At 42.9% G+C, this 127,825-nt stretch overlaps 3 protein-coding genes, 1 non-coding gene and 1 pseudogene across 12 annotated transcripts; 3 read left to right on the top strand and 2 right to left on the bottom strand.

Annotated features, from left to right (window-relative positions):
- Nucleotides 1–18,594: 18,594 nt before the first annotated feature.
- Nucleotides 18,595–19,314, top strand: CBY3 (chibby family member 3; the record flags this gene model as incomplete). Its single annotated transcript, XM_027548445.1, has 1 exon — nt 18,595–19,314. A coding segment is annotated over one exon (720 nt), but the record flags the coding sequence as incomplete, so codon positions are not given.
- Nucleotides 19,315–47,071: 27,757 nt separating this feature from the next.
- LOC113896217 lies at nt 47,072–59,236 on the top strand (annotated as a pseudogene). Its single transcript, XR_003512016.1, has 11 exons — nt 47,072–50,280; nt 50,740–50,895; nt 52,173–52,328; nt 52,538–55,371; nt 55,451–55,522; nt 55,579–55,712; nt 55,859–55,994; nt 56,386–56,627; nt 57,297–57,389; nt 57,840–57,889; nt 58,482–59,236. The product of XR_003512016.1 is annotated as a tubulin alpha-1 chain-like (transcript).
- On the top strand, nt 50,194–59,238 carry HNRNPH1 (heterogeneous nuclear ribonucleoprotein H1). 6 transcript variants are annotated; one of them, XM_027548442.1, is made up of 14 exons: nt 50,194–50,280; nt 50,740–50,895; nt 52,173–52,328; nt 52,538–52,681; nt 54,106–54,244; nt 55,193–55,371; nt 55,451–55,522; nt 55,579–55,712; nt 55,859–55,994; nt 56,386–56,445; nt 56,538–56,627; nt 57,297–57,389; nt 57,840–57,889; nt 58,482–59,012. In XM_027548442.1, the coding sequence occupies exons 2-13, from the start codon at nt 50,799–50,801 to the stop codon at nt 57,887–57,889; spliced, it is 1,350 nt and encodes a 449-aa protein (XP_027404243.1). In that variant the 5' UTR covers nt 50,194–50,280; nt 50,740–50,798; the 3' UTR covers nt 58,482–59,012. The 6 variants fall into 6 exon arrangements, with proteins under 6 accessions (XP_027404243.1, XP_027404245.1, XP_027404240.1 ...); XM_027548444.1 differs by lacking the exon at nt 56,538–56,627 and having other exon boundaries at nt 56,386–56,475; nt 58,482–59,238; XM_027548439.1 differs by lacking the exon at nt 57,840–57,889.
- Nucleotides 59,239–61,673: 2,435 nt separating this feature from the next.
- On the bottom strand, nt 61,674–125,921 carry RUFY1 (RUN and FYVE domain containing 1). Of its 3 annotated transcripts, none has more exons than XM_027548435.1 (18): nt 125,627–125,921; nt 112,289–112,462; nt 110,821–110,938; nt 106,521–106,622; nt 104,812–104,935; nt 99,745–99,806; nt 96,162–96,227; nt 90,851–90,920; nt 87,124–87,225; nt 86,150–86,266; nt 85,527–85,694; nt 75,824–75,921; nt 70,069–70,188; nt 69,280–69,409; nt 67,561–67,655; nt 64,966–65,014; nt 63,191–63,268; nt 61,674–62,288 (listed from the first exon to the last, which is right to left on the bottom strand). In XM_027548435.1, exons 1-18 carry the CDS (start codon nt 125,898–125,900, stop codon nt 62,142–62,144), a joined length of 2,094 nt encoding a protein of 697 aa, XP_027404236.1. In that variant the 5' UTR covers nt 125,901–125,921; the 3' UTR covers nt 61,674–62,141. The 3 variants fall into 3 exon arrangements, with proteins under 3 accessions (XP_027404236.1, XP_027404237.1, XP_027404238.1); XM_027548436.1 differs by lacking the exon at nt 125,627–125,921 and adding an exon at nt 112,580–112,690; XM_027548437.1 differs by lacking the exon at nt 125,627–125,921 and adding an exon at nt 112,641–112,678.
- Nucleotides 114,959–115,088, bottom strand: LOC113896745. The gene has a single exon (XR_003512116.1). It is a non-coding gene; the product is annotated as a small nucleolar RNA SNORA11 (small nucleolar RNA).
- Nucleotides 125,922–127,825: the final 1,904 nt, after the last annotated feature.

The raw sequence follows: 127,825 nt of genomic DNA, 5'->3' as shown, positions 1-127,825 counted from the left end.
CTAAGACTGCCCCCACATCAGATGCTCAGCTGCAGATGAGGTACACAGGCTATCCACAGGTCACCTTGACCAGCTACAAATTTGGAGGTTCCCATGACCACCTCTTCAGGTTCAGAGAACAACACACAGAACCAGGAAAATACTTTACTTGCTATCACAGGTTTACTAAAGTAAAAAGCTACCACTAAGGAACAGCCAAATGGAAAAAGGCATAGGGCAAGTTATGGGTGTTTTTGTGTGTGAATGGGTAGAGCTTCTAGACCCACTCCAGGCATGCCAACCTCCCAGCACCTGCATGTGTTGAACAAGCTAGAAGCTCTCCAAACACCATTACTTAGGGGGTTTTATGGAAGGAGAATTACAGAAGCACAATTGCACTCATCTCACTTGCTAGCAAAGTAATGCTCAAAATTCTCCAACCTAGGCTTCAACACTGAAGAAGGCAATGCAACCCACTCCAGTATTCTTGCCTGGAGAATCCCAGGGACAGAGGAGCCTGTTGGGCTGCCATCTATGGAGTCGCACAGAGTCAGACCCGACTGACGCGACTTAGCAGCAGCAGCAGGCTTCAACAGTACATTAATCGAAAATTTCCAGATGTTCAAACTGGATTTAAAAAGGCAGAGGAACCAGAGGTCAAATTGCCAACATCTGTTGAATCATAGAAAAGGAAAGAATTCCAGAAGAACATCTACTTCTGCTTTGACTATGCCAAAGCCTTTGACTGTATGGATCACAACAAACTGTGGAAAATTCTTATAGAGATGGGAATAACAGACCACCTTACCTGCCTCCTGAGAAATCTGTATACAGGTCAAGCAGCAGCAGTTCGAACCAGACATGGAAAACAGACTGGTTCCAAATAGGGAAAGGAGTACGTCAAGGCTGTATATTGTCAACTAGCTTATTTAACTTATACGCAGGGTACATCATGAGAAGTGCCGGGCTGGATGAAGCACAAGCTGGAATCAAGATTGCCGGGAGAAATATCAATAACCTCAGATATGCAGATGATACCACCCTTATGGCAGAAATTGAAGAGGAACTAAAGAGCCTCTTGATGAAAGTGAAAGAGGAGAGTGAAAAAGTTGGCTTAAAACTCAACATTCATTTGTAGACTTTTGGATCGCAGCCATTCTGACTGGGGTGAAATGGTACCTCATAGTGGTTTTGATTTGCATTTCTCTGATAATGAGTGATGTTGAGCATCTTTTCATGTGTTTGTTAGCCATCTGTATGTCTTCTTTGGAGAAATGTCTATTTAGTTCTTTGGGCCATTTTTTGATTGGGTCATTTATTTTTCTGGAGTTGAGCTGTAGGGCTGGAGAGGGTGTGGAGAAAAGGGAACCCTCTTACATTGTTGGTGGGAATGCAAACTAGTACAGCCACTATGGAGAACAGTGTGGAGATTCCTTAAAAAACTGGAAATAGAACTGCCTTATGATCCAGCAATCCCACTGCTGGGCATACACACTGAGGAAACCAGAAGGGAAAGAGACACGTGTACCCCAATGTTCATTGCAGCACTGTTTATAATAGCCAGGACATGGAAGCAACCTAGATGCCCATCAGCAGATGAATGGATAAGAAAGCTGTGGTACATATACACAATGGAGTATTACTCAGCCATTAAAAAGAATACATTTGAATCAGTTCTAATGAGGTGGATGAAACTGGAGCCTATTATACAGAGTGAAGTAAGCCGAAGGAAAAACACCAATACAGTATACTAACGCATATATATGGAATTTAGAAAGATGGTAACAATAACCCTGTGAACGAGACAGCAAAAGAGACAGTGATGTATAGAACAGTCTTATGGACTCTGTGGGAGAGGGAGAGGGTGGAAGGTTTGGGAGAATGGCATTGAAACATGTAAAATATCATGTATGAAACGAGATGCCAGTCCAGGTTTGATGCACGGTACTGGACGCTTGGGGCTAGTGCACTGGGACGACCCAGAGGGATGGTATGGGGAGGGAGGAGGGAGAAGGGTTCAGGATGGGGAACACATGTATACCTGTGGTGGATTCATTTTGATATTTGGCAAAACTAATACAATTATGTAAAGTTTAAAAATTAAATAAAATTAAATTAAAAAAAAAAACTCAACATTCAGAAAACTAAGATCATGGCCTCTGGTCCCACCACTTCATGGCAAATAGATGGGGAAGCAATGGAAACAGTGACAGACTTTATTTTCTTGGGCTCCAAAATCACGGCAGATGGTGACTGCAGCCATGAAATTAAAAGATGCTTGCTCCTTGGAAGAAAAGTTATGGCTAACCTAGATAGCATATTGAAAAGCAGAGACATTACTTTGCCAAAAAAGGTCCGTCTAGTCAAGGCTATGGTTTTTCCAGTGGTCATGTATGGATGTGAGAGTTGGACTGTGAAGAAGGCTGAACGCCGAAGAATTGATGCTTTTGAACTGTGGTGTTGGAGAAGACTCTTGGGAGTCCCTTGGACTGCAAGGAGATCCAACCAGTCCATTCTGAAGGAGATCAGCCCTGGGATTTCTTTGGAAGGAATGATGCTAAAGCTGAAACTCCAGTACTTTGGCCACCTCATGCAAAGAGTTGACTCATTGGAAAAGACCCTGATGCTAGGAGGGATTGGGGGCAGGAGGAGAAGGGAACAACAGAGGATGAGATGGCTGGATGGCATCACTGACTCGATGGACGTGAGTCTGAGTGAACTCTGTGAGTTGGTGATGGACAAGGAGGCCTGGCGTGCTGCGATTCATGGGGTTGCAAAGAGTCAGAGATGACTGAGCGACTGAACTGAACTGAACTGAATTGCTGAGTAGTGGTGTTTTATACAAGTATGCCACAGTTTCTTTATATATTAACCAGGTAATAGACACCTGGACTGTTCCCAATTTCTGGCTATATGATATAAAACTACTATGGACATGGTGTACCACTCTTTGTATAAACATATATTTTATTTTCCCCTTAAAACGCAACATCTTCACTTTTTCTTGGTTTACTGCCTCAATTGATAGTTACGTCCATCCAAAGAAAGTGTAGTAATTGTTTTGAAATCTTGCACATCTAAAAGTATTTTTATTCTATTCTCACATAGTTTAACTTTATTGAAATATAGTTAACATACTATAAAGTTTGCACACTGTAAGTGAATGATTCATTGATTTTTAGTAAATTTATGGAAGTTACCAAAATCCAATTTTAGAGTAACTCCATCATCAAAATTTTTTTGTTCCCCATTTATAGTTAATTCCCAGCTAACCAAGGCAACCATGAAACTGCTTTCTCCCTTTTCTAGATATTTCATGTTAATGGAATCATATCTGAATTCTGTCACTTAGCATAATGTTTTTGCACTTAATTTATGTTGTAGCATGTATCAAGGATTGATTCTTTTTTATTATTGAATATCACATTGCATATGTTGAAAAAAAATTTCACAGTGTGAGAGTTACAAGGTAAGTTTTATTTGGGGGAAAATGAGGACTACACCCCAGGAGAAAACATTTCAGATAGCTCTGAGAAACTGCTTCAAGGAGGCAAGGGGAGGAGCTAGGATATATAGGAGTTTAGCAGCAAAGGCCGGGTAGTCTGGGTACATCAAAAGATTACTCTTAATTAAAGAAACCAGCTATGTCAAGTTAAGGAACTTAGCACTTTTCTATGTATGGAAAGATGCAAGAGTCTGGACTCACTGAATCATTCCTTTGATATGTTCTTCAGCTATCTGGGACTAGTATCATATGTTTTCACACCCTGAGTTTCCTCGGGGCGCACCATGTGGAGGGGCTGCAGTCTGATGGCGACTAGATGACAGGTATTCTTTTCTTTCCTGAGTTTCCTCGGGGTTCACCGGCTCACTCTGGAGGGCTGCAATTGCTGATGACATCCTTGTTTATTGAACAAATCTGTATATGGACATGTTCTTTTGGGTAGTACATAGGAATTGAATTGCTGGCTTGAATGCTAAGTTTATGATTAACTGTTTAAGAAACTATCAAATTGTTTTCCAAGTTGGCTGCTCATTTTACATTCCCATGTTGGAGGGTTTCAGTTTCTCTGCATCATCACCAACACCAGCTATCCCCTGTCTTTTTGATTACAGCCATTTCAGTGGATGTAGAGTGGTATCTCACTGTGATTTATTTCAGATTCAGTGAGCTCCCTCAGGCAGTGAAGCTGCTGATTTGTACAGTCTCCCCAGTTCTGAAAACAGAGAACTTGAGAAGGAAATGGCAACCCACTCCAGTATTCTTGCCTGGAGAATCCCATGGACAGAGGAGCCTGGTGGGCTACAGTCCCTGGGGTCACAAGAGTCGGACACGACCACCGCCACCCAGTTTTGGGACAGCTACTGTCACGCCCAAGCTATGGGAATGTGAGCAGCCCCAGGCAAGAATGCCACAGATGCTCACTGTTCTAACCAGATTTCAGAAGTTTTTCATGGATAAATAAATGCTTCTCAATTTCTCAATGACTTTTGGTCAATTTCCAGAACCTGAAATCTTTCAAAAAAAATTTCCCTCCCGTTCTCATAGTTATTTTCTGGGGAGAGAATCTGCTGATCTCCTCACTGCAGCAGACCACTTTTTAATCAACAACTGTTTTCTCTATGTGTTTTCTTTCAGCTTTTTTCATTTTCCATGCTTTGGTCTCTATGTTTTACATTTTAAGATTTTTGCTTTGTTTTTTGCTTTTTGCCTTGGCTGCACACTGGAAGTACCTGGAAAGCTTTTTATTATTTAATTATTTTGGCCATGTTGTGAGGCATGTGGGATCATAGTTCCCCAAGTAGGGGTCGAACCTGTGTCCTCTGCAGTGGAAGCACCTAGTCTCAACTGATGGACTGCCAGGGAAGTCCCCTAGAAAGCTTTTAAAATCCTAGTGCCCAAGCTATACCTCTTGAACATTATATCAGAATCTCTGGGGGAGGGCCCAGCCATCTGAGAATCAAAATAAATAAGCTATAAACCACTGAAAAAGAGAACTGTACTTCCCTGGTGGCTCAGACAGTAAAGCGTCTTGTCTATAATGTGGGAGACCCAGCGGATCTTCTTGCCTGGGTCAGGAAGATCCTCTGGAGAAGGAAATGGCAATCCACTCCAGTACTATTGCCTGGAAAATCCCATGGACGGCAGAGCCTGGTAGGCTACAGTCCATGGGGTCGTTAAGAGTCAGACACGACTGAGCGACTTCACTTACTTAGCACATTTTTAAAAAGGAAAAGAAAAATATAAATTAATAAGTCCATAAAAAGTGTTAGTCTTGTCCATCTCTTTGAGACATGGACTGTAGCCCACCAAGCTCCTCTGTCCATGGACTTCTCCAGGCAAGAATACTGAGTGGGTAGCTGATGCCGAGCAGGACCCTGTGGGACTCCAGGGCACGGAGACCTTTTTGTCCCTGATTTCTTATAGGGAAGACTCCAGCCTTCATGACCTCTCAGTTCCAAAAGGGCAGAACAGTTGCTAATCAAAGGAGGAATAGCAATGAAACCACCTGAGGCAAGGTTAAAGGATCAGAGAGGCTCATCAAGATTGAAAAACTAGACCACCTAAGACCCTGCACACACCCTAACTTGACAGCAACCCTGTGGTTTTGAAACTTTGCAGAAGAAAGAATGAAATGTTACTGCCTTGATCCTTAATCACATACTCCTGCCTGACTATATAACCTGTCCCTACTCAGCAGAGAGGGGGCTTCCCTTGTGGCTCAGCTGGTAAAGAATCCGGCTGCAATGCGGGAGACCTGGGTTTGATTCCTGGATTAGAAAGATCCCCTGGAGAAGGGAAAGGCTACCCACTCCAGTATTCTGGCCTGGAGAATTCCATGGACGGTACAGTCCATGGGGTCGCAAAGACTCAGACAGGACTGAGCGACTTTTACTCACTCAGCAGAGAGAGGGGCACAACTCTTGAGGTGGTAGCCTGCCGTGTTCCCCCTTTGCCTGGCAAAATAATAAAGCTACTCTTTCTCCTCCATAACTCTGTCTCCATATTTCTGTTTGGCATTGGTGCACAGAGAGCCAAGATTTTGGCAACATAGCCATTCCCTTCTTCAGGGCATCTTCCGGACTGAGGGATCAAACCTGGGTCTCCTGCATTGCAAGCAGATTCTTTACCATGTGAGCCACCAGGGAAGCCTTAATAGGTCTATATCTATAAATAAAAAATTAGACTCCTCCTGTGTTTCTTCTTTAATGTCACACTACCAACACATTCACAATACTTCCTACACCAGATGTGTAGGAATTTTCCCCATGCCAAGCAATTCTGTGACACCAACTGGGTCCTACCAGGTAACTCAATTCTGACACTATCCACCTGAAGATAGCGAGTGTCAGATCCTACAGTTTAAGGACTTAGTTCCATAGGACTGACTCCACTTCAGATGCTAATCGAAAGTAGTGAATCCTCAAGTGAAGTAGCTCAGTCGTGTCCGACCCTCAGCGACCCCATGGACTGCAGCCTTCCAGGCTCCTTTATCCATGGGATTTTCCAGGCAGGAGTACTGGAGTGGGGTGCCATTGCCTTCTCCATCACAAAACCTAGCTAGGCCTAATACCATGGCCCCAGCCCAAGTTACCCACAATTTCTAATTTGTCTATAAATTTGAGGTATCTATGACTTCCTCCCCTTGGATTTGATTATTTACTAGAACAGCTCACAGAATGCAGAAACACTTACTTACATCTATCAGCTTATTAAAGGATACGATAAAGGACACTGATGAACAGTCAGATGAGATAAGCAGGGTGAGGTATGGGAGGGTCTGGAGCACCAAGTTTTGTCCCTGTCACCCTCCCAGAACATGGATGTGTTCACCCACCTGGAAACTTTCTGAACCCAGTACTTAAGGGATTTTTATGGCAGCATGATCAATCATTAATTCATTTCCAGCCCCTCTCCTCTCTGGAGAATGATGGAGGGGAGGAGGGGCTGAAAGTTCATGGCTCGGTCTTTCTGGTAAACAGCTCCCATCTAGGAGTGCACCATGACTCACTTCACTAGTCCAAAAGACACTGCTGTAACTCAAGAAATTCCAAGGGGTTTAGAAACTGTGTCAGGAACAGGGGTCAAAGACCAAATATTAAAACAAAAGATATGCCTAATGCTCTTAACACTTAGGAAATTACAAGGGTTTTAGGAACTCTGTGCCAGAAATTGGGGGCAGAGACTGACATATATATATTTTCTATTATCTCGCAATACCAACAGAGGAGAGGGAAGAACTCTTGCTTACAGTAGAACGCTGAGGGCCAATTTATAAGTATGAAGTGAATGCTAGTGTTGGAAAAGCATAATTTGGCAATTATAAAGGTAAAGATGGGATCACATAAGAGTCACCAAAGGATGCTAACTTTAGGGGGAATTTTGAGGAACAGCATATTTAAATGGTCTTAAAAGTACCCACAGTAGGGAAGGTTCCTTTGCAACATTTAAATGCAATGCCTGTCCCTAGACAGGATCCTGTTCTAGAAGGAAAAAATGCCATAAAGGACATTATTAGTAAACTGACAAAATTGAAATATGGATGGTTGATTATAAAGTAGTATATCAACATAAATTTATAAGGTTGGTAACTGTATTGTGGTTATAACTGTGTATCATGGTTCTGTAAGAGAATACACACAGAAGTATTTAGGTGCAAAGGGCCATGATGCATATAAAAGGTTCAGAAATGACAAAGGAAATAGGGTAAAATGTTGAGTGTAGGAGAATCTAGATAAAGCGTATATTGTTCTCTGCACAAGTTATCTTGAAAAAATTTTTTTTCCTTGCACGATTTTACGTATTATTTATTTTTGGCTGTACTCAGGCTTTTTCTAGTTTTGGCCAGTATAGGTTTTTCACTGCATTTGTTTCTCTTGTTGGGCACAGGCTCTAGGCATGTGAGGCTTCAGGAGCTGCAGCACGTGGGCTCTATAGTTGTGACTTGTGACACAAGGGCTTAGTCACTCCACAGCATGTGGAATCTTCCTAGAACGGGGTTCAGACCTGTGTCCCCTGCATTGGCCGGCAGATTCCTATCTGCTGTGCCACCAGGGAAGTCCTCCTTGCACAATTTTTAAATTTAAATAACGTTTAAAAAAAAAAGGCCAGGGGCGCTCCCTGGTGGTCTAGTGGTTAGGATTTGGTACTTTCACTGCTGTGACCAGGTTCAATCCCTGGTTGGGGAACTGAACTGAGATCCCACAATCCCCACAGCATGGCAAAAAAAAAAAAAAAGCCAGGATCTCACAATTCAAGACGATTATTAGAGTTATTCATAGCCTATAGAGCCTATTTTGAAAGTTAGAAGCCCCCAAATAATTCTGTTTTCTGCAGAAAGCCTCAGATTTTCATTTAAATGGTAATGCTGCTGCTGCTAAGTCGCTTCAGTCGTGTCCGACTCTGCGAGACCCCATAGATGGCAGCCCATCAGGCTCCCCTGTCCCTGGGATTCTCCAAGCAAGAACACTGGAGTGGGTTGCCATTTCCTTCTCCAGTGCATGAAAGTGAAAAGTGAAAGTGAAGTCACTCAGTCGTGTCTGACTCTAGCAGCTCCATGGACTGCAGCCTACCAGGCTCCTCCGTCCATGGGATTTTCCAGGCAAAAGTACTGGAGTGGGGTGCCATTGCCTTCTCTGTTTAAATGGTAATAGGTCTGTGTAAAAAGGAATATTCAGGACAACTACGTATGGGCTAATCAAAATATTAACCCACCACACATTCTTGTTTAAATGCCTAAAAACATAAACGTACCATACATTTATTTACAGCTGTTACACAAATATAAAACCATGATTTATAAATTACCTATAAAACATTCAAATTAATACTTATATAGGACAACAAAAAATGTTTTTCTGCTGGAAATAAGTGCTATTTGACTTGCCATCTGCTCCCAATGACCTGAGGCAGATGTTTTCAAGTTCAGCTGGTACACGCTTCATGCTGTGCCATGATGCACATTCTCAGTCCACTTTCCACTCTTCAGAAGACCTTAAAATCTTCCATTCGTAGGGAAATTCAGTGCTCTCATGCCTATCTGCTTGCCTTCCCCTCTGGTTAGCCGCCACCACTCAAACCCAGGTGAAAACTCTCAGGTTCTGGGGCACTTCCTGGTGGTTATGTAGAGCAGACAGAACATTATCAACACTTTTTTCAGTTATTTTTAAATTTTATTTTATTTTTAGAAGTATTCATTTTTATTTTATTTATTTTTAATTTATTTAATTGGAGGCTAATTACAATATTGTAGTGGTTTTTGCCATACATTGACATGAATCCGCCATGAGTGTACATGTGTCCCCCATTCTGAACCCCTCCCACCTCCTTCCCCATCCCATCCCTCTGGGTCATCCCAGTGCACCAGCCCTGAGCACCCTGTCTCATGCATTGAACCAGGACTGGCGATCTGTCTCACATATGATAATATACATGTTTCAATGCTATTCTCCCAAATCATCCCACCCTCGCCCTCTCCCACCGAGTCCAAAAGACTGTTCTATACATCTGTGTCTCTTTTGCTGTCTTGCATACAGGGTTATTGTTACCATCTTTCTAAACTCCATATATAGGCGTTAGTATACCGTATTGGTGTTTTTCTTTCTGGCTTACTTCACTCTGTATAATAGGCTCCAGTTTCATCTACCTCATTAGAACTGACTCAAATGCATTCTTTTTATAGCTGAGTAATATTCCATTGTGTATATGTACCACAACTTCCTTGTCCAGTCATCTGGTGATGGACATCTAGGTTGCTTCCATGTCCTGGCTATTGTAAACTGTGCTACAATGAACATTAGGGTACATATGTCTCTTTCAATTCTGGTTTCCTCAGTGTGTATGCCCAGCAGTGGGAACAAAATAGAAAGCCCGGAGATAAATCCACACACCTGTGGACACCTTATCTTTGACAAAGGAGGCAAGAATATACAATGGAGAAAAGACAATCTCTTTAACAAGTGGTGCTGGGAAAACTGGTCAAACACCTGTAAAGGAATGAAACTAGAACACTTTCTAACACCATACACAAAAATAAACTCAAAATGGATTAAACATCTAAACGTTAAGACCAGAAACTATAAAACTCCTAGAGGAGAACATAGGCAAAACACTCTGACGTAAATCACAGCAGGATCCTCTATGACCCACCTCGCAGAGTAATGGAAATAAAAGCAAAAATAAACAAATGGGACCTAATTAAACTTAAAAGCTTTTGCACAATGAATGAAACTATAAGCAAGGTGAAAAGACAGCCTTCAGAATGGGAGAAAATAATAGAAAACAAAGCAATGGACAAAGAATTAATCTCAAAAACATACAAGCAACTCCTATAGCTCAATTCCAGAAAAATAAATGACCCAATCAAAAAATGGGCCAAAAAAAAAAAAATGGGCCAAAGAACTAAACAGACATTTCTCCAAAGAAGACATACAGATGGCTAACAAACACATGAAAAGATGCTCAACATCACTCATTATCAGAGAAATGCAAATCAAAACCACAATGAGGTACCATTTCACACCAGTCAGAATGGCTGCAATACAAAAGTCTACAAGCAATAAATGCTGGAGAGGGTGTGGAGAAAAGGGAACCCTCTTACAGTGTTGGTGGGAATGCAAACTGGTACAGCTACTATGGAGAACAGTGTGGAGATTCCTTAAAAAACTGGAAATAGAACTGCCATATGACTCAGCTATTTTTTTAAAACAGAAAATCTAAACATTTTCCACAGAGTATTCCAGATTCCAAAGAACGTGGAGGTAACTAATTTTAAGGCAGCATAGGTATGAGAGAGGAAATAATAGCAACCCCTCAATCACCACCACAGCCCCCCCTTGTACTGCATCTCAGCCCTGCTGAAATCACCAAGCCCAAGAGGAAGGCTGAAGGAGAAGCTAAAGAAGAAAAAGCCCAAGGGAAGTGTGAACCAAATAGGGGATGGGCATTCTTTCCTGCTAATGTTGTTCTTTCTAAAAAGGCACCTTGCAGAAAATGGAGGTACAAGGTGAAGCATGTGTATTTGGGGTTTTACTTTTATTTGCATTTATTTTTTGTGGCATTTATTCCTGGCATTTGTATCTTCAGTTTCTTCTGGGATATCTTTTTGTTCTGTGCAATCTCCTCTTCTGGTTTAGAAAAAAATCTGTTCTTTTTCAGTAAGGGTCACCTCCATGTGGCAAGGAGAGCTCATGTATGGGTTGATCCGACCATGAGCTCTGCAAGTCCTGCGGGCTTTGTTCACCTGGATGTGCTCAATGACCAGAGAATCTACATCTAAGCCCTCAAGTTCAGCATTACTCTCTGCATTTCTGAGCATGTGTAGTAAAACTTCCACACTCTTTTTGGGCCACCGACCCTGCGTCCAGCCCCACTGTTTGGCCTGTGCACACCTACCAACTCCACCATTGTAATGATGGAATGGTATACACTGCTTCTTTAAAGTGACCTCCTTCAGATACTTGGTGGCTTTTTGGATATGCACACCCTTAATGGCCTGGGCAGTTTGATGAATGTTCTTAAAGTGAACACAAAGATCTGAACCTCTTGATCTGCATGATTTTGTGAGGTTTTCTGGGTCAAGTAAAGAGTGTATCATTTTTAGAGGTCACTTCAGGCAACTGATTGGAAAATGAAAGCATGTGTATTTTGTATGTTTTCCTCTTGAATTACTGTTTCTATCAGATTTAATATGAATGCAAATATTTATGTTTTTAAAAGCTACTATTAGCACAAACAACCCTTCATTGTTTCAGGGAAGGGTAAATATTACTAACAGATTATCTTAGAAATTGGGTTGAAATGATCATGAGGGTGAACAAGATTTTGCTTTCATGGCTTTATAAGTACTCTTGGTTGCTAAGAGAAGGGATCCACTGATATTTACAGCTATTAATAGCTGTGAAGAAAAGAAAATTCTTTTTTAGGACCTCCTTCCTTTTCTCTGTGCCATCAGAATGACCTTTATGTCCTTAAACTCAGGCCTGTCAAGATCTGATTTCCTTACTCCTTTCCTCACACGCTCCAAGTCTGGTCTTTTCAGTGACTTGGAGACCAAGTCCCTCAAAGAAGCCAGGGACCATTCTTATTGATTGTGGATCCTTAAATTCTACAGTTTACAGGACTTCCCTTGCAGTTCAGTGGTTGGGGCGCCACACTTCCACTTTTGGGGGGAAGGATGGGTTCGATCCCAGGTTGGAGAACTGTGATCTTGCATGTAGCACTGTGTGGCCAAAAAAAAAAAAAAATTTATATTTTTCATTAAATTTCCTCAAACGTAAGGTCTGCTTGTGAAAGGAGTTAACATGTTAAGTTGGAATTATTCCTCCTCTAAACTTCTTCTGTTCAGACCATCAAAAAAGACTTCTTTGGGTTTTGCAGCTTTTCCTTTTTTGCAGACCATGGGAATAAGGGAAATTGAAAGTTGATGTATACCATTCGTGATGACCACTCAGGATCTTCCTGAAATGTCATGAGTATAAATGAAAATTAGCTTTAATAACATAGACACAACTAGGGAGGAGCAGAAGAGGGACTGAGGAAGAGAAGGGGAAAATGTGATTGGCTGGACTAAAATATTCCTGGGCTCTGATTCCATGTCTATTAGACAACCTTCTGAGGGCTGATTCAAGCTTATCCTGATGATAAGAGAGAACTCTGAACAGTGAGCATAAGGATTTATTTGTGGAAACTGACATTTTAATTCTAAAATTGGGACAGAAATTCAATTATGTGGAATTAAAATTATATGAAAATTCCAAGGACCTAGAAAACCAAAGCAATCTTTAAAAAAAAGTTTGAAGATTTAACATTCCCAAATAAAGATTTTCTGTAAACAATAATTAAGAAAATATGGTATTGGTACAAGAATAGAAAGATCAATAGAAGAGCACACACAGCCCAGAAACAGTCATACATACACAGTCACATGATGGACAAAAAAGACATAACAGCAAATAGTGAGGGAAGGCTAATCTTCTATAAATGGTGCTGAGTCAACTTGTCATCCATATGAAAAACACTATCAACAAAAATTAACTGAAAATGGGACACAAAATGTAAAGTTAAAAAGTGAAATTTCTAGTATGGCAAAGCATTCTTAAATATTACGTGAAAAGCCTGACTCTCAAAAGTAAAACTTGATATACTGGACTTTATTCAAATTAAAAACTTTTGCTTTAATAGGCAAGTCAGAGACTGAGAGAAAATACCCGCAAAACATATCTGACAGACTTTTTCCAGCATTAAAGAACTTATACTCAATGAAACAATCCAGTTTAAAAAAAAAGGGCAACAAGATAAGAACAAAGTCCAGTTTATCAATTTTTACTTTTGAGAGTCATTCTTTTTGTGTAATATTTAAGAATGCTTTGTGAAGCTAGACATTTCACCATTTAACTTTACATTTTGTGTTCCATTTTCAGTTAATTTTTGTTGATAGTGTTTTTTCATATGGATGACAAGTTGACTCAGCACCATTTATAAAAGACTAGCCTTCCCTCTGGAGAAGGCAATGGCACCCCACTCCAGTACTCTTGCCTGGAAAATCCCATGGGCGGAGGAGCCTGGTAGGCTGCAGTCCATGGGGTCGCTAAGAGTCGGACACGACTGAGTGACTTCCCTTTCACTTTCCACTCTCATGCATTGGAGAAGGAAATGGCAACCCACTCCAGTGTTCTTGCTTGGAGAATCCCAGGGACGGGGGAACCTGGTGGGCTGCCGTCTATGGGGTTGCACAGAATCGGACATGACTGAGATGACTTAGCAGCAGCCTTCCCTCACTATTTGCAGGTATGTCTTTATTGTTCGGAATTCGAAGTCAAGTGGTCCTTAAGAAGCACCACTACGAACAATGCTAGTGAAGATAATGGAATTCCAGTTAAGCTATTTTAAATCCTAAATGATGGTGCTGTGAAAGTACTGCACTCAACATGCTAGCAAATTGGGAAAACTCAACAGTGGTCACAGGACTGGAAAATGTCAGTTTTCATTCCAATCTCAAAGAGAGGCAATGCCAAAGAATGTTCAAACTACTGCACAATTGTACTCATCTCACATGCTAGCAGAGTAATGCTCAAAATTCTCCAAGCCAGGCTTCAATAGTACGTGAACTGTGAACTTCCAGATGTTCAAGCTGGATTTAGAAAAGGCAGAGGAACAAGAGATCAAATTGCCAACATCTGCTGGATCGTCAAAAAAGCAAGAGAGTTCCAGAAAAACATCTATTTCTGCTTTATTGACTATGCCAAAGCCTTTGACTGTGTGGATCACAACAAACTGTGGAAAATTCTTCAAGAGATGGGAATACCAGACCACCTTACCTGACTCCTGAAATCTGTATGCAGGTCAAGAAGCAATAGTTAGAACCAGACATGGAATAACAGACTGGTTCCAAATAGGGAAAGGAGTATGTCAGGGCTGTATACTGTTACCCTGCTTATTTAACTTATATGCAGAGTACATCATGAGAAATGCTGGACTGGATGAAGCACAAGCTGGAATCAAGACTGCAGGGGGAAATATCAATAATCTCAGATATGCAGATGACACCACCCTTATGGCAGAAAGCAAAGAACTAAAGAGCCTCTTGATGAAAGTGAAAGAGGAGAGTGAAATAGTTGGCTTAAAACGCAACATTCAGAAAACTAAGATCATGGCATCTGGTCCCATCACTTCATGGCCAATAGATGGAGAAACAAAGGAAACAGTGAGAGACTTTATTTTGTTGGGCTCCAAAACCACTGCAGATGGTGAAATTAACAGATGCTTGCTCCTTGGAAGAAAAGTTATGACTAACTTAGACAACATATTAAAAAGCAGAGACATTACTTTGCCAACAAAGGTCCGTCTAGTCAAAGCTTTGGTTTTTCCAGTAGTCATGTATGGATGTGAGAGTTGGACTGTAAAGAAAGATGAGCGCCAAAGAATTGATGCTTTTAAACTGTGGTGTTGCAGAAGACTCTTGAAAGTCCCTTGGACTGCAAGGAGATCCAACCAGTCCATTATAAAGGAAATCAGTCCTGAATATTCATTGGGAGGACTGATACTGAAGCTAAAGCTCCAAAACTGGCCACATGATGCGAAGAACTGACTCATTAGAGAAGACCCTGATGCTGGGAACGATTGAAGGTGGGAGGAGAAGGGGATGACAGAGCATGAGATGGTTGGATGGCATCACCAACCCGATGGACATGATTTTGAGCAAGCTCAGGAAGTTGGTGATGGACAGGGAAGCCTGGCGTGCTGTAGTCCATGGGGTCGCAGAGTTGGACAGGACTAGGCCACCGACCTGAACTTTATTGTTCATCATGTAACTGATGAACAGCAAGGTGGGTAACAAATAAACACATGAAAAGACACTCAACATTATCAGCCAATAGAGAAAAGAAACCAGAATCACAATTTAGACACACCCTCTAGAATAACTAAAATTAAAAGGATTTACCATACTAACTGTTGGCAAGTATGTGGAAGAACAGGAAGAGAAACTTTTTCACAGCTGGTGGGGATATGGTACAACCATTTTGGGAAAACTGGTAACTTCATAAGAAGGCAAACATACACCTCATATTACCTAGCCATCCTATTCCTAGGTATTTACTCAATAAAAACTGAAGCATATGGCCACACAAAGACGTTATACAGATATTTATAGCAGCTGTATAGCCCCTCAGATGGCAACAACTCGAACTTCCATCAACAGGTAGATGGAAAAACAAACTGTGGTATTTCCAAGTAATGGATTACTACTCACTAAAAAATGAATGAATGAATTTCAACCTAAAATAATTATGCTGCAGAAATAAAGTACATACTAAATAATTCTATTTACATAAAATTCTAGAAAATACAAACTAATCTCTACAGTCATGGGAGCAGAGGAGACTTCTGAAAGTAATGGATATCTTCATTATCTTGATTTTGGTGATGATTTCTTACATCAAATTATCCAAACATATCAAAGAATACATTATAAATATGTGTAGTTTATTGTGTCAATCATACCTGTTCAAGAAAAAAGTTTTCTGGGAGGTAGCAATACCACTTGGTTCTGCTACACTGTGAGCTCCTCTGGAGCTTGGGTGACTCCTTCTAGAGCCATCAGGACACTGGACACCCCTGGGGTAAGGAAAGTTAAGTAGCTGCTGCTGCTACTGCTAAGTCGCTTCAGTCATGTCCAACTCTGTGCGACCCCATAGACGGCAGCCCACCAGGCTCCCCTGTCCCTGGGATTCTCCAGGCAAGAACACTGGAGTGGGTTGCCATTTCCCTCTCCAATGCATGTAAGTGAAAAGTGAAAGTGAAGTCGCTTAGTCGTGTCCGACTCTTAGCAACCCCATGGACTGCAGCCTACCAGGCTCCTCTGTCCATGGGGTTTTCCAGGCAAGAGTACTGGAGTGGGGTGCCATTGCCTTCTCCCAAAGTTAAATAGAGGTGATGGCAATTGACTGAGCATGTTTGGAGAACAGGGCTGACATTATTTCCTTCCACTGCTCAACACAGCACTTCTCCTTCAGATAAGCCTAGCTCCTTTGAACCTCTAGCCCCTTCTCATCATTCAGGTCTAGGTATGAATATCAAGTGCCTTCACTGAGTGCCAATTCTAAATTGCTTCCTATCCCTCATTTTGTCCTAGAGGCACTTCCTGTATTTCTCTTTTCTTCATGGCATGTATCACAATCAGAAATTATTAATGTAGTTATTTCAATTATCTATTTGCTTCCTCCCTCTTTTATGCTGCTGACATCCCACAGATCCCTTTACAGGAGGTGCACGTACCCTGTAGGTGCCTTAACTGTTGGTTGACAACTCACAGCTGCCCCTGTGAATGACTGACTGAAATGAGAGGTGGGTGGGGGAAGAAGGGCACAAAAGATTGGCTCCTTGGCAGTAAGGAGCCCTAACTCTGTGGCACAATTGTGTACAGTTCCCTGAGATCTGAATAGAGCTAGTCTCCACCTGAGGCCACGTTCTTGCTTAGCTTTACCTTTTTTCCCTGCCCTGTCCTGCTTTCATCACTTCCCTAATAAATCCCTCAAAAAATTCTCGTCTCAAAAAAAAAAAAAAAATCTCATCTCAGGCTCTGCTTCTGGGAAATCTGACCCATGACACCCTTGGTTAGCTTCATGAGGGACTATTTTGCTCATCCCCCTGGAACATATTCTTTTCTTAGGTTCTGCTTATGACCTTCTCCCCATCTAAGAATAATGAGGGAATATCTTTGTCCCACCCTAAGAACAGCGCCTGGAACACAGTAGGCCCTCAGTAATTGTGTGCTGAATGAATACAGGGGCGTGCACTGGGGTCTGTTTTATAGCTTAGCTGATCTGGCCTAGAGGCATTGTGAGTCATAGCTAGTAAAAAGCAACTGAGTGGTTCAGAGATGGGGCCAGGCCTAGGACAGCAGCTTGGCATCTTCGACACATCCTCCAGGTGAGGCACGACATGTGAGGATTTATGGGGGAAGGGTCCTCTGGAAAGATGCAACCTCAAGGGTGGGCCTGGCTCTATCCTAAGGCCCTACGTGGTCTTCCAGAGACATGTCCCTGAACCACATCAAGGGGACAGTACTGCCCAGGTTTGTGTGAAAAATAAGCGTGTGTTGAATTAATGGAGACCTAACAGAGGGAACCCTGCCCCAGGGTTCTTTTCACTCTCCATGGAGCAAAGAGGAATTTAAAAGAAAACATAGTCCTCTTTCTCACATAACAGAATCAGCACTTATAGGAGTGAGGAAAGGGAGTATGGGACATGTCTGTTACCTGGACTTTAGTTTCCTTGAGCATGTAGTCTGCTTGGGATAAAAGTCACGCCCAGTCTGCACAACCACTGTTGGCTCAGGTCCTAAGCATATATGGGTCCTAGCCCATGGCACATGCCTCCACCGAACTGACTACAAGGGACTGTGATCTAAACACACACATCAGGCTTCCCAGATGGACCAGGAATATCTTGAGGGCAGGCACAGGCTATGCTTGGGACCCTCTACCCAAACCACAGCCTGGCACAAAGCAGATGTCAGTTCAAAGTTGTAAAATAAGTGACTGATAAGGGCAGTAACGCTGCTGGGTATGCTAGACGTCCACCAGATACTTTTCAGAATGTAGATCTAGCACTGCCTTTGTAGTCCTTCAGTAGCGCCCTCTAACCCACAGAAGGAAGCCTAAACTTTGGAGACTGCCTGTACAGCACCCTCACAGAGCGCCCTGGTCTCCCTTTCCAGCTTTCTACCCCAAGCTCTTCCTCACATGCACAACACTGGCAGCCCTTCATTCTGCCTAGAGGCTCTCCCTTATCCACCCCCAACGTACCTGTCAAAATTCCTGTGCATCTTTACTTGTCTCTGCTATCATTCCCTCCTTCCCTAAGGGCCTATTAACCCCTTCCAGCAGCCACTCAGCACTCAAGAGAGCAGGGGTGCTTAATCAGCCTATCTAGCCCCAAGACCCGAAAGTGGTCTTTGGAGATGTCTCCGGGAAGACTGCTGCTAGGCGAGTGGGCAGGGATGGACTCCTCAGTGGCCAGCAGCTTGTTAGCCCTGAGCACCGTCGCAGGCCTGAGCCCTGTCCACCAGGCCTCGTGGTTTTAGGGAATAGGGGGTGGAACAGCTCGCCTGAGCAGGCTGCTCACCCATACTCTTGCTCCCCAGCAGTGCCCCTGGCTCGCCTTTATCATTCTGGACATCGGGGCTTGAGAAGCAAGGGCGCAGCCCGAGTCACCCGGGTCCTCGTGGCTACGCTCCGGGCATCCGTGCGCCTGACAAGGTCCGCCCGGCCCTCGCCCTGGAGGCCTTTGGATGCCTGGGCTGGGGCTACACCAGCCGCCTGTGGGAGCAGCTGCGGCAGTTCTGGACCGACCACTGCTCGCGGCGCTTCTCACCGCGACGCCCGCCGCTGCGCCGCATCTCCTCCATGTCCACCTTCTACCTGTTGGACCACCAGACGCGCCAGGCGGAGCTGGGCCTCAGCTACGGCTCGCCCCGCACGCGCCTCAACGACGAGGCCTTCGTGTTCCGCGGCGGACGGTGGACCTCCGAAGGCCAGCCAGTGTGGTCGCGGCCGCAGCTGCCCTCGCAAACCATCGCGGGCTGGAAGGCACAGGTGCAACGAGTCAGGAGCCAAGTGCTGCTGGAGGAGAACAACTATCTGAAGCTGCAGCAGGAACTGCTTATGGACATGCTGACGGAGACCACAGCCCGAATGCACCTGCTGGAGAAGAAGCTCGACCACGAGGCAGGCCCAGGGGCCGCGCCGTGCTCCTGGCAGAGGAAGATGCGCAAGCGCGAAGGCGCGGGCAGCCTGCCCAGGCTCGAGCCGCGGGCTCTGGAGTCGCGGTGACGCAATAAAACCTGCGGCGCATGCGCACCTCGGTCATCACCTCGGGCGCGTCGCTTGGGACCTGGCGAGCATTGCGCACGCTGCGTGCGTTCAGGGAAGATCACTTCCGGCCTGTGGTGGACCGGGAACTCACCCACAGCCGGTCTCGGGAGAGTGCGATAGGGCTGTGTAGGAAGAGGTTTGCAGCCCGCTGGGAACGCGCAGTGGGAGCCAGGCTGGCAACAGGCAGTGTCTAGGGGGCGAGGATGGCAGGCGGTGAAAAGCAGTGACAGCGAAGGCTTTCTTGGCCTAAGGGACGGAGGAAAAAGTTCAGGCGGGGAAACCCCGGCTCAGGCACGGAGGGTGCGGTTGGGCGGGCGGGTCAAGGACCTTGCACTTGGCTCTTCCCTCCTTGAGGCGCTCCCTGGACGGGTTTCAGCCTGAGTTCAGGATAAGAATGTATTTTACGACCTAGAAACTGTTTTGAGACAGAAGCCTCTTGAAACTTTGGCCTCTGCCTCCCCATCCTGGCTGTATGGCTTTTAGTGAGACACTTTACCGGCTTCTTTCTAAAATGACTGGTCGGAGGTACAAATAAGCGCTCTCTGGAGCCAGCCATGGGATTTGCTCAATCCACTTTTTTACAGTTTTGCGTGAGTTGCCAACACGTACGAATCTGGAGATTTTGCATTAAAAATACAGATTTTCTGTGTTCTCCCGAAAACCCAGGAAATTTAGCCATCACGGACCTTGGTTTTGCCCAACAGCAATCGCCTGACTTGTGGCTGTCGTCACCTGGTCAGCTTCACTCGTTTCCTCCTATAGGTGTCCGATTTTTGAACTGCTTCTAGATCCGTTCCAGATGGGTGTTCTCTCTACGAATATGGGGGCCCCCTCTCCGTGCCCAGGGTATCATACCAGGTGCCTTTCGTGAGTGTGTCGTACTTGTGAGTGATGTGGCTGCACAAGGAGCTGATGACACTGATCTTTGGTATCTGCAGCCTTTCCCCGGAATACAGACAGGCGATGTCAGCATCCAGTAAGTCCAGTAAGATTCCAAAACATTTCCCTAGAGCCACGTGAAATCTGTGAGAGAAGTGGGTGTCCTGCCTTACCCTAACTTGCTTTCAGGAGAAAGACTAGGGGTTACTAAACCATTACTTTGTACAAAATGGGGCCCAAACAACACAGAACATGTCAGTAGACATTAAGCTTAAAAATATTTCTTTTGAGTAGTACTCTTGTATTTTAATAATTCTGTATTTATATAGTTGTTCAGTCACCCAGTTGTGTCCAGCCCTTTGTGACTGCATGGACTGTAGCACACCAGGCCTCTCTGTCCCTCACTATCTCCTAAAGTTTGCCCAAGTTCATGTCCATTGCATCAGTGATGCCATCCAGCCATCTCATCTTCTGATGCCCTCTTTTCCTTCTGCCCTCAATCTTTCCCAGCATCAATGACTTTTCCAATGAGTGGGCTGTTTACATCAGATGACCAAAATACTGGAGCTTCAGTTTCAGCATCAGTCCTACCAGCGTATTCAGGGTTGATTTCCCTTAAGATTGACTGGTTTTATCTCCATGCTGTCCAAGGGACTCTCAGGAGTCTTCTCCAGCACCATAGTTCCAAGGCATCAATTCTTTAGCGCTCTGCCTTCTTTCTGATTCAACCCTACATGAACACTGGGAAGACCATAGCCTTGATCATATGGACTTTGTCAGCAATGTCTGTGCTTTTCAACACACTGTCTAGGTTTGTCATAGCTTTCCTATCAAGAAGCAAATGTCTTCTGATTTCATGGCTGCAGTCACCATCCATGGTGATTTTAGAGCCCAAGAAAAGGAAATCTGTTACTACTTCCACCTTTTCCCTCTCTATTTGCCATAAAGTAATGGGGCCAGATGCCATGAACTTAGTTTTTTTTAATATTTAGTTTTAAGCCAGCATTAATATTTTATATCAACATGGGTTAAAATATTTTGAATAGTTGTAGTGGTGACTTAAGATTTTCTTTGAGAATAACTTAGAAAATAAAAAATATGCAGAAAAGGAAATGAGAAGGGAGTCAAAACAATGCCCAAAGAGGGGGAAAACACAATATAAGGCACTGATGGAGAAACTAAGTGGAAGAGGCCAGATACACAGGACCACATGTATGATTTTGTTTATATAAAATATCCAGAAGAGGCAAATGCATAGCTGGTGGTGCGAGGGGAGTGGGAAGGAGGAAGTGGCTGCTTAACAGGAGCAGGCTTTCCTTTTGAGTTGAAGAAAAATATTTTCGAGGTGTAATGGTTGTACAACATTGTAAATGTGGCACATTCTAAAATATTGTACATTCTAAAAGCCACTGAATTGTACGTTAGTGACTTGTGTGAATTTTACTGCCATAAATTGTTTTTAAGGAGAAAAGTACGTTAAAACCTGAGATAAAAACTATTCAGTATGGGGAAATAGGAAAAATCATGAAGGTGATCTGAGAGTGCCTGAAGGAATGTTGCTTTGGTCAGAGCACTTGAAAACAAATAGTTGATTCTCTAGAACAGAGAAAAGTATCTGCCCTGACAGAGCAGCAACAGACAGGAGAGCCCTATGTTTAGGGAAGGGCATCCAAGTGGATAAAGGACCCAGATCAAATGGGGAGGATGATATTTTGAGATATCCGCCTTTGTTCTTTCTGCTCTGAAGTTTCAGCCCTTGACTAAGGCAGCAAGCTCGTTGCCCCAGGCAATGTGACAGAACTGAAAGTAGGAACAAAGGACTTTTTGTGGCTTTCTTCTTCTACAGCTCACTTGTGTCTGACTCTTTGCAAGTCCATGAAATTCTCCAGGCCAGAATACTGGAGTGGGTAGCCTTTCCCTTCTCCAGGGGATCTTCCCAACCCAGGGATCAAACCCAGGTCTCCCACATTGCAAGCAGACTATTTACCTACTTTCCTTTCCTTTCTTCTACAGCTCAGAACTCTGGGGAACAGCTTTGCAAAAATATTTTATGGGCTTGAGGAAAGAGGTGGAAAAGGCTGTACATTTGTCTACAGCAAGAGGAAAGATGAAGGGAAATGGAAGTAGAGATCCTGGGACGTCTTCCATCATGGAAAAAAGTCCTTCCTTGATCCTACATTACCTTCCAGCTCCTGCCCCATTTCTCTGCTTTCCTTGTTACTAAACTCCCCAAAGTTGTTTACGTTCACTGTCTTCAATTCCTCCCCTTCCTCTTTGCTCTTAGTTCCCCTCAGCTTTGAATCCCACCTCCAATGCTTCCCAGCCTGCTCTTGTCGGGATAACACTGACTCCAGTCCTGGTAAGGCCTCTGGCCAGTTCTCCTTCCTCATCTAGGCCCGTCAGCAGCATTTCTTACAGTGGACTCCTTGTCTTCCCTAGGCTTCTAGGGCACTACCCCTTCTGATTTCTCTCCTACCTCACAGTCGCTCCTTCTCAGTGTTTTGCTGATTTTACTCACTTCCTTCAGGTGTCTACTTAAATGTCACCTTTTCAGTGAAGTTTTCCCTAACGACATTATTTTAAAAGAATGTACATTCTCCCCACACCCAACAAAACCAGCACTGCTCACCCTCCTTTCTTGCTTTGTTTTCTAGCCTTTGTCACCACTTAACATGCTATATATTATATTTTGTCAATCTCCCTCCACCCGCTCTGCCCCAACTAGAGTAAGTTTCACGTGTGCATGCTTGTGTGTGCGTGCGTCCTCACTCAGTCATGTCCTTTGTTTCCCTGTGGACTGTAGCCCACCAGGCTCTGTCCATGGGATTTCCCAGGCAAGAATACCGGAGTAGATTGCAATTTCCTTCTCCAGGGGATCTTTCGAGTGCGGGGATCAAATCCATGTCTTCCGTGGCTACTGCATTAGTAGGCAGTTTCTTTACCATTGAGCCAAAGGTTTTTTCCTGTATTTTTCCTTTGTATCTTAGTGTAGTAAGTGCCTTTCTGCTTCCAGGCTTTCTCCTAAGCCTCAGCAGCTCTCTCAACCCACAAATGTAGCCTGAGAATGTAGGAGACTTAATACCTTCTGGGGCAACCTCCAGTAGAAGGCAGATACTAAAACACACTTTATTGAACTTTCCTTCTATTTTCCTCACTCCTTCTCTCTCAGTTCCTGGGATCATCTACCAAATAAACTGCACCCAAGTTCTAAGCTTAGGTTTTGCTTTTATGGAGATTGAAGCTAAGACAATTAGTAGGAAGTAGCACTAGAAGGACTCCAGTACTCTTGCTTGGAAAATCCCATGGACGGAGGAGCCTGTTAGGCTGCAATCCACGGGGTCCCTAAGAGTCGGACACGACTGAGCGACTTCACTTTCACTTTTCACTTTCTTGCATTGGAGAAGGAAATGGCAACCCACTCTGGTGTTCTTGCCTGGAGAATCCCAGGGACGGGGGAGCCTGGTGGGCTGCTGTCTATGGGGTCTCACAGAGTCAGACAGGACAGAAGTGACTTAGCATAGCATAGCACTAGAAGGCAGGCCATATGGAAAGGAATCTACAACTAGATCACCCACCATTCAAAAGGCAACAGAGACCTCTCACCACTGTTGGTGAGTAGGATGCTAGTAACCCCTGGCATAAGACTCTTTGGTAGACTGGAAGAAGATAGAAGTTGAAGGGAAAGTTTGGCTTATATAGTTAGTAGTTTGGGCACTTGAAAGATATAAAGGCAGCTGTAATTACAAGGATTATGAAGGTGGTTAACTTTTCCAAATTGCCTTAGAAGATTTGAAGAAAAAATGAAAGGCTCTTAGCCCACTCCACTCAGGGCATGATGTGAAAGCCAGAAAGTCTCCCAAGGCAACGTGTAATGAAATGCTCACTTCTGTGGCCAGGAAGTAAGTGTGATGAAAACAAGGCTCAAGGCTTAATCAAGGGCAACAGAGCTGCAGAGGAGACCTGTGCATCCTTAACAGCTTTCCTGTACTAAATTCAAGCCTTTTAAAGAGAAGGAATGGGACCCTAAGGCCTGGCATGGGCATATTTGGGTGGATATATCAAAGAACCTTGAACCCTCAGAGCTCCTAAACCCTTTGGCTAGCATCAGCTACTATTTTGCTTGATAGAAAAGAACAGCCTTATTTTTCCTGGAGATGGTACAACAATCTCACCGAGGTAGACGAGGTAGACATCTTATAAAACAATGCTAATCCTTATGAAGCTCCACCTCTCATTGCCGTTAGACCAGTAACTAGTATTGAGTCTCAGCATACCCAAGCCATGAAGCACAGTCCCTACTTGATTACCAAAGGTTGCAGGACATGTCTAACCACAGGACCTCTGGGGTAACGGACAAGGGAGGGGATCTTGAGGGTAACTGATGGGGGTGAGAAGGTATATAAGACTGGGTAGGAAGTTGATTGGAGAAGGCAATGGCAACCCACTCCAGTGTTCTTGCCTGGAGTATCCCAGGGACAGAGGAGCCTGGTGGGCTGCTGTCTATGGGGTCGCACAGAGTCGGACACGACGGAAGAGACTTAGCAGCAGCAGCAGGAAGTTGATTGCAATGGAAGCATTTCCCATGACTCAAGATGTAATGTTCTGCCAAGAACACCCAGAACTCATTCTAATGTGCTGCTGATGACTCTGGTAACTTGGACATGATGGTAGTCTAAGGTCAGTGAGGTGGAGATGCCAGAATTGCCTTGGCTGAGCTCTTTAAATGGGTCTGAAGGCTACAGGGAAGTGGAAATATCAGAATGAGTTTATTACATGAGACCAGAAGATTCACCGTTTTGACTGTCCTCTGGGAGCTTCCCAGAGGATGCTCCTTTGGCTAAGGCAGAAGAAATATGACAGTGGTTGGGCAGGGGGGTTGGTGGGGGTGGGGGGTGGGCATTGCTTCATTTAGAAGGTGTTGATGGCTGTCCCCAGTAGGCCTGGTTTGAAAGCAGGAAATGCTGCTGTGGAACTGGGCTCCTTGGTGTCACTGGGGATGATGGGATTCAGGAATGGCATTTAACCATTCCAGACGGTGACTTTTACCAATCAGAAGCCAGGGGGGCATTTTAATCATACTTTGCACAAGATTGGAGTGGTAAGTTGGGGGCCCTTGCTTCTACAAGATCTGTGGTAATGATGGTAATCGGGACAGTGTTCTTGGGTGCAAAATAAATGGGCAGCCAATGGAGGCAGAGAATAAGTGATAGAAAGCGTGGGGAACAAGGATGAGACGTGCCAGCAGGGATCTGACAGTCTTGCTATTAAAAAAGCCTCACTTAATATTAGATCAGTATTTAGATACATCCTAGGAAAGGTGGGTAAGAAATGCTCCAAATAGACAAGTTTTTCCATCACTGCAGTAGAGTGGCAGGTTTGACATACAAATTGAGTTATTGAAAAACACTTAAAAACCAGATATCTTCCATACCCAAGAACATGGAGCAAGATCTGTGCCGGGATCCTTCATATTGCATATTGAGTGCATATTGCATATTGCATATTGAGTGCAGCACTTTCCACAGCATCATCTTTCAGGATCTGGAATAGCTCAACTAGAGTTCTATCACTGCTGGGAGCCAGCGTGAGGAACTCCGCCCATGGCAAAGGTCATGAGGAAGGAGGCTCGGCACACGCAAAGGCAGGATCGAGTCTCGGGAGTCCCCCTGGAAATTCTCGAGCATCTACCCCCAAAACCAGAGTCTGCCTACTTTCTGCTTTGTGCTCTCACGTACACCTCTGACTTTACGGGGGGCTGTCCCCCACTACCTCTCTCTGAAAAAAAGAGTTAACTTACAGCTCCAGTTAATAATTCCTGGGTGTGACTGTTTCAACCTACAAACTCCTTTGGAAGTCCTCTAGCCTGCCTGAATAGGTTTTTCCGGCCACATGTGATTGCTCAGAGCCTCCCAACTGTGAGAGGCATGAGATGTTCTGAACTGTCTGAATACAGATTCCTTTGAGCAGTTAAAAGATTGATTAGAAATTGTATTGGTGAAGGGTTTTTCACTTGTTGGGCCAATGTTTGCTGCTAAGTTTCCATATCCCTTACCTGCTGTGTCCCTGGCAGTGTATTGATTAATACAATTGGTGTAAGTAGTAGCTTTAATGTTTGTAATCTTGGACCCTTGAGTTAATTCTTTTTCTTGTTACAGCCCACCACACCTTTGCCCTATAGGAATGCAACTTTAATGCTTTTGGAGGGTGGCGCCTGACTAGTCACCTTTAGAGAAAAATAAGTTTTCTGAAGAAAGGGTCTTAAAATGTTAACAGGCCTCTGGGCCAGAAGATGATGCAAATCACCTAAACTTTTGCATATGATAAGTGTTCAGGAAGAAAGCCTGGCTTACTGCATGACTCTACCCCTTCCCCCATTATCCTCTATGCATAACTTAAGGTATAAAAACTACTTTGGAAAATAAAGTGTGGGCCTTGTTCACGGAAACTTGGTCTCCCCATGTTGTTCTTTCTCTCACCTTCTGGCTGAATTATTCAGCCTCTTTTCTCCCCTGAATTTCCTCACTGAGCTATCCTTATTTCAGCCTCTTTTCTCCACTGAATTTCCTCATTGAGCTATCCTTATTCTATTACTCTTTATATCCTTAATTAACGTTTAATTAAGCAGTTGTTTCCTGATCCTCGCCGACAGCGTCCCCGCTTCGAATTCCCTGGATCCACCAGGGCTGGACCCCGGCAGATCGGTACCAACCACAGATATCAACAAGGAGACGGGACAGTGTGAGATGCTGATGTATGCCATGCAGAGAAATGAATGTGACAGTGACTAACCTAATTCAGACCTTCTGTGGATGTCTTAGTTCAGGCTGCTATAACAAAATTTCATAGACTGCGGGGAGGGGCTTATAAACAACTAAAATTAGTTTCTCATAGCTCTAGAGGGTAGATATCTTAGATCAGGGTGCCAGCATGATTAAGTGGGGCCCTCTTGCAGATAGCCAACTTCTTGTATCCTCACATGGCAGAGAGCAGAGTTGGGAAGCTCTCTTGTGACCCTCATAAAGGCCCTAATCCCATCATGTGGGCTCCATGTCATGATTTCATCTAATCTGAACCATCTCCTAAGGCCCCATTTCCTAATTCCATCATATTGCAGGGTAGGGTTTTGACATATGCTATGGACACGTTCAGTCCTCAACAGGAGGCAAATCCCAGAACTGGAATCAAGCCCAGCAGGCAGCAGTGATGAGACCAGCACCTCTACCTGCAGCCACAGTGCTCTCCACTTAACCCAACCCATCAGTCCAGGTGATAAATGGCAGCTGGGCTAGGTAAAAACATCAGTGGTTTCGCTTTTACAAGATGAAGAGTTATGAGGATGGATGGTGGTGACGACTGTACAACAGTGTGAATATGTATGTTTAATACCACCAAACAGAACTCTGAAGAATGATTAAGATAGTAAATTTTTTGTCATGTGTATTTTATCATAATAAAAAAAATTGTGGTGACTGTGTAGAGATTGGGAGCTGGAATAGAATATTAGCTAAAGGAGCATAAGAAGCAAGCAAAACAGCTCTTAAGAAGAAAAGCAATCTGAAAAAGAGTATGTGACCACAAAACAACCTGCAAATCCCAGGATAGAAGTGCTTTCTAGAATACATGTAGGATAAAAGGAGGGAGGAGCAGAATGTGACTTCCAAGCAGGTGTAGAAAATGGTCATGTGTTTGGGAGAGCCAAGGCATTGGCCTTGCATTGGTTAGGTTGGGGCTATGCCCTCTTGCCTTTTGGGACCCAGCTGACCTGTTGGGCCTCCCTGATAGTTCAGTTGGTAAAGAATCCGCCTTCAATGCAGGAGACCCTGGTTCAATTGCTGGGTTAGGAAGATCCACTGGAGAAAGGGATAAGCTACCCACCCCAGTATTCTTGGGCTTCCCTTGGGGCTCAACTGGTAAAGAATCCACCTGCAATGCGGGAGACCCGGGTTCGATCCCTGGGTCAGGAAGATCCCCTGGAGAAGGGAAAGGCTACCCTCTCCAGTATTCTGGCTTGGAGAATTCCATGGATTGTGTAGTCCTTGGGGTCGCACAGAGGCGGACACGACTAAACAACGACTTCACAGTTCATCTAGGGTGTTCCCCAGAAAACCACCCGTTTCCCCTGTGTCTGGCTTTCTCTGCTTTTCCTGTTCCCATCTAGCTTAGCTCTGAACAGCCTCCTGTTGTCACTTACCATTGCTCCTGCCTCCCCCACCAGTTTCACGTGTCTCCTACCTCGTACTCCTGGGGCCACTCCTACCAAGACTGCTCTCCTCTAGTCAGTCTGTGCGTGGCCTTGCCTGCCTTTGATTTTCAGACATGTCTAGGACATGGAGCAGATCACTCAGAAGCCGGTGCCCACGGGTGTTCTGTGTACATCTGCACATGTGTGGGTGGGATTACCACAGAAGTCCGTGGCAACCAGAGGGGTTGGGCAGGGACCAAAGGCCCACAGAGCATGCTTGGTCACTAGGAATGGTGCTGACAGAGAGGGAGGTGGCCTTGCATGGGACCAGGAGCAGGAGTGGGCTAGGGCAGGAATCAGTACCAGCTGTCTCTGGAGCACAGTTTAGGAACCTTGGTTCCTGCCTGCTTGGGAGGCACCACCGGTGGTGTGTCTGCTGCTTTCTGTCCTCTCCTAATATACTGCACCTGCTGCTGCTGCTGCTAAGTCACTTCAGTCGTGTCCGACTCTGTGCGACCCCATAGACGGCAGCCCACCAGGCCCCGCAGTCCCTGGGATTCTCCAGGCAAGAACACTGGAGTGGGTTGCTATTTCCTTCTCCAATTCATGAAAGTGAAAAGTCAAAGTGAAGTCGCTCAGTCGTGTCTGACCCTTCGCGACCCCATGGACTGCAGCCCACCAGGCTCCTCTGTCCATGGGATTTTCCAGGCAAGAGTGGAGTGCCATCGCCTTCTCTGAATATACGGCACCTACAGAAGTTTAACAATACTGTAGTATCATCAGTCTGTTTTCACCTGATCCATGTCCGACCTAGCTCTAATCATCCAGGGCTGGCTTGAAGTAAGGGAAACAGGCTCATGGGACTTCTGTGTATTCAACAGGGACTAGGGGTGGGTTTGGAACTTTGAGATCCATGTCCTGGGGTCATAGCAATGGTCCCACAACTCTCCAGAGAGAAAGTAAAGGCAAGTCAATGGCTTGGGGTGCAGCCTCTGTGTAGCATAAAAAGTGAAAGGCAGATAGGGGAGTGGGGCCTAACCCTTGAGCCATAAGCAGACCTATAAACATATCAGCTAGTTACAATGAATGGACATTATTTGGTTCCTGACTTCAAGCAAACAAAACAACAAAAAAACCCACTACCAAAACAAGGAATGCAAAACAATAAGGGAAGGACTAAAAACAGACTGAATATTTGATAAAATTACAGAATTGCTAGGAAATTGCCTGGTGGTCCAGTGGTTGAGACTCAGCACTTCCACTGTTGGGCACCTGCATTTGATCTCTGGCTAGGGAACTAAGATCTCACAGGCTACACGGTATGACCAAAAAAAAAAAAAAAAAAGAATTGCTGAATTTTTGTAGGTGTGATATATAAGCATTAGATTATTTTTAAAAATCTTCTTTAAGAACAATTTACTGGCGTATTTACAGATTAAAAAGAAAAGATGTCTGGAATTGTTTCCAAAGTCTTGGAGTGAGTAGGTATAGTGGGTAAATGTATAGATGAAAAAGATTTGGTCTTAAGTGTTATGCAAGCTGGGTGATGGGTACATGAGGGTTCATCAGACTGTTCTCTAATTTTGTGTATAACTGATATTTTCTGTAATAAATTTCTTTTCAAAGGAATGAAAAAGGAAGCCTTAATTTTCCTTGTAACCATTACAGAGGTTTAATTAGAAATTAGAAATCTCCTCACAAGAAAAATACCAAGCCCGGATGTCTGCATAGGCAGGCTCCACCAAACTGTCAAGGAACGGATCATTCCAACCGTAAAAGAACAAACTTATCTGGGGAACAGAAAGAGAACATTCCTCAGCTTTGAGGTCAAAACCAGCCAAGGACTGTATGCAAAAGAAAACCACAGGCCATTCTCACCAGAAGACAGAACCAGTTAAACTAGAAGTTATAAATAAAAGATAAATGCAAAGTTTCCCAAGAATTAACAAATTCATCAGTGCATTCAAATTACAATGTCATTATTAAACTTAATTTATCCCAGGTATACAAAGATGAATTAATGTTAGAAAATCTATAAATGGAATATACCATATAAACAAATTAAAGGAGAAAAAGTATAGGATAATCTCAATAGATGCCAAAAATGTATTTGATAAATACTTTGCGCTCATGTGTGCTCAGTCGCTCAGTTTTATCCAGTTCTTTGCAACCATGTAGACTGTAGCCTGCCAGGGTCTTCTGTCCATGGAATTTTCCAGACAAGAATACTGGAGTGGGTTGCCATTTTTTACTCCAGGGGATCAGACTGGAGTCTTCTGTGTCTCCTGCATTGGCAGGCAGATTCTTTATCACTATCTCATCATAAACTAAAAACAGAAATAAATTTCTAATTTGATGCAATATATCCTCCAAATTCTTACAACATTCATTGTTTTTAAAATTTTAAGTATTATTTATTATCTCATCTACTTTTTGTAAACAACTGCATATATTTAAAGTATATAATCAGATGAGTTTGGCTTCTGTATATACCCGTGAAACCAACAGTACAATCAAGTCATGAATATATTCATTACCCCCAAACTTCTTTGTGTTCCTCAGTAATTCTTCCGTCCTACCCCTCCCCCAGGACACTACTACTCTACTTTTCATCACATATAGATTATTAATAGTTTTTAAGAAATTTCTGCAAATGGATTTATTCAATATGTACTAAAAAAAAAAAAAAAAACCCTCTCTACTTTCTGTACACCAGCATTCCTTTTTACAGTGAGTGATATTCCATTGTATGGAAATACCACAATTTGCTTATCTATTCACCTATCGGTAGAAATTTGGGTTTTCCCTAGTTTTGGGCTATTAAAAAAAAAAAGCTGCCAAGAACATTTGTGTACAAGCCTTTCTGTGGACGTGTTTTTTTTCTTTTTTTTAAAAAAAAATTTATTTTGTTTTGGTGTATAGCTGCTGATCGTTTCCGGTGAAGAACAAAGGGACGGTACATATATCTATTCTCCCCTAAGCTCCCCTGCCATCTGAGGACATGTATTTTCATTTCTCTTGAGTATGCTAATTCTGTGTCTAAATTTTTGAGGAAGTCAGGCTATTTTCCAAAGCAGTCATTTTACATTCCTACCAGTAATGTATGAAAATTCCAGTTTCTCCACATTCTCATCAATACTTGTTATTTTCTGTGTTTTTTTAATCAGTGGACGAAATCTCAAAAAATCACTATCCATACTCCTCTGAGGCTATGGCTGTGCTTACTAAGACTGCAGAGAAATCAATCCGACTAATTCTATACTGATTAAATTAAAAATTGTGTGCACATTTATATGTTTCCAGAGACAGAACTGTGAAGCAAGGTATGTACATATATGTCTAGTATACCCCTGTACCTTCTACCGTGATCCTTCCTCCCCATCTAGGTAAATGTTTATTTTAAAATTTTAAATATACTTCTGTTGTTTCTATTTGAAAATACAAGCATATATGCTTGCATTTCTTTTCTTTCTTGGATACTGCAGCATATGGTAAAATCCTGTAAAGCCTGTTTGTAAAGTCAGGCCACTCAAAATGGCTGTTCTTTTGCCCTCTGTACATTCCCTGCTTGACCAGTCCTTGCTTCACATACCCCCTACTCACCTGACTATCCATTCCTCTTAATCATAGGGCTTGGTTAGTAGCGGCCTACGTGCTTGTTGCCTGCCCCAGTCACTGCTTTCCCTGGTCACTGATGAGCCAACCTAATGTCAATTCCGCCTTATCTACAGTATTCTCCTTCTCCCCTCGGAAGTGAAGACTGCTATTCCTGTCTTTCTTCCCTCTGCTGCACACAGTGGGATGTTGCTCCAGGACTTTGCTTGAGACTTTTAAGATTCCCTACCCAATAAATTGTTGATGTTTCTGTCACTGTCGCTGGGCTCTTTCTTTAGGCTCATGGCTGGGCAATTACAAGACTTGTAGGCCTGTGGGTTACAGCCCAACACCTTTACTTTTTTCACTGAATGACCTATCCTGCAGGTAATGCCTCAGCAATACATAGATACTCCTTTTTCCCTTTCATAGCTGCAGTGATATTCTATTGGATAAAAGTGAAAGTTGCTCAGTCGTCTCCAACTCTTTGCAACCCCATGGACTGTACAATCCATGGAATTCTCTAGGCAAGAATACTGGGGTGGGTAGCCTTTCCCTTCTCCAGGGGATCTTCCCAACCCAGGGATCGAACCTAGGTCTCCCACATTGAGGGCAGATTCTTTACCAGCTGAGCCACAAGGGAAGCCCAAGAATACTGGAGTGGGTAGCCTGTCCCTTCTCCAGGGGATCTTCCTGACCCAGGAATCGAACCGGGGTCTCCTGCATTGCAGGCAGATTCTTTACCAACTGAGCTATCAGGGAAGCCCATTCTATTGGGTAAGGGTTCCATAATCTATTTCACTACATATTTAATGTTTAGACTTTTCTTGTCTCTTTTAAAATTGTGATGAAATACGTGTAAAATTTACCATCTTAACTTTTTAAAATGTATAGTTCAGTGGCGTGAAGTACATTCATCTCCTTGTGCAACTGTAACCACCATCTATTTCGAGAACTCTTTTCATATCGCAAAGCTGAAATTCTGGGACTTCCTTGATGATCCAGTGGTTAAGAATCCACCTACCAATGCAGGGGACGCTGGTTCAATCCCTGTTCTGGGAAGATTCCACATGCCGCAGGACAATTAAGCCCAGGTGCCGCAGCTACTGAGCCCGTGCCCCACGACTAGTGAAGTCCACTCATCCTAGAGCCTGTGCTCTGCAGCAAAAGAAGCTGGTGCACTTCAGCTGGAGAGCAGCCCTTGCTTGCTGCGACTAGAGAAAGCCCACGCGCAGCAACAAAGACACAAGCACAGACAATAAATTAAATAGATAAAATTATGTAAAAAAAAAAACACCCTGAAATTCTGTAGCCATTAGACAATAACTTTCCATTTCTCCCTCCTCCTCCCAGCCCTTGGTAACTATCATTCTATTGATACTTTCTGTTTCTATGAATTTGTCTAAGTACCTTCTGTAAGTGGAATCATACAGTATTTATCCTTTTGTGACCGGCTTATTTCACTTATCACAATGTCCTCAAGAGTCATCCATGTTGCAGCATGTGTAAGAATTTCCTTGCTTTTTAAGGTTCAGTAATGGTCTGTTGTGGAGAAGGCAATGGCAACCCACTCCAGTACTCTTGCCTGGAAAATCCCATGGACAGAGGAGCCTAGTAGGCTGCAGTCCATGGGGTCGCTAAGAGTTGGGCATGACTGAGAGACGTCACTTTCACTTTGCACTTTCACGCATTGGAGAAGGAAATGGCAACCCACTCCAGTGTTCTTGCCTGGAGAATCCCAGGGATGGGGGAGCCTGGTGGGCTGCCGTCTATGGGGTTGAACAGAGTCAGACACGACTGAAGCAACTTAGCAGCAGCAGCAGCAATGGTCTGTTGTATGGCCACACCACATTTTGTTTATCCATTCATCTGGTTGTGTGGGTTGCTCCCACCTTTTGGCTATTGTGACTAATGCTGCATGACTATGGGTGTGCAAATATCTCTTTGAAACTCTGCTTCCAATTCTTTAGGGTAGACACACCCAGTTGAAATGCTGGGTCATAAAGTAATCCTATGCCATTTTTTTTTAAGGAACCACTATTTTCCATAGTGGTTGTATCATTTTACATTCCCACCAACACTGCACAAGGGCTCCAACTTCTCCACATCTTCACCAATGCTTGTTATTTTCTGTTTTTGTTTTAATAGTTGTTATCCTAATGGATGTGAAGCAGTGTCTCTCATTGTAGTTTTGCATTTCTTGTAATTAGCTAATATAGTTATTATTGCAATGAAGGGCCTGCGTGTGTGCATGCTAAGTAGCTTCAGTTGTGTCCGACTCTTTGTGACACGTTGGACTGTATCCCACCAGAATCCTCTGTCCATGGGGATTCTCCAGGCAAGAAAACACTGGAGTCGGTTGCCATGCCCTCCTCCAGGGGATCCTCCCAACCCAGGAGATGAACCCGCACCTCTTACGTCTCCTGCATTGGCAGGCAGGTTCTTTACCACTAGCATCACCTGGGAGGCCCAGTGAAAAGCCTGCTGCTGCTGCTAGGTCGCTTCAGTCTTGTCCGACTCTGTGCGACCCCATGGACGGCAGCCCACCAGGCTCCCCCGTCCCTGGGATTCTCCAGGCAAGAACACCGGAGTGGGTTGCCATTTCCTTCTCCAATGCATGAAAGTGAAAAGTGAAAGTGAAGTCGCTGAGTCGTGTCTGACTCTTCACGACCCCATGGACTGCGGCCCACAGGCTCCTCCGTCCATGGGATTTTCCAGGCAAGAGTACTGGAGTGGGGTGCCATCGCCTTCTCCGAATGAAAAGCCCAGTGCCATGAAAATTCTTGTGCACAAGTTGGGTGCTCAATTTTGCTCATAACAGAAATACAAAATGAAAGTGTCCTAAGATGTCATCTCTCACCTGCAAGATCAGCAAAAACCCAAGTTTTTGCAACACACTTCATTGGCAAGGCTGTGAGGAGGCTGGCACATAAATTGTTGGGGAAAATACAAAATGGTACAACCTTCTGAGCATGAAGATTTGACATGTAGTATTGATAAAACTGCATGCGCCTTTACCCTTTAACCAGGCAATCCCACTTTCCAGAATCTATCCCAAACACATACCAATTTTCCCTAGTATAAATGGCCCTGATGTGAAGAGCTTGGTAGTAATTGTGTTTCCTTAGGGTCCTCTTGCTTCCTTCAGGTCCCTTTCTCAGGAGGGGTTCTGAGCTCATGTGCACCTCTTCAGACTCTCCTAGCCTCGCTCATCTTTATTCTAGCCCTCCCTGGGAGACCATCCTAAGCAGGTTTTGCGCAGGTACAACTGGACAGAAGCTCCCTTTAGGCTTGTGCTGGAAGAAGGGGTCAGGAGCCAATGAATAAATTCCTTTGGTCTGGATTTTCCTGGTGGTCCGGTGGTTAAGAATCCACCTGCCAATGCAGGGGACACAAATTCGATCCCTGGTCTGAGAAGACTCCACATACCACAGAGCAATTAAGCCTGTGCATCACAACTACTCACCCTGTGAGCTGCAACTCCTGAAGCCCGTTCTCTGCAACAACAGAAGCTACCACGATGAGAAGCCCGTGCACCACAGCTCGAGAGTAGTCTCTACTCGCCCACTTCAACTAGAGAAAGCCCAGTGCAGCAACAAAGACCAAAAATAAATAAATTATATATATAAATTTCTTCTCTCCTCCCCAGCAGGATGGTTTGGAGACATTCCATGATGAGCCCCAGAATGACCTAGGGGACTGAATGCAAAGAAGACCAGTTTGGTGACCAGGGGTTACGTTGGTTGTCTCTCTACTGCTCACTCTCCTCATGGTCACCTGCTCAACCAACATCCCATAGGCTCTGCTTTCAGGGGAATCCAGGCCAAGTCAGATACAGAACATAAACTCTATCAAAATGATGTGTTAGTCACTTACTTGTGTCCAACTCTTTGCAACCCCATGGACTGTAGCCATCTGGGCTCCTCTGTCCATGGGATTCTCCAGGTAAGAATACTGGAGTGGGTTGCCATTTCCTTCTCCTTGTATCAAAATGATACAAGTTTATAAATGTGTCAAACAGTATGTTTAGTGTTTAAAGAGCAGGGGTCCTTATCCTGCCCCAGTGCAATTCCACGATGGTAACCAACAGCAATGGTTTCCAACCATTTTCAATGCACTAACAAGGAAAGGGACCTCCCGGGCTAAATCAAGTCCCCAGGCCCAGCCTACCTTCAGGGTTCATGTGGGAGTGTAGGGATGGGGCACCCCATGCTGGGTACATGGAGTCTGGAGTGGCTTGTGCCCCTTGGAGGGGCAGCACATATCTGGGTCTGGGTAGGACTCTGGGTTGGTTTGCATGTTCCTGCTCCTGAGATTTCTTTGAGCTTCTGGGCGACTCCTCTTCCTGGGGTCAGCCAGAAGCCCAAGACTTCTCCCTCACAACAGTCCTGGAGTGTAGTTGTACCTTCTTTGCTGGAGGTTGCAACTCATTTAGTGTTCCTTTTGGCCAGACGCCCTTGGTTCTCCCACTGGCTAGAGTGGAGGAAGGGGTATGAGTTTTGGACATGGCCTGGAGTCTAGTTCCACTATGCCCACTCGTTGGATCTCTGACCACGCACACCTTTGAGCCCGTTTCTTGGAGATGTGGGCTTGTTGAAAGGCCCCATTGAGACAGGGATGGTGAAGCACCCAGAAATGAGGTTTGGCCCTGAAACAGTCATTGAACCCAACTGCTTGAACTTTTACAACCCCCTTGTACTCTTTCCCAACCCTGGTCCCCTGGCTTGTGACTATTCCCCGAACATTGGCTCATCTACTCAAGGGGAAACCCCAACCCAGTGCCAATATCACTCCAAGTGACTCTGCCTAACCACGCGCCTCGCTTTTCTTTTATACTAGCCCAGGCACATAGGGAAGTCTTAGATTTCTCAGACTCATGTGACTTAGTAATATGAGACTCTAAAATAACTATTTGTCAAATCCTAGGACAAAAACACTGGGGTATTATCAGTTGGCAGATTTAGCCCTGAAAGGGAAAAACCCAGGGATGGAGGATGCAAAAAGTGAGACGTGCCAGTGCTTTAGTGCAGCGTGGGTTATGATTTTCTGGCTGTGCCGGGTTGTAGCTGCTGTGCAGACTTCTCTCTGGCTGTGAAGAGCAGGGCTGCTCTCCAGTTGTGGTGCAACTCTCACCTCTTCTCGTTGCCGAGGACAGGCTGTAGGTGCGAGGGCTTCAGCAGTTGTGGCTCACTGGCTGTCGAGCACAGGCGTAACAGTTGAGGCGCATAGGCCTGGTTGCTGCACAGCACGCGGGGTCCTCCCAGATCAGGGACGGAACCCTGTGTCTCCTGCATCGGCAGGCGGATTCCTCACCACTGCGCTGGTAGGTAAGCCCCCACAGTGGGTGTTATTGAATGGGCTGTGCTCTCTGGGGATGCCACTTTGTCTCCTGACTGATTGGGACAGAATACTGGCTATGAGGTGAATCGTTCAAAGGCTAAGTGAAGCTTAGTAGAGCCACCAAGAGAGTGCTTGGCGTTTCCTCTTCCATATGTGCTTATAAATACAGACACCCGACCTAGTGGTCATACTTATTGTTCACTTGATGTTTCTGGTTCTTCTCTTTCCAGGCTCATGAGATTTCATTCCGGTGTCAAGTGGGAAAATAACAACAGAAACACAACGTACAAACTGAGTTTCAGTTTTATTCAGGGGCCCTTACTGAGGACTATAGCCTGGGAGACAGCCTCTCAGATAGCTCTGAGGAACTCAGAAGTAGGGGAGGAACTAGTGTATATATGAATTTTCTGACTGAGAAATATAGTCATGCATACATCTTGGTAAAACATTACTGCTAATCATAGAGGACAGACATCTCAAGGTAATAATTTTAGTGATTTTCTATGTATGGAAAGATGCAAGAATCTGGGGTCATTGAAATTCTTTCTTTTCTTTTTGAAATCCTTCTTTAGATATGCATCTTAACTATGTAGGAGCCACATATCTAAAACAGAGACTTCTTCATCCTGCAGTTGTGGGTTGTTGACTTAATTTTTACAAGTGGATGAAGAGCAAGACTCTTTGTTCTTTTATGTTTACATTGGCCTCCTGAGGAAAGGTTTGACCATGTGACTTATTTGGTTAGTGAACTGTTAGTAGAAATATACGTGTCATTGCTAGACAGAAGCCTCTAAGGGCCAGAGTGGTGGTTCTGGATGGTGGGGCCTCCGTCAGCCTAAGTCCTTGAAAGAAGCAAGATGGAGCAGAACCCTGTAAAACTAAGATGAATGTGTAGTATGAGCAATGAGAAATCAACTTTTCTGTGTTGAGCTACTGAGATTTTGGGTTGTTATTGCAGGATAATTTAGCACATCTTGACTAATGGATGCTAAATCCTTTCTAAAGCTGCAATACTTTGGCCACATGATTCGAAGAAGTGATGACTCATTGGAAAAGACTCTAATGCTGGGAAAGATTGAAGGCAGGAGGAGAAGGGAATGACAGATGATGAGATGGTTAGATGGCATCACTGACTCAATGGACATTTTGAGCAAACTCTGGGAATTGATGATGGGATCCCTGTCATGCTGGGATGCTGCAGTCCACGGGGTCGCAAAGAGTCGGACACAACTGAGTGATTGAACTAAACTGAACTGAAATCCTTTCTGAGACAAAACAGTACAAACAAGCAAGCAGGCAGATTATTTCCCTTGAGACTCTGAGCCCTGAGAATCTAGAATTCCTTCTTGAACAATGGATGACAGGTCAAAGTATCCTCAAATTCAAGCATATCCTGTTCTGATCCCCATTTCTACTGAAGGGAAACCAAGCTAACCTGCTCTTTAATGGTGACAGTCTCTCTGGATTTAGTCTTTGAGGGGATAATTCCTCAGTCGTTCCATTTTTCTTCCTTTCGTCCTTCTCATTCTGTAGCAGACTGGGTTGCCTGTATTATCTCTATTCTCTGCTTCTTTGCCTACAGAATTGTGACTGTTTGGGTTCCATCTTTGGAGAAGGTGCCCCTTATCCTGGTTCAGGGATAAATCCTGACTTGTCTAAGGCAATCACGGCAGAACCATCTCCCTGCCCTTGGCTGGCTGGGGCTGAGAACGCGACAAGGTTCTGACTGTGGAGACAGTGTGGGGTGGGGAGGTATTTGCCTTCAGGCTTTTTTTTTTCCCCCCCAAAAAACACAAAACAACAAAAACACAGGTTAAGAAATTGATTTTGTTATCCAAACATTCTCCCAAAGAAAAATCCAGGCTCAGATGATTTCACTGGTCAATTTTATTAAAGTAGAAATAAACAACAATCTCATACAAACACTTGCAGAAAACAGAGGAATGAGGAACACTAAAGAAACCTGTTCTGAGGCCACCATTACCTATGAAGTCATTACAAAAAGAAAATTGCAGACCAATAGCCCTCATGAATACAGACTTAAATATCCCTATAAAACATTAGCAAATCAAATCCAACATTCCATAAAATGTAACACATTTATGACCAAGTAGGATTATCCCAGGGATGCAATGTTGTTTTAATACTTGAAAATCAGTCAATATATACTTCTCTCATTGACTGCATCCTTGTCAGCTCTGGAAATTACAGATCTATAAACTCTTATTCAAAATCCTTATGTTTCAGAAAACAGAATTTTCTGGATTTAAGGAAATTCTGACACTCCTAGCAGGCTCTGAGGTAGCATTTCCTAATCAAACACATTAATTAATGGTTCTGTGGCAAGATGTAAGAAATATTCTCACCAAACAAGTTACGTGAAGACTGCAAAGAGCCTCATAGTAGCTCAGGTTAAGTCTTGCTGCTTAATGAACTGGCCTCAAATTTAACAAAGCCAAAACATTTTTCAGGTTTCCAGGACTTTATGAATTTTGGATTGGGAATAAATAAGGGCTTGTGGACACAAATTGCTCTTAAATTTTAGCCAATCCTGCTAAAGGTAGCCATTTCTCTACTTGTTAGGTTGAACCCCTATTCATAAACTTTATGAGCAAACTTCATAAGCCCCTATTCATAAAATATTTACATATCCTGGTTTTTTTTTTATTTGATCTGTTAAGAATTGTAGTATAATCACATATTAGGGGTTTTAACTTTTTGTCTTTCACATATTTTATAACTATTTTCTCATTTTCTTATGTATTTTATTTTCTACTAGAAAAACTCAAAATTTATGTGCAGTCAAAAAAAAAAAAACAACTTATATATAAGAAGAGAGAGGCTTCATGGTCTCCAGACTTTGGGAGGACTTTCCACCCCAAAGTTATACATTCTTTTTTTCCCCCCTGCTATCTTGTTTTATATTTAAATATTTATTATGAAACCTTTAATACATCAGAAAAGTATTTTGGTGTTTTGTGTTATTTCAGAGCAAGTTTCCTAAACCATAGTACTACTGACATTTGGAGTTAGATAACTGTTTGTTGTGGGGGCTGTCCCGTGCGTTGTAGGTGTTTAGCAGCATGCCTGGCGTTTACTCACTACATGCCAATAGTAGGCCCCAGTTGTGACAACCAAAATGTCACCAGACACTGCCAAATGTCCTTTGGGGGTAAAGCCCCCCTAGCTGAGAACTGCTGGGTTACAGCCCAACCTGGCTTTTCTTTCTTTTTCCTGTAATCATGGTCTATAATGTCTACATCATTTATCAGGTTAATCATCTTTCCACTCAACAGTAATGACGTCTTAGCCACATATTAATTTCCAAAGTCTATCTGCAGCTATTTCTGAATTCTTCTTGTCCTTCTCTTGGCCAGTTCTACTCCACTACCAGTCTTCTGTTCACAGTGTTCTAGGATCTACTCGGGCATTTGTTCTTCCTGTTGGACTTCTTTAGTTTACTTACTTATTTTGGCTGTTCTAGGTCTCTGTTCCTGTGCGAGGGCTCTCTCGTTTCTGGGGCAGGATCTGCCCTCCTTGCGGTGTGGTGGCTTCTCCTTGCTGTGGAGCTCGGACTCCAGGCGCGTGGGCCTCGGTAGTTGCTCTGGAGCGCAGGCCCCACCATCGTGCTGCTCGGGCTTAGTCGTTCTGCGACATGTGGGATCCTCCTGGACCAAGGACGGAACCTGTGTCTCTTGTCCTGGCAGGTGGATTTTTTACCGCTGAACCACCGGGGAAGCCCTCCAGTTGGACTCTGAGATCACTTAAACCAGCTCTAATTGCATGGTCTAGCTAGACCCTCCAACACAATTTTAAGAAGTAGTGGACGTACTTGTCTTGATCTGAATTTTAGTGGAAACAACTTTGAGACTTTTATTTAGTTTGCTTTATACTTTTGAGTTTGGGTAAAAAGTCTTTTTTGTACTTTAGTATTTTACTTCCTATTCCTATTTATGATTTTATTAGGGATAGAGATCTATCCATCAATCCTATTTATTGTTTATGTATATATGTAATCATATGATTTTGTGAGAAAATTAATGATTCCTGGAATAAACCTTGTATTAGTTTCCTGATACTGCTGTAGCAAATTACCACAAATTCAGTGGCTTACATCAACATATGTTTATTATATTAGATTCTAAGAAGACTGGTATTACATATGCCCTCCCTTAATCTTCTCTGCATTTCTAGTCTGGCTTCCAGTCTTTCTGCTCCACCTAAACTGCTCTTTGCAAAGGCACCAGAGACATATATTTTGGGACTTTGTTTCCTATATCTTCTGAGTCCTCTCACCATAATTTTATGCTGTTAACCACACTGTTTCACCTGAAACCCTGTCCTCTATTTCTGTTACCCTAATGCTTCCCAGGCTTTGCCCATCTTTCTGGCGACTCCCTTTCAGCCTCTTTTGCTATTTCCTTCCACTGATTCACTCATTCTTTCATTGACACAGACTCCCAATCTGTAATGTCTGTGATACCTGGTGACGAAATCCCTAAGAGCCACTTCTCAAAGGTAAGCCCCTTAATTCATTCCTAAGTTTTAAAATATCATCTATATCCTGTGACGTCCACATTTTATATCCCATCTAGATTGCTCTTTTTAGCTTTAAACTTGTAAAATATCAGCTAAGCTAGGACATCTCCACTTGGATATCTTGGAGGTATTTCAAATTTAACATGTTCAAAATGGATCTACTGACTTGCCCCTTCCGTCTGCCTCCAGTTTTCCCCATCTTCATCTACCTCAGTGTACTGACTTTCACATGTCCTTCTCCCTCCTTTCCTTAATTCATCTCTCAGCCAACAATTACTTGTTCATGCCTAGTACATACCAGGCACTCCCTCTGGTGTTAGCAATGGAACCAACATTCTAGTGCGGGGAACAGGCAATAAAAAGTAATTACATAAATAAATGAGATAATCACAGAGTGCAGAAGCACTATGAAGGAAATGAATAGAGGAATTTGATAGAGAAAAGCCTGAAGAAGGAGTTAGTGAGGATGAGCGTTTGGGGAGAGTGCTCCAGGGAAAGGAAATACCATTTGCAAAGGCCTGTGGGTAGAAAAGAGCAGAAAGGAGGTCAGTATAGCTGGGGTATAGAAAAGGTGGTAGAAAAGTAATGGGGTTATGGAGAGGCCCACAGCATCACATCATGCAGGACCCTGAGGACCATGGCAAAGAAATGGTCCTCTTAAGTGCAGTGGGGGCCACTGAGGATATAAAGCAGGGGAGCTATGTGATATGATTTGCAGTTTCCATAGATGACTCTGGATAATGGGCATGGAGTTTCTTTATGGGGTGATGAAAATGTTCTAAACTTAGAATGTGATGGCTGGACGACTCTGTGAATATATTTTTTTTTTAAAAATTGTGGACTTTCCAGGTGATCCAGTAGTTGGGAGTGTGCCTGCTAATGCAGGGAACATGGGTTTGATCCCTGGTTTGGGAGGATTCCACATGCTGCAGGACAACGAAGCCCATGCACCAGAACTACTGAAGCCCACGAACCCTGGCTTTGCAACAAGAGAAGCCACCACATTGCAACTGGACGGTAACCCTTGCATGCTACAACTGCATGCTACAAAGCCTGTGGGAAGCAATGAAGACTCAGGGCAGCCAAAAATTAAAAAAAAAAAAAAGTGGTATGGCATGTGAATTGTATCTCAGAAAAACTATTGGCAGGGAGAAAAAAAAAAATTATTCTTCCTGTGGTGGTAACGACCAGACAAAGGCCAAGAGTACAGCCAGGGAGATCACTTGTATTCATCAGATGACTAGGTGACATCAGATGACCAAAGTGATGCCTATGGATGTAAGGCAGGATGTGGTGTGTCGGGTGAGGTAGGGGAGGAAAGAGGACTCCTTGTGAAATTATTCCCAGCATAGAAGTAAGACTAATCTTGGAAGTATATAAATTGGACTGTGTCACCGTACACCTAGAGCCTTCAGTGGTTTCCCTCTGAAGGTAGAAGGAACCCCTCCCCGCTCATCTGGCCTTGGGGCTGCCACTCCTGCTTTGGAGTCTCCCACCCTCAAAGTTTCTCCTTTGCCAAATCGCCCTTTTCTAACCAGGCCTGATCACCTGTCAATTCCCAGTTTGAGTGCCACTTTCTCAGCAACTTTCTTATCCCTCAAATTACATGAGGGGCTCTTCCCATGACGCACAGCACTTGGCACAATCTGTAGTCATGGACTGAATTGCATATTTATTAATTTTTGCTTGTCTCCCCCCTCTAGACAGGGAGTTCCTAGGGCAGGGATATTTTCTCCTGTGATCATGCCTCTAGGGCTCATCCAAAAGCATGGCACAGGAACTGTACTGGAACATTTGTTGCGTGAATAAATTCACGAATAGAATCCATATGTGAAAGGTAGTAGGCAGTGTGTGAAGAAAACTTTCAAAGGGACAATGAAATTAAAAAGACTCAAAAATGTAAGGGGCAAACCATAGAATGAAAGAAAATATTTGCAAATCATTATCTGACAGGGGATTAATATCCAGAATATATAAAGAACCCTTAAAACTCAACAATAGAAAAACCAAACAACCCAATTCAAACATGGACAAAGGACATGAATAGACATTTCTCCAAAGGAGATATACAAATGGCCAATAAGCACATTAAAAAAATGCTCAATGTCGCTAAACATTAGGGAAATACAAATGGAAACCACAGTGAAATACTACTTCACACTCTTTAGGACGGTTACTGTCAGAAAACAAAAATAAACTCAGAAAATAGCAAGTGTTGGTGAAAATAAAGAGAGACTTCGAAGCCCCATATATGGCTGAGAGGGATGTCCAATAGTTCAATCTAGGAATGGAATTGCTGAATCATATGGTAATTTTTTTTCATATGGTAATTTTATGTTTAACTTTTTGAAGAACTGCCAAACTGTTTTTCATACAGACTGAAAGACTAGAAAGCAGAAAATCAAAAAGATAGTTGTACACCAAAGTTCAAAGCAGCACTATTTACAACAGCTAAAAGGTGGAGCCAGCACTCGAGTGAATTGATGGATAAGCAACATGTAGTGTATACATATGTAGTACATATATATGCATTGCTCTTGCTCTTGCTGCTGCTAAGTCACTTCAGTCGTGTTCGACTCTGTGCGACCCCATAGACGGCAGCCCACTAGGTTTCCCCGTCCCTGGGATTCTCCAGGCAAGAACACTGGAGTGGGTTGCCATTTCCTTCTTCAATGCATGAAAGTGAAAAGTGAAAGTGAACTCACTCAGTTGTGTCCAACTCCTAGTGACTCCATGGACTGCAGCCCACCAGGCTCCTCTGTCCATGGGATTTTCCAGGCAAGAGTACTGGAGTGGGGTGCCATCGCCTTCTCTGATATATATGCATATAATATATATATACACAACAGAATGTTATTCAGCTTTAAGGAAGAAAACTCTTGAGGACATGGATAGGCCTTCCAGTGTTAAGTGAAATAAACCATACACAAAAGGACAATTACTGTATGATTCCACTTATATTAGGTACTGTAATAGGCAAATTCCTGGAGACAGACAGTAGAACAGAGGTTACCAAGGGCTGAGGAGTAAAGCATGTAAATGGTACAGAATTTCAGTGGAGAAGATGAAAAAGTTCTACAGATGGAGAGTGGAAATATTTGCACAACATTGAAAATGTACTGAATACCTCTGAATTGTACATTTAAAATGGTAACTTTCATGTTATGTATATTTTATTATAATAAAACATTTTAAAAGTAAGTAATGTTATTAGTTGGGCTCAGCTCAGTGGTAAAGAATCTGCCTGCAATGCAAGGGACTTGCAGGAGACAAGTTTGATCCCTGGACTGGGGAAGATCCCTTGGAATAGAAAATGGCAACCCACTCAGTATCCTTGCCTGGAGAATTCCAAGGACAGAGGAGCCTGGTAGGCTATAGTCTATGGGGTTACAGAGTTGGACACGACTGAAAGACTAAACAATAACAACAAAGAGACTAGTCATCAGTACATTTTGAATTCCTGGCTGAAGGATTCAACCACAGTGAGTGTCCTGGCTGAAGCCGTGGGAAGCTTCAATATTCAGTATTCAGTAATCAGAATACTCTCAATATTCAGGGCCAATACCTTGAACGTTCAAAACCAATGGCAGTCACATTCTGCCCAAAGGAGACACGCTGAGTGAACTGAGGAGAGGATGTTAAGATCCCCTTTCCAGGTGGCCCCAGAAGCTGACTGTACTCCATCAAGAGCGCCAGCCCCTCCCCTTGGCCAGGATGCTGGGCCTCCCTGTGGGGACCCCTTTGTTTTTCTGTGGCATGTAGAAAAAGCAAATGTATCAGAATACACAGAGTGGTTTAGATGGTTTCAAAGCCCGCACCAGGTGTTGGAGGAGCTCTTATTTAAGACAACTATGATTATGCTGATGAAAGGGTCGAGCCACACTGCACCAGGTTGGAGCGGGCTTGAGACTCTGTACCTAGGTTCTCACAGCTGAACCACAGTCCCTATCTTTACAGTTTCCAGCTTCAAAGTGGGGTTGCCTGGTCCCCATCACGTTCTGAAGCAGTTGATGCTACGGCACTAGGAGGATGGAGGAAACACATCCTAACATTCTCAATCCTTCCCACTCAGAAAATGGTCAAGTTTTAAAGCTACAAGTAATGTGTTTAGTATTGGCAACTGAAAAGCAGAGAAGAGGGACTTCTCTGGAGGTCCAGGGGTTAAGAATCCCCACTCCCACTGCAGGGTGCGTGGGCCCAATCCCTGGTTGGGGAGCTAAGAGTCTGTGCACAGATCCGTGCATGGCCAAAAAAAAAAAAAAGAGAGAGGGAGAGAGAGAGAAAATACATAGAAGAAGAAAAAACTTACCCATGCTCCTATCACCTAAAGTCCCTGTAAACACTTGATTATATCTTTTCCATATATGTATAGTTTCTTTCCTATGCATGTGCATAATTATATTTCCAGGATGTTGAGCCATACTGCATTATTGCTTCATAAGTGAAGTCTCTCAGTCATGTCAGACTCTTTGCGACCCCATGGACTGTAGACTACCAGGCTCCTCCATCCATGGGATTTTCCAGGCAGGAGTACTGGAGTGGGTTGCCATTTCCTTCTCCAGAGCATGTTCCTGACCCAGGGATCGAACCCAGGTCTCCCACATTGTAGGCAGATGCTTTACCATCTGAGCCACCAGGGAAATCTTAACAATGCATAATAATGTTTCATTGGTTTTTTCCACTCAACAAATATTGTAAATGTCTTTCCAAAAACATACTTCTAGTCACCATTTTTAATAACTGCAAAGTATTCTACTACATACATCAGTTTTTCTCAACTTTTTTTTCTTCCCGACATGAAATATTAATAGCATAGGTACACTGTACCTCTTGTTTAGGTACTGTGGCCAAAAACCATTGTAATAGCTTAGTTGTATTCTCTCCTCCTCACACTCAGGAACCAATTTTTCCCCTGGTGATGCATGATAAAGTTGTACCATAATTTATTCAATACACCATTTGACATTTAGGTTGCTTCTAAAATTTACCTGTTTCATGCTGTGATGAACATTCTCGTAAATTTAAAACTGTGCAAAAGTGGAAACGGAATGTTTGGGTCAAATGGGATGTACATATTTTTTCAAACTTTTAAACTTTTTATTTTGTATTAGGGTATACCTGATTAACAATGTGTGGTAGTTTCAGATGAACAGTGGAGGGACTTAGCTATATGTGTATCCATTCTCCTCCAAAACCCCCTCCCAAAGATGTGTATTTTTTAAAGACTTTGAATATATATTGCCAATAGCCCTCCTGTGTACCAGTCCAATGTGCATGGAATCCCACATCTTGGTGACTTCAGCCAAAATGCCCTCTATTCTCCTCTAGCTCCATTTGCAATTGAGGGCAAGCAGCATCATTCACCATGCTTGTCCATCTGAGTCCTCTTCACACCCAGTAATAATTTTCCTTTTCAAACAAGTCCTATTGTGCCCTGATGAAGACCTGCCAAAGCCTTCTGCGTTTGGAGTTATCACCATTGTCAAGGCCTAAATGGCCTTTCAGGATTGGGCCTTGCCTACCACTGTGACCTTATCTTGGATTACCGTCTTCCTCTATTCCATTTCCTCTTCAGTTTTCTAACCCATTAAAACTGGAAAACGGAGTGTGTTACTTACCTTGACTCTTAGCTTGTTGGGGATGGTAGCCAAGACCGGCGTCTACTTCTGTTGCCTGCGTCTGCTAATCCGTAGCCCCCAAGTGTGAGTGCGTCTCCATCCTCGTTGGCCAGGCTGGTGTCCAGATCTGCAATGCCTGCTGGGAGCTCTACTGCCTGGAACATGGCATCCAGCCTGATGGCCAGATGCCAAGTGACAAGACTGCTAGGGGAGAGGACTCCTTCAACACTTTCTTCAGCAAGACAGGTGCTGGCAAGCATGTGCCCAGAGCAATGTTTGTAGACTTGGAACCAAGTCATTGATGAGGTTCGCACTGGCACCTACCACCAGGTCTTCCACCCTGAGCAGCTCATCACAGGCAAAGAAGATGCTGCCAATAGCTATGCCCGAGGTTACTACACCATTGGCAGGGAAATCATTGACCTTGTCTTGGACCGAATTCGGAAACTGGCTGACCAGTGCACAGGTCTTCAGGGCTTCTTGGTTTTCCACAGCTTTGGTGGAGGAACTGGTTTTGGGTTCATCTCCCTGCTGATGGAACGTCTCTCTGTCAATTATGGCAAGAAGTCCAAGCTGGAGTTCTCCATTTACCCAGCCCCCCAGGTTTCCACAGCTGCACGAGAGCCCTGCAACTCCATCCTCACCACCCACACCATCCTGGAGCACTCTGATTGTGCCATCATGGGGGACAATGAGGCCATCCATGACATCTGTTATAGAAATCTTGATACTGAGTGCCAACCTACATGAATCTTAAGCTCCTTCTTAGCCAGATAGTGTCCTCCATCACTGCTTCCCTGAGGTTTGATGGAGCCCCGAGTGTGGATCAGACAGAGTTCCAGACCAACCTGGTGCCCTATCCCCGCATCCACTTCCCTCTGGCCACATCTGTCATCTCTGCTGTCATCTCTGCTGAGAAAGCCTACCATGAACAGCTTTCTGTAGCAGAGATCACCAATGCTTGCTTTGAGCCAGATGGTGAAATGCAACCCCCGCCATGGTAAATACATGGCTTGCTCCTCCTGTGCTACTGTGGTGATGTTGTTCCCAAAGATGTTAATGCTGCCACTGACACCATCAAGACCAAGCATAGCATCCAGTTTGTGGATTGGTGCTCCACTGGCTTCACGGTTGGCATTAATTACCAGCCTCCCACTGTGGTACCTGGTGGAGACCTGGACAAAATAAAGCAAGCTGTGAGCATGCTGAGCAACACCACAGCCATCGCTGAGACCTGGGCTCGCCTGGACCACAAGTTTGACCTGATGCATGCCAAGCATGTTTTAGTTCAATGGTATGTGGGTGAGGGTATGGAGGAAGGAGTTTTCTGAGGCCCGTGAGGACATGGCTGCCCTCGAGAAGGATTATGAGGTTGTGTGGATTCTGTTGAAGGAGAGGCAGAGGAAGGAGAGGAATACTAGTTACCATTCCTTTGAGGCCTGCAGCATGTCATACTCAGAGCTTCAGCATTAGCTAGCTGACAGGCATAAAAACTGACTACATTGTCTTCACTTTCAACTGTGATCATGGATTGCTTTTCCATGTGTATCTGTAAGACTCCTGTCCTGTCTCAAAACTAAAGATTTTAAGGGGGGAAAAAAACAAAACAAAACCAACACAAAACCCCCAAAACTGGATGTGGCTTCTACACCATTGCAGGGGTGAAAACACGTTTCACTTGTATCTACCCATGGTGGTACTCAAGACAGACCTGTGCTGTGTTACCCCTGGCTTGAGGACAACTGGGATCAGACAAGGGGAGGACTGGGAGGCAACAGAAATGGTCCCAGTTTCTGCAGTGCTGCAGGAAATCTGGGATTATCCACTAGTCTCGAACATCACTAGTGTCTTATGAGCACACGGGGTGACCCACCCGGGGGTAAGCCGTAACGGTTGTCTGCTTAGCTTTGGGAGAATTAAGCGGGAACCTGCTCGAGAGAGGGGAGTCGGGCGCGCACCGGCGGCTCAACCTGCACTCACGAGGCGCGGCGGGACGCGGCATTCGGCGCCCCACTCTCGTGCGAGCGCCCCGCCGGCTGACCCGAGGCGAGGAAGCGGGGGTCGCAGGGTGGGAGTTCGTTAGGGCAAAAGCGGGGTACGGGATTGAGGCACGGGCACGGAGACCCTGCGTGGGTCCAAGCCCCAGGCCCAACGGCGGCAGGTAAGGGGCAGTGGCGGGGCGAAGGCCTTGGATGCGCTCCGGGTACCGCGGAGGTGGCTTCGGGCGCACAAGTATGCTGTTCCGCAGCGCCCGGTTGGTCACGGACTGGCTCTAGGGAGAAGAGGAGTACTGGCGGCGCAAGGGCGGGGAGCCTCTGTACCTTCAGGTTGGGCAGGACTGCGGATAACACGCTAGGGACACCTCATCACAACCCAGAGCCCGAAACTCTCATACAGTTCCTATAAAGAACTGGCCGCCGCCATTCCCCTCCCCCTTCTGAAGGGTAAGTCGAGAGCAGTTTGAAGGAAGACGCATGCGCGAGAAACTAAAACCGCTAAGGCGCGCTAATCGCGGTAAGGCGCAGGCGCAAAACAGCCTAGTGGGTTTAAGGAGGTGGGTGGGGCTGAACCAAATACGCATGCGAATAATAATTAGCGGGCTGGAGTGGGCCGGCTCGTAAAACTACGCATGCGTCCAAGCTCTGTGTGACGCAAGAGGGCGGTGCGGGCACCTGGCTGCGCGTGCGCAGAGCTTGTTCAAAGGGCCTTATTTAGGTTGCGCAGGCGCCCACTAGCCATTTCGTCTCAGCCGCGCCGAAGTTGTGTTTGCAGGTGAGTGTTTGTTGTTCGGTGTTTACCATCCAGCGTCCCCCGAGGCTGTCAGTTTTGCGAGGATTGCTTGCCCCTGGGTCTGTGTAGAGCGTCAGGGTCTTTGGCAAGGTGAGAGCTGCCGTTAGGAGCCAGGAATGGTTCGCCGAGTTGCGGCAGGGCAGCTGAGGCCTGCAGGCCGCGACGACTCTATTGTGTGAGATGTCGGAGGAGGCGGAGCGGAAGCGACCGCCGCCATTTCCTAGCCTCCACGCTGGCGCTAGGCCGGGCTCCCCCTCGGCTTGGGGCCACGATACCTGGTGCACAGAGCGGCTTCGGGCGTCTGGCTGCTGGCAAGTGGGGCACTCGTTGTTATATTCGCTGGGGTCGGAACGTCCTCACGGGGTCGACCCATCCTGAGGCTCCGCGGGCAGGCGGGCCGTCTCGAGAGCGGAGGGCTGTTTCATTTTAACGTTCTTCCAGGTCTGACTGCCGACCCGGGTCTTGCAGTCTGATTCGACGCCAGCACCCACTAGGAGACCATGATGTTGGGCACCGAAGGCGGTGAGGGGTTCGTGGTGAAGGTCCGGGGCTTGCCTTGGTCTTGCTCTGCAGACGAAGTGCAGCGGTTTTTTTCTGGTGAGTCTGAAACGGAGGCTGGAATTAAGCACCTGGGGCCGCAGGGCGGGCGAGCGAGGAGGCGACAGCGACGACGGCGGGGCCGAGCCCGTGGCGCCCCCTAGTGGGGCGCGGGCGGCAGCTGTTCCCGCTGTCGAGCGCGCCCAGCAGGCTGCGGTTACGCAATGGAAATTGCGAAAGCCCCACCCGCCCGGCGCTCCTGGGGGGAATGCGGCCTCGGGTGGAATTTTTGTTTATCTTTTTAAGTATTTATCTGTGTATGTCTTTTCTCACAAAGGATAAATGGGAATAGACCAGATTTTCCCCGCAATCTTGGGAAAATTTGCCGAGTAGCTCAGCAAATACCTTACAAATTTAAATTGCTAACACTTTTCAAATTTGGGTGTTGATTTGAAAAGGGGCATTCTGTTTTGGAAAAAGAAAATATCGCTTCTTAATTTAAGACAGTTTTCCTAATCGGGATTTGGTAATTGAAGAGTTCGTGGTCTGGCTCGCTTTACAGTTGAGGGCACTGAAACCCGGAAAAGTTGCCTGGGTAGCTTTTTTCCAGTATGTAGGTTTCCTTGAATGTCTGCCAAATGCCCGTGTTCTCATTATTAGTGTAAGATTAGACTGAAAGATGATATTTGGTAGAAATTTACAGGTTGGAAGGATATTTGTAGTATTGACTTACTATCTGAATTCAGTGTATGTAACGGAAAACGAAAACAAGAAGCAAATACATGGGAAGCCACCTTGCAGTGAGCAAGACTGGGTTTGGCTTAAGCTGTGCGTTTGGAGCATTTTAGCTTGGTAACATTGATCCCCTTTCAGGTGAGTATTGGCCCTGCAGTTCGGATTTGAGCAAGAAACTGTGATGTTGCTTCTAGTAAGGTAAAACTGTCAAATACCCCGAATCAAAAGTCCAAACCAAGTGTATTCAGAAAAGACCATAAAAATCACAAAGTCCAGATTGAAAAATTTGCTGAGGAGTTATTATTAAAAGTATGTTTAATGGACACACATGAGTAATGAGTTGGAGATAAGTTCGGTAAGAAACTGCTTTGAATATTGGATTTTCTTGATGGATCGGGAATGTATTCAGGGGAATAAGAAAGTTTGGTCATGAGAGGAAAACTGCTTAATTACTAAGACACCTTAGGAGATAGTAATGTTGCTCATTCTAGGTTTTGCAAATGATTTCCTTTGTAGTGGGGGTATGTATAGGCATTTTATCTGTATCACCCAGAGGTGGTTTTTAGTTTTAAATTCTGTATTAACGGTTGTTTTCTTTCCAGACTGCAAAATTCAAAATGGGGCTCAAGGTATTCGTTTCATCTACACCAGAGAAGGCAGACCGAGTGGCGAGGCTTTTGTTGAACTTGAATCAGAAGATGAAGTCAAATTGGCCCTGAAAAAAGACAGAGAAACTATGGGACACAGATATGTTGAAGGTTTGATTTACGTTGCCCTAGTAACAGTAAATAAAACATTAAACAAATAGAAATCTATCTTACCCCTTCTGAATTTTAGGTATTTGACCGCATGGAAATGGTCATCTAAGAGTTTATGGCAGCTCTTCCTAGATTATCTAAAGACCCAGGAAGTCTGAACATTGTTCTGTAACTTTCCGAAGTTGACTAATTCTAAGCACCTCTTTCAGTATTCAAGTCAAACAACGTTGAAATGGATTGGGTGTTGAAGCATACTGGTCCAAATAGTCCTGACACGGCCAATGATGGCTTTGTACGGCTTAGAGGACTCCCATTTGGATGTAGCAAGGAAGAAATTGTTCAGTTCTTCTCAGGTATGTAGTCGTGTTTGTTATTGAGCAGTGAGTTCTGGCTAGCAGCTGGCAACATGTGATTGAATAGACTTAAAAGTTGAGAAGCTTAGATATTTAAATAGGTTGTGAGTATATGCAGATGTTTTCTTCTTCCTGGAGACCGTCAAATAATTTAAGCCCATCTTAAAGGTGGATTAATTATTTCCAAAATGCTAACTTTGCTTATATTTAGTATTGTAGTTCAGAGTAGATCTTTGAGGATTGTCCTCAACAACTTAACTACTTTCCTCACATTGCTGTTCAGCAAAATACTTCACGTTAAAGGTAAGATCCCTTAACATTAGATTAGTATGTTAGGCTGTTGTAATTTATGGCAGGTGTCTATATTGTAAGACACAGTAGGTACTGGGGTCAGAAATGTCTCTAATGATCTCATTCTGTTTATGCAAGAAAAAATAGGGAAAGGAAGTGTAGGTTGAATGTAGTCTTAGTATCTGAAGTACAGAAACTGTTTTGAAATTGTTTTGGGCCTAAAGTATTTGAATGTTTAGCAGAATGTTAGAGCATATATTTTAAATATTGTTGCTTAATATTCATGATGTTATAAATTGGAATTAACAAATCCTTTCATGGTTTAGTATAGTATGTATTAAAATTTTGAGTATTAGATATGTATCAAGTCCTAATGTTTTGCCAGAATTTTTGAAATCAAGTCTATTTTTACTGTTTTTGTCTAAATTGGTGAGAATTGAATGCTATCTGTCAACATCGTTAAATATGAACATAATTTCATATCTTCTAGGAAAGTGCTTTAAGTCCTTTTTGTAAGCTTGGGAATGTATCCACGGAAAGGATTTTTCATAGACGGAATTTCCAGAAGTGAATCATACTACTGTTAGAGAATAAGAGTGCATGATTGTGCTGTGTTAGATCAGTTGTTTGTTGAAAGCTTAGATTGTATGTTTGTCAATTGTATGACTAAGCAATGTTTCAATTTGTATATGAAATGTTTAAATATGTAATTTTTAAAAACTGAAGTTCCACTAACTTTAAAACATTGAAAAATATGAAATGAGGTAGAAGGTGTATCTTTGAATTTAGCAAAACTATTGTATTTAATGCTTGAAAATGTGTGTAATTCTTGTATAATTCAACATTAAGTTGCATAGATAAATAAGTGTTCTTAATTGTTGAATTCTTAATGCATCCTGTGTTCAAAGTGTTTTCTTGTATACCATGTCATGGGATGTGTTAAGAATTGAGTTATAGTCTGTAATAATGGAACTTCATATTACTGCAATGCTTTTTTAAAGAGTACTTGTTGAAAGCATACCATTCACCTAAAGTTAAAATTCTGGTTTATTTAAAGCTATAAGAAGAATCATTTCTGGGCTTGTGATGTTAATATTGCCCCCCTACTGGGGTTATTTGTCCTTGGGTTGAAGGGTTGGAAATCGTGCCAAATGGGATAACATTGCCGGTGGACTTCCAGGGGAGGAGTACGGGGGAGGCCTTCGTGCAGTTTGCTTCACAGGAAATAGCTGAAAAGGCTCTAAAGAAACACAAGGAAAGAATAGGGCACAGGTGGGGATGGATGGTTGGTTGGATTTGTCACTTTTCTTATGGTAAACTATTAAATCCATATTCTCTCTGCTTAGAATCAAGGGAAAAAAATCTGATTTCATAGTCTATTTGATATTTTGCCACAATTTTCAAACTTTTCCAGTGTCAAAAGTCCGATAGTACTTTCAGATTAAATTTTAGATTTTAAAATTGTCCCCAGTTAATTTGATCTACTTCACAATTTTGTAAGAGTCCTAATTAACCCCAGTCAGTGGAGTTGAGAGACTATGGTTTTAAAAATGTTAATGCAAACCTGGCTTTAGCTGTAATAACACCCACCTAGTAAATTAATATTACCATAAGAAAATGTGATACTTTCTGATCTTGTTTTTAAAGTTGAAATGCAACAAACTTTTTCTTGCTGTATAAATATTCTGCATATGTATTAATAAGCATAGCTTTCAAGAAATTGTCACAAAAGGTTTTATTCTCTTTGCTTGTGACTATTTTTCATTGAAGCATGCGCTTACCTATGCTGATTCCTACTAAAAGCATAGGCTGGGGAATTTATTGGCGGAAGGAGATGTGTAGTGTGGGCTAGACTGTTGGTGGAGGCTGGCTTTTTAGCCCACTTGCTATACATGATGCCAATGGATTTAAGACATGAAATGTTGAAAGTTGAGTGGAATTCTTTCCCTCCTAAGACATTTACAGTACTCCTCTCTACCCCTAAGGTTGGGCACTCTGCCTCAGAGGAGGATGTTTTTCTCCTATAAAGTTTACATTAAATCTTAAAATTGAGTGAATTTCTGGTCATTGCCTATGCAAATATAAGAAATCTGGCTTTAAATATTAGTCAGTTTCATGGCTATGACTTCATTGTTTTCTTGTGTAACTAAATACCTGTATGAAATGAACTAATGTTTTCTCTCCCTTCCCCACCCCCCTTCCTCATGAACAATGCTTTAGGTATATCGAAATCTTTAAGAGCAGTCGAGCTGAAGTTAGAACTCACTATGATCCACCACGAAAACTTATGGCCATGCAGCGACCAGGTCCCTATGACAGACCTGGGGCTGGCAGAGGGTATAACAGCATTGGAAGAGGAGCTGGCTTTGAAAGGATGAGGCGTGGTGCTTATGGTGGAGGTATGTAGACTGTGCAAGTGTCATGAGGTCTGTTCTTTGTGAGTGTTTTCTTGTAGTGATAGTACTTTTTGTCTTTCAGGTTATGGAGGCTATGATGATTATAATGGCTATAATGATGGCTATGGATTTGGGTCAGATAGATTCGGAAGAGGTAAGGTAAGAATTGAATTTCTCTTCTGAGGGATACTTACACTCTTGTTCATCTAGACCTCAATTACTGTTTTTCAGGAATGTCAGATCACAGATACGGGGATGGTGGCTCTACTTTCCAGAGCACAACAGGACACTGTGTTCACATGCGGGGATTACCTTACAGAGCTACTGAGAATGACATTTATAATGTAAGTGGAGGATAGATTGATAAATTGTCTATTTCAGTATAGCAGTACAAACATGGTGGTGGTTCTACTTAAGTGAAGCAGCATGTTAAAATTTTGTTTCTTGTAACAAGGTTTGATTTTGATTCTTTGAAATACCTTGTATTTAGTTTTTTTCACCACTCAACCCTGTGAGAGTACATATTGAAATTGGTCCTGATGGCAGAGTAACTGGTGAAGCAGATGTCGAGTTTGCAACTCATGAAGATGCTGTGGCAGCTATGTCAAAAGACAAAGCAAATATGCGTAAGTGTGATTTAAGGATTTTGGGGTCTCTTTACAGAAAGTTGTGTGACTAATGATTATAATAGAGGAATACTGAGGATGTGAAAATTTTTTAATCTAGTGATAGGGTTCTGTGGATCTTTAAAAAGTTCTATGACTAAAATGAATTTGATAAGTTAATTTGATAACAACACTGACTGAAGGTATATGCTTGATTGACAGACTTAAGCGATTTTGATGAATGCTTGACTGCTTTTTAAAACCTGCATGAAGTAAATCACCTGAGAACAAGCAGCTAGAATTTTTTTTTTTTACTAAAAGTAATAAGTTCACAGATCTACTTAAAAGAACTTAAAAGAGTTTATCTTCTGTCACCAACATACATTTTCAAACTTTTTTTTTCTCATTTCAGAACACAGATATGTAGAACTCTTCTTGAATTCTACAGCAGGAGCAAGCGGTGGTGCTTACGGTAGCCAAATGCTAGGAGGCATGGGTTTGTGTAAATATCACTTTAGTGTCTTTTTTTTAAGCTAACCTTGTATGCCTTTTCTCTCATTTCAGAACACAGATATGTAGAACTCTTCTTGAATTCTACAGCAGGAGCAAGCGGTGGTGCTTATGGTAGCCAAATGATGGGAGGCATGGGCTTGTGTAAATATCGTTAGTTTTTTTAAAAACCAAAACATTTATATAAGTCAATTTATATAAGTTAAGTTAATTTATATATAAGGGGTTTAGCAAAATTTAGGCAAATAAAAGTTTTTATTTGAATAGTGTGCATTAAATGTGAGTTATATAAAATGTTTAGAATAGATAAGTTGGTTTGAAGTACTTTTGGGGGAGGGGACTGTAGAAAGAAATTAGTTGAATTGTTTAAGTATGAAGTATAAGCCTAAAATATTTAGCAAAAAAGCACAGGATCAGAATAAATTGTTGGGCATAATTAGGTGTTCAGTGATACCTGTGTATTGAAATACCCTTATTATATGGAATCATGGGGGGAAATCCCATTAAATCCAATTAAGCAGTTTCATAAGGTGTTGTCAAAATGCCTCTACTTAAGGAAACGTGGATTCAGTCCTGCTGATGTGTATACTTTTGGCCTTGTGGTTTTTAAGTGTTTGACTAGCTCATACGATGGATAGAAAGGTAGTCTGGTCCTAGGCAATAGGCAGAAGGTGGTACAGTGGGCTCTAGTGATACTAAGATCAAGACTGGAAATTTAGAATTTAGAAATTTAGATTTAGAATTACAAGCCGGGTACCACCAGGTACCACATTATATAAGAAACAAGGTTCTAATGTTGTCTTAACTTAACAGCAAACCAGTCCAGTTACGGGGGCCCGGCCAGCCAGCAGCTGAGTGGTGGTTATGGAGGCGGCTATGGTGGCCAGAGCAGCATGAGTGGATACGGTAAGTGTTTTTTTAATATACTTAGAATAAGTTTCAGGCAGGTTTCTTTAGTTGGGAATGTTCAGGCTCCTTTTTTGGTAAAATTGGGTTATTAAATGTATGTTCTTGATCCTAATATAAATATTCAAATAGTTTAATTTTCAGAATCAATCATTGGGAGGGGGAAGTATTCTATGAATTCAAAATAGTCGATATTGCAACTTTGAATAATGTCGAGCCAGAAAACATCTGCCTCCGTTTGTTAAAACATTAAAGTCGTTCTCTTTTTCTGTCTTTTTGTTAGCAGTAAATCCATGTTAGATGGAGGGAGAATTTAGAATGGTGGTTGGGTTCAAGACCGTATTTACTAGTCAGTTAACCTAGGATTGGTTTTATTAATTAATTTTTTCAGTTGGTCTAAAGAATGGTGATTTTGGTATTATAGTCTTACCCTACAAAATCCTTTTGCAGACCAAGTTTTACAGGAAAACTCCAGTGATTTTCAATCAAACATTGCATAGGTAAATATTTTCTCAAAAAATATAATTTAAATTCCCAATAGCAAATATTGATATGTTGTAATGACACTTTCTATAGCAGTCAATGGCTCTTATTTAACTCCATGGAGGCTGCCATCTTGGGCACAGTGAGTTGCCTTTAGTCCAACTTCGTTGTCTCACTTCCTGCCCACCATGAATAGGAAAAGCAAGAGACTGCCCCTGTGCTCCCTATTCATACATGCCATTCAGTGGACACATTGTGAGTGTTTACGGTAAATTTTTTTTTAAATGCTTTGTTTAGCTTTAAAAACAACATGAAGTAATTTTGCAATTTTTGAAAAACACTAGTTTTCCTTTAAACTTTTTTCAACGTTGATCCTGAAGCATCCAAATAAATGGTAGCACAAGAGTCTGGCAAGTTGGTACTGCAGAGAAAAGGGGTTTATTGAGACTTGTTTGGAGTTGGGAGTCCCTTTTCCCAAACATGCTTCTCGCCACTTGGACAGCAGCCATTTGTACTCGTATACTTTTTAAACTTTTTTTTGGAATGCTGTATTTTAGTTGACTGCTAATCTGATACTTATCCTGACTTGTCAAATTGATCTCTTTGCAGGCAGCCAAGGAGCAGTGAACAGCAGCTACTACAGTAGCGGAAGCCGAACATCTATGGGAGTGAACGGAATGGGAGGGATGTCTAGCATGTCCAGTATGAGTGGTGGATGGGGAATGTAATTGATCCTGATCACTGACTCTTGGTCAACATTTTTTAAAAGAAAAACTTAAGTTTTAACAGTTTTGCAATACAAGCTTGTGATTTATGCTTACTCTAAGTGGAAATCAGGATTGTTTTAAAGACTTAAGGTTCAGTATTTTTGAACACGTTCATCTAGGATGTAACAACTAGGTTGAGTAAACTATTCCTGTTAAATAATTTTCAGCTTTTCTCAAGTTAGTTCTCTTGTAGGATGTACTTAAGCAGTAAGTGTATTTAGGTTAAAGCAGTTGAATTATGTTAAATGTTGCTCTTACATCACATTACATTGAACACTGTCTGGATGCATGTTGAAAGACATGCTTTTTTTGTAAAACTCAATATAGGAGCTGTGTCTACAATTAAAAGTGAAACATTTGGCATGTTTGTTAATTCTAGTTTCATTTAATAACCTCTATGGCACGTAAGTTTAAGCTTTTTTTTTTTAAGTTAATGGGGGAAATTTGACACGCAATACCAATACTTTAGGATTTTGGTCTTGGTGTTTGTATGAAATTCTGAGGCCTTGATTTAAATTTTTCATTGTATTGTGGTTTTCCTTTTAGGTGTATTGCGCTAAGTGAAACTTGTCGAATAAATCTTCCTTTTAGAAACTGCACTTTGTCTGGTCTGTGCTTCGGTGTCACGTGGACTGTTTGTTGGTGCATCCTTGCTGTCTGGGGCGTAGGTGAACGGTGGCCCGCATCTCTGGCTGTGGCAGACAGGCTTGGCAGTTGTGGCTGTTGTGTAGATGTCTTCAGACTTTTCCTTCCAGTACAACTGAAGGTAAATTAAGCTTTGGGGTCCTGTGGAAGGTCTGTATGATTGGCCTGGCTGCACAAGGATGTGATCTGAATTGGCTTTGACTTGCTAAGCACTTGCACAAGGCCAAGGGGGAGGCAGAAGTGTCCTCTGTTACGCTCTGCATGTCTGTGGAAGCCTTTGAGCATGGCTGAGGAAGTGCCAGCAGCAATCTTGTGGCATCTTTTGAATTTTGCTTCTGTGAGGTACCTTCTAGAAGGAGCTAGTTCATAGAGGACTTTGAAATGAGATTCAGTCTTTTATTTTTGCTTTGCTTCTCAAGGTCAAGTCTGCTTAGGAGCAAAATTACTTTATAAAGTAATTTATAAAGTATAAAGCTATCAAGTACTTCTGAGAACAAATGATTAGTTTTAACTCTAATTGAAATCTTTATTGTAGGTAAAACTCAGTGGCATTTGCTAGGAAAGTAGTAAGCAATACAGGTATAGTTCTAGAATTACCTTCAGACATTTAACACTGGTAATTTGGGGATTACCACTCATTCATCATCCCTCTAAATTAAGTTTGCTGCATTGAGGTTAGAATTCAGAATTGGAGCTGTGGACATAGGCTTGTGCTGTTCAAAGCTATTTTTATTTGCTGACAGTGCTGAAGGGGTGTGGTTAGTATGGTGAATGTAGAAAAACTGCTTAGAATGGTAGCACTTCTTGAAGATTGCAGTTGGCAGCACTACACGAAGATGTACTGACGGACTCTGAATCCTCTTGCCCTTCCATGTGTTCTGAAAACGGTGCATACCTTCAGTTGGGTTGGGGATACAGAAGTATTCTAATGTTCTATAAATTGTCTTCTGCAGGCTTGGAGAGAAGTTTCTGGGGATGCACTGTTCTAAACCTAGTAATGCCCTTGAGATCTTTCCTTGGTCTGTGTCAGGGGAAATCAGGCACAAGGAGAGTGTCCCTTCATCTTCCCTAGTCCTTTAGTTTTTGGTTTTTTAACAGGGAACATCTTTGTTGAAGAAACTTGAAAAAATACCTAGAAACATTGTGTTTCTTTCGAACACTGTACTCCATGGACCGGCATCTTCACCTGGGAGTTTGTTAGGAACAGTCAGAGTCTCCAGACTTGGTGTCATTTATCATGACCCTTAGCCCTCCACAGTCTGTATTTAAGCTGGGGAAACACTGCCTTTTATCTGTCCCTCCTTGTTTGCCCAAGTAAGGGGAAGTTTGCCAAACCAGAAACTGAGGGTTCCAAAGTTCAGGTACATAATGGATGTCTTAAATTCTTTTCCGCAGCTAGATACTTAGTATCCAGCACAAGCATTCTTTGTGAATAGTGCTTGGGGCATGGGGCATGGGGCAGGGGCAGGTTTTAGAAGAAATCAGGATGATAAAGGGAAGAGCACTTAGTGTGGTAGTGGTGGGAACTGTCAGAACTGTCTTGAAGCAGGAAGGTATCCTGCTCCCCTTCTGTGTGCAGATGAGACAGGCTGAGGAGTGACTTAACCTAAGGCTCCCCAGCAAGTTGGAGTAAAAACTGGACACGCTGCAAACAAGGTACAGATCTAATGCTAGACCATTGATCTAATGCTAGACCATTTGGGGGAAGTGTGGTATGTAAACGCTGGGGAAAGTTGGGCCCTGAATGAGGTTAAGAAAGCTCAGATTAGGTTAGGGAAGAGGACAAAGTCCCTTTTTGCTGCCATGTGCTTCCTTAAATAGGACTCAAAAATCTGCACTTCGGAATGAATGTAGCTTTGAAGCAGGGCACACAGTTTTGGAGGCTGGTCACACAGATCTGGGACCTAATGTCGTTGAACCTTCCATGTTTCCCATCCGTAACGGTGTGTTTAGGTGAGCAGATGTGGAATCAGCTAGGCTGTGGGTGTGCCTTGTGCTAGGACAGAGTACAGAGGGAAGAGAGAGCCAGGCTCTCAAGCAGAGGCTGGACAGTCAAGGTCAGAACACTGGTGGGAGGTGGACTCGGGCACTGAAAAGAGGCCTTGCATACAGATGGGCTGACCTGTCTGATTGTGTTAAGAGTACTTGTTACACTTCTGTAACCTGAATACTCAAGGCCATTAACCGGTGGAGGGAAGTTAGGGGGGTGTGTGTTGTGTGTAGGGGACAGCTCAGCTTGTCCTTTATTCAGCTGGGCAGCAGCCTGCACCCCAGAACCCAGCAAGCTCAGGCCTCTACCTCAGATGCAGCCACCCTCACTGAGGGCCTCTAGTCCTGAAATGGGGCTTGTTCTGGGCATCCTGTGAAGCTGACATAAGCTCCTTCGTTATACCAGAATGAAAAATAAACAGTTTTATTGCAGGGCTAATGATGGATATTCACAAGGGTGTGAATTTTTTTGACTCCGAAGTAGGGGAAAGCATGCTGGGGTGGTAGGGAGGAAAAGGACCTGATTACTACAACTAGTTGGGCTGTTGCAAAAGAGGTTAATTCTTTGGAAATTGAAAAATGATAATAGCAAAATCATGAAGTTGCATCTGAACCAAAGCCGGTGGTGTCAAGTGAGAATTTCAATCCAGAGGAGTTGATTCCGTACAACTTGGAAAGGAGAGGCATGTGCAGCTTCCAGTCCTGTGTGCTGTGTTCCAGAGGGCCAGCAGCCCAGCTTGGAAACCAACCTTCCAAGTCCCAGACCAACTCAAGACCCAGAGAGTTTGGCACTGTTCTGAGGCTGCCCACAGAGATGAAGATAGGCTGGCAACTGGTCTGGAAAGCAGGCCCTGCTGAGGCCCCTGCCTTAGGAGCTGGTGGAGGAGGAGCACCGTTGAAGGAGCAGGGTGTGGCAGCTGTCGCACACACGGACTGGTCTGGGGTAGGAGGGCAGGGCCAGCTCATTACTGGAGCACGCGTTACAGAAGATGTGGCCACAGTTCCGGCAGTGGTGCTAGAGGGTGAAAAGAGGCAGTTAGCGACTGCTGTGCTGCCTGGGCCTGCACACCCACTGTAGTTGACCAATCTTTAAAAGTTTAATATGCTAAAATCCCTCCTCCAGAGGCTTGTATCATTTTGAAAGGGGTTCTTCTAGACCTCGTGTTTCTACATTTCTGTTCCTGTAAATCCATGGAGTGTTGGAGGGGGTGTCGAATGGCACGAGTGAGGTTCTTTTTCTTTGTGTTTTTGGACTTGCCAACTCTGAGTTGGTAGTCAGTGATACCTTATGTGCCTGGGTATGTTCCCTGTAATTGCTGCATTCCATGGTGGTGACCCAAGGTTTCTTTAGCCAGCCACTCCTGAGAAGTCCTTTAATAAAGGCTCTCTATTTTGTGTGGCATCTGTATCTTGCCCTGCCCAACTGGTCAGTCAAGGCCTGGTCAACCTTGGACTGAAGGCTGGGCCCAAGACCACGTGTTCCTGGAACCTGAAGGCGGGCTACACAGGCAGAGGCAGATCCACTGGCCGCAAGTGCCGTGCCCAGATAGCCACCTGGATGCCAGGCTTAAGACTGATTGCCCACAGGTTCCCCATAGGTTCTGGTTTTGCCTAACTAGGCCAGATTCTGGTCCTATTGCTCTCAGAATTTTCAGCTTATACACACACACCTAGACCACTTCCGCAAACAAGCAGCCCCAACTCCCAAATCACTGGCAGGACTGTGGTGGAGACAAGGCCTGCGCTAATGGGCTGAGGTCCCTGAAGGGGGGCAGGCTGGGAAGTCATCTGCCAGCAGACCGGTGAGCATGAACCCAATGCAGCGGGCCTAGACCTACGGGCCTTCTCCAGAACCAGGGCCCAGGCAAGGTACCAACTTAGTCCCTGGGCGAGCAAGTGGAGGGCTACCCCACATACCTTTCTCCGGGAAATGGAGAACTCCTTTTCACACTGCTTACAGTGTGTTGCTTCATCGTCTTTCAGCCAAGTATGGCCCTGAGGAAGAAAGAACACAGTCCTGTTTTATGGCTTGGCTCCTGATGAGCCTTTAGCCATGTTCATCCTTCAGCCCAGCATCCACTATCCCTAATAGCACCTGGTTTGCTTTTGAGGCACTGCCTCTTCTCCACTAGAAGTGGTCCCAGGATTGTCCCCAAGCCTGACCACAGCTGGAGCTCAAGTGCTGCAGCCTGCCTGTCCTGGGGCTTCCTTGTCTCTGCAGGTTGCCAGATTCTCCAGCCTCGTGTTAACCTGAGACTCCACTCCCTTTCAGTAAGTGCCCTAGGGCCGAGGTGATCAGAATCAGGGTCTGGTGCTTGTAACTCCATCCCTGGCTGAGACATTATCCAAACTGCCCCCTAAACTGGCAGGAGGAAGACAGGCCCACCCTGGCAGCCAGACTAGAAAATCTGTGACACCAGTCCCCGCTGAGAAAGAAGGGCAACGTGCTGCGGAGACAGGAAGCGCTTCTCCATACACACTGATGCCCTGATTCTCAGAGCTTCCCGGGGGGAGCAGAGGAGGCACCTGAGGCTTAGAGATATGCCTTTCTGGAAGTCTTTCTAAGGGAAAACCGGGATGTGCATTTGCTCGTCTCAGACTGAGCTGTTCAAGGGTCAAGCGCCCCAGGCGCTTTACTGGCGCCTTGGCTTCTGTTGACTATCGCTTTCCTGATGACACAGAGATACGGCTGGGAGGTGCAGCACAGGCCCACCGTGCTTTCAGCCTTGTGTTCCACCGCTCCAGGAAGCGCTAGGGCCCCATTTCATGACTTATCCTCCCTCTAGCACAGTCAGCTGACATTTTGCGCAAACACTTGTTTATCTCTGCGGGGGATAAAAACAGCTCACAGCAATGACATCTAAGGAGCTTTTCAGTCTACAAGGGAGGCTAAAACAAAGCTGATGTGAACTGCAAGTCCAGGCTGCTGTTAGTTGCTGTGACAATTTGCTGCTTCTGACCTGAGGCGGCCTGGTAGTCAAGTGCCTGGAGACAGAAGGGTCTCTGCTCCAGCATGTGCTGCAGGGTCCCCTGGGAAGAGGGCTGTCTGTACACTGCTGCCAGAGCAGAGCTGAGGCTGAGAGTCAGACACTCCTGCCCTCTGTTACTCCACTCTCGGCCTCAGCGGGCTAGCTCAGCGCCACACTGGGTCACCTGGCCCACACGTCCCTGCTCATAAGTGGCGTGTGCCATTCTGCCCTCCCCAGAATGGTTCAGAAACTTGGCCCAGCTGAGGGTTTAAATGGTCCCCAGAAATGGCACAGGGCACTTTAATGGGACAATGTGGCCTCTAGCACCTTACCTGGAGGGAAAGGTCTTACTCTGATCATTAAAAAAAAAAAAAAAAAAGACAACCTTTCTTGGATCTCTTTCTGCCACTTTTCATTTCCTTCATTAGGGCACCTATGATCTAGGTCTAATGTCAAACTGCAGCTGACGGCAGAGAGACCAGAACCAGAGGACCTTGACTCCTCCAGGACCAGTTCAGGCCCTGCTGCTTGTCTGCGCCACCATCTCAGCCTAGACACACAGCTCTGGGCAGCGTTTTCTTATCTGTAAGTGATGGGAGCCAGGAATCAACCACATATTCTCATCTGACTGTTGTGAGAAAACCTAAGAGCATGCCAATATATGAGCATGAGCTGACTGACAGCTACGAGCAGTGATTCTTAATAACGTTAATAGTCCAGTACCTTCAGTGCCTTATTTACTTCTTTGATGTCTTCCATCTTCAGCTTTGACCTTAAAAAAGAGAGAGAAATTCACAGCCTCACTAAGAGGGACTTTCAAGCTCTCATGAAGTAAATCCACAGTTAACTTTTTGGCTTTGTGAGGGCAACAAGACTGTAAGAGAGGAACATGATAACGTGAGTTCTTAAAGAATAACTTCTTTCCACCTTTTTACAGTCCCAGAGTCATCTCACTGTATTGGCTCGTGTCTGGGGCGGTCTTGAGGCTGAGCCTCTGGACTGAATCTGGCCCAAGATATACGCTGTTGAGTTGTGGCAGGGTTTAAAAAGGCTTTGAAATAGTTGCAATCATTTAAAAACAGAATGATCTCATAAAAGCCCATGTTTCTAGCTTCTCTGAGCAACTGTTCCCGTCCGTGACATGTGCGAGGGGCAGGTGCACTCCCTCACCAGGTGAGGGAACCCACATCTGTAGGCCTCTCTGCCCCTCTCTTGCTGCCAGCTCTGTCTAGAACAGCCAGGCTCAGGGGGCACGGTAGTTTGTTCTTGTTCCACTCTCATTCATTAACGGAAGAATAATTCCTTAGTTCTCCACATAGAAGACAGGACCGAACATGGTCTAAAATGGCAGAATTAAACCAGATAAAGCAGAACACTATGTGTATGTCAAAGCCCTTTTTTAAAAGCTGAAGTTAGCTTAAACTGTCACCGGATTCGCCTAATCCAAGTGTCAGAGAGGAAGGCTCTGAGTCACAGCTTAGACTTCTAGGGAAGGACGAGGAAACCAAACATCAGAGCCTTTGAAAGAAAACACCCTGTGGCCTGCAGGAATGCTTGCAGGGGCTCCTCCCCTCCCCGCCCGGCTACAGAAGCAGGAGGGCAGACCGATGGGGCCAGAGGCGGCCTGGGACACAGAAGAACTTCCCTGGGAAACACAACTTGAGAATCCAGACGTGTGTCTGCAGCTGGGAGAGGCATCTGACAGTGGGCTTTCCCTTCTCTGTCGTCTGGTGGGGGCTTGCATAAAGGAGGGAACGGGGAGAACACACGTCTCATCTGCAGCGCTGACACCTCGGCTGTGAAGGGCACTGAAGGTGGAGATTGCTAAGGGCAGGGGTGCCTTTCTAAGACCAGACTTTGCTTTTCTGAGGCCTCTGCCTTACTAGGAATGTGTCTCTGACTTCTGCTGTTTGTCCAACGTGAAGAGCACAGGCAGAAGGAAAAAAACGGGGCAAGCCATGTGAGAAGGGGGAGGGCACCCTGAGAATGCCTCCGTCTCTCTAAATACCGCTCGCATCCAAGAAGCAGCAGCATGTCAGCGTCCACAGCTGGTTCTCAGTAGTTTCAGGGAGCCCTCAGAGCTGGCCGGTACTCTCTGAGAGCTCCCCCCAGGCGGGGGCAGCGCATGGCACACTCCACCTGTGGGGGGCAGGCAGCTCTCAGGGGAAGGACCAGTGGCCCTGAGCTGGTCTAGAAAGAGCCGCTGAATGGGAGAGGAGAGCAAATGGGCAGCATCTTCACATTAAACTACCAAAAAGACCACCTTCTCATCAGAGTCATAACATTCTTCCTTATACTTTTGTGGGGCACTGCACTGCTTGAGACCTTCCAACTCTGCAGACAGAAAGCTCCCAAGCTTGTGCACACATGTGCACTATTTGAGTATGTCTGGTTTCCTCTGCTCTGAGCTCCCGTCTCTGGTCACGGTGTGTCCTGCACCAGGCCTGAGCCGGGCTCTGCTGCTCACTGAGCCTGCACCAGGACTCAGGTGGGCCGTGAGTCAACTTGGGATCTCTGTGGAGTGACGGGAGAGAGACAGGCTCGTTCCTCTGACAGACAGCCCTGCTGGGGGCCAGGCCCACCTGCGAGGCAAGTGACAGGTAGACACTGACTCCTGATGACTTTTTTTTGCTTAAGCCAGTTTGAACTGGATTTCTGTCACTAGCAACCAAAAGAGTTGTGACTTGAGGAGAAAAAGCTACCCACTTTGTTTAAAAATGCAACAATCACACAAATGGGCAAGTTCCACCACCTGCGGTGTGACCTACCAAACTGTCCAGAGCAACCTGGCAGGACTGAGACATCAGGGAGGACACCTGTTCAGTCAGAGGGCAGACAGAGCCGCGAGGTGTGCACTCCCGCAGTATCACCCGTCGGAGGCAGACAGGCAGACTCTGGCAGATGCGAGTTTACAGGCTCCAGGGAGGGAAGTGGTCGCCAGACTTGCACTGTGGCGGGCTCACAGTCGAAAGCCACAGCACTCCCTCTGGAGCTAAACACACCACCCTCTTATCACTCATCTGGTTCCCCTGGGACACAGACACTCAGTTTGTGACCGTAAGACTTCCGGTCACTAGAAAAGGATGTTCTCGATGAATTAATTAACCCAAACCACTGCTGTGTCCCTGAAGCCTGACTTCCTGCGCAGGGGGTTCCCCTTGAACAGCTGGCAGGCCTCCCTGATTGCCCTTCCCTGGACAAAAAGGACACGGGTTTGCGGCTCAAGTGACACAGTGGGCAGGCTGCTGTGACTCTCCAGGGGGAGGTGGGGCCGGTGGCCCTGATGTGGGTGGCAGACAAGGGGAGTGTGTTTCTTACTGGCTGAGGTGCAGACCCATTTCCTGGAGGGCTTGTTCCTGCTCATCACAGATCTTCTGTAACTCTGCCTTCTCGTCCTGGAGCTCCCGCAGCTCCTAAAACAAACCAACCAGATGCCTGACACAGAACTCAAAGTCCTTTTTTTAAAAAAAGGTTTAGTCATCACACTGACAAGCAGGTCGGAATGTTTTTTTTTTTCCTATTTTTTAATTTTGGTCATGTCACATGGCATGCAGGGTCTTAGTTCCTTGATCAGGGATTGAACCTTCACCCCTCTGCAGTGGAAGCATGGAGTCTTAGCCACTGGATCACCAGGGAAGTCCCTAGAATGTTTTGCAAGAGCAAGGAACAGTTTTGTTGTATCAATCTCATTCACAACAGGGTTATTTTGAGAAACACTCGTGTGTTTCTCCAGATGGACAACTGGAAGGGAAGCGCTTCATGAGTGGCTCTGCAGTGTGGAACGTGGGGCAGGAAACATTCCGAACAGATTTTTGCAAAAAAAGTTTTTTCTGTTTCTATTAGAAGACAGATTTGTATCAGGGAAAGCTAGTTTAGGAATAAACTTTTTTGGAAAGAGCTGGTCAACATTTTCTGAAAATAAATGAGCAAGGCTGATGAAAGCCAAGATCTGGGATCTCCTTCATGGCCCTGAGGGTGGCAAGCCCTTCCAGGGGCCCTGAGCCACGGAGTGAAGCTCAGTGGGGACAATGTTGATGACTCTATAAACTGGGGTGAGCACACCTTGAGGACACAGGCTGGCAAGGGCAGAGATGAAGACTCGGAAAAGTAACTTGGTTTTCAGGGCTGATCCCAGGGCAAGCAGTAGGGCTTAAGGCCTGAGTGGGGGGCAGTTCCCACCTCAGCCACCCCCTGGGCCTTCTGCCCCGGAGACCGTTTAACACGGGCTCACAAGGGCATGCTAAGGCTTCCTGGTGAGGTTAGATATGCTGTTTTGTTCCTTTTGCAGGGTGTGTGTAATTCAAATCTTAGACCAAAGCATTTTGAAGTGAAGGGGGAGTGTTCCATCATGCAGAACTTTCTAGAAGTCCTTTCCTCCCATCCCTGAGCTGGAGTGGCTCCTGGAAAGCTCTCTCCTCACTAGCAACCCCCACGCTGGGCCTAGCAGGCTCTCCCATGAGGGACTCTAGGTACTTTCCAATAGAAATCAAAGGGCTTTTACCTCAAACTGCAGCGGTGCCCATTACTGTGTTCAACAAGACAAAACCCTTGTCTGGGAACTGCCCCAGCGGCACAGGAAGGCTGTCTGGGGTCGCTGCCCAAGCCCTCCTTCCTCTGCTGTCACACCTAGGGCACACAGCCCTTCTCTCTGCTCTTTCACTGTGACGGTCCCTCACACTTCCTGGCAGCTGTGCATGGCTGGCCCTGCTTCACCATTCAGTTCTCTGTCTAACTGTCACTCTCTTCCCAGGCCACCCTCCACCCCGGTGTGGTAACACGTTCCTGTTTTCTTCTCTTCATAGCCCTCATCACTGAATCTCTGGTTTGCTCGCTGGCTTAGGATTTGTCTTTGTCTTTTCTTCCTGAAGCAGAGGCTCCGAGGATGTGGGAACAGTGTCCCAGACCCAGAGCTGATGTGTGCACAGCGGGGACGGACTCTGCAGCCGCCGTGCGTCTCACTTGCTGGCTGGGTGGCTCTTGGGCAGGAGTTTCTGGAGATCTAGAAGCTCTTTTTCTCCCCAAGGCAGTCCACCTTACCTTTTTTAATCCTTCTACTTGTTGTAGCTCTGCTCGGAGTAAAGAGGAAGTGTCTTTCTCATGCTGTAACTCTCGCTGAAGAGCTTGTCTTTGTTCTTTTTCTGATTTCAGCTCTTTCTCTAGACTTGCGCTGTTTTTGCACAGTGAACTTGAGTTAGTCTCAATGAGAGATCTTCATGGAAATGCACAATCCACAACCCAAGTCACCACATCAGAAACAGGGGATTCACAGCAATCTGAACTGTGATGTGAGCATACAGACCCTTCCACAAAGCATAGAAATCAGGCTCCCGCTCCCCCAGGGCCATCTGCACCTCCATAAGAAAGACCAGGAACACGTCAAGGAAAGCAGGCACAGGCACACATTTGATAGTTACACAAATGGGAAGGGAGGAAGAGAGCTCTAACACTTGTGGCTGCACACACAGAACCTACTACTGAGATGGAGACAATTATTCTGCAACATTTATCCTGCTTTTTAAAGAGCCCAGCTAACAGTGGAGGATATTGGGGGGCTCGGGACAAGAGGAAGCTACTAAGGGGTGGGGGTGAGTTTCAGTTTAATCCTGATGCCTTTCTCACCAGCTGAATAGCCTTGGGGACTATACTGAGCCCCCATGAAGTCATTTTTCTCATTTGTGAAGCGGGGAATAGACACCTCATCTCTCATCCTAATCCTAGCCTTGCAGGGGTCACCTATGAAGTGGGACGCTGTCTGCCCCACTTGGGAGATGGCCTCCCCGATCCCTGCCACACCACGAAGCTACATGCTGCCTCCAGGGCTCCTACCACTGCTCGTGCAGCTGGGCAAGCTGCTGCTGCAGGGCGCTGCTCCTCCCGCTGAGCTCCTGCTGCAGCTTGCGGCTCCGCTCCTCGGCCCCCTGCCTCGCCCTCTCTGAGTGCTGTAACCTAGACCGAAGGAACCAAATACTTGTAAGGAAAGGATCACTCCTCACATTTACCATGATTTTTGCATATCCTTGCTGGCTTTCATTTTAAAAAATTACTATATGATAAAATTGACTCCTTTGTGTATATAATCCTGTGAGTCTTTAGCACAGGCATAAACTCACGTAAGCATTACCACAATCCATTCTAACAGGTGACACAGACTATTTCCATCACCCTGCAAAACACCTTACCACTGCCCCTTTGACTCACACCTCTCCACCCCAAATGTCATATATTAATACACGGAATTATATTTCACACAGCCTTTTGAGACTGGCTTCTTTCTTTCAGCGTATCTTTGAGATCAACCCAAGTTTCTGTGTGTATTAGTGGTTATTCCTTTTTATGCTGGGTAGAATTTCATTGGGTAGATGACCCGTTTATCCATTCTCTTGATGAAAGACATCTGAGTTGCTTCTAGATTTTGGCCATTATGAATAGAGATGCTATAAGCATTTGTGTACAGGTTTTTTTGGAAACATGGGTTTTCACTCCTTTTGGGCAAACAGTCAGCAATGGGATTATTGGATCATATGATAGGAGTATGTTTAGCTTTTTTCAGAGACTCTTTTCCAAAGCACATTCCCACTAGTAATGCATGAGTGCTCCGGTTGCTTTGTAGTCTCACCAGCACCTGGTATTATCATTAAAAAAAAAATTTAGCTGTTCTAATAGGTGTGCAGTGGCATCTCATTGTGATTTTAACATGTACTTCCCTAATGGCTAATGCTGAACAATTTTTAAAAATGGAAACATAGTTGATTTTGGAAGAAAAGTTATGACCAACCTAGATAGCATATTAAAAAGCAGAGACATTACTTTGCTGACAAAGGTCCATCTAGTCAAAGCTGTGGTTTTTCCAATAGTCATGTATGGATGTGAGTGATGGACTATAAAGAAAGCTGAATGTCAAAGAATTGATGCTTTTGAACTGTGGTGTTGGAGAAGGAAGACCCTTGAGAGTCCCTTGGACTGCAAAGAGATCCAACCAGTCCATCCTAAAGGAAATCAGTCTTGAATATTCATTGGAAGGACTGATGCTGAAATGCCAGTACTTTGGCCACCTGATGTGAAGAACTGACTCACTGGAAAAGACCCTGATGCTGGGAAAGACTGAAGGCAGGAGGAGAAGGGGGTGACAGAGGATGAGATGGTTGGATGGCATCACCGACTCAATGGACATGAGTTTGAGTAAACTCCAGGAGTTGGTGATGGACAGGGAGGCCTGGCGTGCTGGAGTCCATGGGTTCGCAGAGTCAGACACGACTGAGTGACTGAACTGAACTGAACAAGATATTGAATATAGCTCCCTGTGCTATAAGGTATCAGAAAATCACTGTGTTTATCCAGTTTAAAGTGGTATATGTCTATTCATCACTCTCCCAGTTTATCCCTCCCCACTTTCCCATTTGGTAACCATAAGTTTGTTTTTCTGAGTCTGTTCCTGTTTTGAAAATAAGTTCCTTTGTAACATTTTTTTTTTAGATTCCACATATAAGTGATATCATATATTTGTCTTTCTCTAACTTATTTTACTTGGTATGATAATCTCTAGGTTTATCCATGTTGCTCCAAATCAATATTTAATTATTTTTTATGGCTGAGTAATATTCCATTGTATGTATGTACCACATCTTCTTTATCCATTCATTAACTGATGGACATTAAGTTTGCTTCCATGTCTTGGTTATTGTAAATGGTCTGCTATGAACACTGGGGGTGCACATGTCTTTTTGAATTAGAGCTTTCATCTTTTCTGGATATATGCCCAAGAGCGGGACTGCTGGATCATATGGCAACTCTACTTTTAGTTTTTAAAAGAATCTCCATACTGTTTTCCACAGTGGCTGCACCAATTTTTTATTTTCACCAAGTACAGGAGGGTTCCTTTTTCTCCACACCCTTTCCTGCATTTATTTATAGACTTTCCATGTTGGCCATTCTGACTGGTTTGAAATGACACTTTATTGTAGTCTTGATTTGCATTTCTCTAATAATTAGCCATGATGGAGCATCTTTTCATCTGTCTTCTTTGAAGACATGTCTATTTAGGTCTTCTGCTCATTTTTTTTTTAATGCAATAACGTCTCAACTTTTATTGGCCTCCTGCTCTGCAGGGTACACTGCTTCTATTCATTCAATGCCTCAAAACTTCAGGATCTGAGGCTTTAGACACCACTTTGCTTCCACGAGCCTGAGGGTGGTGGTCTTCTGGATGGCTTGCATAGAGTTGCTGCTGTCCAGAGCATCATCAAGACTGAAGTCTTCCCCATCTTCCAGCAGGTGGCAGGAGGTGTTGATCTCAGCCTCTAGCTTGACCTTGATGTTCAGCAGGGCCTCATATTCCTGGGTCTGGCATTACCCCTCTGCCTCAGTCTGGGCTAGCTCTGACTCCAGGTGCAGGAGGACCCTGATGGCCTGCTCCATCTGCATGGCATAGTGGGCCTCCACCTCCCTCAGGCTGTTTTCCAAGCTGGCCTTCAGATTTCTCATGGAGTCCAGGTTGATCTCCAGGGACTAGATGGTGTCTCAGCTCTGAGAAAGTCATCTCAGGAGCTCCTACCTCAGACTGTGTAAAGTGACCACTGTGGTGCTCTCCTTGATCTGCTGGGACCAGTACTGGTCTGGCTCCTCCTGGTTCTCCTGAGCCAGCTCATTGTACAGGGCCCAGTGTCTGCCATGATCTTGTTGAAGTCCTGAGGTTTGAGGGCATCCAATTCTATGGTAACCCAAGTTCCTCCTCATGGTTCTTCTTCATGAAAAGCAGCTCCTGCTTGAGAGCCTCAATCTCAGTCTCCAGCTGCAGCCGGTGACACAGGTGTCATCAGTAACCTGAAAAGTCTGTGGATGTCACTTTCAACAGACTGGTGAATGGCCAGCTCTGTCTCATACTTGACTCTGAAGTCATCAGCAGCAAGATGAGATGGGGCATTGTCAATCTGTAGAATGATGCAGGCATTGGCCACAGAATTTGGAAAAATCTGAGCCCCTAGGTCCTCAATGGTCTTCAAGTAATGCCCCCCACCCCACTTCCCTGTCTCCTGAGAAACCTATATGCAGGTCTAGAAGCAACAGTTAGAACCAGACATGGAACAACTGATTGATTCCAAATCAGGAAAGGAGTGTGACAAGGCTGTATACTGTCACCCTGATTATTTATCTTATATGCTAGGCTGGATGAATCACAAGGTGGAGTCAAGACTGCTGGGAGAAATATCAATAACCTCAGATATGCAGATGATTCCACCCTACTGGCAGAAAGTAAAGAGGAACTAAAGAGCCTCTTGAAAGAAGAGAGTGAAAAAGCTGGCTTGAAAAAGATTAGAAAAACTAAGATCATGGCATCCAGTCCCATCACTTCATGGCAAATAGAGGGGAAAAAGTTGAAGACAGATTTTATTTTCTTGGGCTCCAAAACCACTGTGGATGGTGATGCAGCCATGAAGTTAAAAGATGCTTGCTTCTTGGAAGGAAAGCTATGACCAACCTAGACAGTGTATTAGAAAGTAGGGACATCACTTTTCTGACAAAGGTCTGTATAGTCAAAGCTATGGTTTTTCCAGTTGTCATATATGGATGTGAGAGTTGGACCATAAAGAAGGCTAAGCACCAAAGAACTGACGCCTTTGAACTGTGGTGTTGGAGGAGACTCTTGAGTCCCTTGGACTGCAAAGAGATCAAACCAGACCATTCTAAAGGAAATCAGTCCTGAATATTCATTGGAAGGACTGATGCTGAAGCTGAAGCTCCAATACTTTGGCCACCTGATGCAAAGAGCAGACTCATTGGAACAGACCCTGATGCTGGGAAGAATCGAATGCAAAAGGAGATGGGGGCAGCAGAGGGTGAGATGGCTAGACAGACAGCATCACTGACTCAATGGACATGAATTTGACAAACTCCAGGAAATAATAGAGGACAGTGCTACAGTCTGTTGGGGTTGCAAAGAGTTGGACATGACTTATTAGCAACTGAACAACAACAACTCACATTTAAGTCTTTAAACCATTTTGAGTTTATTTTTGCGTATAGTGTGAGGGAGTGTTCTGACTTCACTGATTTACATGAGGCTGTCCAGCTTTGCCAACACCTGCTGAACAGACCATCTTTTCTCCATTGTATATTCTAGCCTCCTTTGTCAAAGATTAATTGACGTAGGTGTGTGGGTTTATTTTTGGTCTCTCTATTCTGTCCATTGATCCAGGTCTGTTTTTGTGCCAATACCATACTGTTTTGACTACTATCACTTTGTAGTATTGTCTGAAGTCTGGGAGGGTTACTTCTCCAGCTTTGTTCTTTTCCCTCAGGATGGCTTTGGCATCCAGGGTCTTTCATGGTTGCATATAAATTTTAGGATTATTTGTTGTAGTTCTGTGAAAAATGTCATAGGTAATTTGATAGGGATCACATTAAGTCTATAGGTTGCTTTGGGTTGTATGGTCATTTTAACTGTATTACTTCTTCCAATCCAAGAACGTGGGATATCTTTACATTTCCTTGAATCATCTTCAAAGTCTTTCACTTCCTTGGTTAGGTTTATCCCTAGGGTTTTTTTTTTTTTTTTGGATGTGATGTTAAACAGCAATTTTTTTTTTTTCTTTTTCTGATATATCATAGTTAGTCTTAAGAAATCCAACAGATTTCTTGACTGCCTTTTTGTGTGCTTATTTGCCCTCCATATGTCCTATTTGATGCAGGGTCTTTTCAAGCCTTTTGTCTGTGTTAGACTGGACTGTTCATTGAGTTTTGAGAGTTCTTTATATATTCTGGATATGAGTCCTTTGTCAGATATGGGATTTTTATTCTCTTAGCTGTGTCTTCCACTGAACAAAAGTTTTAAATTTTGAGGAAGTCCAATTTATCAAGTTTTTCTCTTATGAACAGAGCTTTTATGTCACATCTAAGAATTCTTTGTCTAACCCAAGGCCACAAAGATTTTTCTCTTATGTTTTCTTCTAAAAGTTTTTAGTTTTACATGTAGATTCATGATTCATTTTAATTTTTATATAAAGGTATGGTCTAAATTGAGGTTCATTTTTTGGCTTATGGATACCCAATTGTTTCCAAAACCATGTATTGAAAAAAACCTATCCTTTCTCCATTGAAATGGCTTTGTACCTTTGTTAAAAAAAAAAAAGTCACCTATATTTGTATGAGTCTATTTTTTTTTAACTGTATTCTGATCCCTTACTGACCTGCTATTTATTTATTTAACTTTTATTTTTTGGTCATGCTGTGCAGCACGCAGGATCTTAGTTCCCTGACCAGGGATCAAACCTCTGCCCCTTGCAACGGAAGTGCAGAGTCTTATCCACTGGACTGCCAGGGAAGTCCCTGACCTGATTTAAATGTGAGCTCAGTGGATAGTTCTGACTCCCTGAGATGTCAAAGTGATATAGTAGCCCAAAAGTTGAATAACTGAATACACGCTTAGGCAAAACTAGGGAATCCAGTCCCCTTTCTGGGCAAGACTAAAGACCTGAAGGAAAGTCATTCCAACTTGTCTATACTTTTGAGAGAGACTCTGAGTAAGTCTGCAGGCCCAGACAATGCCTAGTACCTTCTAGGGAATATCTGCCAGGAGGAAGTTTACCTTTCTTCCACTTGTTTCATGCTGGACATGACTTGATTGGCTTTTTCTTCAAAAGATGTAATGACTTCATTCTTCTGTTGTAAACTGCTCTCGGCATTCTATAAAAGCAAGGAAAGAGGTCATTTTCTGCTTCTGTCTCACCCCCCTGCCTGTTCTGGATTACAAGAGGGTTCAACTGTTCTCTTTGTACTTTTTAAATAATACTTTCAAGAGTGTTTCATTAATTGCGGCTCTTCACTACAGCCCTGGAAGACAAACGAGGTTAACGCTCCCAGTGTCATCAACATAAAGAAAGGCAGAGGGGGAATTTCCTAGTAGTCCAGCGGTTAGGACTTGGCGTTTTCACTGCTGTGGCCTGGGTTCAGTCCCTAATTAGGGAATTAAGATCCTGCAACCTCGCAGAGCGGTGGAAAAAAGGCAGAGAGGGAGGTAATGAAGCTCTGTGTTTGAACAGGCCAAGTCCCTTTTTGAAAAGGAACTTCAGAGTCAGATCTGACTCAACATTGCTGAGCCTTCTCATATGCCAGGCACCTCCATGAGTTTATGAGAGTCTTGCAGGGTTCTCATGGCGGGCATTGTGAGCCCCCACTTCAATGAGCCTGGTGGGCTGCTGTCTATGGGGTCGCACAGAGTCGGACACGACTGAAGCGACTTGGCAGCAACTTCTCTGAGCAAGAGACGGAGGCTCAGAAGGAGAAAGCAGCTGGGTAAAGGTTACAGCACAAATGCGGTGCAGCTGGGTTCGTACCCCCACCCATGTGACTTTCTCAACCCAAGCTTTCAACTGTGGCAGATGCTGAGTGACCAGGAGGCAGCAAAAAAAACAAAACCAAACAAAACAACCAAACATGTTTCTGTGTGTCTACAAGAGACACTCTTAAATACAAGGCAACAGAAAGACTGAAGACAGAAAGAAGTACTGATACATTCCTAGGAATACATAGACTGTATTTTCTGGCTTTAACGTAATAAAACTAGATGTAAGCAACTAAAGAGTAGCTGAACACCTCACATCTGGAAATGGAGTAGAATATTACTAAAGTACATTGAGCTAAAAAAATCAGAAGAGAAATTATGAAATACTTAGAGCTGAAAGACACTGAAAACACTGCAGTATTTCATTACTGAAGATGCATCCTAATTTTATATACCACTAAGAAAGGAAAAGACTGCTACTTGAAACATGTCATGACACTGACTATAAGACGTGTCTTAATTTCAGAGATGATAGATAAGAAAAATATGATTTTTATTGGGTTGGCCAATAAGGTACTTTGGTTTTTAGGTAAGAAATAAAAGACACATTTTTCATTTTCAACAAGAACTTTATTGAACAACATGCTATTTTGTTCCACTACCTCCTGCCATTTTCCAGGCAACTTCATATTCCATCTTCCCCAAACTTTTTATCTTTTTGAGCAAAGAAGTGTTGCAGGTGCCTTTTACATTCTTCCAAGTAACTGAATTTTTTTCCATGAAGAGAATTTTGTAAAGATTTAAATAAATGGAAATCTGAAGGTGCAGTGTCTGGTGAATACAGTGCAAGAATCAGAACTTCGAAGCCAGGGACTTCCCTGATGATCCAGGGGCTGAGAGCCCACTGCAGGGGGCCCAGGTTCGATCCCTGGTCAGGGAACTAGATCCCACACGCTGCAACTAAAGATCCTGCATGCCACAATTAAGACTTGGCACAGCCAAATGAATAAATAAAACCAAACAAAACCCTATCTTTTTTTTTTTTTTTTAAAGAAGAACTTCCCAGCCAAGCTGTAACAGTTTTTGTCTGGTCATCAAAGAAACATGTGGTCTTGTGTTATCCTGATGGAAGACTATGCATTTTCTGTTGACTAATTCTGGACAGTTTTCATCAACAGCTGCATTCAGTTGGTCTAATTGGGAGCAGTATTTATTAGAATTAATTGTTTGGTTTTTCTGGAAGGAGCTCATAATAGAGGACTCCCTTCTAATCCCACCATATATATAACATCACCTTCTTTGGATGAAGACCTGCCTTTGGCGAGGTTGGTGGTAGTTCATTTTGCTCACCCCATGATCTCTTCTATTCTATATTATTGTACAGTATCCACTTTTCGTTGCCCTTCACGATTTGTTTTTAAAAAGGAATGTTTTTATTACGTTTCAGAAGAGAACGACATGTGGAAATATGGTCAAGAAGGTTTATTTCGCTTATGTGGAACCCAAGCCATTAAAATGATTAACATAACCAAGGGGGTGCAAATAATTTTCAACACTTAATTTGGATATTTTGAGTATGTCAGCTATCTCTCATGTAATTTAACACTGATTATTGTCAATTGATGTCTTGATTTAACCTCTATTGACTTCAACAGGTCCATCTGACTGGGGAGCATCATCCAGCAAGAAATCTCCAACAGCAAACTGCACAAACCACTTCCGACACAGTTGACCAGCACTTTCTCCACACACTGCACACATACATTTTTTTGCATTTCAGTTGCATTTTTACCTTCCTTGAAATAATAAATAACAATATGCCAAAAATGCTTTTTCCCTTCCATCTTCAATATTAAAATAGCTTTACAAAAATTCACCAATTTTGCGAAGTTTTTTGAAAATGCAGGCTGCTATAACAACTGTCATGATACAATCTAACAAAACTGTTTTGAATGAAGTTAAAGACTAAATGTTGCAAGAGCTGTCTTACGGAAAAAACCAAACAAACCTTTTGGCCAACCCAATCAATGAAATACTTTTCTCAAAATGTGAGTGCCATAGCTAAAGCAGTGCAGTGAAGTGAAGTCGCTGAGTCATGTCCAACTCTTTGTGATCCCATGGACTGTAGCCCACCAGGCTCCTTTGTCTATGGGTACCAGGCAAGAATACTGGAGTGGGTTGCCATTTCCTTCTCCAGGGGATCTTCCCGATCCAGGGATCAAACCCAGGTCTCCTGCACTACAGGCAGACTCTTTGCCATCTGAGCCATTGGGGAAGCCTAGCTAAAATAGTACTTGTGGGCAATTTTAAACTTTAAATAAAATATTTAATGAAATTAAAAAAAATAAAACAGATGAGCTAAGTATGCATTTCAGAAGCTGAAAATGAGCCACAGAGTAAACCCTAAGAAATAAGAAAGAATATAATAAAAGTGAAGGTAGAGATCAATGAAATAAGAAACAATAACTGTACACAATAAGGAATATTAGAAAACAAGCCAGTTCTTTGAAAAGAACAGACACAATTCTGGCAAGATTAGATAAGGAAGAAAGACAGAAAATGCAATAAGAAAACACTGAAAGAGATTTTAAAATTCTGCAAAAGAATATTATAAACAATTATGAGCTAGAACACTTGAAAACCTAAATAAAACAAGACACATTTTGGGAAAAAGTATAAAATATACCAAAATTGGTCTGAGAAGAAATGGAAAATACGAATAAACCAGTAAGCATTCAATAAATTGAAATGGCAGTCATAGTCTTCTTAAGCCAAAAAGCCCAGCCCAGATGAATGGGATTCTCATAACATGGATGGGATTCTCAAAACTTTTGGAGAATAAATACTTGCTATCTTATAAGAGTTATTTCTAAGAAAGAGAACAGGAAACCTTATTTTACAGTATCAGTCCAACCATGATTTTGAAGCCACATAAGGTTAGTAATAGGAAAGAAAGTTAGAGGTCTGTCTCATGTATAAACATACACATTAGCTACATATTTAAATATATCACAATCAGGTAGGAATCCAGGAACGTTAATCTATAAATTGCCACATAAATAAGGGAGAAAAAGAACTGTTCTATCACAATAGATAAAATGCAAAAAAGCCTAAGACATTTAGTATTTATTTATGAGAAAAATCTCTGAGCAAAAAAGAAATAAAGAACAACTTCATGGACTTGTCTGGGGGTCCAGTGGTTAAGAATCTGCCTGAAAATGCAGGAGACACGGGTTCCATCCCTGATCACGGAAAATCGCTCATGCCATGAGCAACTAAACCCGAGCACCACAACTGCTGAGCCTGTGCTCTAGAGCCCACGCACTGCAGCTACTGAAGCCCACAAGCCCCGCGCTCCACGACGAGAAGCCACTGCAGTGAGAAGCCTGTGTGGGACAATCAGAGCAGCCTCTGCTCCATGCAGCGAGAGGGAGCCCATGCACAGAACGTAAATAAATAAATTAAAAAAAAAAGAACTTCTTTAATTCAGTAAAGATTATACACCAACCATCTAGTAAGCATTATTCTTGATGGGGAAATCTTTTTTAAAAATAATTTATTTATTTTTGGCTGTGCTCAGTCTTTGTTGCTGTGTGGGTTTTCCTCTAGTTGCAAGGAACAGGGGCTACTCTCTAGCTGCGGAGCACAGGCTCTAGACTGTGTGGACTTCAGTAGCTGTGGCTCCCAGGCTCTAGTGCACAGGCTTAATAGTTGTGGCACGCGGGCTTACTTGCTCCAAGGCATGTGGGATATTTCCCAATCAGGGATGGAACGTGTGTTTCCTGCATTGGCAGGCGGATTCTTTACCACTGAGCCACCAGGGAAGGCCTGATGGAGAAAATTTTGCATGCATTACTTTTAAGATCAGAATCACAAGTCTGCTCACTATTTCCATTCCTGTTTAATGTAGTCATGGAGGCCAGTGCTAAAAGAAACAAAAAATAATGGGCACAAGACTTGAGAGTGAAGAGACTAAACTGTCTTTATTTGCCTACAATATGATTAATTACAACCAACAAGATCAACAGACAAACTATCAGAACCACGTGGTGGGCAAGGTTGTCAAATGCAAGATCAACCTATAAAGCACAAAAGCACTTCTCTATATTAGTAAGACCTCACTAGAAGACGCGGCCAAAATAAGGAAACAACCACGCTACCATCAAGAACTAGACAGAATCGAGGGGCTCACCTGGAGAAAATGCAACTCTTATGGAATAAAAAGGACAAAAGGAGAGCAAGCTTTGAATTCAATGTAATTCCCACTTAGGAAATTCAGCTGGAGCTTTAAAAAAGGAAGTTTATATCTTATTCTAAAATATTTATCAAGAATCAGACTACACTCAAAGTTACAGTAACCAAAGCAGCATGATGCTGGCACAAAACCAGACAGAGATCAATGGAACGGGAGAGAAAGCACAGAAATAAACCCATGCGCTTATGGTCAATTAACTTACAGCAAAGGAGGCAAGAAAATGGAGAAAAGAACTGTCTCTTCAACAAGCGGTGCTGGGAAAGTGCATAGCTACATGTAAAAGAATGAAAATAGAACATTTTCTGACACTATATACAAAGAAAAACTCAAAATGGATTAAAGATCAAGGCAGAACACTGGAAAACATAGGCAGAACACTGACATAAATTGCAGCAATAGTTTTTTGGATCCATCTCTTAGAGAAATGGAAACAAAAGTGAAAATGAACAAATGTGACCTAATTAAACTTATACGCTTTTGCACAGCAAAGGAAACCATAAACAAAATGAAAAGACAACCTATGGAATGAGAGAAAATATTTGCTAATGATGTGATCAACAGAGGGATTTTGAAAATATACCAACAGCCAGCTTTACAGTTGTTGTTCAGTCCCTAAGTTGTGGCCAACTTTGTGACCCCATGGACTGCAGCATGCCAGGCTTCCCTGTCCTTCACTGTCTCCTGGAGTTTGCTCAGATTCACGTCCATTGAGTCAGTGATGCTATTTAACCATCTCTTTCTCTGCTGCCCCCTTCTCTTTCTGCCTTCAATCTTTCCCAGCATCAGGATCTTTTCCAATGAGTTGGCTCTCCACATCAGGTGGCCAAAGTACTGGAGCTTCAGCTTCAACATTTATGTTTCCTCTTTGTGGCTTGCCTGTTCATATTTTTTGTCCCTTTTCTTTTGGATTTCCTATCTTTCCCTTGTTGATGAGCAGTAATTCCATGTATAGTCTAAATATTAGTCTTTTACTGGTCTACAGATTGTAAGTATCTTCTCCTAGTCATCTACTATCCTTAAGTCCCTAGTTTTGACATAGTCTAACGTGTTGATTTTTCACATATGGTTTGCACTTTGGAGGTTTTGTTTTAGAAACATTCTCATGCTTAGGTGACAAAGATATTCAACACTAGTTTACTCAACCTTTCACATTTAGGTTTGTAATGTATCAAGAGTTAACTTTTGTATATGGCATTACCTAGCGATCCAGTCTTCTTCCAATGAATAGTCAGGGTTGATTTCCTTTAGGATTCACTGGTTTGATCTCCTAGCAGTCCAAGGGACTCTCAAGAGTCTTCTCTAGCATTGCAGTTTGAAAGCATCAATTCTTTGGCACTCAGTCTTCTTTATGGTCCAACTATCACATCTGTACATGACTACTGGAAAACCAGAGCTTTGACTATATGGACTTTTGTCGGCAAAGTGATGTCTTTGCTTTTTAATATGCTGTCTAGATTTGTCACAGTTTTCAAGAAGCAAGCATCTTTTTAATTTCATGGCTGCAGTCACTATCTATCTGTGGTGATTTTGGAGCCCAACAAAAAATCTGTCACTGTTTCCACTGTTTTCCCACTTATTTGTCATGAAGTGATGGGCCTGGATGCCATGATCTTTGTTTTTTGAATGCTGAGTTCTTTTAAAAAAAATTAATTTATTTAAGGAGGCTAATTACAATATTGTGGTGGCTTTTGCCATACATCAACATGAATGAGCCACAGGAAAGGGGGCTCGGGATGGGGGCAACACATGTGCACCTGTGGCTGAATGTTGAGTTTTAAGCCAGCTTTTTCACTCTCCTCTTTCACTTTTATCAAGAGGCTCTTTAGTTCCTCTTCATTTTCTGCATTAGAGTGGTATCATCTGCATATCTGAGGCTGTTGATATTTCTCGTGGAAATCTTGACTCCAGCTTGTGATTCATCCAGCCCAGCATTTTCCAAGATGTACTCTGCAAAGAAGTTAAATAAACAGAGTGACAATACCCAGCCTTGTTGTACTCCTTTCCCAATTTGGAACCAGTTATTCCACGTCAGGTTCTAACTGTGGCTTCTTGACCTGCATACAGATTTCTCAGGAGGCATGTAAAGTATTCTGCTATTCCCAGCTCTTTAAGAATTTCCCAGTCTGTTGTGATCTACAAAGTCAAAGTCTTTGGCGTAGTCAATAAAGCAGAATTAGATGTTTTTCTGGAATTTCCTTGCTTTCTCTGTGATCCAATGAATGTTGGTAATTTGATCTTTGGTTCCTCTGTCTTTTCTAAACCTGGCTTGTACATATAGAAGTTCTCGATTCACGTACTGCTGAAGCCTAGCTTCATGGATTTTGAGCATAACCTTACTAGCTTGCAAAACGAGCACAACTGACTGGTAGTTTGAACATTCTTTGGCATTGCCCTTCTCTGGGATTGGAATGAAAACTGACCTTTTCCAGTCTTGTGGCCAATGTTGACATATTGAGTACAACACTTTAACAGCATCATCTTTTAGGATTTTAAATAGCTCAGCTGGAATTCCACCACCTCCACTAGCTTTGTTTGTAGTGCTAAGGCCCACTTGACTTCATATTCCAGGATGTCTGGCTTTAGGTTAGTGACCATACCATCATGGTTATCGTGGTCATGAAGATCTTTTTTTGTATAGTTCTTCTGTGTATTCTTGCCACCTCTTCTTAACCTCTTTTGGCTCTGTTAGGTCCTTACTGTTTCTGTCCTTTACCGTGCCTATCCTTGCATGAAATATTCCCTTGATATTTCCAATTTTCTTGAAGAGTTCTTTAATCTTTCCCATTCTGTTGTTTTCCTCTACTTTGCATTGTTTACTGAAGAAAGCCTTCTTATCTCTTCTTGATTCATAAAAAACTTACATAGCTTAATATCAAAAAACCAAACAACCCAATCAAAAAATGGGCAGAAGACCTAATTAGACATTTCTCTGAAAGACATACAGATGGCCAACAGGCACATGAAAAAATGCTCAACATGCCTAATTACAGAGAAACGCAAATAAAAACTACAGTGAAGTATTACCTCACACCAGTCAAAATGGTCATCATCAAAAAGTCTACAAATAATAAACGCTGGAGAAGGTGTGGAGAAAAGGGAACCACCTGCACTGTTGCTGGGAATGTAAATTAGTACAGACGCTGGAAAGCAATATGGAGATTCCTTAAAAAACTAAAAATAGAGTTAACATCAGTTCATTTCAGTTCAGTCGCTCAGTCGTGTCTGACTCTTTGCGACCCCATGAATCTCAGCACGCCAGGCCTCCCTGTCCATCACCAACTCCCGGAGTTCACTCAGACTCACATCCATTGAGTCAGTGATGCCATCCAGCCATCTCATCCTCTGTCGTCCCCTTTTCCTCCTGCCCCCAATCCCTCCCAGCATCAGAGTCTTTTCCAATGAGTCAACATGCTGCTGGGAGGGATTGGGGGCAGGAGGAAAAGGGGACGACAGAGGATGAGATGGCTGGATGGCATCACCGACTCGATGAACGTGAGTTTGAGTGAAGTGGATAGCCTATCCCTTCTCCAGGGGATCTTCCAGACCCGGGAATAGAACCAGGGTCTCCTGCATTGCAGGCGGATTCTTTACCAACTAAGCTATCAGGGAAGCCCCCAAAGTGCTAACCATATGTGAAAAATCAACACATTAGACTACATCAAAACTAGGGACTTAAGGATAGTAGATGACTAGGAGAAGATACTTACAATCTGTAGACCAGTAAAGGACTAATATTTACACTATACATTACTACTCATCAACAAGGAAAACAGAAAACCCAAAAGAAATAAAGGACAAAAAATATGAACAGGTAAGCCACAGAGAGGAAACATAAATGGCTAACTGCCATGTGAAAGGATGCTCAAGCTCACTAGACTGAGAAATGAATATTAAAACAATTGTACGCTCACTCACAATACAGGTAACCGCATGACACAGCTGGAGGGAGTGTATGTTGGTGCAGCCCTTCTGGAAAGCTGTGTGGCTGGACTTGTGCAAACCAAGAACACAAAGGAAGAAAGAAGCGTCTGGCTAGGAGGACACTACGATTGTGTCTGCCAGAGAGATTCTCCCAGGTTGCAAAGGGAGATGGGTACACTGCTTGCCAGGGTGTGGCTTGTGCTAGCACAGTGAAGGAAAATCGTTTGTCCATCACTGGGCAGGAAAGTGCAGTGGGTACACACACTGGGAAGCTAAACCGTGTTAAGAAGCCAACAGCAGACAAGTACGCAGATAAATGTCACGCCGAGGCAGAAAAAGGAACAAGAGAGCCACAGCAAAATACCACTGATGGAAACTAAAATTTGTATCTCAAAACGATACACGTTTTAGAGTGATAAATACAAATGAAAAGATTAACGCTTTCGAATATTGAGCTACAGGAAAGAGGATGGGAGTGGGGTGGGGGGTAAAAGGAAATAAGAAAACAGGAGGGACGTTTCTTTACAGTTCTCCAACCAGGGATACAAGTGTTGACTCAGCCTTCGGCATCTGAAGCCCAGAGGGAGAAAGAGGGTGAAGCCAGAATTCCAGCAGCACTAGAGGGACGTGGGGGTGGTCCTTCCCTGGGGAATCCAGCTATGCTGTGCTGACTCTGCAGACAGGGGTCTGGCGATGCCAAAGCAGATATCATGAGCCTTGCGAGTTATGGCCAACATTAAGTCAAACTGTCACTTGCCCAAACTTGGAAGACGGAATCCATGCCCACTGTGTCGGGGCTTTGTGTGATGTGGACACAAAGCCAATTCCCACCTGGACTTTGTGAAACATCTGTAAGTTAATGGCTTTGACTTCCTCCAGCTGCTGGCGCAGGGCGACTAGAGTGTCCTGCTTTTCATGGGTGTCCTTTTCTAGTAGCTTCATTGCAATTTCCATTTCAGTTTTCATTCCAATTTGTAACTCCAGTTCTTTTTCTAGTTCCTTAAAGGATATGAATAAGGAGAATATTAATAGTAGTAATATTAATAATAGTATTATTAATACTATTAGTATTAGTAGTAATAGTATTAATATTAATAGTAGATCAGAGAAATGAACTTAACTGATACTGTATTTTGGGCAGTGCTGAAAATACAAAGGTCTGAATAGGTTAGGGAGATGCAGACAAGTCTGTGTGGAGCACAACTAGATTTAAATTTACCCCTTTTCTCATTTTACAGTGAACACTGGCTCAGCATCAAGTCAACAGAAAGTAGGTAGGTGGCAATGAGGAACACTCCAGGAATTTTTTTTTAACACGTTAAAAGCCTTATTCCCATAAAACTAATTCATTTTAAAGAAGGCTGAAGCATGTGTCTGCAAAGTGCTGATAGAAGTTAGCTTACAGGGAATGAAGTGGGAAATCTTTCTGACGACTCTCAGGCCCACACACTCACCAGACGGGCTTTCCTCTCCTCCTTCAGCTGCTTCCACACATCATTGTACATTTCATCCAGACCTTGCCGAGTCTGCTTGTAAGTCTCCAGTTCAATTTTTGTATCTTGTTTTGTTATCTGTGATCAAACAAGAGCACCAGAGGAATGGTTTGCTTACAGAAACAAGCTAACTACTGGGTTGGCCAAGTACAAAGTATTTTAACGCATATTGACTGGGGAATTATTGCAGAAACTAATGCCCGTGACTGCTGATTTGTTATGTAAGTGAATAATGAAACACTCTGGTCAATCATGTTCAGGTAACAAAAGATATATTAATATATCTCTGGTCAATAAGTTGCTAAAATATACCACATATATGTTTTAAAAAGTAGCATAATTTCTAATTTCTATTTTTTAAAATAATAGAGAAAAGTTAAAATTTTAAAGATATTTTAACGTGTTTGAACTTGAAGGATGAAAGCAAACTAACAGATTTTTGAAAAGGTGGGCTCAGAAACAGTTTAATTTTCCTTAAAACAGAAAAGTTGTTCTGAGTGGGAAAGGTCCCCATTCAATATTTATCTAGCATAACTGTTGGCACTGGGTAAATTTAGAGATGAATCAGATACGGTCTCTACCCTCAAGTCACTGGGTGAGACGGCTGCAAGTCAGCAGTTCTACAAACCAGCAAATGGCTTCTATAATGGAGGGAGACGCGACGAGTGATGAGAACACAGGAGGAGAAGGGCCCAGGCCCACTGCTGGGCACCGGGGCAGCCCCACAGGGGCCTGGGTGCACAAGAGAAGCTGAGGAGGGAACAGTAACTTTCATTTACAAAGGCCTAGAGGCACTTGGGAAACTGCAAGTGGTCCAGGTAGCCTGAGAGTGACATGAGGGTACCAAGGCATCTTTGAAACAGAGCATCTTTGCACGTTTCAAGCTTGAGGTCTGTGATGGACAGGTCTGAGTGCCCGCAAGGCCCATTTCTCACCTCTACGCTTTTTTCACTTTTCTCACGAATTAATTCATTTTGTTCTCTTAACTGTTGCTGTTCTTCTTGGAGTGAACAAATTCGGTCTGTTGCAGCTGAAAGCTTATTAAGAAAGATTTTTATATTTTTTTAACATCAAAATGAATCTTACTGCTCAAATCAGAAGCTAACATTTAGCATCCTCGAAATTGACAATGCATTTTCACATATGTGAAATTTTGTATTTTATCCTTGTTTTGAATTAGGTAATACGGTCACAAAATTCCAAAGATAAAAATACATAGACAGTAAAATCTCTCTCCCACCCTTGCCCCTAGTGATCTCTGCCCTCCCCAGATACTCTTTCACAAAAATGACAATATACCATCTATTTCACATGGGCAAAGATTTACGGACACAAAATATTAGAAACAGCCTGAATGTCCAATACTAGAAATGGTTTAACAAATCACAGTGAGAGCAAAAAAAGAAACAAGTAGTTATTAAAATATTTATAAAAACTTTTAATGACTTGAGAACATATTTATGATATAATACAATAAAGCAGGTTATAGAGTATGTTCTCATGACTAGTTTAAAACAACCACCACCACAAGGACTTCCCTGGTGGGGGTAAAGACTTGGTGGTCCCAGTGAAGGGGACATGGTTTTGATTCCTCGCTGGGGAACTAAGACCCCACATGCCACACGGCACAGCCTAAAACAAAACTAAACAAAAACCCCACAACTTAAAAGTGCTTAAGAAGAAAATCAAAAGCAAACAAACAAACAAAACTTTTAGGACAAGATGGGGACACTATAATCCAAGTGTTAAAAAGAGCTGTCATTTAGCCAAGGGATTATGGGTTTCCTGTCTACCCCTCCCCCCCACCCCCTTTTTAGTTTTTCTAGCCAATGAGCAAAAGTATATCTTATCACTAGAGAGATAATTAAAGAATGTGGGAGTAGAATCACAACCAAACCACTAAAGATGTGCCTGAGGAAAACATCTTCCTTGCCTTGAATGAGTTAACATAGTTTAGGGAAAAGTATATAGGAGCAGGTGTCTTCGTGGAGCTGCTGAAGAGAGGCCAGCAGGAAAGACAAGGAGTGAATGCTCCAACCAGCTTGTCCTTATCCAGACTCTGAACCAGCCTCGAGAGAGAAGGTGAGGCTGGGTAAGGAGAAAGAAGCAAGACGTGTGTCCCAATGTGTGGCTATGCTCCTAGCATCATTCGCGAAGGGGAGCCTTCTCTTGGTCAATGCATCTAGGTCCACTCAGACTCAGAAGCCAGGACTGAGGTTTTCTAAACATAACTTCTGTGCCCAAGCTAAAAACTGTAAGGCTTGAAAGGAGGTGCTAGTTGCTACAAGGGAAGAAGCAGGAAAAAACCGTATGGTAATTCCAGTCCTACTCTCTGAGGATAGAGAGAGCACACCCCGACTGAGAGGTGTACTTTTCTCTAAAGCACATTTTCTATTACAACTGTTTGCTTTTGAAGAAAAAATAACCCAGTTGTTCAGTTTCAAAAGCTAAATTAGACCTTCATTCAAAGTGTGCCAACTCCCCTCAGAGTGGGAGAAAATATTCGCAAACAAAGTAACTTATAAGAGATTAATCTCCAAAATATACAAACAACTCGTGCAGCTCAGTATTTAAAAAAAGAAAAATCCAATCAACAAATTGGTAGAAGATGTAAACAGACATTTCTCCAAAGACATGCAGATGGCCAAAAAGCACACGAAAAGATGCTTAACATCACTAATTACTAGAGAAATGCAAACCAAAACTACAGGTCAGAATGGCCATCATAAGAGCCTACAAACTGCAAATACCAGGGAGGGTGTGGATAAAGGAAGCCCTCTTACGCTGTTGGTGGGAATGTAAACTGGTGCAGCCACTGTGGAGAACAGTGTGAAGGTTCCTTAAAAAACTCTTCCTAGAGCTACCGTGACCCAGCAGTGCCACGCCTGGGCATGCAGCAGAGAAAGCAAGAGTGTGAGATTCACAGACCCAGTGTTCACTGCAGCGCTACTGACAACAGCCCGGACACAGAGGCAGCCTAAATGTGCATCAGCAGAGGAGGGGATAAAGAAGATGTGGTACATATACACAATGGAATAAAAAGAATGAAATGATGTCAGTTTGCAGAAACATGGACGGACCTAGAGACTGTCATACAAGTGAAGTAAGTCAGATAGAGAAAGACAAACGTCACATGATATTGTTTATATGTAGAAACTAAAAAACGGGTACAAATGAACTTATATACAAAATGGAAAAAGAGTTCCAGATGAAAACAAACCTATGGTTCCCAGGGGTAAAAGGGGGAGGAAAGGGATAAACTGGAAGACTGAGACTAACGTAAGCACACTGCTATATAATATAGTTAACTAAAAAAAAATTAAAAAAAAAGAAAATAGTTAACTAATAAGGACCTACTGTAGAGCACAGGGAACTCTACTCAATACTACGTAATGGTCTATATGGGAAAAGAATCTAAAGCGTGGATGTATGTATTTATATAACTAATTCACTTCGCTGTATACCTGAAACTAACATAACATTATAAACCAACTATACTTCAATAAAAATGATTTAAAAAACCCTAAAACAACAACAACAAAAAACAAAGCATGCCGCCTCATCTGGGAGAACAAAGAGTGAATCTGCTTGTCTAAAAGCAACTAAGGTCTCTTTGAGCGCCTCTACATGCCAAGTATCAGGCAAGGCACGTTTATATGGTATTAACCTAATTTAATCTATACAACACTATTGTAAGGTATGACTTATCACCCAATTTGGAGATGAGGAAAGAGAGACCCAAAGGCCCACTCCATCCCCAGAGGAATTTGAGTGCTTCAGTTCTAAATGCGATGAAGTCTCTCCTGTGACGCTCATCTTTGAATTTCTGCCTCCTCTCACATATCTGAGCTCCTCTCCTGAAAGCTGTTCCAGTCATGGCCCTGAGAAGAGTATAGGAAGTCTGCAGTGAGCCTTCCACTGGAGTCCTTACTAACAGGCATGCTCTGCGACTCCTCGCGGCCGTGACCTGCTCCAAGCCACGGGCGGCTGTCCTCCGGCCGCTTTCGCGGCCTCTCCTTCCCAGTGAGAGCTGGGGGGGCCGGGCAGCCAGGGACCGCTACCTGTGGGCACGCACCCCGCTCCTGCTAGTAGGAGACGAGCTGTGTCCACCAAGCGGACGGCCGGGTGCGGGCAGCAAGCCTCTTCCTCGGCCTCAGCCCTCCTTCTTCCTGGCCTTTCATTCTCTCTCTTCCTAGTGAGAAAGCAGAGAAAGACCACACTGTGGGGAGACTGGCTCCACGCGCCAGCAAGGCCAAAACACCAAAGGGGCGGGTAAGGGTACTTCCACCCCGTGGCAGAGCCTGCGCCTTCCGACAGCAGGGAGACACAAACATCACAGGACGGGTGGTAAAAGAGGAAGAGAACAGCACGTTCACAACAGGACCTGCACTTGTCTCCTCTGAGCCACTGTGGCGCGATGAAACCGAAGTCCCCGAGAGCTGGCTCGCCATCAGCTGCACTGGCTCACGGGAGCCCTGGCCAGCGCAGAACACAGACATTCTGAGGATGTGAAATTCTGAGAGTGCCCGTCCTGTCTGCAGCTCCACCCAAGGTTAGCACTTCCCATTCCTGCCAGTGAGCAGCTCTGGTCAGATATACCAACCATACCATTTCTCTTAGCCTGGGGTCATTCTGGCTTAAGCATTTCAGGAAGTTACAAACCTCTTCTTGAAGCTTTGAATTAGTCTTCTCCAAGCCATCTATCTTGGTTTGAAGATCCCCAACTGTGCAGCTGTAAAACAGAAAATATTAAGTAAATGTGAACCTATGAAGGCTGTCTTCCCAATTTGTAAACAATGAGAATAGAGAGTTTCAGATTTCCTGTATGAAATGGAGTCAAAGGGTTTCCAATTAACGCATAGATGAGGATTCTAAATATATATGTATATTAATTGAAAAGTTTTCAATGTTTTCTTCCCCAAATATGCTACCCATTTGTTTTTTAGCCAACTGGAAAGAAAACAAGAGTTTCTCCCAACACAATAGATGGGAGCCAAAATGCCCTGGCAGTCATACATCTAAAGTAACATTCATAACAAGATATTGGTACTTTTGGGCACTAGGATCAAAGTTGATTTTTAAATCTTTTTTATACTTTGTCCCATTTTTCACATACTCTTTAAGTAACATGCTCTACCTTCATACTGAAAAATACACAAAAAGCTAGTGTAGACTTCATAAACAACAACAATAGCTACAACAATAATAGTAGTAATTTTCTTTTTGGACAATGTACCAGGCTCTCTTTTGGTCTAAGCATTTTAAATGCATCAACTTATGTAATCCTCCCCACAATTCTGTGAGGCAAATTTTATTGTTAATCTGTATTACAGATGAGGAAACTGTAACTTTACATTGAAAAACTCACTAAGTTCATACCCCTATGAACCCAGGAAGTCTGGATCTAGAATCTGCACTTTTAGGCAACAGATCCTACTCCCAAAAACTGATGTTTTTTGCGATTGAGGGGGTGGGTACCAAGAGCCAAATCTTTCAAGGCTAGTGAACCAAGGTTCAGGAATTGGGTGGGAGAAAGATAAAAATACAAATTGACACAAAATGAAAATGGCAACAAAACAAAAGATATGGAAGGAATTACAAGTTTAAAGAGTATGGCATTTTCAATTCTGTACTGACTATATAACTCACAAAGTACCAATAAATTGCTATTTTTTTCTTAGGAAACATAAATTTCCAAACATAAATCTTAGAACAAATCTTAAAAAACATAAATTGCCAAAAAAGATATATCCTCAAGAGGAGACTATCCTCACTGGAGAAGGGAATGGCAAACCACTTCAGTATTCTTCCCTTGAGAACCCCATGAACAGTATGAAAAGGCAAAATGATAGGATACTGAAAGAGGAACTCCCCAGGTCAGTAGGTGCCCAGTATACTACTGGAGATCAGTGGAGAAATAACTCCAGAAAGAATGAAGGGATGGAGCCAAAGCAAAAACAATACCCAGCTGTGGATGTGACCGGTGATAGAAGCAAGGTCTGATGCTGTAAAGAGCAATATTGCATAGGAACCTGGAATGTCAGGTCCATGAATCAAAGCAAACTGGAAGTGGTCAAACGAGATGGCAAGAGTGAACGTCGACATTCTAGGAATCAGCAAACTAAAATGGACCGGAATGGGTGAATTTAACTCAGATGACCATTATATTTACTACTGTGGGCAGGAATACCTCAGAAGAAATGGAGTAGCCATCATGGTCAACAAAAGAGTCTGAAATGCAGTATTCGGATGCAATCTCAAAAACGACAGAATGATCTCTGTTCATTTCCAAGGCAAACCATTCAATATCACGGTAATCCAAGTATATGTCCCGACCAGTAACGCTGAAGAAGCTGAACGGTTCTATGATGACCTACAAGACCTAGAACTAACACCCAAAAAAGATGTCCTTTTCTTTACAGGGGACTGGCATGCAAAAGTAGGAAGTCAAGAAACACCTGGAGTAACAGGCAAATTTGGCCTTGGAGTACAGAATGAAGCAGGGCAAAGGCTAATAGAGTTCTGCCAAGAGAATGCACTGGTCATAGCAAACACCCTCTTCCAACAACACAAGAGAAGACTCTACACATGGACATCACCAGATGGTCAACACCGAAATCAGATTGATTCTATTCTTTGCAGCCAAAGATGGAGAAGCTCTATACAGTCAGCAAAAACAAGACCGGGAGCTGACTGTGGCTCAGATCATGCACTCCTTATTGCCAAATTCAGACTGAAATTGAAGAAAGTGGAGAAAACCACTAGACCATTCAGGTATGACCTAAATCAAATCCCTTATGACTATACAGTGGAAGTGAGAAATAGATTTAAGGGACTAGATCTGATAAGAGTACCTGATGAACTATGGACAGAGGTTCGTAACACTGTACAGGAGACAGGAATCAAGACCATCCCCATGGAAAAGAAACGCAAAAAAGCAAAATGGCTGTCTGAAGAGGCCTTACAAATAGCTGTGAAAAGAAGGGAAGCGAAAAGCAAAGGAGAAAAGGAAAGATATACACATCTAAATGCAGAGTTCCAAAGAATAGCAAGGAGAGATAAGAAAGCCTTCCTCAGTGATCAATGTAAAGAAATAGAGGAAAACAACAGAATGGGAAAGACTAGAGATCTCTTCAGAAAATTAGAGATACCAAGGGAGCATTTCATGCAAAGAGGGGCTCAATAAAGGACAGAAATGGTATGGACCTAACACAAGCAGAAAATATTAAGAGGTGGCAAGAATACACAGAAGAACTATACAAAAAAGATCTTCCCAACCCAGATAATCACAATGGTGTGATCACTCACCTAGAGCCAGACATCCTGGAATGTGAAGTCATGTGTGCCTTAGGAAGCATCACTAAGAACAAAGCTAGTGGATGTGATGGAATTCCAGTTGAGCTATTTCAAATGCTAAAAGATGATGCTGTGAAAGTGCTGCACTCAATATGCCAGCAAATTTGGAAAACTCAGCAGTGGCCACAGGACTGGAAAAGGTCAGTTTTCATTCCAATCCCAAAGAAAGGCAATGCCAAAGAATGCTCAAACTACCGCACAATTGCACTCATCTCACATGCTAGTGAAGTAATGCTCAAAATTCTCCAAGCCAGGCTTCAGCAGTACGTGAACCATGAACTTCCAGATGTTCAAGCTGGTTTTAGAAAAGGCAGAGGAACCAGAGCTCAAACTGCCAACATCCCATGGATCATCGAAAAAGCAAGAGAGTTTCAGAAAAACATCTATTTCTGCTTTATTGACTATGCCAAAGCCTTTGACTGTGTGGATCACAATAAACTGTGGAAAATTCTGAAAGAGATGGGAATACCAGATCACCTGATCTGCCTCTTGAGAAACCTGTATGCAGGTCAAGAAGCAACAGTTAGAACTGGACATGGAACAACAGACTGGTTCCAAATAGGAAAAGGAGTACGTTAAGGCTGTATATTGTCACCCTGCTTATTTAACTTATATGCAGAGTACATCATGATAAATGCTGGGCTCGATGAAGCACAAGCTGGAATCAAGATTGCAGGGAGAAATATCAATAACCTCAGAAATGCAGATGATACCACCCTTATGGCAGAAAATGAAGAAAAACTAAAGAGCCTCTTGATGAAAGTGAAAGAGGAGAGTGAAAAAGTTGGCTTAAAGCTCAACATTCAGAAAACTAAGATCATGGAATCTGGTCCCATCACTTCATGGCAAATAGATGGGGAAACAGTGGAAAACTTTATTTTTCTGAGCTCCAAAATCACTGCAGATGGTGACTGCAGCCATGAAATTAAAAGACGCTTACTCCTTGGAAGGAAAGTTATGACCAACCTAGATAGCATATTCAAAAGCAGAGACATTACTTTGCCAACAAAGGTCTGTCTAGTCAAGGCTATGACTTTTCCAGTGGTCATGTATGGATGTGAGAGTTGGACTATAAAGAAAGCTGAGCACCGAAGAATTGATGCTTTTGAACTGTGGTGTTGGAGAAGACTCTTGAGAGTCCCTTGGACTGCAAGGAGATCCAACCAGTCCATTCTAAAGGAGATCAGTCCTGGGTGTTCATTGGTAGGACTGATGTTGAAGCTGAAACTCCAAAACTTTGGCCACCTGATGCGAAGAGCTGACTCATTTGAAAAGACCCTGATGCTGGGAAAGATTGAGGGCAGGAGGAGAAGGGGACAACAGAGGATGAGATGGTTGGATGGCATCACCGACTCAATGGACATGGGTCTGGGTGGACTCTGGGAGTTGGTGTGCTGCAGTTCATGGGGTCGCAGAGAGTCAGACATGACTGAGTGACTGAACTGAACTGAACAAGAGGAGAAAAGCTAGATGAACTAACAACCAAGGAAAGACTGAAAAGCTGGCAAAGTATTGCCTCTCTACAGGTGCTTCAAATTTTCAAGGATTTCATGAACTAGAAGGTGTTCCCAGGCACAGAAATAAGGCAAAGCTTTCTGATTCATTTTGTGAGGCTGCTTTGAGACCGTGCCAGAAGGAAAACTATGGAACAATTACGTTAGATTATGCCTTAAGAGAATGATTAAATCATTAAAGCTATGATCAAGTAGTTTATCCCTGTGGAAAAAATAAATTAGTAAAATTGTATCATGTCAATAGATTAAGGGATAAAAGTCAAGATTAACTTAATGCATGCTAAAAGGCATTTGATAATATTCAACATCTATTTCTTAAGTTCTCAATAAATTAGGAATGAATTAAGAATCTGTCTCTCAAAACAATAGTCAGCATCATACCTCAGAGAGCTCAGAAATGTGCTTCCTTATGTATGTTCTAAAGAACATGCCAGATCCTTTGCCTGTTTCATTGGCTTTGGGGGCCACAGAGGCTGCTCCCATAGGGCACTGTTAATGTGCAGAGTAAATTTCCTAAAGGGGTTGAGGGTTCAGGGAGAGAATTGTATCTCCCAAAAATGTTACGCTGAGAATCTCCATCCACCCCCCATCAACACTTGCAACAACCAGTGTTTCACAACACACAGGAGCAGCTTTCCAATTAAAAAGAAAACTCAAGATAAAGATACCCGCTTTAAAAAAAAAAAAAAAAAAAAAAACACTTGCTATTAAATCTCTTCTGAATTGCTTTCAAAGGTCTAACCCAGTGGTTTTCAACTCCTTTTCCTGCTCAGCACACGGGAGGGATGTGTGCTGATTCCCAGCGGCAGCAGTGGTTTCTAGGCAGTGATCTCCAACTAAGCTGCCGTAGGCTGAGGGGTGGAGAGTCAGGTTTCATTCATTACTCTCTAAGCTGCATGACTACACAGAACAAGGCACCAAAGGATTCCCCAAAGCTCTTTATCAAGAAATCATACTTCTATAACCTGTACACATGAGCACTGAATGACAATCTTTCTTCCTGATTAGGAAAAAAGTTATAAATATATGGCAACTCAAAAAAGGTCCCATGAGGCAATTATTGGGCACTGAGAACGAACACTGGAAAAAGAAGGGAGTCCTACCTTAAGTGCCGGTTAAGTTCTTCCACATAATTTTTTTGATCAAGGACGTCTGTGATTCTTTCATGCCTTTAAAAAAGGGCATAAAAATAGAGAAATTATTTTTTTGCAATGAATAGTTTAAAAAAATGCATTTACTTATTTGGCTGTGTTTGGTCTTTTTGATACGGCATATGGACTCTCCAGTTGTGGTGCATGGGCTTAGTTGCTTCCTGACATGTAGGATCTTAGTTCTCTGACCAAGGATTGAACCTGTGTCCCCTGCATTATAAGATGGATTATTTTTTACCACTGGGACACCAGGGAAGTCCCAAGGAATTGCTTTTACTCAGGGTTAATACTCTGTAATTGCCCCCAACCTTCCAATTACCTTGTAGGAGTACCAATGTCATTAGTGCCACTGGGAAACCAAGAGACAGTCAGAGTATAGCAACATCTACCTGGTCCTGAGGGAACCAGCACGACTGGCTGGGAGGACATGGAACACTCTGGCAACGCTGCCTGGAAAGGATCCTCCCTACAGATACTCCTCCCACCGCATCCCTAGCATTTGAGAATGCCACCAGGGTGCGAGGTGGAAACACCAAAATCCATTCGCAAATGGCTCCCGAGGCAGGAGATGAAGCAGCCCTTGGTATACTGAAGGAAAAGAAGCTGGCTCATAAAAGAAGATCACAAAACTCTTCACAACACAAAGCTGATTAGTCTGGGTTTGAAAAAAAAAAAAAGACATTGGGAATTGCGTGGTGGTCCAGTGGTGAGGGCTCTGTGCTTTCAGTGCCAAGGGGGTGGGTTCAGTTCCTGGTTAGGGAACTAAGATCCCCAAATCCACGCAGTGTGACAAACAAAACAACAACAAAAAACTTTATATGTGTTTATATATATAAAAAAGACTTTAACATTTTAAAGTTAGCCTCCCCCCACCAATTTCTTTACATACATATGTACGTAAATGAGATTATTCAACCCACACTCATGCCACAGGTGCTGGATTTATTGGTCAGTATAGTTTATTATTATTTTTTTTTAACCTTTCTGCCCTCACATAGCTTTCCCAGGTGACACATACTGACAGCTTGTTGAGTAGCCTCTGTGCATATAATCATAATATCTATATTTTTATATATAGTATATACAATTAAAATATAAAAGAGATTTGGAGGGTTTAAAAAATGGAATATATATACTTCTCAGTATTATACTTTTCTCACTCAATAATACCTGTGGAAACCCCTCTAAACCTACTATTCACTAGGTAAAATTTGCTTTTTCTCATGTCTGTATAATATACCACAGCGTGGAACATTTTGGATATTCCACAATTCATTCAATTACAGATGTCCCTAAGTGTCCACAGGGGATGGGTTCCAAAACCACTGTGGATACCAAAATCTGCAACTGCTCAAGTCTCTCATACACATGGCGGAGCACTGCTGACCCTCTACATCTGTGGGTTCAACATCTGCAGGTATGAGAGGCTGACTGCATTCCCTTAAAGGTGGACAATCAGCTCATTTCCAGTTCTTTTCGACATTAAGAATATATTTTTAATTCCAAGTGAGCAAACCTTAGTACTCTAGGGGCATAAAGCATGCCTTCCTTGGTAAGGTACACTGCCAGGACACTGAGACCAGAAGAGTCCTCAATACGAAGAAGTGTGAAGGACAAGTAATGGATGTTTCTGGCAGAATATTCAAACACAGCCCAAGGGTTTACAGTGAAACTCCCTCCCACATCTGTGTTCAGTCCATGTGCCTCTCTAGAAGTGATCCATGTATATGGAAGTACAACATATAAATACAAGTGTTATGTCTTCTTTATTACAACATAAATTTTAGCATGTTATACACATTGTTTGCTTTTTTTTCTTTTCTGTCTCTTTTTTCAGAGTGACTTCTTTTAATGCTCTTGTTAACAAGGATGAAGTAGAGTTACATGTGGCATGAAAAGACATCCAAGACACACTGTGGTCAGAGTAAGTCTAGAGGCAACCTAAATGTGTCACAGTGCTTTTCCATTTACATCCCAACAATCCATAAAGCAAATTACACTACCAACAATATACATCTGAAAGGCATTAAAAAAAGGACTTGGAAGGAGTCATGCATGAGTGGCTTCCTCTGACGAAGGAGGCGGGGAGTGGGACTGAGGTGGGAGACCGGGGGATAGTGTGGATGGGGAAGTCGTCCTTGTACTCTCTATTCTTCCTGAGAGCCTAATTCCTTAAACTACAGGAACAGGAACATATTACCATTGTAATTAAAAACAGCTACATAAAAACTAAAATCTCAAACAGTGCAAAAACAAAAGTGGCATTCTTTGTCAGCAGTTACAGGAAAAGATGCTCAACAACACTAATCATCGGGAAATGCAAAACAAAACTGCAAGACGGTAACACCTCATACCTGTTAGAATGGTTATCACTGAAAAGACAAGAAATAAGAAGTGTCGGCCAGGAAACAGAGAAAAGGGAACCCTTGTGCAGTGTTGGTGGGAATGTAAACGAGTGCAGCCACTGTGGAAAACAGTATGGCAGTTTCTCAAAAAATGAAAAATAAAACTACTAAATGATTCAGCAATTCCACTTCTGGGTATTTACCCAAATAAAGGGAAAACTAACATGAATACATATATGCACCCCCATATTCACGGCAGCATTACTTACAATAGCCAAGATATAGCAACAACCTTCCTGATAGCTCAGTTGGTAAAGAATCTGCCTGCAGTGCAGAAGACCCTGGTTTGATTCCCGGGTTGGGAAGATCCACTGGAGAAGGGATAGGCTACCCACTCCAGTATTCTTGCCTGGAGAATTCCACGGACTGTATTTTCCTTGGGGTTGCAAGGAGTCGGACACAACTGAGCGACTTTCACTTCACTCCTTTATAGCAACAACCTAAGTGTCCATCAATAGATGAATGAAGAAAACGTAGTATATTTATATAACAAAATATTATTCATCCATAAAAAAAAAATCCTACCATTTCTGACAGCATGAGTGGATTTGAGGACATTATGCTAAGTGAGATAAGTAAAACAATGAAAGACAAATACCTTATGCTCTTACTTATATGTAGAATCTAAAACAAACAAAGACAGAACCAAGCTCACAGATACGGGGACTGGTGGTGGTTGCCAGAGGTTGGGGAGTGGGGGAGAAGGTGAAGGGGGTCATAAGACACAAACTTCCAGTTATAAAACAAAGGAGGCTTAGTGACGCAACGTGCAGCATGATGACTATAGTTAAGAGCATTTTATATATATAGTTAATATATATAATCAAGTATAACTAATAACTATAGTTAACAGTAAAACTGCATATTTGGAAGTTGCTAAGACAGTAGATCCTAAAAGCTCTTGTCACAAGAAAAATGTTCTTTTGTAACTAACTATGTTAAGGTCATGGATGTACACTAGATGTACTGTGGTGATCACTTTACAATATATATAAATATCAGATCATTATGTTGTACATGTGAAAATAATATAATGTTATATGTCAATTACATCTCAGTTTTTTAAAAAGTCGCATTCTTTGCTAGAATTTCATTAAAATCATAAGAGCAGCATACAATGCAGAACTTACTCTTTGCCGCCATCTAGATCCTGCACATCTTTAATGTAGAGAGAAAAATCGATCACTCCAACCTGATTGAAAGAAAATGCACCAGTTTAAATGAAAGATAATTTCCCTACTTTCCACAAACCTTACTATCTTTAAAATTCATGGTGTTTATATGCCTATCTCCTTCCTAAACAGTCAGTTAGACGGATGAGCTTAAAGTAGCAATCAAGCAAACAAACCGAAAGAAAAACAACCCCATCATCTTCTAGAAGAAAAACTTACTAAAAATCAGAATTCGAGGGAATATTCTCAAATTTTACCACTTAATAATGATTAGTTTTTCTGTCTTTATTCAACAAATTGTTGACAAAGATCAACAAAGTTCTTTGGGTACAAAGTGATTAAAAAAAAAAGAGAGAGAGAGACCTGGATCTTTAAAGTGGTGACCTCAACTGATAACTCTGACTCCTTCTTTCCCCAAGTTGGGATGAAAAGGTCCAGTCAGTATTTCAGGGAAAATTCTCTGCTATAGGGAACTAGGGAGATCCAAGATCCCTCAACATCTCAAAGTTAGGTGCTTTGTTCAGAAATAAAGCACTTGAGAGAGAGTGAATGAGAGCCCTAGCCTGCCACCACTGACTCTGGTGAAAGTGAAGCCATTCCTTTGAAATACAGGATAATTGGGTCCATCAATACAGAAATATTTAAATCAATCACATTATAGCCATACTGCAGAACCCTCTGCAACCATAACAAAGAACACAGGGAATGAAAATGTAATGAAATGAAGAAAGCTCCACGATAAAACTTTAAGTCAAAGAATACTATGTACAGCATTAACCCCACTTATATATATATAGTATAGCAACCCCACTCATGTTAAAAGCCAAAGCTGTATGTGACGTCTTTTGCAACTTCTCTGTTGCGCCTCCCACCAATCTCCATTCCCAACCCTTGAACCTGGGTGGCCTTACTACCTGTCCAAATGAGCAGAAAGCAGCAGGAAGGAGGCTGTGACTTTTCAGCTAGGTTAACAAAGGCAGTACACACTTCGTCCTAGCTCTTTCCCTTGGGCACATGCCTCTGAAGTTCTGAGCTTCTATGGGAAAAGTCTGGCTACCTTGAGGCACCACGCTGGAGACCATGTGGAGAGACCAGATGCAGACAGAGATGCCCAGGAAACCCCTGCTGCTCCAGCGCCCACCCACTGACCTTCTCAACTCAGAGGGCAGTGACAGCACATGCCTTCAGCCACTCCAGTCCTAGCCACCAACTGCCTATAATCACAGGTGTGCTTCAGAATCAACTTGCTGAAATCAGCTAACCATCAACTATGAGTGATTGGTATTTTTAATGTGACTGTTAATTTGTTACACTGCAATAGAAAGCCAGAAAAGATTTAGTCAGAAACAAAAACCTATGTACACATAAATGCATAGAAAAAGTAGTCCCTCAAGTTTTCACATTACCTGTGGGGACAAAAGTGGGACTGAAGGGGGAGGAGAAAAGGGAAGCTTGAATTTCACTTTTCACTTTACATGCTTTTGTAATTGCTTAATTTTTTTCAACAAGCATGTACTTCTTCTATAATAGAAAAAGAGTAAAAAAAAAATATACATTTGCCTGGAAAAAAGGAAACAATAGAAAGAATGAGAAAGAATTAATACCCAAAGTAGAAATTAATGGACTAGAAGACAGATAAAGTCCTCCTCCTGAAGCAGAAGTGATGAGTAAAGAGCAAGATCTGGGTTTCGAGCTCAACACAGTAGACGAACTCTGTCATGTGTACAATATTACAATTTGGAAATATGAGATTTTAAAAAGCTGCAAGAAAATACTCTCATGCAACTAACAGCGGAGATCTAAAAAAAATAAATGGTTTCTGGAAAAATATAAATGACTAAAGGTTTTTATAAGGCTGGCTGCTGCTGCTGCTTAGGAAACCAATGAACTGACCAAAGCTATGCAAAAAATAGAAGTGGTCAGAGTATGCAGATTATAAAGAGCTGAAACAGTTATACCAGCAAGTTTTAACAAACATTTAAAGAAAAATAATTCTTGCTATAACAAACTTTTGTAGAAAATAAGAATGAAAAGAATATTATCCAGCTTATTTTATGAGGTTATACAATCCTGACACTGAAAAGTTACAAAGACAGTATAGGAAGGGAAGATTCAGACAAGTGTCTCTTATAAGTAGAAACACAAAAATCCCAAATAAACCACAGACATTAAGTCTAGGAGTACACTAAAAGTATATGTACGATGACTAAGTAAGATTAATTTTAAGAATGCAGGAATAATAATATCACAATAGGAAGCCCAACAATTATTTCAATTATAATTATGGGCTAAAAATGCATATGACATCTCAATAGATGCCAGAAAGTGCTGGATAGCATTCAATATTCATTTTTTAAAAATTAATTTCTTTATTTTAATTGGCGGCTAATTCCTTTAAAATATTGAGGTGGTTTTTGTCATAGGGTTTGGGACGGGGGCACACATGTACACCTGTGGCTGATATATGTCAATATTCATTTTTAAATAAAAATGCAAAGTTAGAAGAGAACAGTACTTTCTAAACACGAGAAAGAGGATCTCTCAGACAGCAGCAGCAAATACTCATGCTTCCTAGTGACATGCAGGAGGCATTATGTTGACGATAAGAATAAGCCAGGGGCTCAATCACATCTATTATTTAATAAAAATCCCAGACAAATTTTCATTTTGGAATCTGACAAAATAAATGATGTTCAAGGTCATCGGGAAGAATGGAAAACGGGACAGCCTCAACTAAATCTGAAAATGTTGCATAACAAAGTAGGTAGGAGGTGAACTGCCAGAGCGTAAAACACACTATACGGCTTTGGTAGTTAAAAGACTATGTTACTAGCATAGAAATAAAAAGATCCAGAGACTAAATAGAGAGTCTACAAATAAGCCCCCTGAGTATAATGGATATTTTAACACATGATAAAGGTGGAATTTCAAATTAGTAGGCAAAATAATAATATTTGATACATGATACTGGAAACACTGGTTCACTGCTGTACTTATGTAAGAAATCTGGATTTCCACTTCATACTATGTCAAAAAGAATGACAGGCAGATTATTTACATGTAAAATATATACATGTGATTTAAAAATTAAGTTAATTTTTAGATGTGGAAGGACCTTCTAGGCACAATAGTTTAGAAGGTATAGAGGAAAAGTCCATTAAATACGACTGCACGGGAAAAAAAAAAAAGGTCTATAGAGAAAACAAACCCCGAGAGAGCAGAAAAAAATTTTTATAACAAATATTCTGACAAATGGTAAATATCCTTATCTATAATAAAGAAGTGGAAAAAGATGGAATATTCCAAAAAATGGGCAAAGGATATGAACAGGTGAACCACCAATGGCTTGTTTAATGTTTGTAATACAAAATGAATAAACCTTGTATGATATTTAAATAAAACATGAAAAAAAAAACCAAAACAACTCCATCATCCTAGTTTTCAAAAACACAAATTTGAGATGAAGAGTTTTTTCTGTCTGATTGAAAAAGACCAAGAACGCTCTCATGCTTTCACAACACTCATGCAGAACTTGTGCAGTCTGACACAGCAATCTCAAAACTTATCCTAAGAAAACAAAAGGACAAGGCTTAAAAACAAGTATAAGGATATTTATAACACTGTCATTATAACATGAAAATGACTTACATTAATAAGTATTGGTTAGGGAGGGAGAATCAAGAAGGAGGGGATATATATATTATACATACAATTATATGTATATATATATATATAATTATGACTGATTTGTGTTGTTGTATGGCAGAAAACAACACAACACTGTAAAGCAATTATCTTTCAATTAAAAAAAAGTATTGGTTAAATAAATTATGGTATATTCATAAAATGGATGTATCTCTTGACATCAAGAGCTATGTGGAACACATTGTTAAATAAAGAAATTGCAAAATGGTGTTCTTGGAATAATCACATTTTGGTTTAATGAAAAAAGAAAGCTCCAAACATCGGTCTGTGAGATACAAAGACACACACACACACTCACACCTTTTATTCATGTGCTGGAAGGATATATCCCAAAATGTAACACTGAATCAGCTGTTTCTGTGTAATGGGACAATATGTGATACTTTGTTTCTTTTAAAAAAAACTTGTTTATATTTTTTGAAAAATATTCAACAGGCCAGAACAAGAAAACTACTGGGGGAAAAAAAGCAGCTGATCTGGTCATGGAGGGATTGGGGAAGCTTTAGATTCATGTCCAAACATGTAGTGGGAAGAAGGCGGGGCAGCGGCCCAGCCACAGTTCCTGATGCCCTGAAGTGGGGTGGAGGTTAGGGCGGGGCATACTGTCTGGATTTAGTCTCCAGCACCTGGAGCTTAGGCCTCATCCCTGGCTACCGGCTTCTGTGCAGGAGGAAAAGCCCATCACAAGAAGGCTGTCTCCAGCAAGGGGCACTCTGCACCTCATGGCCTGAAAGTTCCTGCTCCGTTTTACCATCTGACTTTCCAAATCTCTCCTGAGTCTGTTCTCCCACTCCTCATGCAGACTTGTCTGCCCCTGATTTCCTGACTTATCTGCTTCATGTTTCTGCATTCCCCATTCTTGGCTGCTTCTAACTCATGACCCGCATGGTTGCTAGCTTCAACTTTCTCAGTCTCAGGCCTGACCATTTCAGTGTACTGCCTAAAAACCTCCCATGGTTCCCAAAGTTCCAGGGACAGAAGCTGAAGCCTCTAACATGGCACTTGCGATGTAAAACCTGGGCCGGCCTCCACCTCCATGTGACTCACTGGGCAGGCCGTGTCCTAGCCATGGAGAACCATTTCCCGTTCCCAGACATGCCATGCTCTGTGTGTGTGCCTCTGTGCCTTTGCCCGAGCTATTTTTCGCTCTTCCCCAGGACTTTTGCCAGCTGTTCCAGCTTTGGTCCAGTGCAGCACCCTGCACAGCCCTTTGCCAGATGCCCCCTGCCATCTGCCCCTTCCTGCACACGTCTGCAGATCCAGTGTAAAATCCCTGGCCCAAACAAGACATTTGATCTAGAGTCAAAATTCCCATCTTACCTGAGAATCCAAGTCTTCTCCTTTTAAGCAGAGGTTGGCATCAAGCACATTGAGTCCCACCAGCAGACCAACAATCACTGTCCCTTCTTCCTCCATCATTAATGCCTCAGGCTCATAGAACTCACTGAAAGAGATGGATACGACAGAACACCTTCACCACCCTTCTACTGGACCTCCTGACTTTTCACCTCTTAGCTCGTGGCCTGGCTGAGAGTTTCACCAGGAGCCAGAGGCTGCCTTGTGTGCATTCCCTTCTGCCTTTTATTCCCTCTCTCACTTTAAGTTCTGTGATCTCTTCTCTGGCCTCTTCTTTCTTCCTGGGGCTTAGAATGGACCCCTCCCACCTCTGGTCTAAGGTTAACTTCTCTGGTTGGACCCTGGAGCCCAGCTCTTCTCATTAGGCCCCTGTGTTCCTAAACGCCACTCTGTCCCTCTTTCCACCTGGCTGCTTCCTTCGTCTTCCTACATGAACTACTGCTACACTCACGTTCATGTCAACATGAAGTGCAATCCTGCGATCCCCACCCCCCTGACCCAGAACAGCACTCTTCCCTCTCCCCTGTGTCCCAGGGAACACTGCCTGCTTTGACTTCCTTCCCTCCCAGTCCCCCGGGCCATGTGTAGTGAGGCTCCATCCATCACCGCTCTGGTCATCAGTGATTAGCTAATACACCAGCGTGTGTGTGAATGCATAAGAACTTGTTATCCTCAGAATTAGTTGTTTATTTATTTATTTATTATCATTTTATTTTTGGCAGTGAGCCATGTGGGATCTTGGTTCCCAGACCAGGGACGGAAGCTGTGCCCTCTATAGTGGACGTGCGAAGTCTTCACCACTGGACCGTGAGGGCAGTCCCAGAACTAGTTGTTTAGAACAATATCCGTACCTCAAAGTTATTCAGTATAACGGTCAGAGAAGAGTACAAGGTATGTAAATTATTTGAAATCAGTATTTATCATGAAAACATTTGTTCAGTAATAAGCCATGACTTGAAAACAATCGAAAATTTTGGGTGATAGGCCATACTGTAAAAGATATTTTTATTTCAGTTAGATAAGAGCATTAGCTCTATAAAGATTTTTTCCTCATAAATTCTCATATCATAGAGAAAATTCATCTTATAATGATTTCTTTCGTCTATAAAGTTATAAATATAAAAAATGAACCCAGTCATAAATTACAGAGATAGTTTGTCTTTACTGATGCCAAGAGATATAAAAGTTTACAATTTGAATATGGAATCCTAAAATAGGTAATCTAGGTATGTTCTCTTATAAAAAGCAGGGTCTTATAATTTAAAATTGCCCACTGAATCTAGTTCAAGTCATTTACCCCCTATTATCACCCAATCAAATACTATTTTGTTGAAACTTAATGGAGTATGCTGTCAGTTACCTGATCTTAGGTATTTTTGAAGAATTATCTTCAAAATGAAAATATGAATCTTCATTAATAAAGACTTTCAGACATCAGTGCTCAAAAAATAAAATTCTGCTATTTTAAAAGTAAGCCACAGAATAGTTACACTTCATAATAATCTGAATAAAAACTGTACAGGCTTGTTCAGGTTTTTGCGTTAACATCTTACAGAGAAACATGAATGAACCATTTGGCCAAGTCAATACATTCTTATTTTAATTCCTAATGATGTACAAAACTATGTTCTAATTACGAAGCAAAAACTAAGCGAAGATAGGTGATGAAATACCTCAAGAGATTTTTATTGTCTACAAGCACTTTCAGATAATCTGCTAGTTTCTTCTGCATGAGTGCAAGATAAAGCCAAGCTCTGCCCCTTCCCACAGCTGTCCTGTAATTCAAACAGAGGATCAGACTATTAAAGCATTACAACAACAAAAACAAAGGGAAAAAAGCCAACTTAGCCAGGGAGAAATATATTCACACACACACACACACACACACACACACACACGCACGCTTGTGAATGCAAAGCTGCCCTGGGGGTTGCGGGAACACTCTGGGAAGGCTGAGGAAATGGCTCACTGCATTTTTTTCGGGACTGTTTGAAGTCTCTATCATAGGCATATATTTCCCTCCTTCCCCCTCAAAAAAAAAAAACCACAACAAAACCAGAAAAATATTTAAGCCAGAAATATCTGATTTCTGGAACAAATACAATTAGATAAAACTTTGCATGTATTCATACATTTCACAGGAAGCCAGGAAATATCAGGTTAGATTGTATCATGGATAAACATTCTTTCAAAAGATGAATATAGAATACAGTTATTAAAGTACTGAACTCACAAGATTTCTAAGGCATTAGCTTGAAATTTACTACATCAAGTTTATTTCTGACACAGTAAAATACACATAATATGAAGTTTACCACCTCATCCATTTTTAAGTGTACTGTTAGCTCTGTTAGGCACATGTTGTGCAACCAGTCTCAAAGGTGCTATTTTGAAAAGATCTGTTTTAAAAGAAAGAAAAAGCCTCCCAAATATAGACCTAGCACTATTTAAGGAAAAAAAAGTTACTGTTCTAAGCAGAGTAACTGCATTTGTAATGTCCAAGAGAGTATTAGAGGTACTGCTGTAATCAATACCTGCCTCAAAGGGCTAGAAGGCACCCAACTTAATATAAAAGGCTTTGGATTCCCCCCACCTTTCAATAAATGATGTGAAGTTAGAGTAAAAGAAGAAAAGAAATAGGAAAAATGCACATCTACATGTCCTGCTTGGTGGGAGTACAAACTGGCACAATTCTTCCAGCAGGCAATTTAATGCCAGCCGGTTATCAAAGTTCTGCATCTAGCAAGGTAAGGAAGTAATTGAGGATGTGCACAAAGATGTGTGTTGGGGGTGGTCAGCACTGCAGTTTGGACAATGAGGATTTGAAGACAACCACAACTCCAGTACCCTTGCCTGGAAAATCCTATGGACAGGGGAGCCTGGAAGGCTGCAGTCCACGGGGTCACAAACAGTCGGACACGACTGAGCGACTTCCCTTTCACTTTTCATTTTCATGCATTGGAGAAGGAAATGGCAACCCACTCCAGTGTTCTTGCCTGGAGAATCCCAGGGACAGGGGAGCCTGGTGGGCTGCCGTCTATGGGGTCGCACAGAGTTGGACACGACTGAAGTGACTTAGCAGCACAAAGCCCAAAGTGGGAGGGGCTAAACAACAGAATGCTGTGTGCTCACTTCAAAAACAAAGTTGTGGATGAATATTTAATATGGAAAAAGGCTTAAAGTCTACTATTAAATGGGAAAAAAGCTACAGTATGTACAGCTTAATACTTGTTTTTTCCCCAGTTCTCCTTCTCTGTTCATTAATATACTGCTCCTAGTTAAGGTTCACATCCCAAGCATTTTTCTGCATTGGAAATGAATGTTCTTATTTTTCTTCCCTTCTTACAAAAATATTAGTATGCTACATATACCATTTTGCAACTTGCTCGTTTTACTGAATATCTGTTATTTTGAAATTCTTTCTGTACACAGGAAATTTCCTGTTCATGTTTTCATAGCTTTAAGGTGTTTCACTACTGGACTGTGCCATGATTTATTTACCTAGCTTTTAATCTGCTGCTAAGTTGCTTCAGTCGTGTCCGACTCTTTGCGACCCCATAGATGGCAGCCCACCAGGCTCCCCTGTCCCTGGGATTCTCCAGGCAAGAATACTGGAGTGGGTTGCCATTTCCTTCTCCAACGCATGGAAGTGAAAAGTCAAAGTGAAGTCGCTCAGTCGTGTCCGACTCTTAGCGACCCCATGGACTGCAGCCCACCAGGCTCCTCCATCCATGGGATTTTCCAGGCAAGAGTAGTGGAGTGGGGTGCCATCGCCTTCTCCAGTTTTTAATCTAGGCCATTTCTAATCTGCTGCTGTTACAAATGATGCTGCAACAGACATCTCTGTACATGTCATTTTCACGTGTTAGGTCTATGAGATAAAACCCCTAGAAGTAGTTACTGGGGCAAAAGGTAGATGCGCTGGTGGCTTCGGTGGTTAGTCCATGAGGACTGCAACAGTGATGCCACCGGGGGAGGCAAAGGTGAATCACAGTAGAAGCTTCTTTATTCGTCTGTCTGACTCTACAAGGATAATGACCAAGATATTAATTGTAGCTTTGTTTTTTCTGAGCAGTAAGCTAACAGAAGCATCTTTTTTGCTTGTTCTTATTTCCTAATTAAAAATTATGTAATAAGAAAAAAGACTGTTTTTAATTTCCAAAAAAGTAGAGAACCTTGTCTGTTGTCTGGGTTTACATGCCAATACGTGAAATCGTATTTGTTGTGTAACAGTATGTTTAATAGTGAACCATGATATGAAAACAATGTAAAGTTCTGGGTACTGGGCCACACTGTAAAAGACATTTTTATCTCAATTAGACAAGGAAATTAAACTCCAGAGAGATGACTCTCAGGACTCAAAGTCTGTCCTGCAAGTTTCAAACTACCTCAGAGCAAACAGTCTCTACTCTCCAAAAAATACTAATCATAACTTCCAAAATCCTGTAGAAATTTTAGAACTTGTGCTCCTGTTTAATGAAATGGTAAAAACACTGCAGCTGTTTATGGAGCAAAGCCAGCAGTCTTCTCACATGGCTCCCAAAAAGGCTACTACTCCAGAGGCATCAAGAAGAGGGAGTCACTCTGTATTTCCTTTTTGGCAGACACAGGGAGGATTTTGATACTTCAACTAGTTGCTTGTTCAGCATCCACAGGGTTAATAAGGGAACAGAAGCAGTGAGTTCAGCTGACAAGAAGCTCTTTGTTAGCATAACAAGACTTCGGAAATGCCCCTGTGCCTAAGTGGAAATAGAAGGGTGAGTGCAGGAGAAGGCAGACCCCTGCTCCATCCAATCAGACCACCCAAGGACAGGCTCTCTAGAAGGAGTGAGCTGGCTGGAAGGGATGGACAACAGGACCACGCACAGAACAACTGAAGAAACAAGGCAGATGTGGGAGGCTCATGAAAGTGAAAAGCAAAAGAGTCAGTTGCTCAGTCATGTCCAACTCTGCGACCCCATGGACCACGGTCTTTTGCCCATCCAATTTTCCAGGCAAGAATACTGAGTCGGTATCCATTTCCTTCTCCAGGGGATCTTCCCACCCAGGGATCGAACCCACACGTCCTGCATCGCAGGCAGGTTCTTTACTATCTGAGCCACCAGGGAAACCCAGGAAGATCACGGCTGGTGGGGGTGGTGGGGTGGGGTGGTGTCACCAAATAAATATATGAAAGTTTGTCACCTGCTATAGGCGAAAGCCTTAGGTGGCACAGGCCCACAGGGCTGAACCCAGGTCAGAGACAGAAGGCTTAAATCCTATGAACGCATGGGGTTCAGCAGCAAATGAGTTTAGCAAGATGCAGAGGGTTTCAGAGGCCAGGAGACCTGTGTTCTCTTCCTGGTTCCACCACTCAGTTGCCGAGGGACCTTGGGCAAGTTACTTAACCACTCTGAGTCTCAGTTTCTGCACTTGCAGATAAGAACACCAACAGCTTAGCTCCTAGGGATTTGTGGATGATGAAATGAAATAATGAAGTGCTAAGGCATTGTCCTTAGCACAATGCCTGGCACTTGGCAGGGCCTTAGTCAGTGGTGGTGGCTAATGTAATTACCCTAAAATGGAATAGGCTGGCTCTGCAGGAGAAGGTCAAAGAGAGTCTGGACAGTTAGGTTCCTTGTGGAAGACTCTGCAAGGGGCTCTGGTATGTACCCCAGGATCTCCTTCTCCTCCTGTAACTGCTCTTGCAGTGACAATACCTTTTCATTACAGAACCTTGTACGACAAGCAGGAATTATGGTCCTCATTTTAAAGAAAAGGAAACTGAGGCTCAGAATGGGGCAAATTTTGCTCAAGTTTATGTGGAAATTGAGCAGCAGAGCTGAGACTAAAGTCTAAGTAAAGTGTGGCTTGTGCTATAGTTTGTTCCAAATTAGAAGATACTTTATTAGCAAGGAATTGAGAAATGGATAAATAGAAGGGAGTTTTTTTTTTTTTTTAAACATCAAATTGATGTAACTACTTCTCACTCACTTTAATTCTGGTAGATTTCTGACACTAGTGGCTATATCTGATGCTTCTGGACAAAGTTTCTCCACCAGCTCCAAAGGACCAAAGAAAGATTTATTTTGGCCAATAAAACTCTTCTTAACTAAAAGGGAAAACAAAAGTATTATTCATAAGAACAGTTTGCAAAACGTCTTCAGGGGCCCTCAGTCTCTCTCCCAAAAGCCAAATGAAAGCTATGGAGCTGCACTGCTTATTCCTTCTGATTCAGTCTTGGGGACTGGGAGGAGCCAAATACCAAATGAGCTCTCCCTGCTTCTGATGACAGGGTTTCTCTGTCATACCCATTATGCTCCCTCAAGTATTTATTGCCCACAAAATAAAACAAGTGCTCAAATAATCATCTATGAGATCCTTGCCCTTTCTCCCTCTTACCTGATGCCAAAGTCAGTTCTTGATGGACTTTGTCAAATCATCATCACCATCCCTCATCTGAATTGCTGCAAGAACCTCCTAATGGGTTTCCTCGCTCCTAATATTGTTACCACCCCACCTTTCTAATCTGTTCTCCACATGGGTGAAAGTTTTTTTTAAAAATGTAGATCTTATTTTTCCATGGCTGAAAATCCTCCAAATACTCATGAAATAAAATCCGACTCCTAACTTGATCTTTAAAGGCCGATGTTATCCAGCCCATCCCAACTACCCTGACCTCCTCTCCTCCTGTTGGCATGCCTCACTTACCTGGTGTCTTCCTCAAACCAAGGTTGGTCCCACTCAAGACCTCTGCACCTGTTTTGTTTTTCTAGAAAGGCTCTTGCCCCAAACCTTTGCACAGTTGACGCCTTCTCTCCTTTAGCTCTCAGCTCACATTTCACTCCCCAGAAAGACGTTCCCCTTTTACCCTAACTGGAAAGATTTTCCCTTGATTCCCTCTATCTTTTAACCAATCTTGCATCCCTGAATTAGTAGCATTTTGCAACTATTTTGCTTCTGAATTTGTTGTCTTATCTCCTCTCTAGAACTGTGCTGTCCGAGGTAGTCACTAGCCACAAGTGGTACTGAAATGTAGCCAGTGCAATTGAGATGTGCTTTAAGTGTAAAATACAGTGGATCTTTAAGCCTCACCTTAAAAAGAATGTAAAATATCTCACTAATAAGGTTTATACTGACTATATACGTCAAAATGATACTATTTTGGCTATACTGGGTTCAATAAAATAAATTACTAAAACTTCATGTGTTTCTTTCTGCTTTTTAAAAACGTGGCTACTAGGATATCAGAAATTACACATGTGGCTTGCATGGCATTTCTACTGGACAGCGCTGCTCTATAATGTCATGTCTTGTGGGCAGGGATCTTGTTTGTTTTGTGCACAGCTGTTATCCCAGCACCCAGAAGAATGTTTGGCATTGAAGATGCTGAGCGAAGTCAGCCTGAATTTTCACGCCCTGGAAGCCCCCCGCCCCACCCCGCCCCACGGCCGCGGCTCACCTCTCAGCCCATGTTTGAGGCAATGCTCCAGCACTACAAAGAACTGCTGCAGGGGGGCGTGATCTGCATCCAGGCTGCGGCCCAGGCTCAGGGCAGACTGGAGCAAGACCTTGATGCTGAGTTTCATCATGTGCATCAGGTTGACGCGCTCCTCCATCATCTGGCCCTTGGAAGCTGTAGAGTGGAAGCAGGGACAGCTTCGTTAGTGCACTGAATGTAGTCCCGGGTGAGGAGGCTAGACGCAGAACAACGAAGGGAAGACCCGTCGGCTGGTCTGCTCTGAGCACTCACGTGCGGATTAACTGGAGTTCTCAGCCAACCGGCCCCTATCCCCGGGAGGTCACAGCCTCACCCGGGCGGCTGAGGCCGTGGGTCAGTCTGCAAGGCTTCTCCCAGGTAGCTCCGCGCGTTGCTACGGCGACGGCCCTATCAGCACTCACTGCGATTGGTGTCTCCCACGCCCTTATTCCATTTTCGACCAATGGAACGATGCATACTCCAGAAAGCCTTGCCCTAAGCTAGGAGGCTTGCTGGGAAAGTGCTTCACCCCCTCTCGTTTCTATTGGAGGAGTCCAGCTCGAGGCCACGCCCCCAGAGCTCGCGGGCGCCATTTTGACTTCTCTGCCAGGAGGGAGGTATCGGCTTCCGGGCTTGCTTGGGGTGGGTCGTATACTAGCTAGAGGGATTCCTGAGCCAGCTGTTTTGTCTGTGAGTGCCACCCGGGGCATTCGGGGAAGCATCCATGCCTTGGTACAGGGCTCAAATTCTCGTTGCCCTTCTTTCGTGCACGATTAGTGCACTGTTTCACACTTCTTTTGTAAGGTAAAACCATTAGAATAAAATGCAAGCACTATAAACTGGTACAGTTAATAAAAGTTCAATCATTCAAGGTTTTTAAAAAAATCTTTATTACTATTATAAATAATTATAAAATACAATGTGCTAGAAGTTTCTTTGTATTCATTAATTGTATTTACACTTAATAACCACTGGAGTTCAGCAATATTTCATTAGATTATTTTTCATTTTGTTAGGTCAGATTTCAGTCCTCCAGTCTCCTCTGTTAATGGGATTCTCCAGGCAAGAATATTGGAGTGGACTGCCATTTTCTTCTCCAGGGCATCTTCCCAACCCAGGGATCCGAGGCCCGTCTCTTGCATTGGCAGGCCGATTCTTTACTACTGAGCCAAGAGGAAAGCTCATTTAATATGGAAAAATGTATAAAGGTGAAACAAAATTTTGCGAAAAAGTCTACCCTTAGTTAATTTTTGGGGGGGGGTAGAATTTTTTTTTTTTAAAGTAGTTGTAAGTTTACAACAAAATTGACAGGAAGGTACGGAAATTCCCTTCCCTCACATGCATCTGGAGAAGGCAACGGCAACCCACTCCAGTACTCTTGCCTGGAAAACCCCATGGCCGGAGGAGCCTGCTGGGCTGCAGTCCATGGGGTCCCTGTGAGTCGGACACCACTGAGCGAGTTCACTTGCACTTTCATGCATTGGAGAACGAAATGGCAACCCACTCCAGTGTTCTTGCCTGGAGAATCCCAGGGATGGGGGAACCTGGTGGGCTGCCGTATATGGGGTCGCACACGACTGAAGCAACTTAGCAGCAGCAGCTGCACATGCATCAGTTCAGTTCAGTCGCTCAGTTGTGTCTGACTCTTTGCGACCCCATGAACCGCAGTTCACCAGGCCTCCCTGTCTAGCACCAACTCCCAGAGTTTACCCAAACTCATGTCCATCGAGTCAGTGATGCCATCCAGCCTTCTCACCTTCTGTCATCCCCTTCTCCTCCCAGCATCAGGGTCTTTTCAAATGAGTCAGCTCTTCACATCAGGTGGCCAAAGTATTGGAGTTTCAGCTTCAACATTAGTCCTTCCAATGAACATGCATAGCTGTTATCAAGACTGGAACTTTTTTTTTTTAAATAAGGATGAACTGCATTGCGGAGAAGGCAATGGCACCCCACTCCAGTACTCTTGCCTGGAAAATCCCATGGATGGAGGAGCCTGGTAGGCTGTAGTCCATGGGGTCGCTAGGAGTTGGACACGACTGAGCGACTTCCCTTTCACTTTTCACTTTCGTGAATTGGAGAAGGAAATGGCAACCCACTCCAGTGTTCTTGGCTGGAGAATCCCAGGGACGGGGGAGCCTGGTGGGCTTCTGTCTATGGGGTCACACAGAATCGGACATGACTGAAGTGACTTAGCAGCAGCAGCAGCAGAACTGCATTGACACATGATAACCAAGGTCCCAGTTCATCCTCTATGTTCACTGATGAAGTAAGTAGTATTGCACCTTCTGTGGGTTTGGACAAAAGTATAATATCATTATAATGACATCGTTATAATGTCAAAGTATTTTCACTGCTCATAAAAACTTCTGTACTCTGTGTATGCATCTCCCTGCTAACTCCAGGCAACCATTGATCTTTTTATTGTCTCCATAGTTTTGCCTTTTCCAGAATGGCATTTAGTTGGAATCTATTTTTCTTTTTTTTTCTCCTTGACAGGTTCAAAGCCTTTTTAAGACCACTCATGGCCGACACATGCATGACCAGAACGGCTCTAGGTCACAAGCTCCCTGACTAAGTACTGCAGCTCTTCTTCCAATATCAAGCCCTGTCCCACTGGTCCTGCCCAGCAGCCACATGGAGGTGAACAAGGACACAGTTTGGATATTTGTTCATTGAAACACTAGAAGTTTTGTGCCTCTTGTCACAGTGAACCCAGATTCCTGTCTGGTGGGCTATAAACAGATGAGCCATTTATTTAGGCCCTCTGCTCTACGTGCAACCCAATCCATGACAAATTCTTACTGAGTGACCGCTCAAGCCTAGGAAACTGTCACTCTGGAAATTAAAACTATTATAGACCCTCAGACTATAACCTAGTTCCAGCAGGAAAATAAGCCCTGGTTGGTGCACCCCTCTCTCTGCACCAATGCCACCTTTTGGTCTTCTAAATGTTTGCCCCTTGGATTGGAGGATGGGGTGGGAAGTATATGGTTGTTTACCAGTTGTTCATTATATATGTTAAGCAGACTTTCATGTTTGTTGTTTCCTAGTATTATTTCTATGACTTGCCTGTTAAATCTTTTAACTTTCTTGATTTGTTTGCTTTTGTCTTATGGGTCTGTGTATTGTGGATATTAATCCTTTGTTTACCTGCTTTCTTTCATCAGTAATAATTAATATAGATAGATGTTAAAAGAGCATATATGTGTATAGCTAAATTAAAAAGAATGATACTATGACTCTGAATTTATAATACAAGTATTAAGTAAATATGAATGAGACTCAAGACAGCCTGGGACTGAAAATTCCAAATTCTCAGCAAAACCCAAGAAGACAGCTACTGGGAAAGAAAAACTGGTCTAAATATTTCATCTTGGTTTTGGAAAAAGAAAAACAGATTTTAAGTAAAGCATCTGGGTGGGGATGGTATATTTTAAATATTGAGAGACTCCTATGTATTATTTATAAATTTGAAAAGTTTAATGAGATGGGTGATTGGGTGCAATCTCAAAAAGGCAGAATGATCTCTGTTCATTTCCAAAGCAAACCATTCAATATCATAGTAATCCAAGTTGATGGCCCAACCACTAATGCTAAAGAAGCTGAAGTTGAATGGTTCTATGATGACCTACAAGACCTTCTAGAACTAACACCAAAAAAGATATCCTTTTCATCATAGGGGACTGGAATGCAAAAGAAGGAAGTCAGGAGATACCTGGAGTAACAGGCAAGGTTGGCCTTGGAGTACAAAATGAAGCAGGGCAAAGGCTAACAGAGTTTTGCCAAGAGAACTCACTGGTCATAGCAAACACCCTCTCCCAACAACACAAGAGATGACTCTACATGTGGACATCACCAGGAGGTCAAAAATGAAATCAGACTGATTATATTATTTGCAGCGAAAGATGGAGAAACTCTATACAGTCAGGAAAAACAAGACTGGGAGCTGACTGTGGCTCAGATCATGAACTCCTTATTGCCAAATTCAGACTTAAATTGAAGAAAGTAGGGAAAACCACTAGACCATTCAGGTATGACCTAAATCAAATTCCTTATGATTATACAGTGGAAGTGACAAATAGATTCAAGGGGTTAGATCTGATAGATAGAGTGCCTGAAGAACTATGGATGAGGTTCATGACGTTGTACAGGAGGCAGTGATCAAAACCGTCCCCAAGGAAAAACATGCAAAAAGGCAAGATGGTTGTCTGAGGAGGCCTTACAAATAGCTGAGAAAAGAAGAGAAGTGAAAGGCAAAGGAGAAAAGGAATGATATATCCATCTGAATGCAGTTCCAAAGAATAGCAAGGAGAGATAAGAAAGCCTTCCTAAGTGATCAATGCAAAGAAATACAGGAAAACAATAGAATGGGAAAGATTAGAGATCTCTTCAAGATAATAAGAGATACCAAAGAAACATTTCATGCAAAGATAGACACAATTAAGTACAGAAATGGTAGGGACCTAACAGAAGCAGAAGATATTAAGAAGAGGTGGCAAGAATACACAGAAGAAATACACGAAAAAGATCTTAATGACCCAGATAACCATGATGGTGTGATCACTCACCTAGAGCCAGACATCCTGGAATGTGAAGTCAAGTGGGCCTTAGGAAGCATCACTACGAACAAAGCTAGTGGAGGTGATGAGATTCCAGCTGAACTATTTCAAATCCTAAAAGATGATGTTGTGAAAGTGTGGCACTCAATACGTTAGCAAATTTGGAAAACTCAGCAGTGGCCACAGGACTGGAAAAGGTCCGTTTTCATTCCAATCCCAAAGAAAGGCAATGCCAAAGAATGTTCAAACTACTGCCCAATTGCACTCATCTCACACACTAGTAAAGTAACGCTCAAAATTCTCCGAGCCAGGCTTCAACAGTACATGAACCAAACAGTTGCAGATGTTCAAGCTGGATTTAGAAAAGGCAGAGGAACCAGAGATCAAATTGCCAACATCTGTTGAATAATTGTAAAAGCAAGAGAGTTCCAGAAAAACATCTACTTCTGCTTTATTGACTGCACTAAAGGCTTTGACTGTGTGGATTACAACCAACTGTGGAAAATTCTTAAAAGAGATGGGAATACCAGACCACTTGACCTGCCTCCTGAGAAATCTGTATGCAGGTCAGGAAGCAACAGTTAGAACCAGACATGGAACAACAGACTGGTTCCAGATTGGGAAAGGAGTATGTCAAGCTCATTGTCACCGTGCTTATCTAACTTCTATGCAGAGTACGTCATGTGAAATGTCAAGCTGAATGAATCACAAGCTGGAATCAAGATTTCCAGAAGAATTATCTATAACCTCAGATACGCAGATGACACCACCTTTATGGCAGAAAGCGAAGAACTAAAGAGCCTCTTGATGAAAGAGGAGCATGAAAAAGCTGGCTTAAAACTTAACATTCAAAAAACTAAGATCATGGCATCTGGTCTCATCACTTCATGGCAAATAGATGGGGAAGTAATGGAAACAGTGAGAGACTCTATTTTCATGGCTGCAGAATCACTGCAGATGGTGACTGCAGCCATAAAAAACACTTGCTCCTTGGAAGAAAAGCTATGACCAACCTAGACAGCATATTAAAAAGCAGAGACATTACTTTACCGACAAAGGTTCATCTAGTCAAAGCTATGGTCTTTATGTAGTCATGTATGGATGTGAGAGCTGGACTATAAAGAAAGCTGAGCACCAAAGAATTGATGCTTTTGAACTGTGGTGCTGGAGAAGACTCTTGAGAGTCCCTTGGCCTGCAAGGAGATCAAACTAGTCAATCCTAAAGGAAATCAGTCCTGAATGTTCATTGGAAGGACTGATGTTGAAGCTGAAACTCCAGTACTTTGGCCACCTGATTCAAAGAACTGACTCATTGGAAAAAAAAAACACTGATGCCAGGAAAGATTGAAGGCAGGAGGAGGAGGGGACGAGAGAGGATGGGATGGTTGGATGGCATCACCGACTCAATGGACATGAGTTTGAGCAAGCTCCGGGAGTTGGTGATGGACAGGGAAGCCTGCCGTACTGCAGTCCATGGCGTTGCAGAATCAGACTCAACTGAGCGTCTGAACTGATCCTTAAAGAAGATACCAATCCCTAGGCTATAAATGAAGTCTAGTGGTCTTCAAATGGGAATAAATACGCAGGAAGTCCTGCAGAGGGCTAGGCAGGTCCAGATATTTTGAGGAAATTGATTTTTAGATCTCAAGTTTCACAGGCACTCTTTCTTTACCCACTCTACAGAAGAATCACAGTTCACTCCTTGTCCCGTATCTTCCTCCTGAGGCACTGACCTGAGGTACAGAAATTGCCACATACCAGATAGGGGTGAAGCTTCCTTTGATGATTAATCAAATCCTAAAAACTTGAAGAGATTCCAGTCTTTCACTTGCTGAACTTAGTTAAAGAAACTTGATCTTGGGGGAGAGGAGTGGTTTCTACCCGTCTGCTGGGTATCCTGAATTTAGAAAGTTTAAAAAAAAATTTATCTACAAGTAAAAATGTATGTAATTCTTTTTGGTTGGTCTCAATACTTATTCCTTGGATGTGCCATTAACTTGATGGACATGTTCTCTAAATGAGCCAAACTGCAGCCCTTGAAGAACACGTACACTAACTCTTTTTTATTCATTCTGGCCACATCTTGGCATATGAAACCCTAGTTCCCTGATCAGGGATCAAACACGTGTCCCCTGTGGTGGAAGTGCTCAGTCCCAACTACTGGACCACCAGGGAATTTCCTAAAGTCTTTCTGTTAAAACATAATGTATCGGCAAGATGTGATGATATAAGCAATGTTTAGATGTCTCCAACCATTTTGAGTGTCTAGGTTAAACAAAGTGAAAGAATTATAAGGCATAATTATCATTTGATAGGTCTTGGTAAAGCCTTTTTGGGAGAACTTCCCTGAAAGAGAAATATCTTTAATGGTTGCAAGAAAGGTGATTTTCATTCGAACAAAATGAAAATCTGAACAAAAAATTTTTTGATCAAAAAAATGTTTTTAGATCAATGCGATTTGGGGCATATAACTTAGAAGGAGTTCAAAGACCTGAATAACATTACTATAACACAGCTGTCCATTTCATATCTGAGTTACTTTATTGTACAGGAGAAATTAACACAAGATTGTAAATCAACTGTACTGAAATAAAATATTTTAAAATGTTTGGTAGAATTTACCAATGGGGGGAAAACAAACCAACCTGTCCAGTTCTATTTTTTATTTATATGAGTCAGAGTTCTCAAGGATCACATCTATAAAAAACCCAAAAGATGGGAATAAAATTGATGCTGAGTTCCATCACATTTACATCAGTAAATCATGTATATTCATCTGCATTTTTTAAATTAAAAACAAAGACACCATTCAGTTCATTAACAGAAGTAATTCCAAGAAAAAATTATGTATAATTACTTATAAAATTATATTTGTATCCCTTTAATCAACTTAGCATTACTAATAATTTTAATGGTAATTCATTATAGAAGAAAAAATTTTTTATACACTCAGAGCTTTAGTCACAAGAAAAGTTTATTATATTTTAATTAATTTACATATTTTTTTCTGAGATGTATGATAGGATGACCAATAAAAAAATTTAAAACATACATTAAGTGGATTGGAAATTCAAGGAATAAAGGGAAAAGTGTAAAATTTATAAATATTAAATAATTTTATTATTAATTTATTAACAAGATAGATGGCAGAGTTATCAAGTTGTTAAGGTATTGATCACTTGATACACTTAATGATACAGTGGTTTTATTTTAAAAAGTCAATTTTTACAATAAACCAAAAAGTTTATTGAAAATTATGATGAATTTTATGTATCAACTTTAAAAGTTGAAGATTTTTTTTAAAAGTCATGTGAACAAAAAATGTGAAGACTAGTGTTTCAGGAAGTGGCTCCTACAGTCATTCCTGGGAACACATTAGTGTTTTGCAGCCATCTCATCTATTCCCCAGTTAGGTTAGTCACCAATTCCCATTCGAGCTCAATTTAGAGTCATGGAAAATTTGATTGGAAGGATCTTTGTTTCATTTCTCCATATTATTAGCTTTGTGACCTTGGCTAAGCTATTTACATCTCTAAGCTTCATTAATAATAGTTCAACACAGCACACAGAGTATCATAAAATTCTACACTTATCGAATTGCCAAGTAAATGGTCTGATCAGGGATCTGGACCTTGACTGTTACAGAGGGGCTGAGCCTGTAACATAAAAGAGTGACCCAGTGAGAGGAAAAGCTGGAGAAGACATAAAGACACCTTGCTAGAGGAATGCTAACTGATCATGTGTGCCAGATGGGAGTCAGAAGAAACTGGGATCTGGATTTTTAATAGAAAACCTGGTAATTGGCTAAAAAAAAAAAAAAAAACAAACCTAAATGCTTTTACACTGTGCAGGATGTGAAAAAAAAAAAAAAAAAGAATGCAGCTACCAGCACAAACATCTCAAAGGGCTGCCAGTGTGTTGTAACCTTGGTATAGAGAATACATATTCAGGAGAGTGGGCTCTACAGATTTTTTTTATTGGGTTCTGAATTAAAGAGAAGTAACGAGTCTTTATAAATTTGAGTTTTAGTTTTGATTAGCCCTTTGGTGTCTCAAAAGATCTTATAATACAATATGGTGTTACACTGTACTGACAAGAAAACCATTTTACACTTTCCTAATTTTCCAGAATTTTCACTTATCATCTCAATGGCTAACTTAAGGAGTTCAGCAATATGAAATGAAAAAGGCATTGTACTTCATTTTGGAAGGAGGCATATTACTTTGTGCAGTGGAGCTCTCATACGTGGAAAATAAAATTTGCCATTGGAAGACAACAAAGAAAGGCATAATATAATGCCACTTACCTAATGGCAAATATATATCTAAATACTTTTAAAATTAAAGAGTGACTTCTTCAGTGAGTTTTGTTATTCATCCTTTAGTAAAAGAATACCCCCAAACCAAACAACTACAGAGAATGCAATCATTGTGGCAAGCTGCGCTACCAGACCCCATGTGGGTTAACATTTTAATACAAGTCATTTCATGACATTCCACAGCATCTTTCTTAAACCTAGATCACCACAAAAGCTATCTGGCAAGAGTGCTGCTCATACTCAGTCTCTGCTCCTTCACCGCTCCCACTGAACAATCTCTGACCTCACTGCTTTTGTAAGCAGATAAGCAGATCAAAGGAAAGGAAATGAGCCAGCCCTGGCTGGAGTGGTGACCACTATCTTCTGACCTGCTTTCTGAGGCCTCTGCAGAGCATGCTACCTGGGTTTCAGTTCCTTTTCCCCATTCCCACTCCTGCTCTATCTGATGACTTAAAATCTGGCTTACCACTGGGAAACCAGTCACATAGCTCATGCCAGCTGTTCCCCACCCTTTGGCCCTCAGTAAGCCATGCTCACAACTTTTGCCAGATTTCAGTGGCAGTTGTTTACTTAACTGACTAAAAAATCCATATGTATATATTACAGCATATTACAACATTATTTAAAAACATCAAGGCGTTGAGGTGATGTAACTAAGCACTGGCTTGAGAGGAGGCTTGTCTTGGTTCAAGTTCTGGCTCTGCCATTTCTAAGTAACTTGGTCAATTTACTTTTTAATTCAGCCTCCCTCTTTATAAACAAGGAATAATAATGGTATCTATCACATGGGGCAGGCTACATGAGTGGAGGCATGAAGTCCACGACTCCTTCCCATGCCCCTAAGGGACTGCAATTTCCTGCAGGGATGCAGTTCCCATAGGGTTGGGTGGGTGAGAAGTCCCTGCCCAGTTCCTGCCTAATGTGCTGTGGTGCTGCCAGCCTGCAGCAGGCCAGTGGACACCTGGCCCTGCCCTGAGAGTCAAACGGCATAACATCAACCCTCCCTGGGGCAGCATGGTCATGCAGTATGTCAGGGACAGGTAGGGAGAAGCCCAAGGGAAATTCAATGGACCTGAGTGGCAGAGAACCTGTCCCACGGAGACAGTGGGAGATGGGACCACACAGGAGCCCAGCTCCAAGGCCCCACACCTGCTCCTTTGTCCCATGAGACTTCACTTAACACAAATTTAAAGATAAGAGTTTCTATCGTGGGTACTTTTGAGGGCCTGGCTCTGTGCAATCATACTGATTAAAGCCTGCACTTCATGAACATCATGAAGCCAGTTCAGCTATCACCTAGGATTACTGTCAAGATGAAATGAACTAATATATGTACAGATTTAAGAATAATATCCGTTACCTAGGAAGCACAATATAAGTGCTGCTTATTATTTATAGCATTACCATAAATAGAAAAGTATTTTTCAAATATTTGTTCAACAAATATTATTCCGTGCTAGGCACAGTTCTAGGCACTGGCACATTTCCTCGCCAAACAGCTAACATTATTTGCTTACTAACAAGCCTCTAAGAAGATCTCGGGCCTTGACTCTCTGGACTGAACACCAGTGGGTGGGCATACAGTCAAAACGTGTAAAGGTGGCAATTTAGTGGGAACTAGATTCCTGAGTTAAATAGGTTCCTTCATTACCTTCTAGTCCTGCTTTCTATTGCCAGAGACATACAGTTTCCTATCTCAAAACAAGTGAGATTTTAAACTGTAAAAATCTTTCCTAGCCATTGAAACTATCACAACTCACTATCCGTGCTTTTTACATCAAATATACACTGGATAGGATGGAATCAAGAAGCCTTAAAGGCACACTGTAATACTTGTTAGGGGGTACTTCACAGTCTTTAGTGAGCTCTGCCCCATAGCACTATGATGAAATGTTCTCAGTTCACAATCCAGTACAGTAGCCACTCGCTACATGTAGATTACTGAACCACTTAAAATGTGGCTGTTGTGACTGAGGAACTGAATTTTTAATCGCTAAACATCACATGTGGGTAGTGGCTATTGTACTGGTTGGCAGAGCTCTAAATATCTGGCTTTACAGGACTTTCTAAGTCACACTCTACCAATCATTTAACGTTTCCATTCTTACTCATGTGCTGAAACTATTCTAGATGACAAAGGCTTAAAAGAGTTGATGATAAGAGATCATTGAAGGCTATAAGAACTTTGTGAATCACAAAATTCCTATTTTACAGACTGGAAAATGTGATGACTTGCCTGTATCATACAGCTCGTTGGTTGTAGTGGTCGTCTGGAATTAGAATGGGAAAGACTAGAGATCTCTTCAAGAAAATTAGAGATACTAAGGGAACATTTAATGCAAAGATGAGCACAATAAAGGACAGAAATGGTATGGACCTAACACAAGCAGAAGATATTAAGAAGAGGTGGTAAGAATACACAGAAGAACTGTACAAAAAGATCTTCATGACCCAGATAACCACAATGGTGTGATCACTCACCTAGAGCCAGACATCCTGGAGTGTGCAGTCAAGTGGGCCTTAGAAAGCATCACTACGAACAAAGCTAGTGGAGGTGATGGAATTCCAGTTGAGCTATTTCAAATCCTAAAAGATGATGCTGTGAAAGTGCTGCACTCAATATGCCAGCAAATTTGGAAAACTCAGCAGTGGCTACAGGACTGGAAAAGGTCCGTTTTCATTCCAATCCCGAAGAAAGGCAATGCCAAAGAATGTTCAAACTACTGTACAATTGCACTCATCTCACACACTAGTAAAGTAATGCTTAAAATTCTCCAAGCGAGGCTTCAACAGTACTTGAACCAAGCACTTACAGATGTTCAAGCTGGATTTAGAAAAGGCAGAGGAACCAGAGATCAAATTGCCAATATCTATTGGATCATCGAAAAAACAAGAGAGTTCCAGAAAAACATCTACTTCTGCTTTATAGACTATGCCAAAGCCTTTGACTGTGTGGATCACAACAAACTGTGGAAAATTCTTAAAAGAGATGGGAGTACCACCAGACCACCTGACCTTCCTCATGAGAAATCTGTATGCAGGTCAAGAAGCAACAGTTAGAACTGGACATGGAACAACAGACTGGTTCCAAATTGGGAAAGGAGTATGTCAAGCCTGTATATTGTCACCATGCTTACTTAACTTATATGTAGAGTACATCATGCAAAATGAGAGGCTGGATGAAGCACAAGCTGGAATCAAGATTGCTGGGTGAAATATCAATAGCCTCAGAAAGGCAGATGACACCACCCTGATGGCAGAAAGTGAAGAAGAACTAAAGAGCCTCTTGATGTAAGTGAAAGAAGAGAGTGAAAAAGTTGGCTTAACTAGGATCATGGCATCCAGTCCCATCTCTTCAGGGCAAATAAATGGGGAAACAATGGAAACAGTGAGAGACTATTTTTCTGGGCTCCAAAATCACTGCAGATGGTGACTGCAGCCGTGAAATTAAAAGATGCTTACTTACTCCTTAGAAGGAAAGCTATGACCAACGTAGACAGCACATTAAAAAGCAGAGACATTACTTTACCGACAAAGGTCCATCTAGTGAAAGCTATGGTTTTTCCAGTCGTTATATATGGATGTGAGAGTTGGACTATAAAGAAAGCTGAGCACCGAAGAACTGATGCTTTTGAACTGTGGTGATTAAGACTCTTGGGAGTCCCTTGGACTGTAAGGAGATCAAATCATTCAATCCTAAAGGAAATTATTCCTGAAAATTCACTGGAAGGACTGATGCTGAAGCTGAAACTCCAATAGTTCGGCGATGTGATGTGAGGAAGGGACTCATTGCAAAAGACCCTGATGCTGGGAAAGATCGAAGGCGGGAGAAGGGGACGACAGAGGATGAGATGGTTAGATGGCATCACCGACTCAATGGACATTAGTTTGAGTACGCTCCGGAGTTGGTGATGGACAGGAAGGCCTGGCGTGCTGCAGTCCATGGGGCTGCAAAAAGTCGGACACGACTGAGCGACTGAACTGAACTGAACCGGAACCCTCGCCCTCTAAACTCCACCTGGTGTTCTGACTCCGCGGTGAGTCAGTATGCGCCGTCAACAACTAGAGATGTGAGCTGGCATGGAAGTTTGAGATTTAAAGCAGAGAAAAGTACATTTTCATTTCCTAAGTAAGTCCTTTAAAAATAAATAAGGACTAACTAAACTTAAAGCCGTCCAGTTTTTAGTATAAAGGTCACCGATGAGAATAAGAATGCTGTCTGGGGCACACCATAGGAAGTGAAATTGCTCCAATCTCAGGCCACCCACGCCCAGGTATTTATCTTGACTCGGACGCACGGTGTAAAGAAAACCGACGAGTAGTTGCGCGTGTTAACAACCTAACAAGCTGAGTCAGTTAAACAGTCTTGCCAGCCTGGCACCCAAGGCAAAACAACCACCTGTCTGATGGAAAGCTCACGCAGCGTGCCCGGCCGGAGCCTACCTGCGCGCACCACGTCGTCCGCGCCGCTTTCCGCGCCGCTCAGGCTCGCGGCCGCGCGCAGCGCGCTCCCGCAGCTGGCCGACAGGGTGCCTGTGGCTCTCCGCGCCAGGGTCAGGATGGGTGCGGACCAGCCTTCTGTCGCCGCCCGCGACTTCGTCGCCCTCCGCAGTTCGCCTGGGCCCGGCACCTGGCTCCGGTCCACGATTTCAAACTCTTCTCCCGGTTCCGGCCCCGGCTCCTGCTCCGGCCGGCAGCCGTCGTCCCCGTCAGCCATTTTGGCCGTGTCACGTGCCCCCGGCGGCTGACTAGCCGGGCGCGCGGGAGGGCGCTTTTACGTCCTCGCTGCTCGTTTTCGTGTTCGCGCCGGGTTTTCTTCCTCTTTACGGTTCTACTCTCCTTTCTTTCAGTTTAGAAAAGCTCGGGAAGGCGCAAGTCACACGTTCTTATCAGCTGGGGGGACTTGTTTCCGTTGAAGTTCCTCTTGGGTTTTCTCCCTTTTTCGTGGTTCCTCCTATCTGGCTTAAAACAGAGCCCCAAAGGCCGTAGTTTTCTTTGTGAAAGAATTCCCTCTTTTAAATTTTCATTTCATATTTTGCTTTGCTTAGCCATTATTCTGCGGTAGTTTTCAGAACAAGCCCTAAAAGAGCAGGTAAGGAAATTCTGCAACAGTTAAGGCAGGAAGGCAGGACTTTAAAAAAATAATTAAATAACTGAAAACTGACAACTTGGCAGTGTTCTTTTGAACACACTGTGGTGGAATGGGAATCAGAAGGTCCGGTTGTTTTTGCTCAGTCGCTCAGTCGTGTCTGACTTTTTGCAACCCTATGGACTGCAGGACATCAGGTTTCCCTGTCCTTTACTGGCTCCTGGAGTTTGCTCAAACTTTTTCATTGAGTCACACGATGCCATCTAACCATCTCATCCTCTGTCTCCTCCTCCTCCTGCCTTCAGTCTTTCCCAGCATCAGAGTCTGTTCCCATCAGGTGGCCAAAGTATTGGAGCTTCAGCATCAGTCCTTCTTCCCATGAATGTTCAGGGCTGAGTGCCTTTAGGTCTGACTGGTTTGATAACCTTGCTGTCCAAAAGACTCTCAAAAGTTCTCCAACACCAGGGTTCAAAACCATCAATTCTTCAGCACTCAGCCTTCTTTATGGTCCAACTCTCACATCCATACATGAGTACTGGAAAAACCACAGCTTTGACTATATGGGCCTTTGTGGGCAAAGTGATGGCTCCACTTTTTAATCGCTTTCTGGGTTAGTAGTATCTCTTCTTTCAAGGAGCAGGCATTTTTTATTTCATGACTGCAGTCACCATCTGCAGTTGTTTTGGAGCCCAAGAAAATAAAGTCTCACTGTTTCCATTTTTTCCTCATGTATTTGCCATTAAGTGATAGGACTCGATGCCATGGGCTTAGTTTTTTGAATGTTGAGTTTTAAGCCAACATTTTGGATTAAAAAGAGAAAGAGCCAACTCTCCTCTTTCACCCTGGGCAAGAGGCTCTTTATTTTTTTTTTTAATTTATTAATTTTTTAATTGAAGGATAATTGCTTTACAGAATTTTGTTGTTGTCAAACCTGAACATGCATCAGCCATAGGTATACATCCCCTCCCTTTTGAACCTCCCTCCCATTTCCCTCCCCATCCCACCCCTCTGGGTTGATGTGTGTGTATGTGTGTGTGTTAGCCGCTCAGTTGGGTCTGACTCTTTGTGACCCCATGGACTGTAGCCTGCCGGGCTTCTCTGTCCATGGAATTCTCCAGGCAAGAATACAGGAGTGGATTGCCATTCCCTTCTCCAGAGGAACTTTTCAACCCAGGGATCAAACCCTGGTCGCCTGCATCACAGGCAGAGTCTTTACCATTTGAGCTACAGAGAAGTCCCAGGTTTATACAGAACCCCTGTTAGAGTTTCCTGAGTCATACAGCAAATTCCCCTTGGCTCTCTATTTTACATATGGTAATGTAAGTTTCCATGTTACTCTTTCCGTACATCTCACCTGCTCCTCTCCTCTCCTCATGTCCATAAGTCTATTCTCTATGTCTGTTTCTCCATTGCTTCCCTGTAAATAAATTCTTCAGTATCATTTTTCTAGATTCCATATATATGTGTTAGAATATGATATTTATCTTTCTCTTTCTGACTTACTTCACTCTGTATAATAGATTCTAGGTTCATCCACCTCATTAGAATGGACT

Source organism: Bos indicus x Bos taurus, chromosome 7 (genome assembly GCF_003369695.1).
Source record: "Bos indicus x Bos taurus breed Angus x Brahman F1 hybrid chromosome 7, Bos_hybrid_MaternalHap_v2.0, whole genome shotgun sequence".
Lineage (NCBI taxonomy): Eukaryota > Metazoa > Chordata > Mammalia > Artiodactyla > Bovidae > Bos > Bos indicus x Bos taurus.
The sequence above is the reverse complement of the archived record's forward strand: the minus strand, read 5'-3'. Positions and strand labels throughout refer to the sequence as shown.

Bases quoted from the DNA above. Each gene is read 5' to 3' on its own strand.
- HNRNPH1 (XM_027548438.1), top strand. From the start codon at position 52,046: ATGTTGCTCATTCTAGGTTTTGCAAATGATTTCCTTTGTAGTGGGGGT. The intron at 54,245-55,192 runs GTGGGGATGGAT...ACAATGCTTTAG, and splicing joins AAGGAAAGAATAGGGCACAG to GTATATCGAAATCTTTAAGA. The intron at 55,995-56,385 runs GTAAGTGTGATT...TTCTCATTTCAG, and splicing joins AAAAGACAAAGCAAATATGC to AACACAGATATGTAGAACTC.
- RUFY1 (XM_027548435.1), bottom strand. From the start codon at position 125,900: ATGGCTGACGGGGACGACGGCTGCCGGCCGGAGCAGGAGCCGGGGCCG. The intron at 90,921-96,161 runs GTAGGACTCCCT...TCTGTTTTACAG, and splicing joins GAACTTAACCGGCACTTAAG to CTGCACAGTTGGGGATCTTC. The intron at 63,269-64,965 runs GTACTGGACTAT...TTTCTTCCTCAG, and splicing joins AAGTAAATAAGGCACTGAAG to GGCCATACTTGGCTGAAAGA.